Raw genomic sequence first — 113,865 nt, 5'->3', positions numbered from 1 at the left:
TTAACACTTTTTTGTTTACTACATGATTCCATATGTGTATTTTAGTTGATGTCTTCACTATTATTCTACAATGTAAAAAAAATAGTAAAAATAACGAAAAACCTTGTCATGAGTAGGTGTGTCCAAACTTTTGACTGGTACTGTATATATTTTTTCCACACAAAAAAAAATCCCCTTAAAACTGAAATATCATAATTGGATAAGTCTCCAGCCCCCTGAGTTAATATCCAGTAGAAGCACCTTTGGCAGCAATTACAGCTGCAGTAGACCTGTCCCCGACCCTAAAAAATCTTGGTCTACCAAAAGTAATCTATTCTTTCTACCAATCAATTGGTAGACATTTTTAAATGTGTATTTTTCCATATATAGACAAACATGTGTTTTAATAAAATCAACTATATGCATTGAGCTTGTCTAATGCTTTAAGTTTACAGTTTGATGAAATAAGACAAATGCCTCAAGAGGGTGCCAGATCTAGATAACCAGAAGAAGAAGAAAAACTTAACCTGATCCAACTATTGTCCTCCCGCCCCTGCTGGCTTTCGCAGATTCTGGAGAGAGAAGTGCATTGTACATCTGGATGCATGGTCAATCCGATGTCTGCATTGGCCATTCAGCATTTACGGCGATATGGCCTCAGGAGAAGTCAGGGCATTCATATTTCTTGCAAGGCAGTGCAGAGCTGTTGTCAAGGAAGTGAGTTTGTGTTTTACAGGATGTACTGCCCGCACCTACCATAAACCAATCATGTCAATGCGGAGCTATACAGAGCTCTCCGCGTTGTTAGAAAATTTGGAAGGCGCGTGGCAATGCAGTACAGAGCTCGATTTGGCCTCTGCATGCCTCTGTAGGCTCCACGATTGCGTCACACTCAGTCTATATGGAGCCTCATATATACATTTGTTCCTGCTCGACTAAAACAATCTCGGTCGACCAACAGCCTAACGACCAAACAATCGACCAGTTGACTAATTGGGGTTGGCCCTAGTCTATAGGGATAGGTCACTACCAACTTCGCACACCTAGATCATTCTTCTTTGCAAAACTGTTCAAGCTCGGTCACATTCCTTGGGGAGCGTTGATGGACAGCAATCTTCAAGTCATGCCACAAATTGGATTTAGGTCAGGGCTCTGACAGGGCCACTCACAGACGTTTACCTTTTTATTCCTTAGCCACTCCACTGTAGCTTTGGCTGTGTGCTTCGAGTCATTGTCATGATGAAAGGTGAAATCCCATCTCAGTTTCGTCTTTCTTATAGAGGGCAGCAGGTTTTCCTCAAGGACTTTTCTGTACATTGATCCATAAATGTTCCTTTCTATCCTGATAAGTCCCTGACGATGAGAAAAATCCCCACAACATGATGCTGCCACCACCAAGCTTCACAGTAAAGATTTGTGTTCTTTGGGTGATGTACCATGTTGGGTTTGTGCCAAATGTAACACTTTGCATTTAGGCCGAAAAGTTACATTTTTGTTTCGTCAGACCCCAAAACGTTTTGCCACATGGCTACAGTCTCCCAAATGTTTTTTTTCTCTCGTACTTCAAATGGGATTCAAGGTGGGCTTCCTTCTTGCCACCCTACCATACATGCCAGATTTGTGGAGATCTTGGGACATACAGGGCATTCGGAAAGTATTCAGACCCCTTTACTTTTTTTTCATATTTTGTTACGTTACAGCCTTATTCTAAAAGGGATTAAATTGTTTTCCCATCCTCATCAATCTACACACAATACCCCATAATGACAAAGCAAAAACAGGATTTTAGATAAATGTGCACATTTATTTAAAAATATATGTTTGTATTTTATTTAACTAGGCAAGTCAGTTAAGAACAAATTTTTACTTACAATGACGGCCTAGGAACAGTTAACTGCCTTGGTCAGGGGCAGAACGACAGATTTTTACCTTGTCAGCTCGGGGATTCAATCTAGAAACCTTTCGGTTACTGGCCCAACACTCTAACCACTAGGCTACCTGTCGTGTTCTTGGGGACCTTCAATGCTGCAGACATTTTTGGTACCTTTGCCCAGAGCTGTGCCTCGACACAATCCTGTCTCGGAGCTCTACGGACAATTCCTTCAACCTCATGGCTTGATTTTTGCTCTGACATGCACTGTCAACTGTGGGACCTTATATAGACAGGTGTGTGCCTTTCCAAATCATGTTCAATCAATTGAATTTACCACAGGTGGACTCCAATCAATTTGTAGAAATATCTCAATGATGATCAATAGAAACAGGATGCACCTGAGCTCAATTCTTGAAAAGGGTCTGAATACTTATGTAAATAAGGTAAGGTATTTGTTTTTATCTTTAATACATTTGCAAACATTTCTAAAAACCTGTTTTCACTTTGTCATTAAGGGGTATTGTGAGTAGATTGATGAGGGATGTATTTAACATGTATTTAATCAATTTTAGAATAAGGCTGTAACATAACAAAATTTCTAAAAAGTCAAGGTGTTTGAATACTTTCCAAGTGCACTGTAGTTGCACACTTTGACCAGTCTTGGCCGTAAAAGCGTGTAGTTCTTTCAAAGTTGCTAATGGACTTTTGGTAGCCTCTCTGATCAGTCTCCTATTTGCTCTGTCATCCAGCTTGGCGGGACGGCCATCGATGGAAAAGTACCCAATTGTCATTATTGAGTAAAAGTGAAGATACCTTAATAAGAAATTACTCAATTAAAAGTGAAAGTCACCAAGTAAAATTCTACTTGAGTAAAATTATAAAAGTATTTGGTTTTAAGTATACTTCAGTATCAAAAGTAAATAATTGCTCAAATATACACTGCTCAAAAAAATAAAGGGAACACTTAAACAACACAATGTAACTCCAAGTCAATCACACTTCTGTGAAATCAAACTGTCCACTTAGGAAGCAACACTGATTGACAATAAATTTCACATGCTGTTGTGCAAATGGAATAGACAAAAGGTGGAAATTATAGGCAATTAGCAAGACACCCCCCAAAAAGGAGTGATTCTGCGGGTGGTGACCACAGACCACTTCTCAGTTCCTATGCTTCCTGGCTGATGTTTTGGTCACTTTTGAATGCTGGCGGTGCTCTCACTCTAGTGGTAGCATGAGACGGAGTCTACAACCCACACAAGTGGCTCAGGTAGTGCAGTTCATCCAGGATGGCACATCAATGCGAGCTGTGGCAAAAAGGTTTGCTGTGTCTGTCAGCGTAGTGTCCAGAGCATGGAGGCGCTACCAGGAGACAGGCCAGTACATCAGGAGACGTGGAGGAGGCCGTAGGAGGGCAACAACCCAGCAGCAGGACCGCTACCTCCGCCTTTGTGCAAGGAGGTGCACTGCCAACGCCCTGCAAAATTACCTCCAGCAGGCCACAAATGTGCATGTGTCTGCTCAAACGGTCAGAAACAGACTCCATGAGGGTGGTATGAGGGCCCGACGTCCACAAGTGGGGGTTGTGCTTACAGCCCAACACCGTGCAGGACGTTTGGCATTTGCCAGAGAACACCAAGATTGGCAAATTCGCCACTGGCGCCCTGTGCTCTTCACAGATGAAAGCAGGTTCACACTGAGCACATGAGCACATGTGGCAGACGTGACAGAGTCTGGAGATGCCGTGGAGAACGTTCTGCTGCCTGCAACATCCTCCAGCATGACCGGTTTGGCGATGGGTCAGTCATGGTGTGGGGTGGCATTTCTTTGTGGGGCCGCACAGCCCTCCATGTGCTCGCCAGAGGTAGCCTGACTGCCAATAGGTACCGAGATGAGATCCTCAGACCCCTTGTGAGACCATATGCTGACACATGCACATTTGTGGCCTGCTGGATGTCATTTTGCAGGGCTCTGGCAGTGCACCTCCTTGCACAAAGGCGGAGGTAGCGGTCCTGCTGCTGGGTTGTTGCCCTCCTATGGCCTCCTCCACGTCTCCTGATGTACTGGCCTGTCTCCTGGTAGCGCCTCCATGCTCTGGACACTACGCTGACAGACACAGCAAACCTTTTTGCCACAGCTCGCATTGATGTGCCATCCTGGATGAACTGCACTACCTGAGCCACTTGTGTGGGTTGTAGACTCTGTCTCATGCTACCACTAGAGTGAGAGCACCGCCAGCATTCAAAATTGACCAAAACATCAGCCAGGAAGCATAGGAACTGAGAAGTGGTCTGTGGTCACCACCTGCAGAATCACTCCTTTTTTGGGGGTGTCTTGCTAATTGCCTATAATTTCCACCTTTTGTCTATTCCATTTGCACAACAGCATGTGAAATTTATTGTCAATCAGTGTTGCTTCCTAAGTGGACAGTTTGATTTCACAGAAGTGTGATTGACTTGAAGTTACATTGTGTTGTTTAAGTGTTCCCTTTATTTTTTTGAGCAGTGTACTTAAGTATCAAAAGTAAAAGGATTTCAAATGCCTTATATTAACAAAACCAGACAGCACCATCTTCTTGTTTTTTTAAATGTACAGATAGCCAGGGGCACACTCCAACACTTACAAATGAAGCATTTGTGTTTAGTGAGTCCGCCAGATCAGAGGCAGTAGGGATGACCAGGGATGTTCTTTTAATAAGTGCATGAATTGCACTATTTTTAACGAGTACTTTCGGGTGTCAGGGAAAATGTATGGAGTAAAAAGTACATTATTCTCTTTAGGAATGTAGTGAAGTAAAAGTAAAATTTGTCAAATAAAGAGTAAAGTAAAGTACAGATACCCCAAATAACGACTTAAATAGTACTTTAAAGTGGGGTAGGATGTTTAGATCAATGGAATAAGAAACTATTTCAAGCCATTTTAATTCCAGGCTATAAGTCAACAACAGGTGACCATTTTGAAAGGGGGTGTAGATTTTCTACACCATCTCTTTGATTACTCATGTCTCACCATGTTTTTATCACTTCTTTCCATCTTCCAACCCCTGATATTCCTCATATCAGAGCCTCTGGGGGCTTGGTTGACGCAGGCCCTAAGTATGAGAAAGCACTGTCTGAGGAGATGGCCAAACTACAGCGGTTGTATGGTTGCGGTGACCTCACTGAGTTCCCCGATTTTTAAGTTCCCTGATGAGTCAATTGTGTGTTCATAAGTATCAGTCCTTTGTTTCGTTTGGTAAGATTTGGTTGTAAGTTTAAATTACATTTAAAAAGTCAGGTCAGTCTAGGCACATGTTCTACTAACCTTTGATCCTCTGTGATGCACTTTAGATCCAGAATGTACATCTTAATTTAGGAGCATAGATTTCACATTGTACTGTGTCACTTTTATTTCTCTTTCAAAGCCCAAGTTAGATGATTGGTCCTCAAAATGATCTTCACTCTGTCACTCTCTTTTGTCTGTTAAATCTGACCAATAACCATTTTTAATAAATTATATGTTTTAGTATGGGTAGTCTCATTCACTTCTTTGTTTACAAAGTAGTCATTGCATCAGAAATATAAAATGCATGATGTCAATTATTAGGGATAACTTTTCAAATATGAATGTTTTTGTAGTTTGTAGGCCTAGTCCATTATATACAATTTTAAATGTGTATACATTTGATGTAATATAAATGTCTTTTTATTCCTAATCATAATTTAAGCATAAGGGGCAGGGTATCGGCCTCTAGGGGCGGGACAAGGCATGTTCAGAATTGCTTCTCCTCCCACATGTTGAATATTAATGAGAAAAAATAGTCAGCGAGGCTATACGTAGTGACGACACACGAAAACTGCGGGCCCGGATTGCAGCAGCCCCTTGTCACTGTGACGAAGATTGGCACTAAGGTAAACTGTCACTCAAATTCCTCTTTTTTTTCGTCGCCCATCAATCTAACAATCGACGCTACATGCTCGAATGCAATGGCTCGCAATGGAATGAGCCAATGTGTACTTTGCAGAATGTACAGCGAGCCTAAAGACTGATCACACATAAAGGCAAGCTGTTGTGGCGAGAGAAAAAAAGATGTCCGCTTATTTGGAAAAGGCGCATTGGAAAGGGTGAATGAGAAGGCCAAGCGTGTGTTGACTAATCTACAGACTACTGGACATTCGAATGTTATTAGGAGAGATACCTATCGATGACCGCAACGTCGATGGGATGTGTGCTGTTGACAGTTTTATTTGTTCAACATTTGAAAGCACCCATATTATCTGATACATGTAGCCCGAGCCGCTATACGATATTTATACAGCGAGGGTAGGATAAATCGGTAATCAAATTGACACGAAATTGTATGCACGTCTGTTTGTTATTAGAAAAACATTTTATTTATTCCCTTATTTATTTTTTGCACATGAATACGGCTTGCTAAGGAGAGATTCATGGGCCTAGTGTCACAGTTCAGGATGATGCTTGGTGAACATTACGAACTGTAGATGAACAACTGCTGCGTTGAATTATTAAATCAAAATATGTGCCCGGAAGTTAGGGCTACTGACTGTACAACATACCTTCCACGCTGCGCGCGCGTGAATTGATCACTGCACTGTCTGCATTCCATTCTGATACACGCATACAGTGACCAAGGATTTACTCTCCAAAAAACAGGAATCCTCATACCCCAGAATGCAAGACCCTGTGCTGACTCTACGTTCTTTATTGGCTATGTATGTATCATGCAATGGTTATATCTATGACAACAACAAAAACCTAATTTAAACCCCATGTCTGATGCATGTGTCTCTGTAGGTCTGGTAGGCACAGGTCTTGGACTGGAATGCCCGAGTATTGGCATCATTGGCAGCGACCATGATGGAAGCCCATTCGGCATCTCTAGATGAGTACCCGGAGGTGGATGAGGTAAGAGATTGATGAGGAGGAGGAGTGAAGTTTGAACATATGTTCAAAGTGGCTGGCCATATTCCAATGAATGAGCTGTGTGATATACAGTTGAAGTCGGAAGTGTACATACACTTAGGTTGGAGTCATTAAAACTCGTTTTTCAACCACTCCACAAATTTCTTGTTAACAAACTATACTTTTGGCAAATCGGTTAGGACAGCTACTTTGTGCATGACACAAGTAGTTTTTCCAACAATTGTTTACAGACAGATTATTTCACTTATAATTCACTGTATCACAATTCCAGTGGGTCAGAAGTTTACATACACTAAATTGACTGTCAAAGCTTGGAAAATTGCATAAAATGATGTCATGGCTTTAGAAGCTTCTGTTAGGTTAATTGACATAATTTGAGTCAATTGGAGGTGTACCTGTGGATATATTTCAAGGCCTACCTTCAAACCCAGTACCTCTTTGCTTGACATCATGGGAAGATCAAAAGAAATCAGCCAAGATATCAGAAAAAAAATTGTAGACCTCCACAAGTCTGGTTCATCCTTGGGAGCAATTTCCAAACGCCTGAAGGTACCACGTTCATCATTACAAACAATAGTACGCAAGTATAAACACCATGGGACCACGCAGCCGCCATACTGCTCAGGAGACGCGTTCTGTCTCCTAGAGATGAGCGTACTTTGGTGTGAAAAGTGCAAATCAATCCCAGAACAACAGCAAAGGACCTTGTGAAGATGCTGGAGGAAACAGGTACAAAAGTATCTATATCCACAGTAAAACGAGTCCTATATCGACAACCTGAAAGGTGGATATATTGAAGCAACATCTCAAGACATCAGTCAGGAAGTTAAAGCTTGGTTCCAAATGCGTCTTCCAAATGGACAATGACCCCAAGCATACTTCCGAAGTGGTGGCAAAATGGCTTAAGGACAACAAAGTCAAGGTATTGGAGTGGCCATCACAAAGCCCTGACCTCACTCCTATAGAACATTTGTGGGCAGAACTGAAAAAGTGTGTGCGAGCAAGGAGGCCTACAAACCTGACTCAGTTATACCAGCTCTGTCAGGAGGAATGGGCCAAAATTCACCCAACTTATTGTGGGAAGCTTGTGGAAGGCTACCTGAAACGTTTGATCTAAGTTAAACAATTTAAAGGCAATGCTACCAAATACTAATTGAGTGTATGCAAACTTCTGACCCACTGGGAATGTGATGAAAGAAATAAAAGCTGAAATAAATAACATTCTCTACTGTTATTCTGACATTTCACATTCTTCAAATAAAGTGGTGATCCTATTTGACCTAAAACAGGGAATTTTTATTAGGATTAAATGTCAGGAATTGTGAAAAACTGAGTTTAAATGTATTTGGCTAAGGTGTATATAAACTTCTGACTTCAACTTTGTGTATATACCCCAAACTTGTGACCACAATTTCACTAGTAAATTAATAACTGTCTGAAGAAGGGTGTTACTGTCCTGAATTCCCAAATACAATGAGCTTCTGTGGAAATGAATATTACACACTTTAAAGGTCTATTATTCCTCTAAAATACACCCAAGTGTATTTTAACACATTGCCTTTCAATCAGTCATTGTTGCGCCATCACGTGCAATCACAAGGGCAAGGACCATCCATATCCAGAGATCGTGAGTGGGGGGTAAAAAATGTAATGCTGTAACAGCCACACGTCTACAGTGTGCATGTAGGAGAGAGGCAATATTCATCATCATGCATGTAATTTTAATATAATATATGCTATTTAGCATACACTTTTATCTATACTGAACAAAAATATAAAGTGTTGGTTTCATGAGCTGAAATGAAAGATCCCAGACATTTTCCATATGCACAAAAAGCTTATTTCTCTCATTGTGTGCACTCATTTGTTTACATCCCTGTTAGTGAGCATTTCTCTTTTGCCAAGATAATCCATCCACCTGACAGTTGTGGCATATCAAGAAGCTGATTAAACAGCATGATCATTACACAGGTGCACCTTGTGCTGGGTACAATAAAAAGCCACTCTAAATGTGCAGTTTTGTTACACAACACAATGCCACGGCTGTCTCAAGTTTTGAGGGAGTGTGCAATTGGCATGCTGACTACAGGATTGTCCACCAGAGCTGTTGCTAGAGAATTGAATGTTAATTTCTCTACCATAAGCCGCTTCCAACGTAATTTTGGCAGTACGTCTCACAACCGCAGACCACGTGTAACCACCCCAGCTCAGGACCTCCACATCCAGCTTATTCACCTGTGGGATCATCTGAGACCAGACAGCTGATGAAAGGAGATGGTCACACCAGATATAGACTGGTTTTCTGATCCACTCCCCTACCTTTTTTTAAAAGGTATCTGTGACCAACAGATGCATATCTGTATTCCCAGCCATGTGAAAATCATAGATTAGGGCCTAAGGAATTTATTTCAATTGACTTATTTCCTTATATAAACTGTAACTCAGTAAAATCTTTGAAATTGTTGCATTTTATATTTTTGTTCAGTATAAAATCACTTGATTACATTTTTTACGTATGGGTGGTCCTATTAATGAACCCCACTATCCAGCTGTTGCAAGCACTATGCTCTAACAACTGCGCTACAGAGGACCACTTTAAAAAAACAATGTATGTCAGATCTAGTGAAAAATGTGTCACTGTTGGAGTGAGCCTGACCTGAGGCACTGCAGGAGGGGGTCGTGTTCACTAGAAACCAAATGGAAGAAACTGTTGGAACAGGGAAGGACTAGAATGGATCATGAGTAACTTATAACTGAGTGTAGAAGTTAGAAAGTGTATTCATGAGGGTTCAATGTGAATGATAAATGGCTAATGCGGTCTCTGTAAGCTGCTGAATTGAGACAGTGTTATGAGTGGAAAGAGACAGACCAGTCTCTTCCTCCTCTCCCTGGGGCTGGTGTGTGTACTCCTCACCCCACTACCACCCTGAGGGGAGTCATTCACCAACCACCGACTAACTTTACTGGATTTCACTCTCCTATCCCCTCCCTTCTCCTCCGCTCTCCTATTTTCTCTGCCTTGTTTCCCAATCTTCTTTTTACCGTCTTTGTCTCTTTCCTGGGTAAAGGTCTTGGTGCAGATGCGCGTGGGAGCGGATGTGGAGGGGGATCCAGAGCAGAGTCTGAGTGAAGGGGGAGCAGGCAGTCCCTCTGCCATGCAGCCCCAGACGCCCATGGACACAGACAAGCAGGCCATCTACAGGTAGGCGAGTCATGGTACTCCTCCACTCCGTCCTCCTCATTACAGCTCTTTCCCTCTGTTCCTCACTTTTTTTCCCCTCCTTCAATATCCTTCCCTTGTCCTGTTTATGACTGTGAACTTGTGTGGATGTGCGAGCGTCGGTGCATGACTGTGTGTTTGTGTACTTTCATTAACTGCGCCTACTGTAGCGTTAATCCTTTGCACTCGCCTGTGCATCGTAGGCACCCCCTGTTCCCTCTGCTGGCCCTACTCTTTGAGAAGTGTGAACAGTCGACTCAGAGCTCGGACTGCGTCAGCTCTGCCAGCTTCAATGTGGACATTGAGAACTTTGTCCGTAGCCAGAAGAAAGAGGGCAAGGGCTTCTTCTGTGACGACCCAGACGTGGACAACCTGGTGAGGAACTCTGCACTACCAGGGTCCTGTTCATTTGGGCATGCAACTGGAAACATTTGAAAATGTTCTGCAATGAAAAACAAAAATAGTTGTTTCTTATTGGATATGTCCAGTTGGTCCTTTCCTATTTTAGTCAGTTTTCTTCCTTTTGGTACCTAATGAACATGACCCAGCTCTTACACCTCATTGTCTGTCTTTGATGTTAAAAGATAATATAATGAAGTTCCACCGCTGTTGTGCCCTTCAACAAACCACTCTTGAATTGCATCTCTTTACATCGAGCAATTGAAATAGTGTATGTGTGATAGTAAATGTTTTATCAAAAAGACGTCTTTATTGGGAAGAACTGAAGAGACATGACTGATCAGCAAACTGGTGTTGAATGACCTAATTGGTAATGGTTAAGCTTAACCCTTGGCTAGGGTCAGGGTTCGAGTTCTGGGTTGGCAGCATGCCTACTAATGTCCTGCTAATGACCTGACCTTTGACCCCTGACCTCTGACCCCAGATGGTGAAGGCCATCCAGGTGCTGCGTATCCACCTCCTGGAGCTGGAGAAAGTGAGCGACTTGTGTAAGGACTTCTGTAGCCGCTACATCGCCTGCCTGCGCACCAAGATGAACAGTGAGACCCTGCTTAGTGGAGGAGAAACTGACAGCCCCTGTTCCCCTGTCCAGATACAGGTACACACACAGGTTATACACACACATTTTCCCTTCATATATTATTTGTAATTGTATTGGGATTAAATGATAAGCACATAATAGTACAATTCACACATTATAGGTATAAATTATACAAGATGAACACAAATTTAATGTGAATGCAGTTAGGCTAATTCTGTGTGTGTTTCACCCACAGACCTCCAGCCCACTGACAGGAACCCTCAGCCCTCAAGGCATTGTGATGTCAGCCTCAACCCTGCAGCAGGGCAACGTTACCCTGACAACAGTCAATTCTGCTGGCCAAGTGTTAGCAGGTATGTCTCCGTGGCATACCACCTCTACAGGTACCCTCTCCTCTCCGGCCTTACTGTGTCCCGGTTAAGACAGCTATTAGCAATACTGGGTCATATTAATGATGGCACACCGTAGCAAAACATTATTTTCTTAGTTATCAGGTTCAGGTAGTCCCTCCGTGTTTTAGTCAGTTTCCTTGAATCCGTGAATGTTGCCTCTTTTCAGAGTTAATTTCAAAGTAGATTATAACACGGTACTTCATTTTGTTTATCTGTCGGCCCCAGCCTCGAACTCAGGCCCTGTGTGTAGCTAACTGACCCTCTCTGCCCATTCATCGCCATTTACCCATTGTTGTTGTCTTAGCTGTTTACCCGTTGTTGTCTTAGCCCTCCCAATCAACACCTGCGATTGCTTTATACCTCCCTCTAATGTCAATATGCCTTGTATACTGTTGTTTAGGGTAGCTCTCATTGTTTTGTTTTACTACGGAGCTCGTAGTCCCGCTCTACATGCCTCGGTTAGCTCCCTTGCCCCACCCCCCACACATGCGGAGACCGCACCTAGTTTAACTGGCGCTTCCAGAGATGCAGCCTCTCTCATCGTCACTCAATGCCTAGGTTTACCTCCACTGTACTCGCACCCTACCATACCCTTGTCTGTGCATTATGCCCTGAATCTATCCTACCACGCCCAGAAGTCTGCTCTTTTTACTCTCTGTTCCGAATGCACTAGAAGACCAGTTCTTATAGCCTTGAGCCGTACCCTTATCATACTCCTCCTCTGTTCCTCTGGTGATGTATAGGTTAACCCAGACCCTGTGTGTCCCCAGGCGCTCTCATTTGTTGACTTCTGTAACTGGAAAAGCCTTGGGTTCATGCATGTTATCAGAAGCCTCCTCCCTAAGTTTGCTTTTTTACTGCTTTAGCACACTCCGCCAACCCTGGTTTAGGATGGCCACCAAAAATTCTGAAATTTCCATCCCCAATTACAACATTTTACGTCAAATTAGAACTGCTAAAGGGTGCAGAGTTGGCCTGCAGAGTTCTGTCCTATTATCAAGGTCTATGCCCAAACAATTCGAGCTACTACTTATTTCTCCAGAAATAAGTCTCTCACTGTTGCCGCTTGTTATAGACCCCCCTCAGCTCCCAGCTGTGCCCTGGAAACCATATGTGAATTGATTACCCCCATTTATCTTCAGAGTTCGTACTGTTAGGTGACCCAAACTGGGATATGCTTAACACCCCGGCCGTCCTACAATCTAAACTAGATGCCCTCAATCTCACACAAATTATCATGGAACCTACCAGGTACAACCCCAAATCCGTAAACATGGGCACCCTCATAGATCCTGACCAACTTGCCCTCTAAATACACCTCTGCTGTTTTCAACCATGACCTCAGCAATCACTGCCTCATTGCCTGCGTTCGTTATGGGTCCACGGTCAAATGACCACCCCTTATCACTGTCAAACGCTCCCTAAAACACTTCTACGAGCAGGCCTTTCTAATCAACCTGGCCCGGGTATCCTGGAATGATATTGACCTAATTCCGTCAGTAGAGGATGCCTGGTTGTTCTTCAAAAGTGCCTTCCTCACCATCATAAATAAGCATGCCCCTTTCAAAAAATGTAGAACTAAGAACAGATATAGCAATTGGTTCACTCCAGACTTGACTGCCCTTGACCAGCACAAAAACATCCTGTGGCGCACTGCACTCGCTTTGAATAGTCCCCGCGATATGCAACTTTTCAGGGAAGTCAGGAACCAATATACACAGTCAGTTAGAAAAGCAAAGTCTAGCTTTTTCAAACAGAAATTTGCATCCTGCAGCACTAACTCCAAAAAGTTTTGGAACATTGTAAAGTCCATGGAGAATAAGAGCACCTCCTCTCAGCTGCCCACTGCACTGAGGCTAGGAAACACTGTCACCACCGATTAAATCCATGATAATCGAGAATTTCAATAAGCATTTCTCTACGGCTGGCCACGCTTTCCACCTGGCTACCCCAACTCCGGCCAACAGCTCTGCACCCCCCGCAGCTACTGGCCCAAGCCCTCCCCCCCTACTTCTCCTTGACCCAAATCCAGACAGCTGATGTCCTGAAAGAGCTGCAGAATCTGGATCCCTCCAAATCAGCTGGGCTAGACAATCTGGACCCTCTCTTCCTAAAATTATCTGCCACCATTGTCGCAACCCCTATTACTAGTCTGTTCAACCTCTCTTTCATATCGTCTGAGATTCCTAAAGATTGGAAAGCGGCCGCGGTCATCCCCCTCTTCAAAGGGGGAGGCACTCTAGACCCAAACTGTTACAGACCTATATCCATCCTGCCCTGCCTTTCTAAAGTCTTCGAAAGCCAAGTGAACAAACAGATCATCGACCATCTCGTATCCCACCGTACCTTCTCCGCTATGTAATCCGGTTTCCGAGCTGGTCACGGGTGCACCTCAGCCACGCTCAAGGTCCTAAACGATATCATAACTACCATCGATAAAAAACAGTACTGTGCAGCCGTCTTCATCGACCTGACCAAGGCTTTCGACTCTGTCAATCACCGTATTCTTATCGGCAGACTCAACAGCCATGGTTTCACTAATGACTGCCTCGCCTGGTTCACTAACTACTTCTCAGATAGAGTTCAGTGTGTCAAATCGGAGGGCCTGTTGTCCGGACCTCTGGCGGTCTCTATGGGGGTGCTACAGGGTTCAATTCTCGGGCCGACTCTTTTCTCTGTATATATCAATGATGTCGCTCTTGCTGCGGGTGATTCTTTGATCCACCTCTACGCATACGACTCCATTCTGTATAAATCAAATCAAATTTTACATCTGGCCCTTCTTTGGACACTGTGTTAACAAACTTCCAAACGAGCTTCAATGCCATACAACACTTTTTCCGTGGCCTCCAACTACTCTTAAACGCTAGTAAAACTAAATTCATGCCCTTCAACCGATCGCTGCCCGCACCCGCACCCGCCCGCCCGCCTAGCATCACTACTCTGGACGGTTCTGACTTAGAATATGTGTACCAATATAAATACCTAGGTGTCTGGTTCGACTGTAAACTCTCCTTCCAGACTCACATTAAGCATCTCCAATCCAAAATTCAATCTAGAATCGTCTTCCTATTTCGCAACAAAGCCTCCTTCATTAATGCTGCCAAACATACCTTCGTAAAACTGACTATCCTACCGATCCTTGACTTCGGCGATGTCATTTACAAAATAGCCTCCAACACTCAACCCATCAAATTGGATGCAGTCTATCACAGTGCTATCCGTTTTGTCACTAAAGCCCCATATACTACCCACCATTGTGACCTGTATGCTCTCATTTGCTGGTCCACGCTACATATTTGTCGCCAAACCCACTGGCTCCAGGTCATCTATAAATCTTTGCTTGGTAAAGCTCCGCCTTATCTCAGCTCACTGGTCACCATAGCAACACCCACACGTGGCACGCGCTCCAGCAGGTATATTTCACTGGTCATCCCCAAAGCCAACACCTCCTTTGGCCGCATTTCCTTCCAGTTCTCTGCTGCCAATGACTGGAACGAATTGCAAAAATCACTGAAGTTTGAGACTTATATCTCCCTCACTAACTTCAAGCATCGGCTGTCAGAGCAGCTTACCGATCACTGCAGCTGTACACAGCCCATCTGTAAATAGCCCATCCAACCAACTCCCTACCTCATCCCCATATTTGTTTTTTGTTTTTTTTTTCGGCTCTTTTGCACACCAGTATTTATACTTGCACATCCTCATCTGCACATCTATCACTCCAGTGTTAATTGCTAAATTTTTATGACTTTGCCACTATGACCTATTTATTGCCTTACCTCCTTACTTCATTTGCACACACTGTATACAGATGTTCTATTGTGTTATTGGCTGTACGTTTGTTTATCCCATGTGTAACTCTGTGTTGTTGTTTTTGTCTCACTACTTTGTTTTATCTTGGCCCGGTGGCAGTTGTAAATGAGAACTTGTTCTCAACTGGCCTACCTGGTTAAACAAAGGTGAAATGAAAAAATGATAGTGAGGTGCTGAGGGTCCTTGGATCAAGCTGTTACCAAAGACATGTCATAACTTGTTTATTTGTGTGTGTGTTTGAGCAGGTGGTACAGTCTACCAGCCCATCACAGTAGTCACTCCTCAGGGACAAGTGGTTGGACAAGCTATCTCACCCCAGACAATACGCATCAACAACACACATGTGAGGAATACGCCACACACACACACAGACAGACAGACGTACGGTCACAGTCACACAAACTACAGGCTGTTCTGTGAATTGACTGTGTGTGGTGTGTGGTGTGTGTGTGTGTGTGTACAGCTCCAGTTGCAACTCAATCAGGACCTGAGCAGTTTTTTCACCCAGGAGGACAGCTCATCCAAGAGCAACAAGAGGGGCGTCCTGCCCAAATCAGCCACCAACATCATGCGCACCTGGCTCTTCCAGCACATAGGGGTGAGTGAAAACACCTGAATACCTTGCACCTCGTACCAACTGCTCCGAAGATTAGAAGAACTTCAACTATAACTAAATGTATTGTAACCCAGAGTAAATCTTTGCTAGGTTATTCCAAGGGTGTCTGTGCATGCTTGCGTGCATGTGAGTGTGCACGTGCATGCATTTGAGAGAGAATGATGGCCCCCGTCACGATGGCGCGTCCCATGATGGCTCGGAGCGGCTGCGTTGACAGAGACGGATGTGTTAGGCCCTCATATGACTGGCCCATGGTCGGCTGGCTAAATGCTAATCAGAGGTTAATCAGTGGACAGCCCACAGGCCCACTGGCGAAGCTAACCAGACTGGTAGCTCACAGAGATCCTTTGTTCCCTGTGTGTGTTTGTGCGCGTGTGGGTGTCAGTGTGTGTTTGTGTGTGCCTGCGTGCGCACGTGGGCATGTGTGCCTGTGCGGGTGTGTGTGCGTATGTAAGAGACGGTTAACTAACAGCCGGATGTTAGAAAATCCTAGCCCTTTGTGAGATGAAGCGTCTTCCCTACAGCTTGTTTCTCTCCGCTTGCTCCTGAGTTGCCAATTCTGGCCCTCAAGCCTCTGTACATCCTAAAGTTGAATCTAAATGCATCCGGGTTTGGGACGAAAGCCAAACCTCCCGATAACTCAGATTTTCTCCCCACATGGCAAACTACCATTTTATACCGGTGTGATTAATGCTCCCCGTTGTGCCCACAAACGTTGCATGATAGCAGGTCAAGTAACAGAGAAATTGGATAAAAAGGTATCCGACTAGTAGAACATAGAAGCGAATTTACTTAATCAACTTCCTTTGCTGTTCCAATACAAATTGACCTTTAGTCTTACATCATCCATCCACAGTCTCTCCCAGTACCTACTGGGCTTAATAGGGAGCTAAACACAAACAATAATTTGCTGTAAATTATTGTTTGTGTTCTTTACCCTTGTCTCTTTGCATCGCTCTCGACTCAGCATCCATATCCCACAGAGGACGAGAAGAAACAGCTCGCCATACAGACCAACCTGACCCTGCTGCAGGTCAACAACTGGTGAGTCATTCTTTCTCACACACTTAAACCCAAGCGTAGAATTGTGGCCTTGGATGATTGGCTTAGCCCCTGTTCGTCTCTCCCTCTCCAGGTTCATTAATGCTAGGAGGCGGATCCTCCAGCCCATGATGGACAGCAGTGCGTCGGACACGCCCAAGAGCAGGAAGAGGACTCCCCAGAGCCGGCCCACCCAGCGTTTCTGGCCCATGGCCAACAACATTGCCTCGGCCGGTGTAGGGCAAGAGGTGGCCATGGACGATGACGGTAAATGCCCAGAAAAACGAATATTATGAAAAGTCTGCAAGTCTGATATGCTCCTGTTGTGATTTGTTAAAGTGAGAAATCACAGTAGGAACATGTCAGAGTTGCAGACATGACTTAAAAAATAAATAATAAATCCCCAGTTAAAAAAATCCCCATTACAGGCTGAGAGGAATGTCATGCTGTGGCTTTCACACCTTGATATGACTTGATCTTGTCCTTAACATACCAGCCGTCTGCATTACCACAATAACCCCGGTCAACTCTGATTGACTATACACTGTCCAATTACGTACTGGTTAGTGGGTGTGGCTGAAGTTTGATCTTTTTCCCCTGTGCCCTTAGTTACCATGGTGACGATGGGCATGAGTGTAGACGAGCTGCAGACGCTGACCTCAGACGGTGCAACACTGGCCATGCAGCAGGTGATGATGGGAGGACACAGTGAGGAGGAGGAGGGCGAGAGTGAGGAGGAGGAGGAAGAAGAGGAGGGGGGTGACATGGCCGGATTGGAGTGACATACCACTACAGCGGGATGTGATTTCGCACCCTCATGCATGCCTGTGTTTGACAATATTACTCAACACTCATCAGTGTCCAAGACTAACCCACACTAGGCCTTTAAGGTCCTACTAGAAACAGAGAAAAAATATGCTATTTTTATATGTAAAATGTTTGGAATGAAGGCTGTTTATTTTAATTTGGCTTTTTTGCTTAGTGTTTTTATTTTTAGTTCTTTTTTAAAGAATATTTATGTATGAACATTGAATGTCCAATATGGCTGACCTGCTTTTCAAGGTCTGTTGGATTTCTCTAATAATAAAATGTTCAAGAAAGATTTCCATCTTTGTTTTTTGTTTGAGTGTAGACGCAGTATTTAGGGGAGGATATCGAACCGAGGAACAAGGTTGTGTTGGAGGATGTATTGATAGTTGTGCAAAGACGATTCAATCTGATCACCCTTTTTGGCTATGCACCACTTACAGGCGATGTTACCGCAGTCGTGGTGATCGCATTCAAAGTAAACGCTGCAGATGTCTGCTCAATCGGAAATCACCTTTGAATGTCAACCTTGCTACAACGCGGATCTTCCGCAGTCCGAATTGAATCCTGGCCCTAGTTCATCTCCCCAGTCTTCCATTTATCGTTCACCGTTTCCCTCCATCTTGTTTTTCTGACTTTAAAATAGAGCTATTGCTCAGCCTCGGATTGTGTCCATTCACTGTGGTGCTTAAGAACAAACAAATAGTGTCTGAGTAAAGTACTCTATGTCAGCTACTGTATCCTTTGGGGATCAAGGGCTCAGTGCCTCTTCTTTCTGGGGGAAGATATCATAGAATGGGAGTATGTCATTTGGATGTTAAATAGACTAACAGATTTGTATATATCAATCATTCATCGCTGACTAATAAACTAAAAAAGGTTTCCCACTGATTGACTTCACTGGCTGTCTCAAACTTTAAGACTTCTTCACTCTTAAAGGAACAGTTCATTCTGCAGCTGGTGAAAACTCTTAGTAAATCCAGGCCTAAATTAATTTGGATGTCTGAAAACATCTGACAAACTATGATTTTGGGGTGAACTGTCCATTTAAACCATGTATCTCTCTCCTTTGCATAGCAGCCGTAACACTTTTTCAGTACTGTCTGCCACCAGTAGGGTTCATGAGTGCACCAGTATACAGTATCAACAGTAGAATTCACCTCCATCTGCTGGTGGATCCAGGTCAGAGTGTGGGGGATGAGAGTGTACACGGCAGGATTGTTCCTCTCAGCACAGCCATAGCCCCAGCTAGTGGCCCCCGCCAACTTCCACAATGATGAGTCCTCACAGGCCAGAGGGCCTCCACTATCCCCCTGGGCACCAAACACACCAGGATTAGCGGCGGTGCATTTTACTCCAAATAGGTGAGCTTTTAAACACAAAACACACTGTGCTAACGAACGGTTAAAAGCAGCGGGTGACGGTCCTAGCGCCTTTGAACGGGAAATCAGTCATAATTTTCTGTACATTTTCGGATAATTCTACTTGCTGAATCACCACTGTTTCGTGATTGCAAACACACAGTGGCCACCCACTGCTTTTAACCGTTTGTCTTCGCTGTGTGCTTTTTGTCTGCACTTTGTCCTAGACAAATGGTGCATGGAACTCTGAGGTACACTTCTGAAAGATACCTGGCAAGAGTCTTTGCCCCCCTCTAGGTAGCCTGCACAGACCATCCAAGGGGAGATGGCATCCTGGTCCACTGCAGTCCCTGCTGGAGAGCACAGAGACCTGGGCAGAATGCATGGACACACTGGTCTCCCCTGGGAAGACACACACACACACACACACACACACACAGAGGAAAGGCAGGAAAGGTGTATCACAGTGTGTGGGCATGCATGAATGCGCGCATGTGGTGCGTGCTTGCGCATCTATTCAGGTGTTGAATTTGAGCCCATTCACCTCCGTCCACTGTGGCACCCCACCCAGAGATCCAGCATATCTTCCCCTCCTCAAATCTCTCCCCATAGTTCGGCAGGCAGATAGGCTCAACCAGAACTGGAGGAAAAGACTTATCCAATGAACCTGCCGTGCTCCTTCAGATTTGAGGTGAATAAGAGCAGTTACTCGACGGGCTCTATTCAATCCGTATCGCAGAAGTTCAGCACTAAAGTCCAGTTGAAATGTAAAGGCAATGTTCCTGCGTTGGCGGAGACTGCGCTCACGGTAAACCTTGCATACTGTATGTCAGCTCAATCAGAAATGACCTTTGTATTTCTATCGCTCAATCTGTAATGCTTCAGCGATACAGATTGAATATTGAATAAAGCCCTAAATCACTATCAGGCAGTAATACAGACAGACAGGCAGAATTGGGAAGTGACACATTTTAGTTGTTTTGCCTCGGTACTCCATGATATAATGACTATGAGGTTAAAGTGCAGACTGTCAGCTTTAATATGAGGGTTTTTTCATCCATATCGGCTGAACCGTTTAGAAAAAAATGATCTTTGTGCATCGGTAACTTTTCCTCTCATCAATATTCTAGATTTATTAAGGATTATCCGTAATATATTTTTTTAATGATTTCAATTTGTATTTTTTTCACCTTTATTTAACCAGGTAGGCTAGTTGAGAACAAGTTCTCATTTACAACTGCGACCTAGCAAAGATAAAGCGAAGCAGTGCGACACAAACAACAACACAGAGTTACACACGGAATAAGCAAACAAACAGTCAATAATACAATTGAAAAAGTCTGTGTGTGCAAAAATCATCGTAGCGTCCAAATTAAAACGACGTTTTTGTCACATTATGCATATTGAGCAACAACTGTCCCGTCGACGGGACACCGATCCATAAGAAGATTTATTAATGTAGAAGTGTTTATAAACATATTATGTTCTTATTTACAATCAAAGCAACTGCAAAATGACAAAACACATTATTTACCATTCATTTCTATTGGGCACAAAATTATCTGAAACACAAACAAAAACAAACAGTAAATGTATCCAACAAATGTGTAGTCACAAGCGTGATGTACTCATTGCGTGCTGTGAATATGGGACCAAATACTTCACTTTTTACTACTTTAATACACATATAAGGGAATTTGTCCCAATATTTTTTGTCCCATATGTACGGTGCTGTCATGTTTTAATGGTTCACCCGATATGGATGAAAATACCCTAAAATTAAACCTGACAGCCTGCACTTTAAGTTCATACTCATTGTATCCTTTCAAATCAAAAGTGTTGGAGTACAGAGCCAAAACACCAACAAAAATGTCACAGTCCCAATACTTTTGGGGCTCATTGTAGATAGTGGCACCATTAAAAGTAAGAGGCTCTGTAAGCTTCAATAGAGCGATGTCGTAGTTTAAGCCCTTGGGTTGGTTAGTTGGCATGGTAGATCATCTTCTCCAAAGAGCGAGACAGCACCCCATTGACCGGCTGATCTGTCAATCCCACATGCACTGCCCACAGCGTGGGGTTTGTTGCAAACCTTGAGAAGGGATGGACAGTCAACCAAGGAAAAATCATATCACTTTTAGAAGTTATGCTGTGTTCATGTACGGTCAGTACGGTATAAATGTTTGCGTGCGTACGTACGTGCATGCGCACATGTCCACCTGTGTTTGTGAGAGAGGCTCACCAGTAGACACAGTGTGCTGCTGTCACTATCCGGCGTGGTGTGATGATGGAGCCCCCACAGAGGTGTTGGTTCTGGTAGTGCAGGCTGGCATGCCAGGTACTGGCCTGGTTCGGAGATGTTCCCTCCCACAATACGAGACTGGAACATGGGCCTGGAGCCACAATCTGCAGGGGGCAGCCAGGGGAAAAACATTGATATGATAATGTTGCTGGTATACACTCACAACGCACACACACACACACACACACACACTTCCTAACTGCACTGTCACTCTTTCACTCACCTAGGCACTTGAGTACGGTCACACTCTCAGAGCTGCACTGGGTCTTACTGGGAAAACAGAGAAGGAAGGCTTATACTTACTGCCAACATACACACAGACAGTCTGTGGACCTGAGCACAGAACCAATTATATATAACATGCTGGAAATAACTTCAGAAAATGAAATGACACAGTAAACTGGTTCAAATGAGGTTCTTCTCTGTATAACACCAACGGGGAAGTTTGAGGTATGCTCTCATTTGTACCATGTACAAACCCAGTCGGGGCCCATATGTCATTGAGAAACATGGCATGGACTGAAGTGAAACATGAGATCACAACTTGACTTGTGAACTAGAGCAACGGACACTGCTGCGCCGCCTGTTGTCCTGCTGCCAAGACATAGACAATCAACACGTGCTTCTGAAAAGTTCTTCAGCTCGTGCCGCCGAGTAACATGCGTTTCTGAGGGAAACGCAGAATTAGCCTAATATCTTGGCGCCTTCCGTTGTTTCACCTGACAAATACCGTATCATGTGCCACTTTGGGGGGAGGATACCTCCAGACAGTTAGTTCAAAAGGCTTCAGTTCCTATAGCAGGAAAGGGGAGACATTCAACCATGTTGACAGCTTTACATCCGCATTGTATGTAGTCCTTGTGGTGGCATACTGTAGGTTGATGGCAGAATCAAGAATTTGCATACTTAACTCAATAGTGCTTGTAAAAAGGTCTTTGGTTGTAAGGGCAGACGCTAGAAGAAGAACTTGCTGCTGCAGCTGTACATTAGAACTTTAACAAAAGACTGGCAGACTGGTAACTGTTTTATTCTCTGTCAGAAAGTGATGGCCAAATGGTTCACCTGAGGAAGGTGGCGTTGTGGATCTTGACAGTCTGCTGGCGATCTGGTTGACTCAGGTTGACTGATACCAGGTTAGCCTGGAAGGCCGACTCGACAGAGGAGAGAGGCAGAGATCTAGCACTGACGTAGTTGAGCGAACAAGAAGGAACCACACAGACATGTACAGTTTATTGTGGCAAATAGTGTGAATTTTCATTGGCTGCATATGAGATGTTTGGGATGTTCAGAGGGTATTAACCTGACATTCTGTAACTAAATCCATTGACAGTACTACCCATTCATTTACAATCCATTTATAAAAGTGGACACAGGATCCTAATATACTTGGACCACAATGGAAATAAATCTGTTGACATTATTGTATTTTATCCACAATCATTTTGAATGTTTGTCTTTGATTTCATGTGGCTGAGCCAACTTTATTTGTATTTTATAAAAGTCATTAATTATTCATCCAAACATACTCCTAATATTAAACTAGGAAGATCTTAAAGGGATACTTCGGGATTTTGGCACTACATCTTTATACTTCCCCAGACTCAGATGAACTTGTGGGTACCATTGTTATGTCTCTGTGTTCAGTTTAAAGGAAGTTAGAGGTAGTTTTGTGAGCCAATGCTAACTAGCGTTAGCACAATGACTGGAATAAGATGGTATAACTGAAAATCTTGACCTACTTAGAGCGCTGGTTGTTTGTGCGGGTGATTTTTCACTTCATTTAATGCCAGGCTGATTTGAATGGGATTAGCAATGCAGTTAATGGAACCTTTGGATACAGACGCCCATTAGAAAGCCCTCCCTCTGAATGCTGAGTAAATGTGAGAGTATTACAATGAGGGAGAGAGTTTAATCACAAACTGCATGAGTCATGTCGATGTAATAGGCTCTTTCTCCTCAGGCCCTGTGGGAGAATGGTCTCTATGGTGGAATGATCTGTATTCTCTGTATCTCTTGACATTGCTCCACTTACCCTCACCCTAGTCATCCACCATGCCAGCCCCAGTGAACCTCTGACCCTTCACTTATCTTTTTACGCCTGTCACAGAGAACTAATTCAATTAATTTCAATTCCCAACTGTGTACCTGGAGTATTCCAGCTGTTTGCAGGCAGAATAACCCAGCGTGTGATCCCAGTTGGACGGAGCACACGGTCCTCCATACACCCCTACTGTTGATCTGCAGCACAGAGCTCCTCCCACTCAGACGCACTGAGGGACAGACAGACAGACAGACAGACAGACAGACAGACAGACAGACAGACAGAAAGGCAGACAGACATGTCAGTGACTTTCTATATGATGTTTCCAACTGAGATACTGTGTGTCATTAGTGTGTGTACAGGTTACTCAGTGAATCGTCTCGCCGTCTCTGACCTAGTTTGAGGACAAGGTTACACAGTGAATGATGTGGATGAATGGTGTGAGGGAATTCCAAGCCCTTTATCAGGGTTAGAGTGGGAGAGCGTTTTTAGTCGTGTATGCATGTGGGAGAGAAGTGTACATCTCACCACATATTGCAGTTCGTCCTAACCCATCTGCGCAGCCGCTGACGCCATCACACTGCGCAGATCCGGCAATATGCACAGTGGATGTGCTACAGTGGAACTTCCCCATGCAACTGACTCCCACTTTGGAAACAAGGATGACACACGCATGTACACACATATACACACACACATTGTTACACACAGCGGTGGAATTGGGAAGAAGTCGTAGTAAAATCCTATGATTCTATGTGAAAAGCACATGTCACAATGATATGTAATGCCATGTTCCACCCCTGGTTACACACACAACTTGCCGTGTCATTCAGACCTCAAGAGTAACTTACTGCACCCTGTCTCCTGTTACACATATGACACACGTCTCCTCTTACAATCACAGTAACACAGCACAGAACAATACTATTACAGTATCACTATTGTCACGTGCTGACCTTAGTTCTTTTGTTATTTCTTTGTTTTAGTGTGGTCAGGGCGTGAGTTGGGGTGGTTATCTATGTTTGTTTTTCTATGTTTTTTTTCTTTTCGTTTGGCCTGGTATGATTCTCAATCAGAGGCAGGTGTCGTTAGTTGTCTCTGATTGAGAATCATACTTAGGTAGCCTTTTTCCACCTGGGTTTCATGGGTGGTTATTTTCCGTGTCAGTGTTTGTCCCAGTCAGTGTTTGTCGCCAGTCAGGCCGGGGTACATGGCACCAGCCCTACGCATGGTGTCCCCGGTTCGCCAGCACAGCCCAGTGCGGCCTATTCCACCTCGCCGCACTGGCTTGGCTACGGGGAGCATTCAGCCAGGTGGGGTTGGGCAGGCTCGGTGCTCGAGACCTGTAGTGCGCCTTCACGGTCCGGTCTATCCGGTGCCACCTCCACGCACCAGCCCTCCGGTGGCAGCCCCCCGCACCAGGCTGTCTCTCCGTCTCCGTACTACAGGTTCTCCCTCCTGTCCAGCGCCGCCTGAGCTGTCCGTCTGTCCAGAGCTGCCAGAGCCGTCCGTCTGTCCTGAGCTGCCAGAGCCGCCCGTCTGTCCTGAGCTGCCAGCCCCGCCCCGCCCTTCAGTCCGGAGCTGCATCTCAGTCCGGAGCTGCCCCTCAGTCCTGAGCTGCCCCTCAGTCCGGAGCTGCCCCTCAGTCCGGAGCTGCCCCTCAGTCCGGAGCTGCCCCTCAGTCCAGAGGCGCTCCTCAGTCCAGTGGGGCCCTTTAGTAGGGTTGCCAGTCCTAGGTCGGCGGCGAGGGTCGCCGCTCTAAAGACGCTACTGAAGCGGACTAAGACTATGGTGGAGTGGGGTCCACGTCCCGCGCCAGAGCCGCCACCGAGGACATATGCCCACCCAGACCCTCCCCTATAGGTTCAGGTTTTGCGGCCGGAGTCTGCACCTTGGGAGGTGGGGGGGGGGGGGGTACTGTTACGTTCTGACCTTAGTTCTTTTGTTATTTCTTTGTTTTAGTGTGGTCAGGGTGTGAGTTGGGTGGGTTATCTATGTTTGTTTTCTATGTTTGTTTTTTGGTTTGGCCTGGTATGATTCTCAATCAGAGGCAGGTGTCGATAGTTGTCTCTGATTGAGAATCATACTTAGGTAGCCTTATTCCACCTGGGTTTCGTGTGTGGTGTTTTTCCGTGTCAGTGTTTGTCCCACACGGAACTGTTTCGGTTTGTATTTCACGTATCGTTTTTTTTTCGTTTCTGTGTTCGTTTGTTTCATTAAAATATATTATGGACACATACCACGCTGCGCATTGGTCCGACATTTCTTACTCCTCGTCAGAGGAGGACGAGGAAAACCGTTACAACTATGAGCCACTCAGACACCGTATATCCTAATCCTTGTACTTGATACTATATTCTAACACACAACATTGCCTGTTCTAATAGATAGACAACACTTTATAATACTGCCATATAGTGTCAAGTGCACATGTGTCCTTGATTTCAATTCAACGACACATGGGTTGATATAACTGCTATAGACAGGTTATCTTTTTCCAATAATATGGATGATAATGACTATGTAATAACAAGGCCACAAACAGTGTTCCCTTACCTCCAAGCCCAATGCCTAGGGCTAGACTCAGGGCCAGTAGACCACATGCAACAATCACCAGCAGCAGCCAGTGTGCCAGGAGCTGGTTGCATAGGGTCTTAGTCTCTATCTGAAGCACCAGAAATGAACCATGAGAGAAAATCTAAACAATGGAGGACAGTGCAACACTGGCACTAGCAAGGCCATAAACCATTAAGAGCCACGGTTAGCCCCATCACAACATATAAGGCACTCATAGATAGGGCAAGGGGGTTTTCCTGACTCTGTGTCCAGTCCACGAAAAACTTGATGCATAGATGAAGGAGTCATTGTGTCCTCTGGGGCTTCCATACCGTGCATGAAGGGCCGGACCTTGATGAAGCGCATGGAAGGGAGGTAGCTGGGTGGGGTGAGCAGGCCCTCTTTGGGATGGGGGCAGGGGGCTCCTGGGGCGGAGCGGTGGGTACATGGTCCGCTGGTCTGGCTGCTGAGGGAGCTGACATTGAAGGTGGTGGGGATCTCGACGATTGGCAGGTCCTCGTTACTCACAGACTCAACCTCAATACGGGCCCGGTCCATTCCCTCTGCCCCAGACACATGTATGGAGTGTGTACGAGAGACAAATAGAGAGACAGAGAGAAATGGAGGGAGGGCGCGCGAGAGAGAAGATGGATGGCGTGAGAGAGAGGGGAGAGAGAACAAGGGAAAATGAGAAAGAGATAGAAAGAAAAAGCGATGAAGATGAGTCTTCCTTGTCAGTTGTTCGTTCATCTGAACAGCTTTGATGTTAAAACACGCAGACCTCGGGAGTTCAGTCTGGCTACACACCTTCCTCTCTTCGGCTGATCCATCAGCAGCAGTCTTGTCACTATTAGGCATGGGCAAATCTCCTCACCCAGCTAATCATCGTGGCCCCATGGTAGTAAGATGACCACCGCTGCGATGGGAGAGTAAGGACTGCACTGACAAACATCCAGGATATAATGCTACTGCCTAGCTGAGTGACTGACCAATTGACCGACCAACACCAATGGAGAACCTGATAGCATAAGGTTACAGTGGAGTTTTCAGGGAAGACACTCAGGTCACTATGCTGCTACAGGTGTTGGGGGAATTAAGGAGGGCGATGGGGGGTCTGGGGTTATAAGGTGAAAGGTCATAAGCCTACTTACTGGCTGTTCCATATGATGTGGTCACTCACGTGTACAGGCTAACAGAGATGGAGATCAAGATCTTTGATGCGTACTTATCGGAGTCTAAGTGTATGACTAAAATAAAATACTGTACGCTAGTAATTGTGTAGCGAGCAGAGCCTCTAGTGATCTAACGCCACCAATAGCAGTACTGTGTCATCAAGGAGTGGAGGGACGATGAGATCCATTACATCACAGGTCATTAGCTAGTGAGGTTACTGGAGAACCCTTTAGTGTTGGACCCCTTTTCTCTGCTTCCTGTGTCTTGTTTCCTTGGGTGGTGCTTCGGTGTCTGTACTTGTGCAGGTGTATGGCCATGTGCAGTGGCAATTTTAGCATATAAATCTTGGTGGGGCAACAACAAAAAAACATGCCAGCAAAGCCACGACACATTAAACAATACATTAATTGCACTATAACGGTGACAAACAGTGCCCACAAACTGTTAGGGCCTAAATAAAGCTGTCCCAACAGCAGAGCTTTCTTTCCAGCACCATGGACGGAAGCCTTACCACTGCTACACCTGGCTATTAGCGGAGCCTTGTCTGGCAGCGAAACAGTTCTTTCAGCCTCATTTACTGTCTTTTTAAAAAACATAGCTAATATGGCTGACTTGCTTAAATGAATGTGTTTTTTACTGACAATTGAGATGTACAAACTATGGCATAAGGGAACGATGAGCACATAAGAGGCAATCCGTAATTTTGATTAAGACGAGCGAGCTAAGAAGGGTGTAGTCAAAATTATTATTTGTTCAGCACTTTTGAAATTTACAGCGACAGAATTCAGAACATGGGCCATTCTTACAGTATTCTCCCTGTACACCAAGTCAGAACCATAGGATGACTAAAAGGGGGCATTTAAGCAGACAATGAAAGCTCTTACAATATTAGATGATGACATTTCCATAAAACAGGCTATAGGCTACATGTGCACCCCCAAGTCAGAACAGTGGGCTAAGATATGAGGGGGAAAGGAACTATATTATTAGGGTGAGGCACATGGGCTACTAACAGCTTACTACACAACATACACTTACTATTACTTTCTTAGCTGCAGTAAGCATACAGTGCATTCAGAAAGGATTCAGACCCCTTGACTTTTTCCATTTTTTTTTCCATTACAGCCTTATTCTAAAATGGATTTAAATACATAAATATTCTCATTAATCTACATACAATTCCCCATGATGACAAAGTGAAAACAGGTTTTTAGACATTTTAGGGAGGTGACTAAGAAACCGATGGTCACTCTGACAGAACTCCAAAGTTCCTCTGTGGAGATGGGAGAACCTTCCAGAAGGACAACAATCTCTGCAGCGACTCCCCAGTAAAAGGCACATGACAGCCCACTTGGAGTTTACCAAAAGGCACTTAAAGTACTCTCAGACCATGAGAAACAAAACTCTTTTCGACTGATTGCCAAGCGTCACGTCTGGAGGAAACCTGGCACCATCCCTACGGTGAAGCATGGTGGTGGCAGCATCATGCTGTGGGGATATTGTTCAGAGGCAGGTACTGGGAGACTAGTCAGGATCAAGGGAAAGAGAGATCCTTGATGAAAACCTGCTCCAGAGCGCTCAGGACCTCAGACTGGAGTGAAGGTTCACCTTCCAACAGGACAACGACCCTAAGCACACATCCAAGACAACGCAGCAGTGGCTTCGGGACAAGTCTCTGAATGTCCTTGAGTGGCCCAGCCAGAGCCCGAACTTGAACCCGATCGAACATCTCTGGAGAGACCTGAAAATAGCTGTGCAGCGACGCTCCCCATCCGACCTGACAGAGCTCGAGAGGATCTGCAGAGAAGAATGGGAGAAACTCCCTAAATACAGGTGTACCCAAGAAGACTCGAGGCTGTACTCTATGCCAAAGGTGCTTCAACAAAGTACTGAGTAAAGGGTCTGAATACATATGTTTTCATTTTTTAAAATAAATTTGCAAACATTTCTAAAAACCTGCTTTTGCTTTGTCATTATGGGGTATTGTGTGTAGATTGATGAGGGGAAAAAACGATATAATCCATTTTAGAATAAGGCAGTAACGTAACAAAATGTGGAAAAAGTCAAGGGTTCTCAATACTTTCTGAATGCACTGTATCTCCCTGGCATATTACATAATTTATGCAGCAGCATACAATACATTTTTGGACTCATCGTTACGCTGTGCTCACTTGAACAGGAAGGTGGCACAGCGGTCCTTCTTGTGGGCAAATTTTGTCATCAAACTTTGTCATCTGGCATTCTCTGGATTTATGGTGCTTTCAAGACAACTGGTCGAATCATGACGTCAGTGAACTTCAGGTCGCAGCTCTAGAAAGAGGCCCGAGTTCCCGACTTGGAACTTCGAGTTGGATGACCGCTGAAAACGTATTTTCCCAGTTGGAGCTCGTTTTCTTCTGAGTTCCCAGTTGTCTTGAACTCACTGAAGTCTGAGATTACCCAGTTCCGAGTTTCTAGTTGTTTTGAACGAGGCAAGAAGTCTTGCTAGGTTGACAGCATGGCCAATGTATTCAACCTTTTCTGGCCCATAGTGTTACAAATGAATGTTTATCCTTTTTAGCTTGGAAAACAAACCCTTTCAGACAGATGTTTTAAATCCTTAAAACTTGGACCACATATCCTCTCAACCGAATAGCAGGGGAAGCAAAATAGTGGGTATAGTAGGTTGAATAGTAGGTTGGTGATTGCTTTGCAACACTTGCAGTTAGCCACTGATTCCTTACAAACCACTCATTGTTGAATTTGGGATTTCCAAATTGTTGTGTAATGTTTATGGCCAATGGCCAATGACCACAGATACATTTTATCTACAGTATAATTTCTCTTCATATGACAAGGATTGAAAAGGATTTGCCAGTAGATTGTTGACGTGATTCATGATGATGAATGATTGTCTAGCTTGCTAGCTAAGGTTTTGAATGTATGATGTTGACATGAACAGTCCAATCAAAGCTACGGTAGATATAACGTGATTTGACATTATTTTATCAGTGGCCAATGACCTTGAGCCTTCTTGGATGGGCACTTCTAATGTAAATCTATGGCAGCAATCAAGGGGGCTTGAGCTTTCTAGCTCTCCCTGTAGATTTTGTGGTGACGTAGGGTCCCCATGAGTGATAGAACACTGAGCCAATCACGGCGCAACTAGAGAACCTTAACAACCCCTACGCTCTGTATTTTCCGCTGCCCACTCCTCTATTTAATTGTATTTATTTAACCCTTTTACCAGGTAAGTTGACTGAGAACACATTCTCATTTAAAGCAACGACCTTGGGAATAGTTACAGGGGTGAGGGGGATGAATGAGCCAATTCAGCACAGAAAGCACGGAGCTAGGCTGAAACAACTGCATTTTGGAGCTGCCTTACTCAAGAAAGCAAAAAAGAGACCATGTTTGTATGCAGCTTTATCAACTCAATAAAAAAAATATATATCTGACACGTTTTAATGCCAAAATAACATGCTCTGCCCCATCTGCCCTGAATGGCAGGTCGCCACTGGCCATGTGTATGTGAATGGTCTTTCTCTTTCAACAACTCGCCATACACGTGTAGGAATAAGGAGAGGACATTCATAAATGAGGACAATGATGTAATGGCAATATCTTACCAGCAGATGTCAGAACCTTATTCTTTGTTCAACCCTACAGCTAAAGGTTCTCTATTGGCTATATCTAAATGTGTCTTTCCAATGTGATCATTTGAATCCTATCTCCTAGCTTCCTTCTCAACTGTATTGACGGAGAAGGTCCATGATCCTTCCTCCAATGGATTTCGAAGAAGGAGACGAGGAGAGAGGCTGCGAGGAATCGAGGAAAGATTAATTGAGAAAGAGAACTGGACGTAGAATTGTCCACATAGCCTGTGACACAGCCAGGCTACAGTTAAACTATGGGAACCATGCTCATACAGAGTAACCCAATCCCCCATGAAGACAGCTAACTAAAATCTAGGAAAAAGCTAAATCAGTGTTGGGTAGTTTGGTAGCTATGATTCAATTTCACAGCTTTGGGTACAGTGATATCACGAAGCCAAAGTTAGGCTCCCCTTTTAATCCCCTCCTCGTCCTCCTCCTCTCAGCTCTCTACTCTCAGTCACGACTGTGCAGATAAAGACTGTGTGACTCAGCAGCCCGAACCGAGCAGCACGCAGTCAGAATGAACACCTCAAATAACCACAACCATCCGGCTTAAATGCATCCATTATAATGATGTCTGTTATAATGGTGATTGGTTACCGCGATAGTTGGGGTCGCTATGGAGTCAGTTTGGGGGGTGAGTGTGTAGCAGATGGGGATTTGTGACGCTTGCTCCTTAGCCTGAAATTTAAAAGAGGTACGGCTAAGCAAACAGCGTGACGTCTGTTCACATCTTCTCGCCTTGCCTCCTCAAAACGAATTGGAAAAGGTTTGAGAGACCTTGGACCTTGTCCTCCAATATGGTCGAGAAAGCGGCTAGGAGTACTATCCGAGGAATTGCGAGTGACAAATTGAGAAAGAACCCTTGTCTTGACTTGGTCAACTTGTTGACCTTCCTCTCTGTAGATTGGGTTAGTGCTCTAAATAATTTGCTGCTCGATGTTCCCACGGTTAAAATTGTCCATTATTTCAAGTCTAATTGAGAAGAAATACTGTCAAGTATTTTTTCTCTCTCTTTAAGTATCGTCCCTTTCCAGCCAGACAGTCTATAGGTGGTCTAGACTAGCCTACATAAAATCCTATCTCACTGTGAAAAGAGTGCATCAGTCGAGTCTGGCTTGGCTTAATTCAGTGGACTCTATTGCGTGTGTGTGTGTGTGTGTGCGTGTGTGTATTAGCTGAAGGCTGCTACAGGTCCCATTATCTCCCAGTGATGGGGTTATACTGTTCCGTTCCCAGTCAGTGTCACATTCTCAATATCCTACTGTACATTCATATCCATAAATCTTCCATTGAATCCCTCTAGTCCATGTTCACATCATTTTGTATGCGTGACCATTCAGAAAGCCTATTCATTAGCACCATTCCCCATCTCCCCTATTATTTCTGACAGAGGATGTTCACAATGCGACAAAGATAACCTGGGGTCCAAGCTCTGCAGGCTGCAGTGCAGGGGGTGTCAGGGCCTCTATGATAAACTGACAAGGGACAAGGCCAAGCACACATCATAGAGGACCCCACACACAATCCCAATGTTTTGAGCTGCTGCCCTCAAAGAGGGTCCCACTGTTCAGCAAGAACAGGAACGAGGCAAGTTTCATTCCATCAGCCATCAGGCTGCTGAACAGTGGGACATAGGACAATGCAGGCCCAATACACGGTCAGACAGTATGCCGCAGAGACTTTGAACATGTGACAATGTAGCCTAAATGTGTGACTTGCTACTAACTTTCCAGTTTTCCGTGCTGCATGTAATATATTGTGTTGTGTTTGTGTATTTGTATGCTGCCGTCACGAAATGCCTTTCCATGTAAATGGCCAATAAAGTATAGATTTGTGTTATACAGGATTCTTGGGACGACCCTACCCCATTGAAGTTGAAATGTACAATGGTTATGGTAAGGGTTAAGGTTAGGGTTAGGTAAGGGTTATGGTTAAGGTTAGGGGTTAAGATTAGGATTAGGGTTTAGGGTAGGGCATAGCTGCGGTAAGTAGTTTGGGGGTGGGCATGCTGCAAAAAAAAATTGGCCCGCGCTACAGACGTCAGCTAACACAGGGCTAGTAAAGGCCCAGTGCACTACTTTTGTGATTTTTTTCCCACTAAATGTATTTGTATTTGAGTGTTTACCAGCATTTGTAACTTGAGTCTCATAATTATCTGTACAAAACCGTTAATCTGATAATAGCCCACCCCCTTGATATACGTTTTCCAGTTTCTTGAAATACTTTGCAAACGCAACATATTTCTATGTGAAAATGTAAATGGTCTATTCATTCCTTTTACTAAATGCTCTTATCCAGAGGAACTTACAGCAGTGGGTGCATACATTTTCTTTCTGGTCCCCCTTGGGAATTGAACCCACAACCCTAGCATTGTAAGCACCATGCTCTACCAAATGAGCATCATCATCTCATCACATCATCATTTATTTTATTTTATTTATTTCACCTTTATTTAACCAGGTAGGCTTGTTGAGAACAAGTTCTCATTTGCAACTGCGACCTGGCCAAGATAAAGCATAGCAGTGTGAACAGACAACAACACAGTTACACATGGAGTAAACAATAAACAAGTCAATAACATGGTAGAAAAAAGAGAATCTATATACAATGTGTGCAAAAGGCATGAGGTAGGCAATAAATCGAATAATTACAATTTAGGAGATTAACACTGGAGTGGTAAATCATCAGATGATCATGTGCAAGAAGAGATACTGGTGTGCAAAAGAAAAGTAGAAAAGAAAAGTAAATAAATAAAAGCAGTATGGGGGTGAGGTAGGTAAATTGGGTGGGTAGTTTACAGATGGACTATGTACAGCTGCAGCGATCGGTTAGCTGCTCGGATAGCAGATTTTTAAAGTTGTTGAGGGAGATAAAAGTCTCCAACTTCAGAGATTTTTGCAATTCGTTCCAGTCGCAGGCAGCAGAGAACTGGAAGGAAAGGCGTCCAAATGAGGTATTGGCTTTAGGGATGATCAGTGAGATACACCTGCTGGAGCGCGTGCTACGGGTGGGTGTAGCCATCGTGACCAGTGAACTGAGATAAGGCGGCACTTTACCTAGCATAGCCTTGTAGATGACCTGGAGCCAGTGGGTCTGACGACGAACATGTAGCGAGGGCCAGCCGACTAGGGCATACAGGTCGCAGTGGTGGGTCGTATAAGGTGCTTTAGTAACAAAACGGATGGCACTGTGATAAACTGCATCCAGTTTGCTGAGTAGAGTATTGGAAGCTATTTTGTAGATGACATCGCCGAAGTCGAGGATCGGTAGGATAGTCAGTTTTACTAGGGTAAGTTTGGCGGCGTGAGTGAAGGAGGCTTTGTTCCGGAATAGAAAGCCGACTCTAGATTTGATTTTGGATTGGAGATAAACCACTTGATGTCTCAATGTACTCAGTTTTTCTTGATGGTGATGGAAAGTCTACAGGTACAAACCTAGATGACCAGCCTATGTACAATACAGTAATGTGCATTTACATTAAGTTGTTTGTAAGTATGGTAAAGTAATACTGTACAAAAGTGGTTGTTTTCCATGTTATTTGATCAAGAAACACATTTAATTTGATGTGGGCATGTTTTAGGTCTTTGCACATAACTTTACAGGACCAGTAAAGGACCAGTGCACTACTTTGTAATTTGTTTTAATCAGATCCGTCATAGACGCTGCAGCACCCCTTCTTCCCGCGGCTATGGTGTAGGGACGTCCCAATGACCCCAGATAGCAATGCCCATAACGTGTAACATAATGAAGGACCCCAACCAGATTCCCACACTGCCTCTTGTTCCAAAGAAATGTCAAGTACCCTCGCTCTGCTTGCTCACATTACAGTCCTTTTAGACAGGGTTCTTTGCTTCTATTAATAATTCTATACTAACAAAATCCCTGGCTCCAAATGTTGGGCTCCACCTACAACATTTGTATTCATTTCATTCGAATTAGCACCATGCTTCTTGTGTGCGCACAACACCTGCCCTTGAAATCCACCGATAACATCGTAAAGGACTACTTGCATAGACGCAACACACTTGTTCTATTTCACAATATTGCTGTCACGTCCGATCCATTGTTGAGGCTTGTGATGTCAGTGGATTTAGGTGCCCGTCACGAATGCCTGAAGAATAATGATGTGTCTCGTCAATGAGCGTTTCTCTGTGGGTTCTATGTCCTTCAGTTTTGTGGCTGGATTCTGATTTTACCCTCACTGAAAACACCTTGGATTGTGGACTCGGGATCGCTGCTTTACGTGCAGCCCTGAACACAAAACCTGCGTTTGTTTTGCGCGGATTGTGTAGCGTGTTTTATTCTAACTTTATGCACGAAATGGAATGCAGAGTATTGTCAATTCAGAGTCATGTTGTCAGGGGATATGTTGGCAATAAATCGGCATCATTTCCGTTACAGGTAGGTATCTATTATATTCTGATACAATGTTTTGATGAGCTAATGTAACGCAATTGTGCGCGCGTGCTGGTAGCAAAAGGTCACATGGCAAATACCCTTTTGGCGCTCCCAATGGTGATGACAATCCCTGAACACTCCAAATAAATAGAGATGATAGTGTGTTTTACATGTAACAACCATTAGACATATTGTTATCAGCAGTGATAAATTGCGAGAATATTCATTCCATGATCATGCCTGTCGGATTATGCATAACACTGTAGTATGGACGTGTGTTACATTCGTGAAGAACATTCGGATTTTACTCTTGCAGCAATGCAATCTCGTCAATAGGGTCCGTGTGTCATCCGTTCATCCTCTTCCTCCTCATAATCAATACCATCGTGACATCACCATTTTCTCATCCTCCTCATCACATTAGACACTGCTGTGATTTGTGTACCATGGTGGTCATTATTTCCCTGAACAGCGTTGTTTGTCATCCAAATGTACAGGTCCGTCATAGATAATGACCGTAAAGGCGTTTCAATTAGCTGGGAATCCTCCGTTTCTGCTGTCCTCAATTAGCTGGGAATCCGATGTTTCTGCTATCCTATTAGTCAAGAAAGACAGCAGAGAGATTCTGCATGAATGACTGACGTATTTAGCGTATATTCCTCTGACTGACGTCACTAAAGAGGAGACAGGAGCTTTTAATAGAATTATCTTGATTAAACCCTGAGGCCAAAAATAATTAACCAAAATGATTTACCTCCTGTTTCAATTGGTTATATCCAGTTGCGATTTTAGCATGTACATCTTGGTGGGGCAAATGCATGCCAGCAAAGCCATTACACAACACAACACTAAACAATACATTAAGTGTACTATGATGGACTGTTAGGGCCTACATAAAGCTGTCTCAAGAGCAGAGCTTTCTTTTCATCACCATGGAGTGAATTCTTACCACCGCTACACCTGGCTACATATGTGGAACCTTGTCTGGCAGTTTAACAGTTCATTCAGCCTCATTTACTGCCCTTTTTAAAAAAACATAGCTGATATGGCTGACTTGCTTAAACAAATGTGATTTCTACTGACAATTGAGATGTACAAACTATGGCATAAGGGGACAAAAAGCAGATAAGAGGCAATCAGTAATTTTGATTAAGACATTATTGAGCGAGTCTAGACAGACGTAGTCAATATAATTATTTGCTCAGCACTTTTGAAATGTGCAGCGACAGAATTCAGAACATGGGCCGTTCTTACAGTATTCTCCCTGTACACCAAGTCAGAACCATAGGATGAATAAAAGGGGGAATATAAGCAGACAATGAAAGCTCTTACAATATTCAATGATGACATTTCTTTAAAACAGGCTATAGGCTACATGTGCACCACCAAATCAGAACAGTAGGCTAAGTTATGGGGGGGAAAGGGACCAAATGATTAGGGATAGGCACATGGGCTACTAACAGCTTACTACACAACATACACTTAGTATTACTTTCTTAGCTACAGTATACACATATCCCTGGCATATTACATAATTTATTCAGCAGCATACAATACATTTATGGACTCACCTTCTTGTGCTGTAATCACTTGAACAGGAAGGTGGCACGCGGTCCTTCTTGTGGGCAAATTTTGTCATCAAACTTTGTCAACTCTGGATTTATGGTGCTTTCAAGACAACTGGTCGAATCATGACGTCAGTGAACTTCAGGTCGCAGCTCTAGAAAGAGGCCCGAGTTCCCGACTTGGAACTTTGTGATCAATGTCTGCCATTCTCTGGATTTATGGTGCTTTCAAGACAACTGGGAACCCAAAAAATCAAGGTTGAATCATGATGTCAGTGATCTTCAGGTTGCAGCTCTAGAAAAATTCCGAGTTGGATGACTGTTCAAAACATATTTTCTCAGTCAGAGCTCGTTTTTTTCTGAGTTCCCAGTTGTCTTGAACTCACTGAAGTCTGAGATTTCCCAGTTCCGAGTTTTCAGTTGTTTTGAATGTGGCAGAAGTCAGGCTGGATTGACAGCATGGCCAATGTAAATAACCTTTTCTGGCCCATGGTGTTGCATGTGAATGTTTATCCTTTTTAGCTTGGAAAAGAGACCCTTAAACCCAGACTTGGACCACATATCCTCTCCACTGAATAGTAGGTTGGTGATTGCTTTGCAACACTTGCAGTTAGCCACTGATTCCTTCCAAACCACTCATTGTTGATTATGCAATTTCCAACTTGTTGTATAATGTTTATGTCCAATGACCACCGATACGTTTTATCTATAATTTCTCTTCATAATGACAAGGATTAAAAATAATTTGCCAGTAGATTGTCCACTTGATTCATGATCATGACTGCGTGTCTAGCTTGCTAGCTAAGATTTTGAAAGTATGGTGTTGAAATGATCAGTCCTATCAAAGCTACGCTAGATACAGTCAAAAGTTTGGACACACCTACTCATTCAAGGTATTTTGACTATGTTCTACATTGTAGAATAATAGTGATGACATCAAAACTATGAAATATCACATATGGAATCATGTAGCAATCAAACAAGTGTTAAACACATCTATTTTAGATTCTTCAAAGTAACCACCCTTTGCCTTGATGACAGCTTTGCACACTCTTGGCATTCTCTCAACCAGCTTCACTTGGAGTGCTTTTCCAACAGTCTTGAAGGAGTTCCCACATATGCTGAGCACTTGTTGGCTGCTTTTCCTTTACTCTGCGGTCCAACTCATCCCAAACCATCTCTATTGGGTTGAGGTCGGGTGATTGTGGTCAGGTCTTCTGATGCAGAACTCCATCACTTTCCTTGATCAAATAGCCCTTACACAGCCTGGAGGTGTGCTGGGTCATTGTCCTGTTGAAAAACAAATGATAGATGGGATGGCGTATCGCTGCAGAATGCTGTGGTAGCCATGATGGTTAAGTGTGCCTTGAATTCTAAACAAATCACTTACAGTGCCACCAGCAAAGCACCCCCGCACCATCACACCTCCTCTTCCAATCTTCACAACGGGAACCACACATGCGGAGATAATCCTGCGGCTTTATTTACTCTGTGTCTCACAAAAACCAAACATCTCAAATTTGGACTCATCAGACCAAAGACAGATTTCCACTGGTATAATGTCCATTGCTCATGTTTCTTGGCCCAAGCAAGTCTCATCTTCTTATTGGTGTCCTATAGTAGTGATTTCTTTGCAGCAATTTGATCATGATGGCCTGATTCACGCTTGCTCCTCTGAACATTTGATGTTGAGATGTGTCTGTTACTTGAACTCTGTGAAGAATGTATTTCGGCTGCAATCTGAGGTGCAGTTAACTCTAATGAATTTATCCTCTGCAGCAGAGGTAACTCTGGGTCTTCCTTTCCTGTTGCGGTTCTCATGAGAGCCAGTTTCATCATAGCTCTTGATGGTTTTTGCGACTGCACTTGAAGAAAACATCAACTTTCTTGAAATGTTCCAGATTGACTGACCTTCATGTCTTAAAGTAATGATGGACTGTCGTTTCTCTTTGCTTATTTGAGCTGTTCTTGCCATAATGGACTTGGTCTTTTACCAAACAGGGCTATCTTCTGTATACCTGCCCTACCATGTCACAACACAACTGATTTGCTCAAACGCATTAAGAAGGAAAGAAATTCCACAAACGAACTTTTAACAAGGCACACCTGTTAATTGAAATGCATTCCAGGTGACTACCTCGTGAAGGTGGTTGTGAGAATTCCAAGAGTGTGCAAAGCTGTCATCAAGGCAAAGGGTGGCTACTTTGAAGAATATCCAATATCAAATATATTTTGATTTGGTTCCTACATGATTCCATATGTGTTATTTCATAGTTTTGATATCTTCACTATTATTCTACAATGTAGAAAATAGTAAAAAAAATTGTAAAAAATGGAATGAGTAGGTGTGTCCTTTTGACTGGTACTGTATAACGTGATTTAACGTCATTTTATCTGTGTCCAATGACCTTGAGCCTTCTTGAATGGACACTTCTAATGTAAATCTATGGCAGCACCCAAGGGGCTTGAATTTTCAAGCTCTCCCCGTAGATTTTGCAGTGACGTAGGGTCCCAATGAGTGACAGAACACTGAGCCAATCACGGCGCAACTAGAGAACATTACCAACCCCTACGCTCTGTATTTTCCTCTGGCTGCCCCACCAACACAGAAAGCACTGAACTAGGCATTTTGGAGCTGCCTTACTCAAGAAAGCAAAAAAGAGACCATGTAACATTTTGCATGTTATTTTGGCATTAATACATGCCACATATCAGTTTGCAAACAATGTAAAAAAGTATTATTGAGTTAATAAAGCCGCATACAAACATGGTCTCTTTTTTGCTTTCTGACACCAAGTCAGAACCGTACGATAAATAAAGAGGGCATATAAGCAGATAATGAAAGCTCTTAAAATATTAGATGATGACATTTCTCTAAAACGGGTTATAGGCAACATGTGGGGCTCAAAACAGGGATTCTGCCCCACCTGCCCTGAATGACGGGTCGCCACTGGTTATATCAATCTGTTGCATGTGAAGTCATGTAAGTAAAATCTATTAGTGTGGGTACTCTAAGTCAAAACCGTTGCCTTCTATTTATAGAAAGGTCAAGTTATGTTTAAAATCCCCATGGGGTAGCCTGCTCAATACAGTGTAGGAGTCAGTGTAAACATGAGGCTTTCCACCAGGTACATTATGTCATTTTAGTTGAAGACTACTAGGAACCCTATTGTACAGGTAGCTGAAACTGCTAGTCCAAATATAAGTAAAATGGCTGGTCATTTAAAACATGTAGGGCTGTACTAGCTTTATGGACTATTTCCACCATATGATGTGGACTTAGACAAATTAAATGGGCCCCAATAGCCCAGGGGACCCTCACTGTTAGTCACTGACTCAACAGCTTTATAGGTACAATACATTTCGGAATTGCATGCATTAAACACTACGAAAAATGTATTTTTAGTTGTGGAATAATACAAATGTATGGGGGGAAAAGTTCCCTTTTGGGGGCTGGTTCAATGGCATTTTTAAACGGACCACCAAATCTCTAAATCTGTCTCTTTGTATAGCCTTGATCAGTAGTGTTCAACTCTTACCCTACGAGCTCCGGAGCCTGCTGGTTTTCTATTCTACCTGATAATTAATTGCACCCACCTGGTGTCCCAGGTCTAAATCAGTCCCTGATTAGAGGGGAACAATGGAAAAAAAGCATTGGAATTGGCTTTGAGGGCCAGCGTTGAGTTTGAGGGGCCCAAGTAATTAACCTACCCACCAGTGGAGGCTGCTGAGGTGAGGACGGCTCATAATAATGGCTGGAACGGATCAAATGGAATGGCATCTGATACCATTCCACCAATTCCGCTCCAGCCATTACCACGAGTCGGTACCCACATTGTTCGTCTTCAGCACGATGCTTTGATTAATGCTCTCTGTCTCTTCCACAGGTGCTGGGGTTTGAGGTGGATTCAATCAACTCGGTACAATTCTCCAATCATACAGGTACATATAATGTACAGCAGGGTTGGGGTTAATTCTATTTACATTTTAGTCAATTCAGGAAATACACTAAAATTTTACCTACCAAGGGAATTCTTGTCAGTTATAGTCACAGCTGTGTACATTCCCCCTCAAGCGAACACCAAGACGGCCCTCAAGGAACTTCACAGGACTCTATGTAAACTGGAAACTATATATCTGGAGGCTGCATTCATTGTAGCTGGGGATTTAAAAAAAGCTAATTTGAGAACAAGGCGACCTAAATTTTATTAGCATATTGATTGCACGACACGCTAATACTCTCGACCACTGCTGCTCTAACTTCCACGATGCATACAAAGCCCTCCCCGCCCTCCCTTCGGCAAATCCGACCACGACGCCATCTTGATCATTCTGTCTTATAGGCAGAAACTCAAACAGGATGTACCAGTGACGAGAACCATTCAATGCTGGTCTCACCAATCGGAATCCACGCTTCAAGATTGTTTTGATCACCCGGACTGGAATATGTTCCGGTCAGCCTCAGAGAACAACATTGATCTATACGCTGACTCGTCAGTGCATTTATAAAGAAGTGCATTGGAGATGTTGTACCCACCGTGACTATTAAAACCTACCCTAACCAGAAACTGTGGCTGGATGGTGGCATTCACACAAAACTGAAAGCGCAATCCACCACATTTAACCATGGAAAGAGGTCTGGAAATATGGCTGAAAATGAACAGTGTAATTATTTCATCAAACAAGCAAAATGCCGGTACAGGGACAAGGTGGATTCACATTTCAACGGCTCAGATACGAGACGTATGTGGCAGGGTCTACAGGAAATCTGCAAAAACAAAAACAGCCACGTCACGGACACTGACGTCACGCTTCCCGACAAATTAAACACCTTCTTTGCCCGCTTTGAGGATAATACAGTGCCACCGTCTCGGCTTCCTAACAAAGACTGCGTCTCCTTCTCCGTTGCCAACGTAAGTAAAACATTTAAACTTGTTAACCCTCGTAAGGCTGCTGGCCCAGAGGGCATCCCTAGCCGCGTCCTCAGAGCATGCGCAGACCAGCTGGCTGGTGTGTTTACGGACAGATTCAATCGCTCCCTATCCCGGTCTGTTGTCCCCACATGCTTCAAGATTGTTCCTGTACCCAAGAAAGCAAAGATAACTGAACTAAATGACTACCGCCCCGTAGCACTCACTTCTGTCATGATGAAGTGCTTTGAGAGGCTAGTCAAGGATCATATCACCGCCACCTTACCGGCCACACTAGACCCACTTCAGTTTGCATAGTGCCCCAACAGGTCAACAGATGACGTTATCACCATCACAGTGCACACTGCACTACCCCTCTGGACAAAAATAATACCTATGTAAGAATGCTGTTCATTGACTACAGCTCAGCATTCAACACCATAGTACCCTCCAAGCTCATCATCAAGCTGGAGGCCCTGGGTCTCAACCCCACCCTGTGCAACTGGGTCCTGGACTTTCTAACGGGCCGCCCCCAGGTGGTGAAGGTAGGAAACAACATCTCCACTTCGGTGACCCTCAACACTGGGTGTGTGCTCAGACCTCTCCTGTACTCCCTGTTCACCCACGACTGCGGAGCCATGCACCTCCAACTCAATCATCAAGTTTGCAGACAACACAACAGTAGTGGGCTTGATCACCAACAACGACGAGACAGACTACAGGGAGGAGGTGAGGGCACTCGGAGTGTGGTGTCAGGAAAACAACCTCTCACTCAACGTCAACAAAACAAAGGAGAGATCGTGGACTTCAGGAAACAGCAGAGGGAGCACACCCCTATCCACATCAAAGGGACAGCAGTGGAGAAGGTGAAAAGTTTTATGTTCCTGGGCGTACACATCATAGACAAACTGAAATGGTCCACCCACACAGACAGTGTGGTGAAGAAGGCGCAACAGCTCCTCTTCAACCTCAGGAGGCTGAAGAAATGTGGCTTGTCACCCAAAACCCTGACAAACCTTTACAGATGCACAATTGAGAGCATCCTGTCGAGCTGTATCACCGCCTGGTATGGCAACTGCACCGCCCTCAACTGCAAGGCTCTCCAGAGGGTGGTTCGGTCTGTACAATGCATCACTAGGGACAAACTACTTGCCCTCCATGACACCTACAGCACCCAATGTCACAGGAAGGCCAAAAAGATCATCAAGGACAACAACCACCCGAGCCACTACCTGTTCACACCGCTATCATCCAGAAGGTGAGGTCAGTACAGGTGCATCAAAGCTGGGACCGAGAGATTAAAAAACAGCTTCTATCTCAAGGCCATCAAACTGCTAAACAGCAATCACTAACTCAGAGAGGCTGCTGCCTACATTGAGACCCAAACACTGGACACTTTAATAAATGGATCACTAGTCACTTTAAACAATGGCACTTTAAATAATGCCACTTTAATAATGTTTACATATCTACATTACTCATATCACGTGTATATACTGTATTTTATACCATCTACTGCACCTTGCCTATGCCGCTTGGCCATCGTTCATCCATTTAATTATATGTACATATTCTCATTCATCCCTTTAGATTTGTGTGTATTGGGTAGTTGTTGGGGAATTGTTAATTATTACTTGTTAGATATTACTGCACTGTCGGAACTAGAAGCACAAGAATTTCGCTACACTCGCATTAACATCTGCTAACCATGTGTACTGTATATGACCAATAAAATTAGATTTGATTTTGAATTCCAATTCTCTTCAATGAAGAAAATGTGGAATTAGAATTTGGTGTACTTTCTGAATTGCCTGGAATTTAAATGGAATTTAGAAGTATAGAAGTACCATGTGTTGCTGTCTTCTATATTTTTTATCCTTCTTGATTGTATTTTGCTCTACATGGGATCTGACTGGGGGATAGACTACATGCTGACAGTGCGGGTGGTGTGAGAGAAACTGAAACGATGGCATGACCAGAGGCCGCTGTTGAGCCACACTACAATATAGGCTACTGCACTTATTAACTCTCTCTCTCTCTCTCTCTCTCTCTCTCTCTCTCTCTCTCTCTTTCTCTCTCTCTCTCTCTCTCTCTCTCTCTCTCTCTCTCTCTCTCTCTCTCTCTCTCTCTCTCTCTCTCTCTCTCTCTCTCTCTCTCTCTCTCTCTCTCTCTCTCTCTCTCTCTCTCTCTCTCTTCTCTCTTCTCTCTTCTCTCTTCTCTCTTCTCTTCTCTCTTCTCTCTTCTCTCTCTCTCTCTCTCTCTCTCTCACCTGCCCTGCTTAATAGGCCTCGTTACTAAATAAAAGTCAAGTCTGTGGCCATCTTCAGTGCCACTGGCGTGTCTTGGGTCATCCATTGAGAAGTGTTCCCAGCAGGGTTCAAACCTGGGTCTTCTGTGCCCCACCAAAACTGTGTTCGCCCACTAAGCCTACACAATTCATCAGGTCTCAGACCAGGTTACTCATGACGCAAGCTTACATGAACCACCTCCTTTACACTTCACTCCCCTTTGACTTCCTCATATGCCTCACATAAACCCATCCAGGTTACAGCACCAATGTGACCAACTGTAGTTTGAACCTGGGTCTCTTGTATGTCACAAGATTGTGTTAGCCGGCTTAGTCTCAGGAAAGGTTACTAATCAACATGCGAGCAAGGTTCTCTGAACCACCCTTGTTACAGGAGCGTTTTGAAGTCAGTCAGTCTCACAGTAATCTCGCTCAGATATCCAGGGATTCTAAGAAGACTGACAGGCTGTGTGTCCCAAACCATGGACCCCTATTCCCTATATTGTGTGCTACTTTTGACCAGGGCTTATAGGGCTCTGGTCAAAAGTAGTGCACTATGTAGGGAATAGGGCGTCATTTTGGACGCAACCTCCAGGCACCGCCAATCGCAGCCCAATCACTTCGCTGCCTGTTCACGCCTCGCTGCCGCACGAGTCACCTGCCGGCGGCCCAATGAGCGCATCACATCCACCGCAGAGGAAACTCCAGCTCTGTTGTGATGCCAATAGTGACAGCAGAATGCACTGGATGCCGCCAGGGCTATTGTGTAACAATTGTGCCAGACGTTTTGGGGTTGTGGACACTGTTATAGCCTAGGATGGGAGGGGGCTGTTGGTCTTCGAGCTGAAGGTGAATGACATGGGAGACACCAGTGTGTTTGTGTGTGCGCTCGCCCGTGTGTGTCTGTGAAAGGAACATGTGAATGAGTGCTAATTGAGATCACACCACTGTCGGGCTCCTCTCGGTTTCCGTCTCTCACGTCATGTGCCGCTCCGTCTGGAAAACCACGGATGCCTGCCTCACCCTGATGAGCAGCGTGCGCAAGAGGCAGAGGAAGTGCGTGGTTGTGAGGGAGATTAAAAGAGAACCGAGGGAAAGGTGAACTGTGTGTATCTGACGTAGGTTTGGGGAATGACCCAATCTATTGCACCGCGTCAGTCAACATATAAATCAGCCAGCCTCGTGGGCCCGCTGGTGTGTTCTTGCTAAGTCTTCATTCACGGACAGATGTCCTGGAGAGCAGCATCGTGTCAAAGAGCCAGCTTGGCTGTGCTGACGTCATCCGCTTGAACGATCCAGGTCGCCCTTGCGAAAGAGGTTTTTAACCTCAAAGATCTTTCCTGGTTAAATAACGCTAAACATTTATCTAGAAGGGTGTGTACTGTTCAACGAGTGGGAGGCACTGTCCTGCTATCGTCACCCCTATTAGAGCTCTCCTCTCTGGGCTTGGGGCCCAAGCTAATCCCTGGCCCCTCAGCCCTCACCATGCTATATGCTAGTCCCATAGCCCTCTCTGTCCACTTGTCACACAGCTCCCTGTGTCCTCTCAGCCTCCCCACGCTCCCACAGCTTCTGGGTAATTGGGTAAACGTCCCCCATTTGCTTTGATACAGGGTTCACACCTAACTGACTGCATACAGTCCAACAGTACAAATCAACCGTGTTTAAATACGCTTTGAGTCCTGAAGTTTACATGACACCGCTGAGTCAGGGGAAGACTTAGACAACCAGGTTATGGGTTTTCCTTACTAATCAGTGGCCTTAATTCATCAATCAGGTACAAGAGAAGAGCGAAAAACTGCAGACACTCGGCCCGCCGTGGAATGAGTTTGACACGTGCTCTGAGTGATTTAAGCTTAAGTTTGTTATTAAGTTCAGGTTTTAAGTTATTTTGAATGCACCGAGGGGGAAAAAAGGAGTTGGTGCCTCTAGGGCAATTCAAACGGCTAATTAAGATTTTTTTTACTGAAGAATGTGTTTTCTATGATTTCATTCGCTTTTTGTGTATTGGTTTATGTTCATGTGTATATTGATGTGTATTGATGTGTATTTGATACAAGGCTCATCTGTAAAAGAGACCTTGGTCTCAGCATGACTCGCTGTCAAAATAAAGATACAAATAAATTCCAAAATACAGATTTATTGGGACATCATGATGCCCAAATAGTGCATAATGATTAAAAGACCCCATACACATCGCTTATGAATTATCCATTCCTGAATGCCTTAAAATGTGTTGCCACCTAAATCAGACTCACTCCGAGGGTTATTTTTTGTTGTTAGCTGCCATTCTTATGTCGCTGCACTGGGTTAATGGAAACTAGTTTTTGAAAAGACATGGCTCAGACTTATCCTTTATAAGCAGTTCTGTTTTGGCTAAGGATGAGAGAATGCCACCTCTTTACTACTGCTTAAGGGTGCCCATTGTTACAGGTTTTTACTGTCGTTTCTGTCAGGATTTGGCCAGTATTATTCCGGTTTTGGTCACTAGATGCCCCCATTGGGCTTTTTTGACCCTTTTGTTTTCCCTTATTTCCAGTTATTATTTTCACCTGTGCCTCGTTTCCCTTGTATGTATTTAAACCCTTAGTTTTCCTCAGTTCTTTGCTCTGTGTTTGAATGTTAGCACCCAGCCATGCTGTGAACTTTTGTTACTCCAGTCGGATTCTCTTGAGGTACTCTGTTTTTGTTCTCGTTTATTTATTTTCTTTGATTTTTCTTTTGAGGTTTTTTCCCTGCTGTGCTTACCACTTTTGTGGATTTACCTAATGACTTGGAGGATATACCTTTTTTCTCTTGATATTACTTTTGACGTTGTGGATTTATATTCTTTGCCTGAAGAACTTTCCTTTTTACTTTATTAAAACACCGTCTCAAGTACTGCTGTGTCTGCCTCATCTTCTGGGTTCTGCCGACTATTAGTGGCTCAGTTTGATAAGTGACTGTTTCTCTCACCGGAGACCCGAGTTCGTAACCAGGTCCTGACAGTTTCTTTCGAGACAGGAACATGCAATATCGATTGGATCGTTACTGTATCTACTAACTCAGTCTTTTTTTCTCATAAGCACACAATCAACACAGTTCTTTGTGTTTCTGTGTGGAACATCACACGTCATTTAGATTCTGGAACATCATAGCAATGTAGGCCAAAACCCTGCCCCAGTCATAAGGGTCTCTCCGCTCATCACACATCAAACATTACTGCAATGAGGAGGATTCAGACTTTATTTATGCGAATGACTTAGGCTAGCCACTGCGGTTTTATCTCTGTGTACCAAATGGCACGCTATTCCCTAGAGTGGCAAAAGGGCTTTGGTCAAAAGTAGTGCACTATATTGGGAATGGGTACCATTTAGGATGTAACATTTTGTCTTTTCCTTTGCCCAATAGTATTCTTGCAAGGTTTTAAAGGACAGTGTTTTTGCTGTGTGTGTGCAAGTGTCTTTCTGTGTTAGCTTTAGGGGGGGCAAAGAGAAGCAGGGCCTGACGGGTAGATTCAGCTCAAAACTCAGTGGCGGTTATCTTCCCAGTGGGGAAGGATACGCAGCGTCTATCTCTGTCTCTTCTTCACTCTGCACGTGCTGAAGAAAACGTGTGTGTGTGTGTCTTGGATTGTGACGAGCTGAAAATGCTCTTCCCAGCAGAGAGTTATGACGAATAGAGCCAGCCCTTTCTCTCCTTCCTTGGCTCCCTCCCCCCTCTATCTCACACACACACACACACACACACACACACACACACACACACACACACACACACACACACACACACACACACACACACACACACACACAGACACAGACGAGCAGCGGCAACTCTTTATTGCTCTCAGCCCCTCAGGCTTTCTTCTGGCCTGTTACTAGGCAACCAGCACCACACCATGTGATCTGCTGGGTGACTCACCTGAAGAGTGACATCACAATTCCTGCGGCACCATCTCACTGTGGCTGGGGGCTTCTCTAGGCCTCCTGTGTGTAGAAAAAACATCAGCTATTAACTGTAGTTTTCATCATTTAAACCATAGAAATGAATTAACCTGTCTAGGATCAGCGTGGCGCTAGCGGCACACCCCCCCCCCCCCCACTGAAAAACCAGTGCTGCGAAATTCAAAAATTTTTTTTTTTTTAAATATTTAACTTTCACACATTAAAGTCCAATACAGCTAATGAAAGACACAGATCTTGTGAATCCAGTCAACATTTCCGATTTTTAAAATGTTTTACAGGGAAGACACAATATGTAAAGATGTACATCTATTACCTAAAAACACATTAGCATAATCCACCATCTTTTATTTGTCCACCAACACCAGTAGCCATCACCAATTCGACTAAACTAAGATATTTATAGCCCCTAACCAACAAAAAAACTCATCAGATGACAGTCTGATAACATATTTATGGTATGGGATAGGTTTTGTTAGAAAAAAGTGCATATTTCAGGTATATGGCATAGTTTACAATTGCACCCACCATCACAAATGGACTAGAATAATTACAATGAGCAACGTGTTTACCTAACTACTAATCATCAAACATTTCGTAAAAATACACAGCATACACGAATCGAAAGACACAGATCCTGTGAATACAGACAATATTTCAGATTTTCTAAGTGTCTTACAGCGAAAACACAATAAATCGTTATATTAGCTTAGCACATAGCAATTAGCAGCCCAGCATTGATTCTAGCCAAAGTGAGCGATAAAAGTCAACATCGCCAAAAGATATTAATTTTTTCACTAACCTTCTCAGAATTCTTCCGATGACACTCCTGTAACATCATATTACACAATCCATATAGAGTTTGATCGAAAATGTTTATATTTAGCCACCAAAATCATGGTTAGACAATGTGAAATGTAGCTCAGCTGGTCAGAAAATGTCCTTGCGCCACTTAGACAGTGATCTACTCTTATACATAAATACTCATAAACGTGACTAAAAAATATAGGGTGGACAGGGATTGATAGACAATTTAATTCTTAATACAATTGCGTTATTACATTTTTTAATTTATCCTTACTTTTCAATACAGTTTGCGCCAAGCGAAGCTACGTCAAAAAACATGGCGTCCTAAGCCACTAAAATGTTTCGACAGAAACACGATTTATCATAATAAAAATGTCCTACCTTGAGCTGTTCTTCCATCAGTATCTTGGGCAAAGGATCCTTTCTTGGGAGAAATCGTCTTTTGGTGGAAAGCTGTCCTCTTGCCATGTGGAAATGTCAACTGCGTTCGGGATGAACTGAAAAGCGTGCCCAACTTTTCACATCGTTGCAAAAATAAATGTCCCAAAATCGCACTAAACGGATATAAATTGCTATAAAACGCTTTAAATTAACTACTTTATGATGTTTTTAACTCCTATAACGAGTGAAAAGATGACCGGAGAAATATAACAGGCTAAACTAACGCTTGGAACAGGTGCGCGCCGGTGTCCTCTAGGCTCATGACGCAGCTCCCAAAGAATGACTAGCTTCAGGGTTTTTTCATTTGTAGGGCCTGTGAACGCGCAATCGACCCCGTTGGAATCGTCATCACGTAAAGGCATCCAGGGGAAGACGTAAGAAGTGTCCGTATAGTCATAGCAACGACAGTGCCCTTTTAACTGACTTCAGAAAAGTGGCCAACATTTCTCAAATCTGACTCCATGTCAGGGAAATTGCTGTAGAATGGGCTCTGTTCCACTTAGAGACAAAATTTCAACTCCTATAGAAACTATAGACTGTTTTCTATCCAATAATAATAATAATATGCATATTGTACGATCAAGGATTTTGTGGGAAGCCGTTTAAAAAATTTGCCAAATTAGCATAAATAGTTTAAACAGCGCCCCCATCCCCAACAGGTTTTAAGATACTAACCTATGTTGTGAACTGTCAGTTGCTCTGATTGTGTTCCGATTCTCCACACTTTCCCCAAAGTTGCACTGGTTCAATCCCCGTCATAGATTTAAAAGCATTGGTGGAGGGAGCTTTCACCATTGTTAAATCCATTACAGGGGAAGTGTTGTCACTCTGTTGTGTAAATTGCCATGTTGTCTCCCTGACCCCTCACCTCTAACCCCTGACCTCTGTCCTAGGCTACTCCCACTGGAAAGGCCAGGTGCTGACCGCTGACGAGCTGCACGTCCTCTACGAGGGGATCAAGCTCAACAACGTCCACCACTACGACTATGTTCTTACAGGTGAGACGCACACACAGAAAGAAGTGAAGGCTAGCGGTAGCAGTGCTAGCAGACTGGGGATGGTTGTTAGTTTATATCAAGTATTTATTTATGATTGGTTAGACTGCCTTGTACACATTCACTGCTAAAAGCTGAATTCCAATATACAGACAAAAAAGAAACAAAAATGAAAAGGAGGTAACAGTTAGCTAGCTGAATAAACATTTTATAGAGAGCAGCTAGCTAAGTCAATAGCTTCAGAGAGTGCCTGCTTCTGGTCAAGGCGTACGTTCTCTTCAGACAGATGTTGTTCTCGTCAGTCCTCAGCTCCATCTGTAGCGTTCCATGGAGAACACAGGAAGCAGTAGCTGGATATGAGCCTCATGAGGTCACCTAGACAGAGATGGTGTCGGCCTGCAGGGTTTACAGAACCTAATGTCAGTCAGGCTGTCAGATGTTCGCCCACAGCCACTGTTCTGTGGTAGCCGTCGTGCTCTGCTACCCCTGGCCCAGAGAGAAAGAGACGGAACAGAAACGCTGGTACTCCCTGATGGATTACGTCTCCTCTCCTATCACCTTGAGAGGAGAAGAGAAGAGGGAGAGAGAAAGAAAGAGGGAGCAGACAAGCAGAGGAGAGAGTGAAGGTCATGGTTTTATTCTTTCCCGAGTCCTTGTGAATCTGTCGAGGTGTGAAATGTAGCTAAACTGGAATGTGTTGGAACAGCTACATTCTAGTTACCAGACTATTGGTTGGTCGGCTCTTTTATTAAGACAGACTGCTAGACATTTGGAAGTAATTGTTACGGACACACTAGTATAGTTGAGACTTAAGTGGTGAGTACAGCTGAAAACATCAGTTAGGCTACGTACTGTTTATCACCAACAATTAAAAGGTTCACCTTAAATAGACTCTTAGGAGTGACCATGACTATTAGCGTGTGAGACAGACAGCATTTGTCAGTTGAAACTTTGTCTGTAAGAAACATAGCTTACAAATGGGACTTACAGATGTATCTGCGGTCACATACATGGCATGAAGTACACTGTGTATATCATCCAATAAGTGGATAAACTGAGTAAGTGAAGTTTGAGTTAGAATCTAGCCGTGCCAATTTTCTCCCTATTCCCAACTCTTCCCGTGGCCCTAAATCTTCGTAATTTACAGATCGGTAAAATGTAACAAATATGGTGGAAGCTCAACTAATACACTGCTCATGGAGTGCATAGGGATGTGTGAAGGTCACTCCTTAGTCTGAAGTGTCCCCACTTGCGCTGCGAAATAGCTAGCTTCAGGAGGGCGGTCATGTATGTTTGCAAGGCAGAGGTCCTGTGTTCGAGCCCTCGGTATGAGCCAAGTTAGGAGGAAGCAGTAGCCGCTAAGCAAGCAGGGTGACATTATTATTATTATTATTATATATTTTTTTGGGGGGGTGGATCAGCTTAATATTGCGGAAAGAATGTTGCTTCCAATGTAATTGTCTGCATCATTTCCAATCCCCCATATTTTTTGGGGTAAATATATATATCCATTCACGTATGCATACATATACACATATATACATACACATACCTACATAGACATACTTTTTTTAAAGAGTATACCCTTATTATTATTCCCCGCAAACCCTACCACCGATCCCCCAATTGGAGTAAACTGATAAACATTTCTGTTTTTACCTTCAATTTATACATCTTATACACATTTTACAGACACAGTCTACTTTATAATAGTTCTCTCTTGTTTGTTCTTAGTCCTTCCTCTATTTCTGTTGTCCATCCAGTTTGATTTCCACTTGTAACTGTGCTATTTCACAATAGCTCCGCACCTATACACATTTCACAGATCCCGTATGCCCTACATTGTTTATCTTGTTATTAGTCCCACCCTTCAGCTCCACTCAACCTTTCCCATCTATCTTCCAACATCATCCATTTCGGATTTTTATTTGCCATATATTTTTCAACTGTGCTGTTATGCTTCACAAAAGATTTGAATCTTCCTATTCTCATAGCTTCCACGGATTGTAAATTAAAAATAAACATTTTTGCTAAAATAATTATTATATTATTGATTGATTGATTGACTATGGCTTTTCAAATCCCCCAGTATTGCTATCTGTAGCGTTAGTTCTACGCAAATGTTGCAATTCTTCAACCATTCCTGGACCTGTGACCAAAAACGAGCTACATGCGGACATTACCAAAATAAATGGTCTAATGACTCTGCCTCCTCACAGCAGAATCTGCAGAGCTGGGAAGATTGTATCCCCCATATATATAACATTCTATTAGTTGCAAGAATTTTGTACAATAATTTAAATTGAAAAATTCGAAGTTTTGAATCCGGCGTTGTTTTGCGTATCAATTCATAAACCATGTGCCATGGAATGGGTACATCGGAAATCTCTTCCCAACTATTTTGCAATTTATATGGCACAGCTGTCAGTTTTTTGGTCCTTAAATTAAATTGGTATATGTTTTTATTTATCACACTTTTCTTTAACCATTTATGTTCTTTAATATAAGGCCGACATACAAGTTCCTTACTTTTATCCCCTTCTACCTGCCTCTTCCCTTTTTGTGGTAATGCTGCAATTAATTGGTTGTAATTTTGGGTAGAGCAGACATTTCCATATGTCTGTGTTAGTTGCATGTGTGACATTACTCCACCAGTCCTATTTATGATATCATTCACAAAAATTATACCTTTTTTAAACATTTCTTCGATAAATACATTTTTTTTTATCAATTACTATATTTGAATTTAACCACAAGATTTGTTGTACTATTTGTTCCGTCCTTTCAGGTGGATTAAACTGAAATTGCAACCAACTTTCTAAGGCTTGTTTAAAAAATAAAGATATTTTGGAGATTATTTCCTTTTCAAGCAACCGAAAGTGAGCAGGTGTAATCTGAATAAAGGGAAAAAGGCCCTTCTTGAACATAGGATGAGACATTTGTACCAATCTACTAGAGAACCAGTTTGGATTTAAGTATAACTTTTGTATGACTGATGCCTTTAGTGAGAGGTCTAATGCTTTAATATTTAATCATTTCTGCCCTCCGAATTCACATTCGTTATATAAATAGGCCCTTTTAATTTTATCTGGCTTGCCGTTCCAAATAAAATTGAATATTTTTTGTTCATATAATTTAAAAAGCAGGTCACTAGGTGTAGGCAAAACCATAAGCAAATAGGTAAACTGTGATATGATTAAAGAGTTAATCAGCGTGATTTTCCCACAAATAGACAGGTATTTTCCTTTCCATGGTAGCAAGATCTTATCTATTTTTGCTAACTTTCTATAAAAATTTATTGGAGTGAGAACATTTCTTTCTTTTGGGATTTGTATACCGAGTATGTCCACATCTCCGTCAGACCATTTAATTGGTAAACTACATGGCAATGTAAAATGTGTATTTTTTAGTGATCCAATACGTAAAATGGTACATTTATCATAATTTGGTTTTAATCCAGAGAGGATAGCAAATGTATCTAGATCCTCTAAGAGGCCGTGGAGAGATTCTAGTTGTGGTTTTAAAAGAAAACATGAATCATCAGCGTACAATGACACCTTAGTTTTTAGGCCCTGGATTTCTAATCCCTTAATATTAATGTTTGATCTAATTTTAACAGCTAACATTTCGTTGGCAATAATAAATAGATATGCCGATAGTGGACAACCTTGTTTTACTCCTCTAGATAGTTTAAAACTTTCTGAGATGTAGCCATTATTTACTATTTTACACCTAGGGTTACTATACATAATTTTTACCCATTTTATAAGAGATTCCCCAAAATTGAAATATTCTAGGCATTTATATATAAACTCCAGTCGTACTTTATCAAAAGCCTTTTCAAAATCAGCTATGAAAACCAGGCCTGGTGTACCCGATATTTCATAGTGTTCTATTGTTTCCAGTTGTAACGGTCCTGACCTGTTTTATGTTGTTTTTGTATGTGTTTAGGTCAGGGCATGTGTTTTGGGTGGGCAGTCTATGTTATCTGTTTCTATGTTGGTTTTGGTTGCCTGGTATGGCTCTTAATTAGAGGCAGGTGTTTTGCGTTCTCCTCTAATTAAGAGTCATATTTAGGTAGGGTGTTCTCACTGTTTGTTTGTGGGTGATTGTCTCCTGTGTCTGTGTCGATGTTACACCATACGGGATTGTTTCGGTTTGTTCGTGCGTTTTTGTAGTAAGTACTTGTTCGTTCGTTCTGCGTGTGTTATGTCAGTTCGTCGTGCTAAGTCTGTCTATTTTCGTTTTGTTATTTTGTTAGTTTATTCAAGTATAGTTTGTTTCGTTTCGTCTTGTAAATAAAATTCATCATGTATTCACAACCCGCTGCGCCTTGGCTCGATCACTACTCCTCCTCTTCTTATGAAGAGAGAGAGGAACGCCGTGACAGAATCACCCACCATTCCAGAGCCAAGCAGCGGAGTAAATGGAGTAAGGGACAGGAAAAGAAGGAGCAATGGACATGGGACGATATATTGGACGGAAAGGGTTGCTACACATGGGAGGAGATCCTGGCTGGTAGGGATCGCCTTCCATGGGAACAGCTGGAGGCACTGAGGAGAGCAGAGGCTACCGGAGAGAGGAACCGGAGCTATGAGGGAACGCGTCTGGCACAGAAGCCCAAAAAGCCCGTAAGTAATTCCCAAAAATTTCTTGGGGGGGGGCTAAGAGGTAGTGGGCCAAGGGCAGGTAGGAGACCTGCGCCCACTTCCCAGGCTTACCGTGGAGAGCGGGAGTACGGGCAGGCGCCGTGTTACGCAGTAGAGCGCACGGTGTCTCCTGTACGAGTGCATAGCCCAGTGCGGGTTATTCCACCTCCCCGCACTGGTAGGGCTAGATTGGGTATTGAGCCAGGTGTCATGAGGCCGGCTCAACGCGTCTGGTCTCCAGTGCGTCTCCTCGGGCCGGCATACATGGCACCGGCCTTACGCATGGTTTCCCCGGTTCGCCTACATAGGCTGGTGCGGGTTATTCCACCTCCCCGCACTGGTCGGGCGACCGGGAGCATTCAACCAGGTAAGGTTGGGCAGGCTCAATGCTCAAGAGTGCCAGTACGCCTCCACGGTCCGGTATTTCCGGCGCCACCTCCCCGCCCCAGCCTAGTACCTACAGTGCCTAAACTACGCACTAGGCTACCAGTGCGTCTCCTGAGCCCAGTTCCTCCTCCACGCACTCTCTCTGTAGTGCGTGTATCCAGTTCGGTGCCTCCAGTTCCGGCACCACGCACAAAGCCTCCTGTGCGTCTCCAGAGCCCTGAACACACTGTATCTTCTCCCCCTACTAATCCTGATGTGCTTGTCCTCAGCCCGGTGTCACCAGTGCCGGTACCTCGCATCAGGTATAGAGTGGGCTTTGAGAATACAGTGTGCCCTATCCCTGCTCCCCGCACTAGTAGGAAGGTGCTTATCCTTAGCCCGGTGCCTCCAGTTCCGGCACCACGCACCAGGTCTACAGTGCGCCGTATCCGGCCAGAGCCATCCGTCTCCCCAGCGCCATCTGAGCCATCCGTCTCCCCAGCGCCATCTGAGCCATCCGTCTCCCCAGCGCCATCTGAGCCATCCGTCTCCCCAGCGCCATCTGAGCCATCCGTCTGCCATGAGCCTGCAAAGCCGCCCGTCTGCCATGAGCCTGCAAAGCCGCCCGTCTGCCATGAGCCTACAGAGCCGTCCGCCAGACAGGAGCCGCTAGAGCCGCCCGCCAGACAGGAGCCGCTAGAGCCGCCCGCCAGACAGGAGCCGCTAGAGCCGCCCGCCAGACAGGATCTGCCAGAGCCGCCCGCCAGACAGGATCTGCCAGAGCCGCCAGCCAGACAGGATCTGCCAGAGCCGCCAACCAGACAGGATCTGCCAGAGCCGCCAACCAGACAGGATCTGCCAGAGCCGCCAACCAGACAGGATCTGCCAGAGCCGCCAGCCTGCCATGAGCGTCGAGAGCCGTCAGCCTGCCATGAGCGTCGAGAGCCGTCAGCCTGCCATGAGCGTCGAGAGCCGTCAGCCTGCCATGAGCGTCGAGAGCCGTCAGCCTGCCATGAGCGTCGAGAGCCGTCAGCCTGCCATGAGCGTCGAGAGCCGTCAGCCTGCCATGAGCGTCGAGAGCCGTCAGCCTGCCATGAGCGTCGAGAGCCGTCAGCCTGCCATGAGCGTCGAGAGCCGTCAGCCTGCCATGAGCGTCGAGAGCCGTCAGCCTGCCATGAGCGTCGAGAGCCGTCAGCCTGCCATGAGCATCGAGAGCCGTCAGCCTGCATAGACCTGCCAGAGTCCCACAGCCGGGATCTGCCAGAGTATATCAGCCGGGACCTGCCCCTTGTCCCGGTGCTGCCCCTTGTCCCGGTGCTGCCCCTTGTCCCGGTGCTGCCCCTTGTCCCGGTGCTGCCCCTTGTCCCGGTGCTGCCCCTTGTCCCGGTGCTGCCCCTTGTCCCGGTGCTGCCCCTTGTCCCGGTGCTGCCCCTTGTCCCGGTGCTGCCCCTTGTCCCGGTGCTGCCCCTTATCCCGGTGCTGGTCTTTATCCCGGTGCTGCCCCTTGTCCCGGTGCTGCCCCTTGTCCCGGTGCTGCCCCTTGTTCCGGTGCTGCCCCTTGTCCCGGTGCTGCCCCTTGTCCCGGTGCTGCCCCTTGTCCCGGTGCTGCCCCTTGTCCCGGTGCTGCCCCTTGTCCCGGTGCTGCCCCTTGTCCCGGTGCTGCCCCTTGTCCCGGTGCTGCCCCTTCTCCTGGTGCTGGCCGTTTATTTAGGGGATGTGAGTTTTAGGGTGGTCATTGGGAGGGGAAGACAGAAACGGGGAGTGACTATGGTGGTGTGGGGACAGCGTCCAGAGCCGGAGCCACCACCGTGGTCAACTGCCCACCCAGACCCTCCCCTGGACTTTGTGCTGGTGCGCCCGGAGTTCGCACCTTGAGGGGGGGGTTCTGTAACGGTCCTGACCTGTTTTATGTTGTTTTTGTATGTGTTTAGGTCAGGGCATGTGTTTTGGGTGGGCAGTCTATGTTATCTGTTTCTATGTTGGTTTTGGTTGCCTGGTATGGCTCTTAATTAGAGGCAGGTGTTTTGCGTTCTCCTCTAATTAAGAGTCATATTTAGGTAGGGTGTTCTCACTGTTTGTTTGTGGGTGATTGTCTCCTGTGTCTGTGTCGATGTTACACCATACGGGATTGTTTCGGTTTGTTCGTGCGTTTTTGTAGTAAGTACTTGTTCGTTCGTTCTGCGTGTGTTATGTCAGTTCGTCGTGCTAAGTCTGTCTATTTTCGTTTTGTTATTTTGTTAGTTTATTCAAGTATAGTTTGTTTCGTTTCGTCTTGTAAATAAAATTCATCATGTACTCACAACCCGCTGCGCCTTGGCTCGATCACTACTCCTCCTCTTCTTATGAAGAGAGAGAGGAACGCCGTGACACCAGTACTTGCCTTATATTATCTCCAATGTATCGTCCATGTAAAAAACCTGTCTGATTAGGATGAATAATATCTGACAAAACTTTTTTTATTCTATGCGCCAAGCATTTTGCTAGGATTTTTGCATCACAACACTGAAGTGTAAGAGGTCTCCAATTTTTTAAATGGACTGGATCTTTATATATACCACTTGGGTCCTGTTTCAGTAATAATGATATCACACCTTCTTGTTGCGTGTCTGATAATCTATCATTTATATAAGATTGGTTAAAACAAGCTAATAATGGTCCTTTGAGTATATCAAAAAAATGTTTGTATACTTCCACTGGTATGCCATCCAGTCCTGGAGTTTTCCCATCCTTAAAGGCCCCAATTGCATCAAGTAGTTCCTCCTCTGTAATTAGGCCTTCACATGAGTCTTTCTGTACAGATGTTAATTTTACATTATTATTAGGGAAAAAATCCATACAATTAGTTTCAGTTAGTGGAGATGGAGGAGCCTGAAACGAAAACATATTCTTAAAGTACTTTACTTCCTCTTTCAAAATATCATTTGGTGAATCATGCGTGACTCCATCATTTGTAACAAGTTTTAATACGTTTTTTTTGGTAGCATTTCTATATTGAAGATTGAAAAGAATTTGGTGCATTTTTCCCCATATTCCATCCAGTTCGCTTTATTTTTATAATATATTACACTGGATCTTTCTTGAATAAGTTCCTCCATTTCTTTTTGTTTTTCCTCTAACTTATTCTGTGCCTCTATGGTACCGTTTTTATTGTTATCTAACTGTACTGTTAGTCCTTCAATTTCCTTTGTTAATATGGACTCTTTTGATCTAAATTGCTTTTGTTTTATAGATGAGTACTGAATTGCATGGCCTCTAAAGGCACACTTAAAAGTGTCCCATACAATATGGGGATCTGCTGTACCTATGTTATGTCTAAAAAAGTCAGTTATAAATTCTTCTGTCCTAGTTCTAAACAATTTATCATCTAGTAGGCTTTGATTAAATTTCCAATATCCTCGCCCACGTGGAAATTCTGTAAGAGTAATATATATGCCAATTATGTGATGGTCCGACCGCATTCTGTCCCCTATCAAACACTTTTTAACTTTTGGTGCCAGAAAGAATGATATAAGAAAGTAGTCAAGGCGACTAGCTTGATTAAGCCTCCGCCATGTATATCTCACTAGGTCAGGGTATTTAAGTCTCCATATATCCACTAATTCCAATATATCCATGACATTCCTGATTTCCTTAAGTGCCTGAGTGTGACATTATTTACACTCATACCTATCCAGACCGTTCAGATTGGCAAAAATCTAGGGTTAGGGACTAGGAAGGGAATTGGCATTGAGACGGTTAGCCCCTGTGTGTTTAAATTAGCCATGAGGACATGGGCTTTCCCTTACTGAGAGCCTGGTGGCTGAGCACAAAAGTGAGGCACCCACACAAAGAAGCCTTACATCAGCATTCCCATTGAATCTTCTCCCTCTCTGTCTTCCTCTCTTCTGGCCCTTATCTCCTACCTACTGTACATACAGCCAGCCCTGCAGCGTCAGCAGGTCTTGCTCACATGCACACAAACACTGCAGAAAAGACTCCACCTACCTCTATGCAAATACAATGAGAATCTCAGGCGTGACACGGTCCTTGAAGAAGCATTAATTGTGTCATTAAGAATGACACACTCACTGAACTCACTGAACTCTGAGAAAGCACTGACACACTCACTGTCACACCATGATCCCTGATCCTCTCATTAGAGCCCTGGGTACGGGTTGGTTTTGTCTGCAGTGAACTGTATAAAACTTTATTGAGACATTGAGGAGTTGGTTTTGACCCAGAATCATCTTCTCCCCTCAGGGTACACTCGAGACACTTCCTTTCTGGAGATGGTTGTGGACATCGTACAAGAGCTGAAGAGGGCCAATCCGAACCTTGTGTATGGTGTGTATCCCTCGCTATGTCACCCCTATGTGTGTGTGTGTGTGTGTGTGTGTGTGTGTGTGTGTGTGTGTGTGTGTGTGTGTGTGTGTGTGTGTGTGTGTGTGTGTGTGTGTGTGTGTGTGTGTGTGTGTGTGTGTGTGTCTGACACATCTGTTCAAATCAACAGGGTGGGGTTCGACCACTGCTGATCACAAGTTCAAGATGCCTGTATGGGTTATTGTTAGGGCCAAGAGTTTTTCCTGTTTCCTGACCACCTGACCTGACCAGGGAGAACTGATCTGGAAAAACTCCTGGCCCTAGCTATTGTATCATCCTCTTCAGGTTGGGGTTGGTAGAAGCGTAAGGACACAAATAAAAGAAAAGCCTCACACTCTCATTGGTCCGAAGCAATATATTTAATAGATTTTACATTTAATTTTAATTACATTTAATTTTAATTTCACCTTTATTTAACCAGGTAAGCCAGTTGAGAACAAGTTCTCATTTACAACTGCGACCTGGCCAAGATAGAGCAAAGCAGTGCGACAAAAACAACACAGAGTTACACATGGGATAAACAAATGTACAGTCAATAACACAATAGAAAAATCTATGTACAGTGTGTGGAAATGTAGTAAGATTAGGGAGGTAAGGCAATAAATAGGCCATAGTGGGGGAAAAAATACAATTTAGCAATTATAAACTGGAGTGATAGATGTACAGAAGATGAATGTGCCAGTAGAGATACTGGGGTGCAAAGGAGCAAAAAAAATAATAACAATATGGGGATGAGGCAGCTGGGTGGGCTATTTACAGATGGGCTATGTACAGCTGCAATGATCGGTAAGCTGCTCTGACAGCTGATGTCAGAGCAGCTGACAGCTGTTATTCGACAGCTAAGCTGCCTTCATCCGGGTTTCAGGGTAATGACAAGCTTGATGTAGAATATAGCTTGCCGTATGCTTCCCAGTCGAAACAGTTCATGCATATATTATGACAACATTTTGTTTGTTTTGGTCTTCGGCAGGTTCTTTTTGGGCTGTTTGTGCACACATTTTTTCCTGAGGCAAGCTGAAGTTCGGTAGGCGAAGTCTAGCCCCCTTTGTCGGTGATTGGTCAACAGTACTACTCCTAGTAGGAGTGAGAACATGAAGTGTTGTCAGTCAACAAGTGACGACTAGTTTTCATGCACATTTTTTCACATGAGAAATACTGCATCAAACTTTTTAGTCAGATGTAGAATTGTGTGATTAAGACTTCCCCTGTAAAAACTGCAAAAATAAATTACTTTCCTTGATTTATAGTGCATTTGGAAAGTATTCAGACCCCTTTACTTTTTCCAGATTTTGTTACTTATAGCCTTATTCTCAAATGGATTAAATAGTTTTTTCCCTCATCAATCTACAGATAATAATCCATAATGGCAAAGCAAAAACTGTTTTTTTAGAAATGTTTGCAAATGTATGGAAAATAAAAACTGAAATATGACATTTACATAAGTACAGTTGAAGTCGGAAGTTTACATACACTTAGGTTGAAGTCATTAAAACTCGTTTTTCAACCACTCCACAAATTTCTTGTTAACAAACTATAGTTTTGGCAAGTCGGTTAGGACATCTACTTTATGCATGACACAAGTCATTTTTTCAACAATTGTTTACAGACAGATTATTTCACTTATAATTCACTGTATCACAATTCCAGTGGGTCAGAAGTTTACATACACTAAGTTGACTGTGGCTTTAAACAGCTTGGAAAATTCCAGAAAATGATGTCATGGCTTTAGAAGCTTCTAATAGGCTAATTGACATCATTTGAGTTAATTAGAGGTGTACCTGTGGATGTATTTCAAGGCCTACCTTCAAACTCAGTGCCTCTTTGCTTGACATCATGGGAAACTCAAAAGAAATCAGCCAAGACCTCAGAAACAAAATTGTAGACCTCCACAAGTCTGGTTCATCCTAGGGAGCAATTTCCAAACGCCTGAAGGTACCGGTATAAAACAGGTATAAAAGTATCTATATCCACAGTAAAACGAGTCCTATATTGACATAACCTGAAAGGCCGCTCAGCAAGGAAGAAGCTACTGCTCCAAAACCGCCATAAAAAAGCCAGACTACGTTTTGCAGCTGCACATGGAGACAAAGATCATACTTTTTGGAGAAATGTCATCTGATCTGATGAAACAAAAATAGAACTGTTTGGCCATATTGACCATCGTTATGTTTGGAGGAAAAAGGGGGATGCTTGCAAGCCGAAGAATACCATCCCAACCCTGAAGCACAGGGGGGGCAGCATCATGTTGTGGCGGTGCTTTGCTGCAGGAGGGACTGGTGCACTTCACAAAATAGATGGCATCATGAGAAGGAAAATTATGTGGAAGTTGAAGCTTGGTCGCAAATGGGTCGTCCAAATGGACAATGACCCCAAGCATACTTCCAAAGTTGTGGCAAAATGGCTTAAGGACAGCAGTCCTTAACAAGTCAAGGTATTGAAGTGGCCATCACAAGGCCCTGACCTCAAATCCCATAGAAACTTTGTGGGCAGAACGGAAAAAGGGTGTGCGAGCAAGGAGGCCTACAAACCTGACTCAGTTACACCAGCTCTGTCAGGAGGAATGGGCCAAAATTCACCCAACTTATTGTGGGAAGCTTGTGGAAGGCTACATGAAACGTTTGACCCAAGTTTAACAATTTAAAGGCAATGCTACCAAATACTAATTGATGCTAACTTCTGACCCACTGGGAATGTGATGAAAGAAATAAAAGCTGAAATAAATAATTGCCTCTACAATTGTTCTGACATTTCACATTCTTAAAATAAAGTGGTGATCCTAACTGACCTAAGACAGGGAATTTTTACTTGGAATAAATGTCAGGAATTGTGAAAACTGAGTTTAAATGTATTTGGCTAAGGTGTATGTAAACTTCCGACTTCAACTGTATTCAGACCCTTTACTCAGTACTTTGTTGAAACACCTTTTGCAGCCATTACAGCCTACAGTTTTCTTGGGTATGATGCTATAAGCCTGGTACACCTGTGGGAGTGTCTCCCATTCTTCTCTGCAGATCCTTATCAAGGATCTCTCTCTGTATTTTGTTCCATTCATCTTTCCTTTGATCCTGACTAGTCTCCCAGTCCCTGCCACTGAAAAACATCCCCACAGCATGATGCTGCCACCACCATGCTTCACCGTAGGGATGGTACCAGGTTTCCTGCAAACGTAACACTTGGCATTCAGGCCAAAGAGATTAATATTGGTTTCATCTCATGGTTTGAGAGTCCTTTAGGTGCCTTTTGGCAAACTCCAAGCAGGCTGTCATGTGCCTTTTACTGAGGAGTGGTTTCCGTCTGCCCACTCTACCAAAAAGGCCTGATTGGTGGAGTGCTGTAGAGATAGTTGTCCTTCTGGAAGGTTCTCCCATCTCCACAGAGGAACCATTTGGTTCTTGGTCACCTACCTGACCAAGGCCCTTCTCCCCCGATTGCTCAGTCTGGCCGGGCGGCCAGCTCTAGGAAGTCTTCCAAACTTCTTCCATTTAAGAATGCTGCATACATTTTTTGGTACACTTCCCCAGATCTGTGCCTTGACAAAATCCTGTCTCGGAGCTCTACGGACAATTCCTTCTACCTCGAGGCTTGGTTTTTGCTCTGACATACACTGTCAACTGTGGGACCTTATATCGACAGGTGTGTGCCATCCCAAATCATGTCCAATCAATTGAATTTACCACAGGTGAACTCCAGTCAAGTTGTAGAAACATCTCAAAGATGAAACAGGATGCACCTGAACTCAAGTTCAAGTCTCATAGCGAAGGTGTCTGAATACTTATGTAAATAAGTATTTTAAAATTTTAAAATAAATTACCAAAGAAAATTGCTTCATCATTATGGGGTATTGTGTGTAGATTGATGAGGAAAAATGTTTATTTAATCAATTTTAGAATAAGTCTATAAGTCTATAACGAAAAAGGGAAGGGGTCTGAATACTTTCCGAATGCCCTCTATTTTAGATTAATTCGGTCTATTTTTTTAATTCTGAACCTAAGTATGCGGACGCCTTAAGCCCTTAATGCGTTTAGAAAAAGTGCTGACAGGACAGTTGTATCTGTATCAGCGAGTCCCAAGTAAATAATTCTCAATTAAGCTGCAAACTAAGATTAAAGTTGACATAATTTAATAACGCCCATGCATTTCCATGTAAATTAGCTGAACAACATGTAGGAGCAGGATGAATAAAACTGCTGTAAGCAGATGTTTACAGTCTGTTCTGAGGGCAGTGTCGTATTCATTAGTGTACAACATAGCAAAACATTTTGCAACGGAAAATGAAAACAAGAATTTCTTTGTTCGTGTAGTCCATCCCCATTTCGTCCCGTTATCTTCTGTTTGGTGTCTAGTGAATACGACCCAGGTGTTTGATGTAATTAACTGATGATGAACCTAATCAGAAGACATCTTGGGTCAGCTTGACTTCGATATAAAACATCTGTAATGTCTGTGTAAAACTGAGATCTGTGTTAGAGATTGAGTGTGTTCTCGTTTGCCTTTTCAGTGTGTGACCCGGTGCTGGGGGACCATGGCTCCATGGTGAGTACTTTGTGTTTTTGTCTTATGCTGCCTGTATTTTGTATGTTTTATTGAACAGAGCAGAAAAGATCATGAAAAGATAATAGTATCTATAATAGTATCAATAAGAGTTCATTGGACGAGTTCATCATAGACAGTGGGTCTGATTTGAACCCACACTGCCAGTGGTAGGTATGTATCCTACACAATCCAGGCCACCAGAGAGTACTGTGCGTTTAATGAGGGATCAGATGGTACTAGTAAGTGACGTCACTACTCCTGCTCAATCTCATTCAATGAGGCAACGCTGACCTTCAGCTTTACCTGACCAATGAGTTAAGCCTAAGACCGCAGCCACACTGAGACACATAAACGGAAATCTTATGTGCATTCATCAATTGTCTGTTCAAGACAACTCTTTTTGGATGAGCTGCATATGTAAAAAGGAATCTTGAGCATTTTTTTAATGGATATTTTTCAGACACAAAGTCGCAATGTGGCCGTGGCCTTAGAGACCCACTTTCACTTTCTGCTATCCCTTGTCCTTTCTCTGTCTGTCTCCTCCTGTTCCTGTCTCTCTATCTCGCTCCCCCTCTCATACTGGAATCTCTTCTTTACCTTCATGGGCTGAGCATCAGGGATCAGTCGACATTATGTCATTGTTGCGTCAAGGTGTGGGTGTGTGTGTGACGTGTGTGTGTTGCGGAGGGTGGATTGGGAAGGTTAGACCACATCTCATTTCACAGTGACAGATGAAATTAACATGAGCCGAGCTGCCCTCGCTGTTTGTATGGAGAGAATTATGCGGAATAATTTGCTCGATTGTGACTCATTGTGCGTGCATGCGTACGTGTTACAGTGTGTGTGTGTGTGTGCGTACACTAGTGTTTGTGTGTGTGTTTGATAGGTAGAGAGAGCACAAGGGCATACATGCATAGTGTTTGTTGATGTATATAGTGACATTGAGAAAAAGGGTGTTTATACTTGTTTGTTTGGACAAGATGTGCTCATCATTCTGATTGGCTCAATGCATCCTTCCTTCCCTTGTTATGCATCTCAGTAGTCTAAAGTTGCTTCCTTTCCTCGACCCCTTTCCTTGTCCCCTTTCCTTCGTCTGCTCTGATCTGAGCTAGGCAGCAATTTCAGCTCGGTGTAGATAAATAAGGGCTGATGAGGAGAGGCAGCCACTTCAGGTGATTGAGATGCACCCTGTGTGTGTGCTTGCGTGTGTGTGCGTGAGTGTGTGTCCCTGTTCACTGGTACTGATGTGTTTCTTCCTGTCTCCAGTACGTTCCTGAGAACCTGCACCCGGTCTACAAGAACAAGGTAGTGCCAGTGGCCGACATCATCACACCCAATCAGTTTGAAGCAGAGTGAGTAATAGTGAACCTATACGGCTGCTGTGTGTGTGTGTGTGTGTGTGTGTGTGTGTGTGTGTGTGTGTGTGTGTGTGTGTGTGTGTGTGTGTGTGTGTGTGTGTGTGTGAGAGAGAGAGACGGAGAGTTACATCACCACAGGGACTGTATCGTATCTGTTACTATCACTATCACGAAGCCTCATCCACATCCTAATCAGCTACATTGATGTCATTTTACTCAATATCCTATCAAATGATATACAGATACACTAAAGGCCTATGTATGGTGTGTAGCATGTCAGTAAGATGGCTGCTACACTGAGTTGATGGTTCTTGATACCCAGTCACTCCTTTCTGTGTTTGTCTGCTTGTCTTTTTGTCTGTATTCCTCCATCACTGTTCCTGTGTTGGTTTGTGTGTGCTGTGTTGGTTTGTGTGTGCTCCACTGCTTCTCACCTCCCTCCTTTCAACCATACTTCTGAACCACCTCCTCGCTCGTCACTGCAATCCCAGTTCTAGTGGTGCACAGGGTCCCTCTGGTGGATACCCATGGAATTACAGATGAATAATAATATACTGTCCATATACTGTCCATGTCTGAAGTGTTTCCACAGCCTAATGATAGCCTCAGTCGTTTAACATGGAGATGATAGCGTACATGTTGCTCACTGTCTCTCACTATGGCACTAAAACACTATAGAAGAACACGAAACAGACTCTTCCTTAGATTGTTTGTTGGTTGCTGTTTACAATGAATGTGGTGTTATTGTCAAGCAGAGGAGGCTGGTGGGGGGAGCTATAGGAGGACGGGCTCCTTCTAATGACTGGAATGTTATGAATAGAACAGATATGTTTGATACCGTTCCATTTATTACATTCCAGCCATTACAATGTGCCCGTCCTCCTATAGTTCCTCTCACCAGCCTCCTCTGGTGTCAAGGTTAAATTACCGTGGGCGTGTTTGTGTGTGTGTGTGTGACCTTATTAATGTGCCCATGTTTGTCCTCCAGGCTCCTGACAGGGAAGAACATTAGCACAGAGAAAGATGCAGTGGAGGTGAGTCTTAGACACCACAGAACATGCAGATATATTTATGTTGCAAAGTTGTCATCAAGTCATGTCGAACCTTGTACATAATCCATGGGCCATGTTTGAACACCAATAAAATGGATTCTTCCTTCCTTGAGGTATTCACTGATATGTAAGTAAGCAGATGGCATCCACCCCATTGTTTTCACCAAGCCTTCCATGACAGCTGTGATTTCCTCAAGGCAAAAAGAAATGAAGGGTGTATTTAAAAAAAATATATATATCTTTTTTTGCTTTATTACACAGAACACACCTGACAGGTGTGGCATATCAAGAAGCTAATTAAACAGCATGATCATTACACAGGTACACCTTGTGCTGGGGACAATGAAAGGCCACTCTAATATGTGATTTTTTGTCACACAACACAATGACGCATATGTCTCAAGTTTTGAGCGAGTGTACAATTAGCATGGTGACTGCAGGAATGTCGACCAGAGATGTTGCCAGATAATTGAATGTTAATTTCTCTACCATAAGCCGCCTCCAACGTTGTTTTAGAGAATTTGGCAGTTTGTCCAACCGGCCTCACAACCGCAGACCACGTGTAATCACACCAGTCCAGAACCTCCACATCCAGCTTCTTCACCTGCGGTATCGTCTGAGACCAGCCACCCGGACAGCTGATGAAACTGGGTTTGCACAACTGAAGAGAAACTGTCAGAAACCGTCTCAGGGAAGCTCATCTGTGTGCTCGTCATCCTCACCAGGGTGTTGACCTGACTGCAGTTAGGCGTCGTAACTGACCCCAGTGGGCAAATGCTCACCTTCGATGGCCACTGGCACACTGGAGAAGAGTGCTTTTCATGGATGAATCCCGGTTTCATCTGTACCGGGCAGAAAGCAAACAGTGTATATGGCGTCGTGTGGGACGAGCAGTTTGCTGATGTCAACATTGTGAACAGAGTGCCCCATGGTGGCGGTGGGGTTATGGTATGAGCAGGCATAAGCTATGGACATCGAACACCATTGCATTTTATTGATGGTAATTTCAATGCACAGAGATACTGTGACGTGCCATTGTCGTGCCATTCATCTGCCGCCATCACCTCATGTTTCAGCGTGATAATACACAGCCCCAGGTCGCAAGGATCTGTACACAACTCCTGGAAGCTGAAAATTTCCCAGTTCTTCCATGGCCTGCATACTCACCAGACATGTCACCTGTTGAGCATGTTTGGGATGATCTGGATCTATGTGTACGACAGCGTGTTCCAGTTCCCGCCAATATCTTGCATCTTCACACAGCCATTGAAGAGGAGTGGGACAACTTTCCACAGGCCACACAATAAACAGCCTGATCAACTCTATGTGAAGGAGATGTGTCGCGCTGCATGAGGCAAATGGTGGTCACCAGATACTGACTGGTTTTCCGATCCATGGCCCTACCTTTTTTTTAAGGTATCTGTGACCAACAGATGCATATCTGTATTCCCAAGAATGGTGGAGACGGGGATTGAAGCCCTGTATCTGCTGGGGAGGCATGAATATGTGCTGGGTGTTACCAGCTCAACCATGGCTCAGCACAGAAGGGTGCATTTTCTAAGTATTTGAATAGGGACGTGGCACCATTAGATGTAGCAGAGAGTTGACCTTTGACCCTTTTCCCCTGGCTGCTGCCTCCTTCCCCAGGTGATGGACCTGCTCCATAAGATGGGTCCTGACACGGTGGTCATCACCAGCTCTGACCTGCCCTCGCGTCTGGGTGACCGCTTCCTTGTGTCCCTGGGCAGCCAGAGGACGTGTAAGTGTATGTGTGTGGGCAAACTAACAATGACAATGAGTCATTGATGTAACTGTCATGGTTTTATGTCCCATCTGTGTATCATTGGTCATTGGTGTAACATTTCCCCTTCTTGCATCTCCAGTGATGCCTGATGGTACCAAGTCCACCCAGAGGGTCCGTATGGAGATCCCCAAGGTGGATGCTGTGTTTGTGGGGACAGGGGACCTGTTTGCTGCGATGCTGCTGGCCTGGACTCACCACTACCCCAACGACCTCAAGGTCTGCAGTGTATACTAAAGCCAGTTATAAAAAAAAAAACCTAGAGGACTCATTTGACACAAAAGACTGATTGTAAGGTATAAGGTGAAGTTGCCCCTAGACCATTGGTCACCAACCATTTCTGAGTCAAAATGCAAGTCGATTCACTTGCTCAGATTTTTTTTTAAGCATGACTTTAAAAAACATAAGCCTGTGCAACATTAACCAATTAAAAACAGTTCTGTAGCGATGAGGTTTGTGCAGTAGGCTATAGGCCCAATATAGTATCACTGCATATTGGCTACGCTTGAATTGCCCTGCCAAAGTTGTTCTTCTCAGACCATTTTGAAATTGTTTCAAAATGTTTGGTATCAGGTACGAAGGTAAGACCCAAGTGCAGACTGTGTGAAGTAGCAATGTTTAATGTAACCACAGGGGCAGGGAAACGACAGCTCAAGGCAGGCAGGGGTCGATAATCCAGAGTAGGAGCAAAGGTTCAGGACGGCAGACAGGCTCAGGCAGAGTTCAGTAATCCAGAAGTGGAGTAAAGGTACTGGACGGCAGGCAGGCTCAGGGACGGGCAGAGTGATCAGGCGGGCCGTTACAGGGTCAGGACAGGCAAGGGTCAAAAACCAGGAAGACGAGAAAAAGAGAGGCTGGGAAAAGACAGGCGCTGACAGGACGAACGCTGGTAAGCTTGACATAACAAGACGAACTGGCAACAGACAGACAGAGAACACAGGTATAAATACACAGGGGATAATGGTGAAACAGCGACACCTGGAGGCAGGTGGAGACAATGACAAGGACAGGTGAAACAGATCAGGGCGTGACAGTTTGGTATATGATCACACTGGTAATAGATCATTTGTTATAGTCCTTGTGAGGCACAGCTGAGTGAGCATAATAATTTGCTTTTTTTTTTTTTACTATGATGGCCTGCGTCTGATGGTCAATCTGAGGGGAGGGAGGGAGCAGCGTTGCGACTGCCTCTTACCCCACTCACCATTACTCTCTCTCTCCCTCAGCTCGGAAAAGGGGATAGTCTTCCAGCTGATGGCAAAACTTAAGTCACACTGCATTATTTCTGCCTTATGCACCAATTCATGTTGTTACTCCAATGACCAGAGAAGTGAAATATTCTTTGATATTAAAAAAGACACAGGCCACTAATAATAACAATGCAAGCTTATCGAAACACTTTGCTATACCCATTCATTGCAGCTGCAGTGCTGGTTGTAGGGAAGTCGGGAGAACGCACGTTGTATGACTTATAAAACTGTTGAACAAAGTGTTGACAGTGCTGAATAACAACTTAAACAGGAACTTCCTCATAAAAACATCAACACTTTGCTGTATTTGTTGAGTCTCTCTCTAGTCAGGGTTTTAAAAGTTTTGAAATCTCACATTACCAACTTTGCTGTGCGTTCGAGGCTTCTTTTTGACAGTCTATGGTGCAAGGAAACTGTAGACACGGTGATCTGAGCTATGTGATTGGCTAGCGGTAGACCTATAGGTGCACTTGATGTGTCTCTGGGCCTGCCGGATAGGCAGAGTTCTACCTTCAGACACATGAAATTGTTCAAAATGGTTACACTTTGCCTTCCTGGCACTAGGGCTGCTGAATCAAGTGCACCTACCCCAACAGCATGAAACAAATAAAAAAAAGAGGAACGCAAGGCTTTATCATTTGTTTTTTACAGAAATGTTTTGGTGATTGAGTAGGAATGGCTTGGAGATGATCCAATCGCGATCGACCGGTTGGTGACCACTGCCCTACATGCTGATCTTGAGTCAGTTTTGCATTTCCCCCACTAATGTTGAAGATTGGGGAAGGGGAAGATGATCCGAGATCTAGGGGAAACTTCCCCCCGGAGTGTGATAGTAATGGCCCTCCATGGCGCTGCCCATGCTGTCACAGAAGCAATCAGTAGAATAGATTGGAGGTGCACCGTCTAGGTTTTATAGCGCTCTCTCGTATAGCTGAAGCTCACCACTGATACTGTCAGCATCATACTTAATAGTGATATCAATCAGTCAGCTACATTCCCACCATTCGAACTTCCCCTAAAAATTCTCAAGGTAACTTGATAGCTGTGGTATGCTGGCTCTCTTACCAATATTTCAAATATTGTCTGGACCACCGACGGGGTGCTCAGTCCTAGGATTTTAAAACTGCAATTGTAAAAGAAGGACCAGGATGGCAGCTTAATTTCCTTTGAAAGTTTCAACATTGCTTTGACAAACAAGTCTCTCTCTCTCTCTCTCTCTCTCTCCCTCTCTCTCTCTCTCTCTCTCTCTCTTTTAGACTGCATGTGAGAAGACTTTCTCAGTCATGCATCACGTTATCAAGAGGACCATCTCCTATGCTCACGGTGAGACAAAATCAAGCATAATTTTACTCGCTGTAAGAAGTGTTTGTGTGTATATGTGCTTGTGTTTAAGATGCTTGAGCGTTCATTTGCTCCTTCTGTCTTTGTTTTTCTCTTTCTCTGGGTTATTCTCTCTCCTCTTTCCCCCCCCCTCCATCTTTCTCACTCTTTCTCTCTTTCAGAGTTAGCAGGGCCTGGCCGAAAACCCAGCCCGCCTCAACTGGAGCTGAGAATGGTTCAGAGCAAAGCGGACATCGAGGACCCCGCCATCGTGATGGAGGCTACTGTCCTAACCCTATAGAGCCCCCACACCCCACCCCCCCCACCCACCCCTCCACCCGCGCCACAACCGCACAATGTATAGGTGTTGTACATTTTTATCTGTAATGTGACATTGCCTTAGAAATCTCCCACAGAGCACAACATTTCCATATGAGGAGACTTAGCAGGGTATGGATGGATAGACTGGGGGGTGAGCAGAGGAGGGGAAGACCTGAGTGGGCCGAGGTGGGGGCTACTGCACCTCACGCACCTCCCTTTGACAACCTGGTCTCTCTCGGTCTCTCTTCATCTCTCCCACTCCCTCTATGAGCTCGCCTAACCTCTTGGTTTGTCCTGCACACACAGCTTCACAGCCCAGCCCAGGCCTAAACTATTCCAAGGCCAGGCATCACAGGGTTTAGGCCTATTGGAGTTGCAGCACTAACTAACTACGGTGGCAATGTGGTGGCCCAGGCTAGCTAAGGCCGAGGTTATATCTGGTAGAGGTCGATCGATTATGATTTTTCAACGCCGATACCAATTATTGGAGGACCAAAAAAAGCCGATACCGATTAATCGGACGATTTTTAGATATATATTTGTAATAAGGACAATTACAACAATACTGAATGAACACTTTTATTTTAACTTAATATAATACATAAATAAAAATCAATTTAAAATAAATAAAGTCTCAAATAAGTAATGAAACATGTTCAATTTGGTTTAAATAATGCAAAAATACAGTGTTGGAGAAGAAAGTAAAAGTGCAATATGTGCCATGTAAAAAAGCTTACGTTTAAGTACCTTGCTCAGAACATGAGAACATATGAAAGCTGGTGGTTCCTTTTAACATGAGTCTTCAATATTCCCAGTTAAGAAGTTTTAGGTTGTAGTTATTATAGGGCTATTTGTATTTCATATACCTTTGACTATTGGATGTTCTTATAGGCACTATAGTATTGCCAGCCTAATCTCGGGAATTGATAGGCTTGAAGTCATAAAGAGCACTGTGCTTCAAGCATTGCAAAGAGCTGCTGGAAAACGCAGGAAAGTGCTGTTTGAATAAATGCTTACGAGCCTGCTGCTGCCTACCACCGCTCAGTCAGACTGCTCTATCAAATATCAAATCATAGACTTAATTATAATATAATAAACACACAGGAATATGAGCCTTAGGTCATTAATATGGTCAAATCCGGAAACTATCATTTCGAAAACAAAACGTTTATTCTTTCAGTGAAATACGGAACCGTTCTGTATTTTATCGAACGGGTGGCATCCTTAAATCTAAATATTGCTGTTACATTGCACAAACTTCAATGTTATGTCATATTTATGTAAAATTCTGCCAAATTAATTACGGTCTTTGTTAGGAAGAAATGGTCTTCACATAGCTCGCAACAGGCCAGGCAGCCCAAACTGCTTCATATACCCTGACTCTGCTTGCACAGAACGCAAGAGAAGTGACACTTTGACAATTTCCCTTGTTAATATTGCCTGCTAACATGAATTTCTTTCAACTAAATATGCAGGTTTTAAAAATATATACTTGTGTATTGATTTTAAGAAAGGCATTGATGTTTATGGTTAGGTACATTGGTGCAGCGATAGTGCTTTTTTCGCGAATGTGCTTGTTAAATCATCACCCGTTTGGTGAAGTAGGCTGTGATTCGATGATAAATTCACAGGCACCGCATTGATTATTTGCAACGCAGGACAAGCTAGTTAAACTAGTAATATCATCAACCATGTGTAGTTAACTAGTGATTATGTTAAGATTGATTGTTTTTTTATAACATAAGTTTAATGCTAGCTAGCAACTTACCTTGGCTCCTTGCTGCACTCGCGTAACAGGTGGTCAGCCTGCCACGGAGTTTCCTCGTGGAGTGCAATGTAATTGGCCATAAACGATGTCCAAAATGACGATTACCGATTGTTATGAAAACTTGAAATCGGCCTTAATTAATCGGCCATGCCGATTAATCGGTCGACCTCAAATATCTGGCCTGCAAAAATCAACCAACCAACAATCTGTCAATCAATCAAGCCTTGTGAAATACATGCACAGCTGAGGGAAGAATACTGAACAGGGATAGGATAGAACCTGGGGCACTTATCTCAGTGGAGGAGTGGTGATTTAGAAACGTTTTACCTCATATGTCACAACAGGACAATGGTTTTGGGTATGTTGATTCTTAAATCAATTGTCCATGTTCGGTGCTTAGATCATGATCAGTGTATGATCATTGTAAGCACGTCACTAACTTTGTGGTTGTATGTTTTTGTGTGTTTGTTATTTACAATGTGTGAAATGCTGGAGATCTATCATTTCAACATTTGTTGATATATGATCCTTGTGTGTTCAAATTTCAATGTTATTGGAATTACCATGCGTATGTCTTTTATTTTGGTCTTAATTGGTTGCAAGGACTAGCAAGGATAATCTACACTGTTCATTTTATACGTGCAAAACATTCATATATTTTTTTATGTATTTGTATATTTACATATCTTGGGCAGATATAATATTGATATGGTTTCTCTGTCTGTGCCAAACTTGTGAAATCAAATTATGTTAGAGAGTGCCGAACTGGCTGTTTCCTGATACAGACATGAAATTGCAATAAAGTTAATATGAATCCTGTTATTTAGCCAACTTGCTGTAAGTTTTCTGTCTGCCCCTGCTTTATGGGGAATTCTCCATATCTTACCCTCTGTTATGAAAAATTAACAATGTGGAGAAAGCCGATTTGATCTTTCTGGAGATGCTATGTTACAGGGACTCAAAGTTGAGGAACCAACCATTTCTCATCAGACAGGAGGGGTGTCCGTGTGCAGGACCAATCAGGGGTTAGTTCTGCTCTGACTGACATGTACTTACTCCTCAGCTTTTCATGAAACCAGTGAACTGTTTAATCTATGTTCCAACTGTGCGTTACTGTACATTTGTGTGTTTGCGTGTGTGTGTGAGAGTATGTACATGTATGTAAGTGTATATTTCCTGTAATGGGGTTTTAGGGAGGGCGTGGGGTGGGGTGGGGGGAAACTAGTTTAAAACAAAATTAAAAAGAGAAGCAATGACTTATCATCCAGAAACTAACCTTTCCGGTGCTCTCGTAGGAATAGCCCAGCTGCTGACTAAGTCAGTGGTGGTGAGGTTTGTTGGCTGTGCCAGCTTTTGAACCCAAATACTGTATGTGGTCATTGAACTCCAAAACGGAAGCACCTAAAACTGCCATTGAGTGGTCTGAGTGTGTACTTTGAGTAGGAGCTTTGGGGAGTTGTATGGTCGAGGCTGTCTGTGTCTTCTGGCAAGATATATATGTTGGTCTGAAGTGGGTTGCCTTGCAAAATGGAGTCTGGTCACATAACCAAATCTTCAGCTCCCCCAGTATTCTGTGGGAAACCATGGAAACAGTTTGAACATATTGACTGTTGTTGCAGCAATGTTTTAGCACATTCCCTGGGGGAAACGTAGTGGGATAGTTCACAGTGGATTACAAACTATATGTTATTTATTTATATATATATATATATATATATATATATATATATATATATATAGTATATGTATAAATATGTCGTGGTCAGTAGAATATGGATGTACTGAGGATCATAAATCTGTGCTAAAGATATGGCCAATTTCTGAAACATATTTGAGGGCACTGCCTTGAATCAGATGGGACATTCCAGAATCTCTTCTTCCCTAATATTCAGCCAATAGCACGTGGCTCGATTGCAGTAGTGATGAGAGAAAAAAATTCGGTTAAGGATGATTGTTGACATGGTGTGCAACATTTTGTGTCTTTGTCTTAGAAAAAGTGAGAAAAAATGCCCACCCCTACATGTTTCTTTGTTTGGACCACTGTGTTTGTTGTAGTGTTGACTCTCTCCTAAAATAGTCCCTTGGCAAAGTATCATAACATGTACTCTTGCCATATGTATACAAGAAACAGTAGGCAACACTAGAACATTAACCATGATGTCAGTACAGAAAGGGAGATCTTTGACTAATGCAGCATTCGTAACCAAGTGGGAGGTGGGAATTTACAAGTTGTGAAGTCGTAAATACTAGTTGGTTGCAATTACCTGCTTTGAACTCGTCGAGAAACGCTGATTGACTAAAGGCCAACAGGCTGCGAAAATCATAAACTAAACGTACAGCTGTCACACTTGTAAACAAATTATAGTGTTCAAAAACTATATTAATAGATTTTTTATAAATAATGTTTGTTGCATTTAACTGCCGGAAATGCAGTTTCGATGTTATGTTCTTAGTAGATGATGTCAGTATGTAGGAGAAAGGGGAGCTCAGGATGGTGAACGAGTTTCCCACAAGTTATTACCAGTTGGAGGGCCGTTCAAGTGGATTTTTCCCAGTTGTATATGGTAAATTCCCACTTCTCACTTGGTTACGAACAAAGCATTAAGCATAACTGAGTGCACCCTACTACCCCCTACTACCCCCTGCCTTTGTAACTGTATCTGTCCCTTAGTGGTTTTAACAGTGACCAGTCTATGCTTGGCTCTTCTTTTTGTTCTTATGTTGAAGATTTTCTTTTTACATTTTCTTTTCTCAATGGGCAAACAATGAAATGTATTAACTGTTTGGTAAAGTTTTTAGTGCTTCGTTTTTTGAGCCTGAATATTTTATAACATGTTACAATGAAGATTGTAGTGTACAAATCCACATTTATAATATATAATATGTATGTTATGATGCAATAAAAATAAAGTAATGATTATATTATATCCACCTGCTTTTTTTCTTTAAGTAAATGAGTATTAACACAGTGCCAAAGGAAGGGGCCGGTCATGGAAGCCCATAGTTGGCTGAAACTGAAAGTACGTAAAAAATGTGGCATATAAAAATTACATGCAAAAATATAGATATTTGAAATAGACAGGTGTTTGCTTTTTGTACATTCAATATCTACCTGCAATGTCGGGTAACTATCTTTCCTGGTAACATATCCCATACAATGCTTGTCATGTACGTAAGTCAATGCATGCCTATCACGGGACACTTTACTACAAGCAACTAATATGAATATTAGTTTCCTCCAATACAGCAGACAAACAAAGGTTGACAATTTCATTGAATTCATGAACATGACACTGGTAGGGTGCTTGCCGAAAACCGTATTCTGTATATCTGTATGGCATGGTCAATGAATGATCATACTCACATATGCTGTCTACTGAACACAGGTATACCAGTTTGCACAGAGTTAGAATACCTAAGAGGAAACCTATAGCCAGTGCTTGACTTGGGCTTAAATAGGTGCCGGTACTCATTTTGGGTGCCGGTACTGGTGCAGGAGCTCCACAATACTTTTGAGCTAATATTATATAAGATGAACAGGAGCTCAAGCAGGTGAGGTCCTTAGCTCCGGTGAGGTCCTGCCCAAGTCAAGCATTGCTTATACACCTACTTTCTGGAGGGTCATCAATACTCTGCTGAAAGCTGCATCCCCTCTCACTGCATGGGGCTGTCAATTAATGATTATAAATGTTTTATGAGTGTATACCTCAGCTATTATAAGACACAAAACGCATAGACAGCTTCTGGAGAACATTTAAAATCTGAAAATGTTGCCATGGAAACCAATAAATTTACATAACTCTGTGGTCACCCTTGACTGAACTGGAAAAAAAGTATGTATGATCTGAAGGAATTCACAAGTTCAAGGTACAGTAGGATTAACCCCTAACATATTCAGGATGAAAAGAGGCACTGGGACATCTACCTGCACTACAATTCAGTCACAGGTGTTGGGAGAGAAAGGGGACATAATGGGAATGCTGACTTGTTATCAGAGAGGAAGAGGCAAAGCGAGAGTGTTTACTCTCTGCCAAGGAGGTCGATGGAGAGAGTCGAATTTGGTCAACAAAAAAACATTGAATTTGCTACGTGAGGCTTATTTGATCCAACATAAGTTTGGTAATGGTTAGATTGTTACCAAAACGCTGATATAATTGGATGCACGTAGCATTTCGGCAGAAAAAACAACAACGTTATATCCGAGTTGTGATCGTTGTGCACACGCGTATCTGGCCTCTCATTGGCTAGAATGGTCCCATCTGATCCTGCCACCTCCCGGCTGCCTTCCATCTTTGAGGACATGTATTTCCATTATTAGAGCGGTCACTCGATTATCTTGAAAATATAATAGATCATCTTTATTGTTATGCATTGTTTCCAGGGGGACAAATGTTGTGGTTGGATAGACAGGAAGTTGCATGATTCACAGAAGGATGTAGCTTGCTAGAAGTTAGTTAGCTCAAAGATAAACCTTTATGTTGAAAATTAAATACGTCTATGGCTCTGGGGTGCAAAGACACCAATGTTGTTTCAGTGTTGAGTTGAAAACCAACGCGTTGGACCTGTTTGGTAACGTTAATCGTCGTCAGGATCCAGAAATCAGGTAACTTTAGCTAGCTCAAATGCTATCCAAGTTAGCAGGGGTGTAAATCATCTTTACGTCGATTCTGTTGCAAAACGTTTACTCAGACGGAAAACGTAAACCAGAGTTTCTATTGGACAAATTATGGTAGGTCCCTCCTCGTTTCATTCAGTTTGTTTCCGTTTAGTTGTTAAACCATAAACGGTTTTCGTAATGAATACACCCCTGGTTAACTAGATAGCTAAAACCACTGCAGTAGCCAGCTAACATGCCACCTAACTTAACATATCACGGCGTAGCAGTCTGGACTCAGACATAATGTATTGGCACAGACAGCCTTCGTGGGTTGGGAGTTGTGACCACAGTATGTGAGCGGAGCGTGCCCAACTTGACTGGAGCGCAGAACGAGTTTCCCCAAAGCTGGAACTTCGGCCTTCTCCAGTAGCGTTCACTTCATGAGCTCACGCCTCAATCACACTTGACAGTGTTTTGCATTTTGGTAGCAGAAGTACATTAATTTCAAATGGAACGCTGCGTTTGCCTTGCAGCATTGCGTTGCAGAGGCAGCTGTAGTACGTTCAGTGTGGTGCGTACATTGGATTTATTGAACATATGCATCAAACTGTATGGGTAGACGGCTTGACCGAAATGGTAGTAGAAGCTGAATATTCTTTTGTTGCACACATCCAGATGATAGTGCATACAATTTTGCGCAATAACACTGGCGGTGTGCCTGCCCATCATGCATTTGTAGGCTACTCGTAAAATATATATATTATTTGTATTTGTTTTTTTGTATGATTTTTGTTATTTTGTATTTTTATTTAATAACATTTTTTGTAGGCTACTTGTGTCCTTCTTTCGAGTACCACAGCATGAGTCATAATACCCATAAAACCTAGCGGTCAAACAGGAAATGGTTCCATTTATTTTTCCACCATTCATTTTCCACATAGGGGATTTTAGAAACACTTAAAGACTGTTTTGTGTAGGCTTACCTTGGCGTGATGTTTTGCACAAGACAATTCTCATCTCCTAACTCCGCTGCTGCCTCCGCCGCGTTGTTCTCAACACCAATATGCTGGTTAACTTCGCTATTATGCACATAGCAACATGGTCTAGGAAAAGTCGCCAATTCAACGGCACACTGATGTTTCAGAACGGCGGACAGTGACCGTTATCCAATGCGGGAGACTGTGCATTTGTTATAAAATAATATCATGTTTATTAGTGTTGCACCATTGTTCTTACATAATATAAAATAGCCTAGGGGTTAGAGTGTTGGGCCAGTAACCGAAAGGTTGCTGGATCGAATCCCCGAGCTGACAAGGTACAAATCTGTCGTTCTGCCTCTGAGCAAGGCAGTTAACCCCCTGAAGAGTTAAGAAAATATTTACCAAATAAACTAAATTAAAAATAACAATACAATAACAAGGCTATATACAGGGGTCTCGATACTGAGTCAATGTGCGGGGGCACAGGTTAGTCAAGTTAATTTGTACATGTAGGTAGTGGTGAAGTGACTATGCATAGATAATAAACACCGAGTAGCAGCAGTGTACAAAACAAATGGAGGGGGGGTGTCAATGTAAATAGTCCGGTAGCCATTTGATTAATTGTTCAGCAGTCTTATGGCTTGTGGGTAGAAGCTGTTAAGGAGCCTTTTGGTCCTAGACTTGGCGCTCCGATACCGCCTGCGATGTGGTAGCAGAGAAAACTGTCTATGACTTGGGTGACTAGAGTCTCGGAAAATGTTTTGGTATTTCCTCAGACACCGCCTATTATATAGGTCCTGGATGGCAGGAAGCTTGGCCCCGATAATGTACTGGGCTGTACACACTGCCCTCTGTAGCGCCTTATGGTCAGATGCCGAGTAGTTGCCATACCAGGCGGCGATGCAACCGGTCAAGATGCTCTCGATGGTGCAGCTGTAGAACTTTTTGAGAATCTGGGGACCCATGCCAAATCTTTTCAGTCTCCTGAGGGGGAAATGGTGTTACCGTGCCCTCTTCATGACTGTCTTGGTATGTTTGGACCATGATAGTTCATTGGTGATGTGGACACCAAGGAACTTGAAACTCTCGACCGGCTCCACTACAGCCCCATCGATGTTAATGGGGGCCTGTTCGGCCCGCCTTTTCCTCTAGTCCACGATCAACTCCTTTGTCTTGCTCACATTGAGGGAGAGGTTGTTGTCCCTGGAACTACACTGCGCCGAGAGGGTGTTCTCCGCTGCTGGCCTGCACTCCAGGCACCATCTCATGAGCCTGAAGCCACAGACTCTGTAGACTGAGCCTAATAAGGCATTTATAGTTTAATTTTAATTTAATTTTAAGTAATTCACTAAATACACAAAATATAGACTGATTTAATACAACAACATGTTGTTTAAATGCCGAGCGCTTAATGTTCCTGCCAACCTAGTGTGTCGCACTCGCAAATGCTTCACAATTGATTTATTTGTAGGCTATAGCCTTGAAATAATTGAAATAATAGGCTCAACTCCATTCACATATTATGGTTATGACCAAGTTCGAGTTAACGTTAGAGAGAAACTAGATAGCTAGCAGAAGTTAGCCTAGCTAGCTGTGACTTTCAGTTGAAGCTGTCATTCACATGAAAATTGGACTGTGTTAGCTAACTAACTATTTTGCTAACTAAAGTCAGTTTAAATATGCATGTGGAATTAACCAACAAGTATTTATGTTTATAATACGCTCCCACGTGTGAATGAATTAGACCAGCTAATGTCAGTCAACCACTAGCCCTTGACCATGACTCAGTTCCATTACATTACACATAAGAGTCACATAAGAGTAAAGGCATCTTCTGTAGGGGGAGTTTTAAGAGCCTCGAAGCTCAATCTGAACATTAACACGGAGCGCTTGTGGTATGGTTTCGGAAACCATAATGATTTTATCTTTCATATCAGCAAGAAATCATTTTCAAAAAACAAGGTTAAATTGATACAAACTTTGATCTATTTAGGGCGTAAATCGTTATTTTCTTTTTGGCCAGTTGTTTTTAGGTATTGGGACAGCAAAACCGCTTCTGGAACGGAAATGCGAGCTGGTAAGCGCATGCCGGAAGAGGACCACCAGTTTTGAGTCCAAGATAAAACAGTGGTGTGGGGCCTGATCACCCCAATGAAAGCACTGTAACAAAGCTTTTTAAAACGTTTAGCAACGGAAGGTTAAAATGTGCATCTTATCAGACCAATTCAGGCACTCCCTGTTTCCATCTGTTTTCTTCCATTTGGTGACTAATGAATGTGACCCAGGCCCTTCGTCATGGCTGGACCCAACACAGCAGCTGAGCTTCTCCACCCAACCCCCCCATACAGATGGATGGAAATGAGAGGTGACTTATCCAGGGTGCTGCTGCAAGAGCACTAATCAGCGCTAATCTGTTCTGGACCAGATTAGAACTTCGTTATCCTACATCTCTCCTTTTCCTCTCTGTACAAAGGAGGGGCTCCTTCTGTGTTCCGTCTGTTTTAACACTTTTAAACCAGTGTGTCTTGTTTGTTGTTCTCGTCTCGCGGCGATCTGGTACGAAGCTGTCGCCGACTTGCTCTTTCGTTTCTCACCTGAGTTGCTTTCCTGTTGCGCCGATGGACGCTCCCTCCTCATCCTCCTCTTTTCCTTGGGACTTAGTGTTCATGCTGTCATCATCATAATTCATCTTGTCTCCTATGGGGATTAACATTAGCATGAGTCTCAGGCATCGTGGACACTGACTCCCCTTTGTCCTCCTCTTAAAACGCTTTGGAGATTTTCATCTCTTTTTTTCCGTGATCCTTTTTAAAATTTCTCCTGGGGGGGAAGGTAATCAAGGAGGGGGGCGAAGATGCTGAACCAGGGGGCCGTGATGCTATTTACAGGGCTCTGTGGGGCACTGGTGGTGCTGGCGATCGCCTACTATACCTACTGGTAAGTCCTGTTGAGGGAGCAGTCGAGGACCGCGTCAGAACTTTATAAGAACTTTATAGACATGACTGGTCCCGGTTCCACAGTGACTCCAACTTCTCGAGGCTGTGTGCAACCACAAACTATAATCTAAAACCTCTTTTACTACCTGACACTGGTTTTTGGGAGAGTGTAGACTGGGCTTGGTTGTTGTTGTCTCTGAAGCACTTTAAATTAAGTTGACTTCTGTGGGTTTGTCTTGTTATTTGTTCTGGAGTGCCGCGGGTCCTTCTGCTGCTGGACATCTAGGCCAAGTTTAGCCTGTTTTGGCCTTTGGAAGGCCTATGGAGGCCAGGCTGTTTCTCCCTGTTAATCAGTTTAGCCCTGAGTGGCTATTGCTAATCTCTGCCACGTCCCACGTCCAATCAATCAGGCCTTGTGTGTGTGTGTTTTTGTATGTGTGTGTGTGTGTGTGTGTGTGTGTGTGTGTGTACCCTTGCATACTTGGTAGCCTGCTAAATGGCTTTAACCTGGTACATAATCAATGGCAATTTACATCCCTTGTAGGCTAGGCCAGGGGTTGTAAATCTTTTCTTTTTCAAGACTCACTGAAATGCTTAAACAAATATATGGGGAACCTTACATCAGAAATCACATTGCTATTTGTATAAGTGTCAATGTGTTAATGCCTACATACATACTAAATGTGAGACTTTTTAGCCTTACTGCTGTTATTTTCAATTTGTAGTTTATCCACTGAAAACTGTCAGTGGCCCCCTAGTTGAGAAACAATGGACTTCTTAGGAAATGTTTGGGTAAATCATCAAATTATCATCAAATAACACAGACACACCAGTTGGTTTCAAACTAATAGACAAGCAGCCTATACACGCACCATGCCCATAGAAAGCAAGATATGAGTTGAGAGACATCTGAACATCCCCATAAAATCTCTAGGTCTGGGTATAGACTTATTTTTTTTTACACGTGTTCTATTTCTTCCACTCAATTTCATTCAGTAATTAGAATAGTGTGTGTGGAAAGGAGATGAAAGCAGGAAACGGTCTCTCCCACCCCCGTTATACCTGGGGGGAAATTATGGCTGAACTTTTTTAACCTCCTTGTGTGTGTGTCTCACACTCGTTTCGTTGGCCCAGTATTGACGGCCAGCCATTCGTCTGAGGGGATCAGGTGATTGCAGACCCTCCCCTCCCCTCCCTCTCCCCCCAAACACACCCGCTCCACCAGGCAGCGCTTTGTCAGGCAGGCTGGGGGAGCGTCTCCCTCTCTCTTCTTTTGTTTCGCTCTCCCTTTTTTCCCTGTGTGGGGAGAAGTTTCCCGCTCTGCTAATGGACGGCCTTGTGAGATGTCATTAGTCTCTTAGGCAAGACTCCAAAGTTAACTCATGTTTACTGAGGAGCGCTGGGGTTTATTGCGCTCTCTTTCCCACTATTTGTAATTCTCACTCTGTTCCTGACTGTGGGCGAAGCTTCACACTTTGACAAAACTACTTTCTCTCTCTTCCAGAACAAGGTTAGTGGTATTTCTGCTCCTTAACCAGGGGTTATCGGCGTGAATGGGATGTTATTTATGAATATTGACCTCGTTGAGACGATGGAGACTTTTTTTTTTTTTTTTTTACTAGTAATACCGTGTTAAAACTCAGAATCACCTGCTTGACTGAACTGATGCTCCTACTGTAGAGAGATAGATAGGCTATACCGGTAGTTTCAATGGAGATCAACTGCATTTTAAGCATGCATGCTATTATCTGCTTGCAGATGCCAGGCGCACTGTGGCAACTGCTTGTATTATTAGACCGTTTGCAGAGTTGACTTTGCCGGCTGCAGCTTTTGACGTTTGACTGCCGTGGTTGTTAGGTGAAGGAAGCAGTCCAAGGCATTGCAACCGGATGTCAATGTGGGACAAACCTGAAGTTTGATAGCCTTTGCCAAAGATCAGTGTTCGTAGAGAATGTCACCCTTGTCGATGTCTGCTTGATTCTTGAGCTTCGGGTAAGGTCGTTTTCTGGTCCTCTTCAGTGCTAACTGCAGGAAACGGCCTTCGTTTAATGGGCCATTTAAAACATGGGTCCTACAGACCTACACCACACCCTGTTATGCCTTGGCTTTATGGCATCCATCACAACTCCTCAGGGCAGTGAAGTTCTTGAAGAACAGAATCTAGAACAGAATCTTGAAGTATTGAGAAAGTGTATTGGGAAATCATAGTCAGCCCACAGAGAAATATGCACAAGTGTCACACTGTGCTTGCTCAACAGTATAGTATAGTATATCCTCTGCTTCTCAAACACAAGTGACCCGCACTTGACTACGCTGTTGAAAAGATAGCAGTTCGATAGCACAGGTGGAGACGTTTCAAGCTGGGGAATGAGGTTACAAATCCAATTTGTTTACACTCGCACCTCTAAACTCATTCCACAGTGACCCCAGTTGTTGAGCAGAGTGCAGCTGCAGATCCGGGTCACGGCACCACTACTGTCCTCTTGACCGTGTCTTAGCCAACTATAGAAAACCTCGCAGTTCAATAGCTTGAAATGTCTCCACCCACGCTAAGTAGTGAGGTTATGAATCCAACTCCGTTACACACACAGACAGACAGACAGACGACACAGACAGACAGACGACACAGACAGACAGACGACACAGACAGACAGACAGACAGACACAGACAGACAGACAGACGATGAGTGTTTGTTCAGCGGGACCAAGTTTATGTTCCCACAGCCCTCAGTTCCCACAGCCCTATGTTCCCTCAGTTCCCACAGCCCTACGTTCCCTCAGTTCCCACAGCCCTACGTTTCCTCAGTTCCCACAGCCCTACGTTCCCTCAGTTCCCACAGCCCTACGTTACCTCAGTTCCCACAGCCCTACGTTCCCTCAGTTCCCACAGCCCTACGTTCCCTCAGCCCTACGTTACCTCAGTTCCCACAGCCCTACGTTCCCTCAGTTCCCACAGCCCTACGTTCCCTCAGTTCCCACAGCCCTACGTTCCCTCAGTTCCCACAGCCCTACGTTCCCTCAGTTCCCACAGCCCTACGTTCCCTCAGTTCCCACAGCCCTATGTTCCCTCAGTTCCCACAGCCCTCAGTTCCCTCAGCCCTGTGTTCCCTCAGTTCCCACAGCCCTCTTGTTCCCTCAGTTCCCACAGCCCTCTTGTTCCCACAGCCCTCTTGTTCCCTCAGTTCCCACAGCCCTCTTGTTCCCTCAGTTCCCACAGCCCTCTTGTTCCCTCAGTTCCCACAGTCCTATGTTCCCTCAGTTCCCACAGCCCTATGTTCCCTCAATTCCCACAGCACCCAGTTCCCACAGCACAATATGTTCAAATTACTTGAGTAGATGCTGAGATACATACATCTCAGAAAATGCCTTTTGGGCTGCTGGAACATTGACAAACGGTCAAGATCATAGTGATTTTAAACAATTCAGTAGGTTCCATATATACTCTCACATTTGTGTAGATGCTGAAATACTCAGCATGTTCTACATTTATAACAATAAACATTGGTGCCAATTTCAATTGAAATTGGTTCAGTGGGTACCACAGGGCTGGAGGGAACATAGGGTGGACCCCTGATCAGATGCTTGAGGTCACTCAAGTCCACGCTCTGTGGGTGGGACCTCCTGTGTAGTTGGTACTGCAGGCCTGTAGTACGCACACACACACAGCCATCGATTTGACTCTTTGTTTCTAGGATGTGATTTGACAAAAACAGTGTGACTTTGACTTAATGCTCATTCTGTTATTAGGCCATGTGTAGTTATCAGTGTTTTAGGATGGGTGTAAGTATAGCTTTGGAAAGTAGCCTATTTTATTCTTGAGACTGGACATAAGAATTGGGGCACAGTAGGTGAAATGTCTGTAGTGGATACAGTATTACTAATTCTGTAGTATTACTAATGATCGTAACATGTGGGAGGGAGTGGAGTGGTGCAGGCCTGCTGTTTGAGGGTGTGTGTGGGGTCTAGAGTTAGCAAAGAGGACATACCAGAATCGCAGAGATGCTGAATGGGGCCAGTGTTGCCAATTTAGAGACGTTGTTGCCATATTTAGCATGTTCTGAAACCGCTGCAGAGACTGTTATTGTTAAAAGAGCCTAGCAACAAATGCAGCTACTTATCAGGCTGCCTTGGAGAGTTTTGATAGCATTTGGCGACTTTTCCCACTCAATTCTGGGAGTATCTATCTGCAACAGAAGTCACAGCAAGAGCGCACAAACAGTTAACACTTTGTGACAACTGCTGATGTAAAAAGGGCTATATAAAATATATTTGATTGATAGATTGACAGGCACAGAAGCAAGGGGAGATCGGCGGATCGCAGCTGTGCTGCAGGAAGGCAAGTTTGTGCTGTGACGTTGGGGGAAAGAAGTTGGCAACACTGAATTGGGCTAGTTTAGGAGTTGGACACCTGGTGTGTGTGTGTGTGTGTGTGTGTGTGTGTGTGTGTGTGTGTGTGTGTGTGAAAAAGAGAGCGAGAAAGGGAGTGAGTAAGCGAGTTGCTGGCCTTGTTCCAACGAGGTGAAAGGGCGTGCGTGCGTGTGTGGGTATGCGGACATGTACATATCAGTGAGAGGGAGGTTATGTGCACTGCCATTTGGGTGAAAGGGAGTTTATTTTTGTGGGCAAGCTGTGTTTGTAGCCTGATTAGTTTCCTATTTTATATTGGGAAATATAAATGGAAACGTATCACAGAAACTAACTGGTTGTCTGCTGAACTCCTCAGAATTAACCTGCTCTTTTTTGTCACAGTTCTCTGAATAATTCAGTTGTATGTTGTTTGAAGTTTTTTCTTTGCTTGTTGCGGCCATTTGGTGAAAGTTAGATTCTGTTTTGGGAAAGAGTTAAGAATGTTCAGATCTTCCCGTCTTTAAACTGGGGCGGCAGGTAGCCTAGTGGTTAGAGTGTTGGGCTTTCGGTTACTGGACCGCATCCCCGAGCTGACAAGTTAAAAATCTGTCGTTCTGCCCCTGAACAAGGCAGTTAACCCACTGTTCCCTGGTAGGCCGTCATTGTAAATAAGAATTTGTTCTTAACTGACTTGACTAGGTAAATAAATAAAAAACTGATTGCGAATAGTTTGTAATGGGGTTCTTCTCTGTCCCACAGGTCTGTGGTATTGGCTGACGGGCCGTGCAAACGGGGCTTGTGAAGGGATTCCACCGTGGTAAGTTGCACTGAAATTTCAGAAAATTATCACTCTTCAAATATTAACCCAGCCTCATCGAAGTGGTCCGGAGTTTTCCCTGACCGTGTGACCTAACTAGGAAAACTTTGGGTCCTCGTCATAGCCAATAAGGCTCAGACTTATTCCTGGTCAGATCAGTTAGTCAGGGGAAACTCCTTGCCCTACTCATATTCATAAACATCCTCTTTTAAAGGGTAGGAAGCATTCGTTTTTACTCACCGAAGTAACAACAGTGTTGTCAAATACTTATTCACTTAGTTACTGTAGTCACGATCAAAGTGTTTTTTTTTATATATATTTTTTTTTACATATCTATTAACTTATTTTGGATATCTTCAGAACTACCCACAATGCACTATTTCTCAACATCATATGGAGAATCGGTGCTACCTTTTGGCATTTTCCACAGAATTAAATGGAAATGCATTGTTTCTTCATGGTGTTCTCCCCCAGGTCGGCCGTAGTGTGTTGGTAGCCCTGCTAGCCCTCAGACAGCCCTGGCCATGGGGCTGATAGCGTACATCAAGAGCCTGTTCATCCTCCAGCTGCTCGTTGGCTTTGTGTTTGTGGTCAGCGGCCTCATCATCAACTTCATCCAGCTCTGCACCTGCGTCCTATGGCCTATCGACAGGCAGCTCTACAGAAAGATCAACACCCGCCTCTCCTACTCCCTCTGGAGCCGTGAGTCACACTCATAGTCCTGAGTCGTGTGTGTATTTGTTTGTGTGTCTGGGGGGTGCAAAGAGCAGCACATTCTGTCTGTTGTCCTAAAAGAAACCAGTCTTAAACGCAGTGCAAACTCCACCCACATGGTGTACTGGTTTTGGTGTTTCCCTCTATCCCTCTAGTTGCTGTGTTGTGTGCATTCCTCTCTCATGCGGTCTGTGTGTGGGGCGGCCGGTGAACAATGGCCGCAATGGATTTTGGTCATTGTAGTTATTTACCACGTTTTCTGCACGGAACTAGGTTGAATATTTGTCTATTGAAAACTTAAACTCCCTACAGCATCCCACTGTTCTTGATTTGATGTATTTCGTGCTTGATAGGATTTCTCTTTAGAGAAACGCGCTTTGATCTCACAAAAAAACAAACTGGAATTTGAGTAATTGAACCAACTTCGGTCAGGTTATTGTTTTAATAATCCGAAAACAAAAATGATTTGGTTAGTCTTGATGGTGTACTTAATAATCATGAGCAGACAGATAGTACTTAATGATGCGCAGATAGTACTCTGTGGCTGGACCACGGCATGCTTGGAGAGTGTGTGTGTGTGTGGTAGTTGCACTGTTGTTGTTGACTGAGTTTACACTCTGATTTTTACAGGAATTGAGACTGGTGTAATGTAGTTCATTGCAACGGTTCGTTGCGACTGGTTACATGCTGACCAGACCGCTCCCATCGCGTGCGCGAGCGTTGCAAAATAAATGTCCTTGTTATTGTCATTACACCCACACTGCCCACGCACGTCTGCGTAGCCAGGCGCTAAAATAGAACTCTATTTGTGACACTTGACGTGCTGCAAGTCCCGCCTCTCCCATCTCCTCACTGGTTTTTAGGAGCATATACCCACGTGGGTGATTGAAAGACTTACTGAGGTTCACAATCCAGTCCAGTTGGTGGTGGTAATGCACCTTAAAGTTGGTCACCAAATTAATATAGTTGGTTTTGATATTTCAACCTGCGTTTCCTGATTGCGTCTGGTGTGGGGGGGGGGGGGGCAAAATTGACACCAGTTTGCGACTGGGCGGTTCATTGTGACGGAGTTTACACTGGTTCGTTGTTAACTCTCTGCTGGCCCCCTCTGTCCTGTAGAGCTGGTGATGCTGCTGGAGTGGTGGTCGGGTACAGAATGCACCATATTCACGGACCAGGCCACGGTGGACAAATTTGGCAAGGAGCACGTCATCATCATCCTCAACCACAACTATGAGATCGACTTCCTCTGCGGCTGGACCATGTGTGAACGCTACGGCGTGCTTGGAGTGAGTACATGTGTGTGTGTGTGTGTGATAGAGGAAATGAGTTTAGCTGCCTATATCTACTGTTTATGAAAATATCATGTTTGGTAGGTTGGTTGAACGAAGTCGTTTCGCCTTGTCTTCTCAGGCTTCAAAGGTCTTGGCCAAGTACGAACTGCTGAAGGTGCCTCTGATTGGCTGGACCTGGTACTTCCTGGAGATTGTCTTCTGTAAGAGGAAGTGGGAGGAGGACAGAGACACCGTGTTCAAAGGCCTGACCCAGCTAAAGGATTACCCTGAGTTTATGTGGGTGAGTAGGCCGACAAACCGACAACACAATGACGCTTGCCCCTCTCCCTTTGACCATCAGCCTGTCTCTGTATGGAGTTGTACCCTGGGGCGTGTTCATTAAGCATCAAACAGATGAAAAATGCCCATTTCTGTTTACCGTTGAACAATGTTTTCCACTGAGTGCCCAAATAAACACGTCCCAGATTCGTTGGCGGGTACGTGCACACAATTTAAGCCAGTAATCTGACAAACTCTCATGGGGGAGAATGCAAGGGAAGAGAGCGTCTGAGGGGAGGAATCAAAGAAATACAACTGAGATTCTGTGTGTATGTTGTTTGTGTACGTGTTACTGTGGACAGTGTTGCCAGAATGGCACATCAGGGTGTGTCTGAGGTAGTTCACCTCTGTTGGCGTTCCTACCTTCTGTTGTTTCCAGTGGGATACGTAGGGATTACAAGGTCATGAGCTTAGTGTGTTAAGTGTTTACCGCTCCAAAGACATCAACAGGGTCAACTCCAAAGACCGCAACAGTGTGCGTGTGTGTCGACTTGTCTCTCTCTCTCTCTCCAGTTCCTATTGTACTGTGAAGGCACCCGTTTCACACCGAAGAAGCATGAGATCAGTATGGAGGTAGCAGAGAGTAAAGGTCTACCAAAACTCAAATACCATCTACTGCCCAGAACCAAAGGCTTCACCACAACACTGAGCTGTCTCAAAGGCACAGGTGGGACACAAGCACACACAAGCACGTGCGCACACACACACACACATTTGCTGCATCACACTCATGGTCGCACTCTTTCCTTTCTCAGTATCTGCTGTGTACGACGTGACACTAAATTTCAGAGACAAGAAGGTCCCAACACTGCTGGGAATCGTCAGTGGAAAGAAGTACATGGCGGATATGAATATCACGTAGGTGGCGCCTATCCCTCTTACACAAACAAAGCCTGTGCACTGGTCCTAAATGTGACCTATGGGTCCTTTGACCTGCTAACTTACTGTATCACCAGTACAGTGACTTGCTGCCCTTTAGTAGCGTTGTACTGAATTGACAGTTCCCCTCCTTCCTGTATAGGCGGTACCCAGTGGAGGAAATCCCAGAGGACGAGAAGGAGTGTGCAACCTGGCTTCACAAGCTCTACCAGCAGAAGGTGCCGGAAACTCAGCTTTCCCTCCCATTTCTTTACCCTTTCTAGCCATAAGTCAATGACTCTCTCTACTAATTAAATATTGACTACATTCTCTCTTTCTTCACTTCTCTTTCTGTAGGATGCACTGCAGGAGCACTACGAGAAGGAGGGCAGTTTCCCCGGTCCCGCTATCAAGCCCCCCCGTCGGCTGTGGACGCTGCTCAACTTCCTCTTCTGGGCCACCCTGCTTCTCACCCCCCTCCTCAACTTCGCCTGTGGGGTGTTTGTCAGCGGCTCTCCCCTCCTCATCGTCGTCTTCTTGATCTTCTGCATCATCGGTGCGGATGCCACCCATTTAGCCTGCGCTAAGCCTACTGCTTTTTCCAAGTTCTTATGTTGTTAGGACCTGCCTATACTATATAATCTCATTTTGACTCGTTATTGGCTGATTTCCCCGAACACAGAATAAGCCTAGTCCTAGACTAAAAAGCTATTTCAATAGAGATACCCTATTAAGCATGCATTAAATTATTCTGCTCTAAATGTATAGTTTTAGTTTTATAAAGCATTGCTCTACCTCTACTACCCTTTTCCACAGTTGATAGCACAAGATTTGGTCGCACCAATTTCTTCGCAACTGAGCGCCGGTTAATGACTTGACCTGTGGTTTTGCATTCCATACAGAACAAGGCTGATAATGACTAGCCATATTTTAAATTATGTAAGCGCCCCTGCGGAAATCAAGTGAGCATAAAAAAAATCCAATCAAAGTCTATCTCCCTGCTTAAGATAGTTATCTGTTGTTTTTGCTTGGGCTGCTCAATCCACCGCATCCTCTGATGTCTGCCTTCTGCATTTGGGGTGGAAGGTGGCAGAGCTACAGCTGTGTTTGTCAGACCGGGAGACATCCTGAAAATCAGTCTTCTCACGAAAACTTTTGTAGTGTCGGAACGGTTTGAGGTACAAACTAATATGAGCCCTCTATGGAAAGATAACTCTCACAAACACATACAGGATTCCCACAAGCCTCGTCTGAAGATAGACCAATACGAGTTTTTTTTAAATGAATGGGAAAATATATGGAAGTACTATAGTGCCAAACAAAGGGGTTAAATACAGGTAAAAATAATCATTTATAATTTGTCTCTTCGATATAGGACAGACACTTCAAAACATATCTCCTTTTGATGTATTTTTGGACTGTCTGTTGTGCCATTTATGAATATGTTATTCAATACGTTAATTAGGGCTAATAGCAGTAAGACCAAATTCAATTTTTCATCAAAAAATAAGTATATATATTTTTTTATACTTACGGGGGTCCTAAAATTCTAACTCAAATTGCTAATCCAGCCCTGGGCCCTTTGACCTAAGGGGTTTTTAACTTCACTATCATATTCACATTGATTGTTTGTTGAGGGGGGAAAAAAATCGATCCTTTGCGCAATCTCTAAAAAGGTGCTATTGTTAGTGATTTTGAACAGTGTAACTCTACAGTTGTAGGGCCCTATAAAATCAGTTTTATCTTTTTGTAAAATCTGTTTTCCAGATTCTATCTTTGCAGTCAACATTTTAATTGAGGAAGTTTTTGGGGAAATACTTTAGAAATGTTCATTCAAACAGCGTATGATGACAATGTGAGTGTTTTGGTCGCAGTGTTGAGCCCTGTATAGTATGTATATGTGATTACCTACTCCTGTATCTGCACTTTGTTAATCTGTATTACACCTCAGTTTTTTTGTCTTTCTTTCTACTATTATTGACAAATCTCTCTCTGTCTCCTTTCTCCACAGCCTCCATAGCAGTGCGTCGCCTGATCAGTGTATCTGAGGTGAACAAAACCGGCTCTACTTACGGCAAAATGGAGGGCAAAAAGGAAAACTAGAACTCTTTATGGCAGTCACGTTACGGTCCCTCTACTGTCAGCGCTCGGTGTCTGAGCGGTTGTTGTGGTCCCAGCACAGACAGACCCTGTGCAGCCACCCTCCTTCAAAAATAAGTTAAAACTCAGCCGGAGGGTGGGGGGGTATAACTGAATATACTTTTTAGACGTAAGTTCAAATATGAATTATGATGATTGTGACACAGAACAAATTTTTTTATGGAATTGTTGCATTTGACTCCCTGTGAATGCATCCTTCCAGTGAGAGGGGGGTGACAGACAGCAGGACTGAATGGTAGATACCAGAGGGTGTATCTCTCTAGCACCAAACTCTCCCTGCACCCCAGCTCGAGGCCCCCTGTTGGTCTCCTCCGCATAGCCTTGTGGTTCACCTCAGCCACATGCTCCAGAACTTTCCTGTTTCAGCGGTACCACTTCCTCCAACATGCACCCCACTTCCTGCCACAGCAGCCCACGCTAAAGGAGTGCTCTCCACCTATCAAAGATTCACATTTTCTGCTTCAGTATCTCTGACTGGGCCAGCCCAACACCAGTCCTACATTCCTCTGTAGTTTCAGCAAGGGGCTTTACTGTCTGGAGAAGACAGATTCCCAGCATGCTTTAGCTCCCCACCCTTACCCCCATGAAGGTTGGGTGTGGAGGTGAAGGAATCTTAACAGCTCTGAGCACATCCTGTTATTTGTTTGTCCGTCTCCTCATGAAACTTGTGCTGAATCCTGACACAAATGAGATTGAGGGTGCTGCTGCTCCTCCCGTCTTTCCCAGAAAAGCACAGACGTGATGGCCAACCTCGCACCAATAAAATGCAGTATTTAATGTTCATTTAAAGCCAGGTTTGGCCCTGAGCTGATTTCTGAATTGCTTGTAGATCCCATAAATACTGATTGTTATAAACAATAAAAAACAATTATCATTTGGTTTCCATTGAATACACAAAAGTGATTGAATGAATAGGATTACATTTATTTCCCTACATTACTCTGGAGTGAGTTGCTCAGATGGTTTTGAAGAGCATTTTTTGGGCAGTGGTGGATCAACATCTAATTAACACAAATTAATTGTAAAATAGTTAGCACTACCATCCCACCACACCCCGGTCCCCCATCCATTAAATCCCATTAGTTTATGCAATATAAAATCCGTAACCACAGTTTGAATGCCTTTAAGCCCATCATAAGGTGACAAAGCTAGTATATCAGTCGTCCAGTGACCAAGAGCTGAGGACAACACCATCACTAACACTGGCTGTCCCTACCATCCAACTCGGCTGCCAGCAGAATAGATTCATGCTTTTACAAAGAGCAGGTGAAGTGCCCCACAGGCCATTCGCAGAGTGGATTTTCCCATATCCATGATTGGATTTTACAGCATTTAAGAAAAATAAGCATAACACTTTATAAAGACAGGTGTGTTATTTTAGCAAAAAGATTGATCACCTACAGTGTATAAAACTGATGAGGCATAGTGGCTATATATAGATGGCTAAAGCTTTGGGTTAACCATCTGCATTAATACCCCACTGGTCTAATAATTAGATCAGACTAGATTATCTTTTTGCTAGTTAGCCAGGTATGTATTGATGAGCCCAGTGTGGGGCAGTTGGACAGTGGAGGAAGCAAAGCTGTTAGCAGCACACAGGTGCTGCTGATACTACTGATTAATCTGCTGTTGCTGCTTCTTCTACTGCAGTTGCTGATGCTGCTTCTTCTGTTGCTGTTCCTGCTGTTGCTTGGATCATCAGAGTCAACAGAACCAGCATATCCAACCGATGGCGCTGCTGGTCCATGATCAGCCACAGCAGACAGGACAGAAGCCCAGGGTGGAGTTGGGCTCTGGCTTGGGCAGGGGCATGGGAAGCCACATGGGTACGCTGGGTGGTGGGCAATGGTATTTTCCTCTGGGTTCATTGATCATGCCAGAGTGGTGGAAAGGGGCTCCATCTGTTACGTGGATAACCCGGGGACCAGGTAGGATTGGGGCACCAGGTGACAGAGGTTTGGCGCCAGGTAGGACTTGCTAGGCATGGGAGGCAGATGGGTTCCATGCCGACGCTGCATCCGAAGGCCTCTCACCACTTCTTCCAATTCTGACCACCTGGGGCAATGTCTAAACAGTATGTTCTGATTGGCTCAAACTACTAGAGCATGGTGTTAACACAAACTGTTGCCTACCTCTAGTTTTCACATGTTTGACAAGGGTCTCTAACTAAATCATATGATTAAAAGGCAAATTAACCACGGACAAGTGTGTTTGTGAATTGTGAGTTTTCCACTCCATTAATGTTGGACGTATCTCTATTGGAGGAGACCATTTCCCTTTCCAACAAATCCTTAGCAGCACAGGCTTCATTCTAGAAATTAGAGGGATGCACCTTACACCCATATTAACAAATATTACAGTTTACTGTAGTATACTGTACAAAACTATACTACACAATAGTATCCCTCGATCATGTGTAGAACTTACTATAGAATGTTGTAGTATACTGTAGAATACTACAGGAAATACTATAGTATTTACTTTGGGGGGGGGGGGTAATACTGTAATGTCCACAAAAATACCAGTCCACAAAAACATGACTTATTTAAAACTATAAACAAATACTACAGAATTGTATTTGCATATACCCTGCCCATTCACCTCCCCATAACACAAGTTGTGCCACCCATAATGAGAGAGAAACCTGCATCTCAAGTATAGACTATGTTGTGTTCCCTACGGGTTATAGAAAAGAGCAGAGCTTCTAAACTATCCGTTCAGACCTACCTAGCTAGCTACCGCTTATGGAAAATTTGCTCTTTTAGTATTTATCCACTAGGTTTCCTGAAGTAGAAAGCCTATATGTCTATCACAAAGATAATAAAATAAAAACACAGTTACATCTACAAAAAAACTACAGTAAATACTACAGTATACTAGTCTGCAACAACACTACAGTAAATACTACAGTATACTACCATCTGCAAAAACTCTACATTCATTACTATAGTATATACACTGCTCAAAAAAATAAAGGGAACACTTAAACAACACAATGTAACTCCAAGTCAATCACACTTCTGTGAAATCAAACTGTCCACTTAGGAAGCAACACTGATTGACAATAAATTTCACATGCTGTTGTGCAAATGGAATAGACAAAAGATGGAAATTATAGGCAATTAGTTAGACACCCCCCAAAAAGGAATGGTTCTGCAGGTGGTGACCACACACCACTTCTCAGTTCCTATGCTTTCTGGCTGATGATTTGGTCACTTTTGAATGCTGGCGGTGCTTTCACTCTAGTGGTAGCATGAGACGGAGTCTACAACCCACACAAGTGGCTCAGGTAGTGCAGTTCATCCAGGATGGCACATCAATGCGAGCTGTGGCAAAAAGGTTTGCTGTGTCTGTCAGCAAAGTAAGTACATTTCTCCTCAATAAAGTAGCTATCAGCAAAGTCAGAGATAGTAAGGGGCAGAAAGTCAAGTGCGAGTGTTAGTTCACGAAAGTGAACTGTAGTATTCTTTCACGTGGGCAGCACTTAATTACCACACGCCTCTTCAATTGTTTCTCGAGGTTCTCAATCTGTCTGATAAACAATGAACATTAAATAAAATTAAACACATTTCTGGTTAATTTGATCCCAGATATGATCAAACAGAGGTCCCAATGGGCACACACTGGTTGAATCAACGTTGTTTCAACATCATTTTGTCAATGTATTGTGATGTGGAATCAATGTGGAAAATGCATGCATGTAGGACCATAGCAACAGTCCATAGCATTTTATAAAAATAACCAGAAATGTCATCCTGCTAGCTCCTCTGAAAGGAACACCCATGTTCTGGAAAAGTCCCAAGCGGTGTAACCATAGCAACAGTACATATTTGGCCATACCACTTGTTACAGGAATAACCAGTCAAGTCCACTCCCCAGACAGGTGCATGTCTAATGGTGTCTAATGACCCAGAGCACATATAGAGTGCACTAGTCTTGCAGACTATCCTGAAATGTACAATGGCCACATGTTCTGGAAAATTCTCAATAATTTTTTGCACGTTTGTAAGCTAGCTAGTTAAACAGAAAAAAATAGGCTACTTTAATTCACCACTTGACAAGATGGCAAGCTAACTCAAGTTTTTTTATTTTTTATTATGGGATATGCCAAATAGTGCTACAGACCGAGCATGACATTGGCAATTAGCTAATTGTTTCTTTTATTTCAGTATTTCACTGTGGAGTCAATTGGAGTGGACTAGCCTACATCCCCTGAGCAAGACCTTTAACTCCACAACATGTTCTGCATCCAGGGGTGATGCAGTTTGAACCTGTGCTCATCACAACTGTATGTGCGAGATCTGCTGTTTGGGGGGATTTAAAACGGACCAGAAGACACATTTTTGTTGTTCATTGTAATTAATGGACAAAGTATATTGTGTTGTATTGTAAAGAAGTCAGACAGAGTTGATTGTGGGCCATCATTCAAACTATGTTTGCATATAATGATAATAAATTCAAAAAACGATGCTGGTATTCTTTTGTCCATTATTTCATTGTTATATTCTTAGCTCAAAATATGACTATTTAATACTAGTAGCCATAATTCATAATTGGCACCATGCAGGGTTCTATATGGAATTATTTTGGTTCAGTGAAGAATAACCTCTTGGATTCTGATCAAAGAACCCTATAAAACGGTTCTATATAACACTTTTAGGGGTTCCATATTTGAAGCAAGCGATATAAACCTTTGGTTCTGTAAGGAACTTTATTTTCTAAGAGTGTAGGGCTACTCACACTCAAAATGAAAAACATTAAGTGGCCAGGGTTCAATGACTATGTACATAGGGCAGCAGTCTCTAAGGTGCAGAGTAGAGTACGGGGTGGTAGCCAGCTAGTAACAGTGACTAAGTTCAGGGCAGGGTACAGGGCGGGCTAGTGGTGACTATTTAACAGCCCGATGGCCTGGAGAAATAAGCTGTTTTTCAGTCTCTCGGCCTCAGCTTTGATGCACATGTATTGTCTCTGCCTTCTAGATGGTAGCAGGGTGAACAGGCCGTGTCTCAGGTGGCTGAGGCCCTTGATGATTTTCTTGGCCATCCTGTGACACAGGGTACTGTAGATGTCCTTGATGGAGGTCATCTCTAGGAGACAGAATGTGTTTCCTTCCTGAGCGGTATGACAGCTGCGTGGTCCCATGGTGTTTATACTTCTGTACTATTGTTTGTGCAGATGAACGTGGTACCTTCAGGTGTTTAGAAATTGCTCCCAAGGATGAACCAGACTTGTGGAGGTCTACAATTTATTTTCTGAGGTCTTGGCTGATTTCTTTTGATTTTCCCATGGTGTCAAGCAAAGAGGCACTGAGTTTGAAGGTAGGTCTTGAAATTCACAGCCTGGGATCGAACCCAGGTCTGGAGTGACGCCTTAAGCACTGCGTTGCAGTGGCTTAGACCGCTGCGGGAAGCCTACCAGGGCTGGCATAGTTAAATGTGGTCTGTTGTGATGGCGGTTGAACAAACTGCCAAATTCTCTAAAACGACGTTGAAGGCGGCTTATGGTAGAGAAATTAACATTACATTCTCTGGCAACAGCTCTCGTGGACATTCCTACAGTCAGCATGCCAATTGCACACTCCCTCAAAACTTGAGACATCTGTGGCATTCTGTTGTGTGACATATCTGCACATTTTAGAGTGGCCTTTTATTGTCCCTAGAACACGGTGCACCATGCTGTTTAATTAGCTTCTTGATAAGCCACATCTGTCAGGTGAATGGTTTATCTTGGCAAAGGAGGGATGTAAACTCATTTGTGAACAACATTTGAGAGAAAAATATTTTTGTGCACATGGAACATTTCTAGGATCTTTTATTTCAGCTCATGTAACATGAGACCAACACTTTACATGTTGCATTTAAATTGTTGTTCGGTGTACTTGTTGAATTACTCAATGAAATTGGAAACCAACAACAACTTAAAAACATAAATACTTCTGATACAACAGTTTGTGTGATGATGCGTTACTTTCATTCACAGTTGTAAACAGTTACAGTAAACAGTTAAAGTTAAGGATGGTTTAACTTGAACACAGGTTAACACAGACACAGTAGAAACGATCTGCAGTAGTATACAGCAACATACTGCAGACCTGGATACAGCAACATAGACCTAGGCCTCTTCCTCTTCTAGTCTTTCACCTGACGAGCAAATGTACATTTCAGAGGTATTGTTCTTTAGTGAATTGAGCATGTTTGAGAGACAAACCTAGCTAACAATATTATTGAAACACCACAGTTAAATTAAATGTAGAAGGACAGACCCAAGTCTTAGCTTTTAGGGCTTCAATTTGTGCATCAGCACATTGCAACAAATATTCTTCTGTAAACTTAATGGAGTTCACACCCAAGGCCATGGGTGGCCAGGTTGAAGTTGGTGGCCAGGTAGATTTTTTTTAAGACGTTGGAGTTGATCAGCTCTTTGATAAGAATAAAACCTCGTGTTGCGTTTAAAATGTAACTCATTAAAGCATAAACATGCACGGGTATAATAGTGGGGCTATTATTTGATTAAAATACAAATACATTTCCTATCGCTTTCATTGACATCTTTGTGATTGTGTCGACTTTTGTAGATGTATAATGTATAATCATCAATACATGACATTAGCTGTACTTGAGGCAACTCAAAGTGGCAGGAAACCTGTATATACTCAACAGGATTTTGTGTGAAATTTGTTTACCTGTTTACCCACACAGTATCCCAGTGAAACTTCAGTACTGCACAGTGCCAAGTGTGTGTGTGCGCAAGCACTTGTTGTAAATGTGTGATGGTTGGCACCTTAGGAAGTTGAGTGGAACTACCACATGATGTGAATGACATTTCAGTTGTTTTTCTTCTTCTTAAAAAGACTTACTTAAATTCAACGAGTTTGCATAAGCCTCTTGGGAGGACGCTGTGTCCACCACATGAATGTTCTTCAAATCAACCATGCTGGCTGCCAGCCTCCCAACACTTGCGGTCAGTTCCTGAGCCTCTCCTAGAAAGAGAAAGACAAACAGAAGAAAAAAGAGAGACAAAGATATTTTAATAATTTAGTTGGTCTTATTTGGTGATTGAATCTATGATAACAATGTACAGTATGAAATTAAAATAATCATAAATACACAAAAAATGATTCCTTTTTAGCTGGTTCTAATTCCCAAGCCCAGTATTTGTATACAATTGCTGCAGTGAACTGAGATGGTGTAAGCGGAACTGTACTGTACCCGTGATAGTGCGGCGCACAATTGGTCCAGCGTCGTTAGGGTTTGGCCGGGGTAGGCCCGTCATTGTAAATAACAATTTGTTCTTAACTGACTTGCCAAGCAAAATAAAATAAAAATGCAGAGATGGATTATTGTGAGCAAAAATGAATCACTTGTACAGGATGTGAGATGACTGACGTTTTGATGTCAAGCTGTCTTCCTCAGAGTGACCTGACCATTGCACTTAGATCCTATTTATAGCCTAGTGGCCCATTGAGAGACAACAATGTAAACAAATATAATGATAATATGTTTCAAAGGTAAATGGCAAATTATAGCACAAAATAATAAGATAGGCTAAACAGGGTGTCTCGTTTATCATTAAGCCATGTCAAAATATATATGCAGTATGTGATATTTGGGTGTGAATCAGGAGAAACAGAAACCCCAAAAATATATGCAACAATGCTATAGAAACGAGGACAGTGAAAAATCATTGTTTAGCGTCTTTGGATCCACAGTGTCTAAGCAGTACTGCCAGAATGACTCTCTTTGTTTTAGTTTAAGTACGATGTGACCGCTTGATGAAATGTGGATATTTTCTATGTCTACATAGAGCAGGCATGGGGCATTTTGTATGGGGCATTTTGTCCTGGTTTCTATTAGTGCCACAGATCCTTACGGGGGTGGCAGCATCATGCTGTGGGATGTTTTTCAGCAGCAGGGACTAGGAGACTAGTCAGGATCGAGGGAAAGATGAACGGAGCAAAGTACAGAGAGATCCTTGATGAAAACCTGCTCCAGAGAGCTCAGAACCTCAGACTGGGCAAAGGTTCAACTTCCAACAGGACAAAGACCCTAAGCACACAGCCAAGACAATGCAGGAATGGCTTTGGGACAGGTCTCTGAATGTCCTTGAGTGGCCCAGCCAGAGCCCAGACTTGAACCCAATCGAACATCTCTGGAGACCTGAAAATAGCTGTGCAGCAATGCTCGCCATCCAACCTCACAAAGCTTGAGGATATGCAAAAAAGAATGGGAGAAACTCCCCCAAATACAGGTGTGCCAAAATTGCAGCATCATACCCAAGAAGAATTGAGGCAGTAATCGCTGCCAAAGGTCCTTCAACAAAGTACTGAGTAAAAGGTCTAAATACTTATGTAAATGTGATATTTCCGTTTTTTATTTTGAATAGATTTGCAAAAATATATATAAACGTGTTTTTGCTTTGTCATTACGGGTGTGTAGACTGGTGAGGAAAAAAAGCAATTTAATCCATTTTAGAATTAGGCTGTGACGTACAAAATGTGGAAAAGTCGAAGGGTCTAAATACTTTCCGAATGCACTGTAAATGTCAATCGGTGTAATTTGGAAATAGTCTTGCCATTTCAGTGTTTTAGAGGGTTAGCCAGTATAATATGAAAATAGTCTTGCCATTTTTTTTGTGTGTGTTTTTTGATGCAATGTGCTTACCTTTTTGATGTGCTAACGTTAGCTAGCTGTGAAGGTCACTACGGTGGAAAATAGTTGTTCTTTCTCAATGGCACGTTTGCTATTTGAATTTGATTGGCTGATGGGAAATAATTGGTGGAGTTGCTTAAACATCAGCCTGTGAGGAAGCAGCTCCTCCCAGGCTTCCTAGAAGGCACCTAAATCACTTGTGCTGGGTTGTAGCTCCCCAGCTAGCAATGAGGAATCGGCCCAGAGGTGGCTCTTTTCCGGGGGGGCGGAACTGATTGAATCGCCCCGGAATCTGGTGTCAGACTCGGCCCGGAATCAAAATGAATGACCGCCCAGAATTGGCCCAATTACATCGGGCCATTTCTGTCTATTGGAATTCAGCTGACTTTGCCGTCATCTTACCAGAAGCAGACTGATGCAAATTGAAATACATTTATACAAAATTACACGATTTAGTCATTTTAAACATTACTATTATACAATTTATACATACAAATCCACAAAAAAACATTTTGTGTTGGAGGAAACACCATACACCTGGTGACCGTGCATGCGCCTGGCCCGCCACGGGAGTCACTACAGAGCGACTGGAGAAGGATATCCCGGCCGGCCAAACCCTGCCCCAACTCGGACAACGCTAGGCCAATTGTGCGTCGTCTCATGGGTCTCCCGGTCGCGATCAAGCACGGGTCTCAAACTAGCATCTGTCGCAAAGCAGTTTGCACTGCGATGCCCAAACCGATTGCGCGCGTGCGCCATCGTGCATATATTTATTTTGCCCCAGCCACACCAAACGCGATCACGACACGCAGGTTAAAATATCAAAACAAACTCTGAACCAATTACATTAATTTGGGGACAGGTCGAAAAGCATTAAACATGTATGGTAATTTAGCTAGTTAGCTTGCACTTGCTAGCTAACGTTAATTTGTCCTATTTAGCTAGCTTGCTGTTGCTAGCTAATTTGTCCTGGGATATAAACATTGAGTTGTTATTTTACCTGAAATGCACAAGGATCTCTACTCCCACAATTAATCCACACATAAAATGGCCAACCGAATCGTTTCTAGTCAGCTCTCCTCCTTCCAGGCTTTTTCATCGTTTAAATTATATGGTGATGCATCTAAACTTTCATTGTATTACCACAACTACCGGTAAAACAGTTCGTCTTTCTATCACCCATGTGGGTATAACCAATGAGGAGATGGCACGTGGGTACCTGCTTCTATAAACCAATGAGGAGATGGGAGAGGCAGGACTTGGAGCGCGATCTGCGTCAGAGATAGGAACGACATCTATTTTAGCCCTTGGTGTCGCAGACGCTTGTTGGCGTGTGCAAGCAGTGTGGGTGGAATAATTGAATAACATGGATTTCTAAATTTATTTTGCAACGCTCGCGCACGTGACGTGTCTGGTCTGGTCAGCATGTGAGACCGCTGCGCCACTCGGGAGGCTCCATCCATAAAGTTTTTAATGCTTATCAATTGCCTTGCACAAAGTATCAAAATACTAAAATACTACACAGGACTCTTAAAGAATTTCATTTAATGTTAATTGTATTTTTTGATCACAGAAACAATGAGAAAATATGGAAAAATAAATAATGAAATGTTAATTATATAAAGCAGCCCTTGTAATCGTCTGTCAGAGAGTAGCCCCAATCTGCCTGAGAACTTCACCACCCTGAATACTTCGCCCTCATTCACTTCCATTTCTCCTCCTGTCTTCAGCTCACTCTTCTTACACCTTCTACCATTCTTCTTAAACAAACCTTTTTTCCAACATTTTTAACCGACTCAAGCTCACCATCTTCCTCCCTCTCTCTCTCTTAGACCCCCTCTGCCTCTCTTTTTCCCTCCCTTCCTCCTCCATATTCCAAGTATACGTATCCTTATGATAATACTGCACTTCTCCTGACATATATCTTGTTCTTGCTTTCCCAAGGGATGCCATTTAAACGGCTGTCACAATCTCCATACAATCAGCACGAACCCCTCGGGATGTAATGCATTCCATTTATAATGCAGCTGCTTCGTCTTGATGTTATTCTTTATCAAAAGCTACCGCGACACTTTTCAATTTAAAACAAGCCTTCTGCCTTCCTTCTCCGATGTGCTCCTTCAATGTCCCCCCGCTTTCTCTTCTTGCTGGATGTGGCCCACCGTCATTTCTCTCTTGCTAAAAGGCAATTAAAGAGGAATTACACTCTAAATTCGAAATGTACAAATCTACATCAATTTTTTGTTGTTTTTCTGTGAATAATTGTAATATTGAGAGTAAAAACACTTTTTAAAATCCTATACTCGGAAAAATAAAACAAAGAAAACTGAATTTGGGAAATAAATGAAATAATATTTTATGGGGTCTGTCATGATAAATACTGTTTATTATCTATTATTTTACCAGGTATATTGACAGAAAACAAATATCTTGTACCCCAAGGACACGGGGAAGAGTTGCAGGGTAGAGGAGAATGCCTACTTGAAAGCTATAAAAGTAATGAGTAGCTCACGACATGCACAGTGAATATCATCCGGTCAGTGGACTCAGATAGGTGGACCTGACATTGCATGTTTGTTTTGTTTTTTACCAACCTTCACATTGTTTCAAACATTACTGCATAATAACTCCTGCTGTCCACAAAGTGTTGATGTTTCTTTGTGTGGAATATTTTTGTCCTCTTTAAATTAGGGCCTTCCCCAACAAGATGCTGTTGATAAGACCAATAGTTTTATTGTGTCCTTATTTTGATGTAGCACAATTGTTTAATATCATATTATTTTTTTACAGTACACACTACATGGCAATGGGTGTCCAGTTTGACTTGTCCCAGCTGAAATAACTATCACCCAGAAATGAAATGTCTTCAGATAATACTGAAAAATATACCTTTTGTTGCGCTTGTTTGAAACACAAATTTTTGTTATCTGTCCATGGAAATCCATTTTTTTCACCTCCTTTAAACCAACATGCCAGCATTGAAAAGTGGTGATGTGCCATGTTGCTCGAGAACTCCAACCCCAAAGGGAAGGTCTACAAAACATCTGTTTGATGTGCAAATTCCCCACAAAATAGTCAACTGTTGTAAGCTCTCAGTCATCAGTTCAATTGTATAATAACTGTGTACTGACAGATACGTCTCCAAACTGCTGATGAGTGTCAAAACATTATTTAGGAAAAAGTGACTGGGATATTTAGGACTTCCACTAACTCATTCTTTTGTCATTGCTTCTTGCTTCAATTATGTTACCCGCTGAAGGAATTCTTCCCATTGGACGGAGGAGGCAACCTTTCTTTTGTCTGAAGCTAACTCCAGCTCACCAGTTGCTTCCCTCCCAACCAAAATAAAAATTTAAGGTAATGTCATGCACTAACCTGACACTAGCAAGATGCTAATGTTTTAGATGAAGGGAACCACAGGTTGGGGATATAATTACTGGTTTCATATGGTAGCAATCGCTAACAATGCAGTCAAGGTAGTTTAGAACCACAAAGTGATGATGACAAAGTGGTGATGATGCACTGCTAGATTTTGGTTTGGCCCATATGTCACCCTCAGACCTTGTATGATGTAGAAATGTATATAAAACTTCACGGACACTGGTACACAAAACACCAAAAGACAACGCCAAGGTAAGCACATTCATTGGATTTTAGATAGTGAGAGAAAGGGATAAATAACCCTGTATGTCCGAGAGTAATGGCTTGTTTGAATGTTGTAGATCTGTATAGTGTATATCTGTATAGTGGAAATGTGTTGGTCTTATCTCACATATGTATAATGGTAGTTTTAGTGGTTGTCAATTTGTGTCTACCAGTGTTGATTTTAGCATGTACATTTTGGTGGGGCAAACTCAACATTTGTTTTTTGATGCATGCAAGCAAAGCCACCACACAACACATACAGTTGAAGTCGGGAGTTTACATACACTTAGGTCAAAACACTGTCATGACCCATATATTTACACCTGTTGTGACATATATTGCATTATTTTATGCCTGGTCAAAACCCACATTCATTCAAAATCATTTTTTCTCTGCCAAGAAGTTTCCTTTCGTTTGAAAGTCTGTTTCTTAAATCCTTTGTTGTTGTTTTAATTCATTCTTAAAAGTAATGTTTTTTCATCATATTTTAAATAACTGGTAGAAAATACACTTTATGACACTGTCAAGAAGCGTTATGACCATCATAATCATGTAAGCCAGATAGGCCTGTCACGTATGATAATGTTTTAGATGAAGGGAACCACAGTCATCAGCCAAAAAAAGGGCGTCTTGTCCTGCTCCTAAAATCTGCTCCTGCATTCATCCCAGTCATCAGCAACAGAGCATTGGGGTGGGTGCATGTCTGACATCAATGTGTGCGCAAATACAATTATAATTGAATATGGTAAATGAAAAAAATATATAACAAACATACTGTTGACACGTAGGCTATGGTGTAATGGAATGTTTTGCCTCGTGTGGTAGGTTTTGTGGGTTTTGACACTTGTATAGGTGTCATAACCAGCCATAAAATAAACACAATATACAGTTGAAGTCGGAAGTTTACATACACTTAGGTTGGAGTCATTAAAACTCGTTTTTCAACCACTCCACAAATTTCTTGTTAACAAACTACAGTTTTGGCAAGTTGGTTAGGACATTACTTTGTGCATGACACAAGTCATTTGTCCAACAATTGTTTACAGACAGATTATTTCACTTATAATTCACTGTATCACAATTCCAGTGGGTCAGAAGTTTACATACACTAAGTTGACTGTGCCTTCAAACAGCTTGGAAAATTCCAGAAAATTTTGTCATGGCTTTAGAAGCTTCTGATAGGCTAATTGACATAATTTGAGTCAATTGGTGGTGTACCTGTGGATGTATTTCAAGGCCTACCTTCAAACTCAGTTCCTCTTTGCTTGACATCATGGGAAACTCAAAAGAAATCAGCCAAGACCTCAGAAAAAAAATTGTAGACCTCCACAAGTCTGGTTCCTCCTTGGGAGCAATTTCCAAACGCCTGAAGGTACCACGTTCATCTGTACAAACAATACTATGCAACTATAAACACCATGGGACCACGCAGCCGTCATACCGCTCAGGAAGGAGACGCGTTCTGTCTCCTGGAGATGAACGTACGATGGTGCGAAAAGTGCAAATCAATCCCAGATCAACAGCAAAGGACCTTGTGAAGATGCTGGAGGAAACAGGTACAAAAGTATCTATATCCACAGTAAAACGAGTCCTATATCGACATAACATGAAAGGCCGCTCAGCAAGGAAGAAGCCACTGCTTCAAAACCGCCATAAAAAAGCCAGACTACTGTTTGCAACTGCAGATGGGGACACAGATTGTACTTTTTGGAGAAATGTCCTCTGGTCTGATGAAACAAAAATAGAACTGTTTGGCCATAATGACCATCATTATGTTTGGAGGAAAACGGGGGAGGCTTGCAAGCTGAAGAACACCATCCCAACCGTGAAGCACGGGGGTGGCAGCATCATGTTGTGGGAGTGCTTTGTTGCAGTTCACCAAATAGATGGCATCATGAAGGAGGAATATTATGTGGCTATATTGAAACAACATCTCAAGACATCCGTCAGGAAGTTAAAGCTTGGTCGCAAATGGGTCTTCCAAATGGACAATGAAACCCAAGCATACTTCCAACGTTGTGGCAAAATGGCTTAAGGACAACAAAGTCAAGGTATTGGAGTGGCCATCACAAAGCCCTGACCTCAATCCTATAGAAAATTTGTGGGCAGAACTGAAAAAGCGTGTGTGAGCAAGGAGGCCTGCAAACCTGACTCAGTTACACCAGCTCTGTCAGGAGGAATGGGACAAAACTTATTGTGGGAAGCTTGTGGAAGGCTACCCGAAATGTTTGACCCAAGTTAAACAATTTAAAGGCACTGCTACCAAATACTAATTGAGTGTATGTAAACTTCTGATCCACTGGGAATGTGATGAAAGAAATAAAACTGAAATAAATCATTCTCTCTTCTATTATTCTGACATTTCACATTCTTAAAATAAAGTGGTGATCCTAACTGACCTAAGACAGGGAATATTTACTAGGATTAAATGCCAGGAATTGTGAAAACTGAGTTTAAATGTATTTGGTTAAGGTGTATGTAAACTTCCGACTTCAACTGTACATTAATTGCACTATAACGGTGACAAACAGTGCCAATAAACTGTTCAGGCCTAAATAAAACTGTGCCCACAGCAGAGCTTTCTTTTCAACACCATGGAGTGAATCCTTAACACCGCTACACCTGGCTATCAGCGGAACCTTGTCTGGCAGAGAAACAATTCATTCAGCCTCGTTTACTGCATTTAAAAAAAGCATAGCTGTTATGGCTGACTTGCTTAAACAAATGTGGTTACTGACTCCTTGTGGATTTGTGTAAGTCAATAAGAATTGCATTCTCTTTCAATAATAACGAATGCCAAAATGACTTTTGACTTTTGAACCATACACAAACATTATTACATTTATGTTCAGTAAATTCTTAATGTTTATTCTTATATCATTAACACTTAGCTCTAAGTATAACCAAGTGCAAGCAAACGAGCTACGATGAGGAAGGCCTATTCGTTCAGCACTTTCAAAATGGATACCGACAGAAATACAGATAGATGTTAGTTCAGATAGATTCAGCAAGATGTTGAGGCCTTAACTTTACTCTTCTTTAAGTCACCAGAGAGAGAGAGAGAGAGTGAGAGAGAGAGAGAAAGAGAGAGAGAGAGAGAGACTCAGTTAGTCTACCATTGAAGTATTTTATTAGGCTTATGTGGGCTTAAAAGGAAGGAAAATACAATCATGAGGATACACTTTTATATACAAGATACCGACGCACAGACAGCGCATTGCGCAAACAAAACAACCACCCTTGCAATATCAACTGGAATTACATGGGTCTGTTACTGAACTTTATGATGAAAACAAATATTTGAATGGGAAGAGACTGTCACTGACAAACATGGTTGCAGACCAACAACATTATATAGTATCTCCTCCTCGTTGAGAAAAGCACATGAGCTAATTATAATAAACAAAGTAAGCAAAACAATGAAATCATTCCAACGTTGCCTAAAATGATGAATAAGATACTAATGAGCTATACCTATATAAGCAATATGTCTACAACAATTGAGATGTACAAACTATGACATAAGGGAACGATGAGCAGATAAGAGGCAATCCGTAATTTCGAATAAGATATTAATGAGCGAGCTAAGATGGACGTAGTCAATTATAACGCTTTGTTAAGAACTTTTGATATGTACAGCGACATAATTCAGAACATGGGCCGTTCTTACACCAAGTCAGAACCGTAGGATAAATAAAGGGGGCATATAAGCAGACAAAGAAAGCTCTTATAATATTCAATGATGACAGTTCTCTAAAACAGGCTATAGGTTACAGTACATGTGCACCACCAAATCAGAACAGTAGGCTATGTTCTGAGGGGGAAATATAAATTATTAGGGTGAGGCACATGGGCTACTACACAACATACACTTAGTATTACTTCCTTAGCTACAGTATACATATCTTCCTGGCATATTACATCATTTATGCAGTATTATACAAGACATTTTTGGACTCACCGTTGTTGTGCTGTGCTCACTTGAACAGGAAGGTGGCGCGGCGGTCCTTCCCCCTTTTGCCCTCAGACCATCCTCAATTCATCGGAGCATGGACTCTACAAGGTGTTGAAGCGTTCCACAGGAATGCTGGCCCATGTTGAATCCAATGCTTCCCACAGTTGTGTCAAGTTGGCTGCATGTTCTTTGGGTGGTGGACAATTATTGATACACACGGGAAACTGTTGAGAGTGAACAACCCAGTAGCGTTGCAGTTCTTGACACAAACCGGTGTGCCTGGCATCTACTACGATACCCAGTTCAAAGGCAAAAATCCTTCTTTAACCTGTCTCCTTCCCTTCATCTACACTGATTGAAGTGGATTTCAAAAGTGACATCAATAAGTGAGCATAGCTTTCACCTGGATTCACCTGGTCAGTTTATGTCAAGAATAGAACAGGTGTTCTTAATGATTTGTACACTCAGTGTACACATATTTTCAAAGGCTTGTATCTATCTATAATACCTGGAGTAGGAGCACACATTTCATAGTTTGGTTCCAGATCTGTTTGTGCTGGATAGCCAACTCGTATGGTCTTTATCATGCAGCACAAACAGATCTGGGACCAGGCTATCTGCAGACAGTTTTAACTGAGGCTGAGTCTGAGGCTCAGTGGTGGAGGGAGGTGGTGTAGATGACCTGGAAGCTCTTGCACTCATCTGTCCCGTCCTCCATAATGACCTCCAGAAAGCCCACAGCCCTAAGCGCTTTTAATGTGATGCTTAGCCCTTCAGCTATCTTATACTTGCCAAAGGATGGCATTGTTGGATAAACCCAGAAATTCTGAAGAATAGATCCAAGTTCCCTTGATTGAACCAGTACAGCCAGTACTTTCTACCATTGATAACATCTCATCACTGTTCTTCAGGATTAGTCACCCTGAATCAGTGCAGCCAGAGACTGTACATTACATTTTTTATGAGTACTAGATGTATTTCAGCCTCTAATGCTTAATTCATTTATGTATATCATACTAAATTGTGAAGAACAAAATTGTGAAGAAAAAATGTGTGATTCTTAACCTGTACCCATTGGGCTCTAGTTAAAAGTAGTGCACTATATATGGAATAGGGTGCCATTTGGGATGGAGTTTGTTTCACTAAATGTCATGTTAACTCAAAGAGTATTAGATCAATGGCCAACAGCACATCTTCTCACTATCTCTGTGTTGCCCACATGCTTGCACAGCACAACATTGGAGTTCAAACAACACTCACACATTTCACAATAAAACACTACAGAGGCTAATAATGATAACTACAGATAAGGGGTGTATGCTACTGAAGATTATTGCTCATTATTTCTGTGTGTGTGTGTGTGTGTGTGTTGTCACTTATCAGAGATGGAGACATTGCTATCTTCAATTGAGCGCAGTTTCCCCAGAATAGTGTTTTCCTCAATGTTCCCTCGATGCGTTATTGCACTATTTGTTCCCGACAACAATGCCCCTCAGATGATTGGGATCAGAGTGTATAGATGTTGGGCCACTGTGTGCCCCATCGGTCTCCACCTCCATTACTCACATTCCTGTCGTTATATCCCCCCCAAAAAGGTACAGCCGTCTTTTCACACTCCCTTTGTGTCATTGTTTCACTTTGTATCTGCATTGTTATAAATGGAAAATAACACCACCTATTCCTCTCATTATTGCACACAGTGTGATCAGAGGGGTAGGTTCCAGGATGATCTTATCATTAAAATGTCTGGCAGTTTCATGGGATTCTATGGTTGTGTTCCAAGTTGCACCCTATTCCCTATAGCTTTAGCACATCATAAGACAAAATATTGTGTAACATGTATTTTAATACCAGCTGTTTGTGGATGGTCTAATAGATCATGCAGTGCTAGATTGGAACAGCTGAGATCAACACAGGTTATTCCTAAATTGCATGTGTGTGTGTGTGTGTGTGTGTGTGTGTGTGTGTGTGTGTGTGTGTGTGTGTGTGTGTGTGTGTGTGTGTGTGTGTGTGTGTGTGTGTGTGTGTGCGCGTGTGTGTGCGCGTGTGTGCGTGTGTGTTGGAGTTTTAACAGAATCACAATTTGTGCTTTGTTGCAAGTAATGTGGCTCGATGAGGCCTAAGTATGGAAGTAAGTGCAGTTACTAGTTTGCTACTGAATCTAATGTGCCACAGCACAGGAATTCTGTACTCACCATTTACTGAACCTAAGGACATTCATCGACACCCCTTCTGGGTGTTCTTCGTTTGGACGGACAGAGAAGAGCGATAACCATAACAATTAACTTGTACTGACTAATTATCTTGATGCAATGTTCAAGTTCATTACAATTTGCCCCATTTTCTTTAATCAGCTTTTTTATAGCAGATAGATTGTAGCTTCCATCATTGTAATTGTCTGCATCATTTCCAATCCCCCACATATATATATATATATATATATATATATATATATATATATATACACTGCTCAAAAAAATAAAGGGAACACTTAAACAACACAATGTAACTCCAAGTCAATCACACTTCTGTGAAATCAAACTGTCCACTTAGGAAGCAACACTGATTGACAATAAATTTCACATGCTGTTGTGCAAATGGAATAGACAAAAGGTGGAAATTATAGGCAATTAGCAAGACACCCCCAATAAAAGAGTGATTCTGCAGGTGGTGACCACACACCACTTCTCAGTTCCTATGCTTCCTGGCTGATGTTTTGGTCACTTTTGAATGCTGGCGGTGCTCTCACTCTAGTGGTAGCATGAGACGGAGTCTACAACCCACACAAGTGGCTCAGGTAGTGCAGCTCATCCAGGATGGCACATCAATGCGAGCTGTGGCAAGAAGGTGTCTGTCAGCGTAGTGTCCAGAGCATGGAGGCGCTACCAGGAGACTACCATGCACATTTGTGGCCTGCTGGAGGTCATTTTGCAGGGCTCTGGCAGTGCTCCTCCTTGCACAAAGGCGGAGGTAGCGGTCCTGCTGTTGGGTTGTTGCCCTCCTACGGCCTCCTCCACGTCTCCTGATGTACTGGCCTGTCTCCTGGTAGCGCCTCCATGCTCTGGACACTACGCTGACAGACACAGCAAACCTTCTTGCCACAGCTCGCATTGATGTGCCATCCTGGATGAGCTGCACTACCTGAGCCACTTGTGTGGGTTGTAGACTTCGTCTCATGCTACCACTAGAGTGAGAGCACCGCCAGCATTCAAAAGTGACCAAAACATCAGCCAGGAAGCATAGGAACTGAGAAGTGGTGTGTGTTCACCACCTGCAGAATCAATCTTTAATTGGGGGTGTCTTGCTAATTGCCTATAATTTCCACCTTTTGTCTATTCCATTTGCACAACAGCATGTGAAATGTATTGTCAATCAGTGTTGCTTCCTAAGTGGACAGTTTGATTTCACAGAAGTGTGATTGACTTGGAGTTACATTGTGTTGTTTAAGTGTTCCCTTTATTTTTTTGAGCAGTGTATATTATTAATATTTAAAATATATTATCTTATATATTTTCCTTTATTGTTTTCCCTAAACCTACCACCCCTCCCCTAATTGGAGTAAACTAATGGACAACAACACTTCTACTTCCAGCTTACTATATATATTTTACGGACACAATGTATTTTACAATAGTTTGCCTCTCCCGTCTATCTCTGAAGACCATCCAGTTTGATTTCTATTTGCCATATATTTTTAACTGTGCTGTTTCACAAAAGTTCTGAGCCTGTATACATTTTACGGACACATTATATTTTACATGAGTTATCTTGTTGTTTTTAGTCCCACCCTTCACCTCCACTCAACCCCTCCAATCTTTCTTTTAACACTATCCATTTTTCAGTTATATTTGCCATATATTTTTCAACTGTGCTGTGATGGTTTCACAAATGTTCTGAATCTTTCTATTCTCATAGTTTCTACAGATTGTAACATTTTTGCTAGAAGTATTATTATATTATTGATTGACAATGACTTTTAAAATCACCTAGCAGTGCTATTTGCAGAGTTAGCTCCATTTCTTGTTACCATACAGGTACTTCAATGATTTCGTAATTGTGTGGAGTACTATTATCAGGAAGGTATAGGATGAAGAGCCCCGCCCACTGTGCAAACACTGGTTGAATCAACGTTGTTTCCACGCCATTTCAATTAAATAAACGTTGGAATAATATAGACATTGAACTGATTTCTGTGCCCAGTGGGCTGAGGGTTTCACAGTTATGAGCTAATCATGCAGAGGCACACACAGTGTAACTACTCCAATAACACTGTGCATATAGTGGAATCATACAATACCCTAATGATGAAATGGAAACAGATAATTTCGGTATAATTTAATAAATGCCGACAGATCATTTGTTTGTTCAACATCGTGGGATCTTTTTGTGTCTGTAAAATTAATTATGAGAGAAATGGTGGGGGAAACACCTTTATGCACAAATATAGATATAAGAACCATCATATCGAAGTTACCTTGGATTCACACGATGAAGTGGTGTGTGGTACTCCCACTGACTCAGGAAACCATGCAGGTTATTAGGCTAGAGATTAAATAAATTACAGGGTGCCTGAAGAACTTCTTTTTTTTTTTTTTTGGGGGGTGCCTGAAGAACTTTGCAGGGTGGTGAAAGTGCCCGGTGAACAGGTTGATACTGCTTTCCAATAAATATAGAAGTTCTTATTCTGGTACATGATGATTGATGTTTGACTGCCGTTTGACAAATAAAAATATCCTCCCTGTCTCATCCATAATAATCTCATCATGTAGACTAGCCTACCCACACAGTTTACCCGCACTGTATCTGAGAGCTGTTGGCTAAACTTCACTGCCAACACCAGAGTAGGGACACTTGCTAATAATAACAACAGTTTTGTGACAAAACTGACAGTAGAGTTGAAAATGTGATGGAAACACATTGAACTTTAAAATAAGTGAGTTTGGTGGAAACACACCACTGGTGGTTAAAATGTGCATATTTTCTTCATGCGGAATTTATAACAGTCGCATGGAAATCTGATGGATACCTAGCTACTGGTGTGAAAATGTGGCTGCCATTTTCTTTCTCTCTGGCTGCTCATTATCCCAGTGTGAGATAAAGACATACATTTTGCTAATGGTAAACATGAATTTAGCTAATGGCTAATTTCTCCATTATTTTGCAAAAGTTAGTCGATTTTCCACAGTAGGCTACAGCCATTTATTCTGCATTGTTCTTAGTCAGCGATTTAATTTCTTAGACGTCTTGTCATACTGTGTGCTACTCCTGTTTAAGGTTAATACTTTGTGAAAGAAGAGAGAGGACAGTTATTTATCAGAATTACCGCGTAGAGTTTCAAGTCAATATACCAATTGCTTTCACAGCCCAAGAGTTCAACTAATAGCACGTGTCCGAAATTCAATAAAAAGACTTGAGGAGAAAATAGGAAATCATTTAACAGGCCGCCAAGCCAGTTTTAGTTTTAAGATCCCAAAGAATGACATTGATCCATGGTTCTACATGTTCAATCAACAAGTTTATGCAGCAGCTCTTTTCCCCATGTTCAAATAAAATCACAGATTGGTCTTGTGTACTGTATACAAACCTACAACGACAACCAGATACTCTCTCACAGCTATGCTTTCACATTTCAGGAAGTGTGTGAGACACTGTATAAACATCACTAGCAAGTTTGATTGAATTCCAGCTATATCCCGAATTAACTCAAGAATATATCGTTATCATACCAGTCTTCCA

The 113,865-nt window shown here is 43.2% G+C and overlaps 3 protein-coding genes, 1 long non-coding RNA gene and 1 pseudogene across 8 annotated transcripts; 3 read left to right on the top strand and 2 right to left on the bottom strand.

The window, feature by feature from the left end:
• The first annotated feature begins 5,653 nt into the window (after positions 1 to 5,653).
• LOC129859530 (homeobox protein PKNOX1-like) lies at positions 5,654 to 17,962 on the top strand. Of its 3 annotated transcripts, none has more exons than XM_055929393.1 (11): positions 5,654 to 5,742; positions 6,647 to 6,757; positions 9,844 to 9,977; positions 10,199 to 10,370; positions 10,879 to 11,052; positions 11,231 to 11,378; positions 15,449 to 15,546; positions 15,667 to 15,801; positions 16,787 to 16,863; positions 16,955 to 17,127; positions 17,470 to 17,962. In XM_055929393.1, exons 2-11 carry the CDS (start codon positions 6,707 to 6,709, stop codon positions 17,640 to 17,642), a joined length of 1,335 nt encoding a protein of 444 aa, XP_055785368.1. In that variant the 5' UTR covers positions 5,654 to 5,742; positions 6,647 to 6,706; the 3' UTR covers positions 17,643 to 17,962. The 3 variants fall into 3 exon arrangements, with proteins under 3 accessions (XP_055785368.1, XP_055785369.1, XP_055785367.1); XM_055929394.1 differs by lacking the exon at positions 5,654 to 5,742 and adding an exon at positions 5,754 to 6,564 and having other exon boundaries at positions 11,231 to 11,348; XM_055929392.1 differs by lacking the exon at positions 5,654 to 5,742 and adding an exon at positions 5,754 to 6,564.
• Positions 17,963 to 18,418: 456 nt separating this feature from the next.
• LOC129860071 (transmembrane protease serine 3-like) lies at positions 18,419 to 26,482 on the bottom strand (annotated as a pseudogene).
• Positions 26,483 to 34,664: 8,182 nt separating this feature from the next.
• Positions 34,665 to 75,786, top strand: LOC129859529 (pyridoxal kinase-like). The gene is made up of 11 exons (XM_055929391.1): positions 34,665 to 35,136; positions 40,586 to 40,640; positions 49,981 to 50,085; positions 59,337 to 59,420; positions 63,955 to 63,989; positions 65,256 to 65,341; positions 66,336 to 66,381; positions 68,047 to 68,158; positions 68,283 to 68,419; positions 70,707 to 70,773; positions 70,953 to 75,786. The coding sequence occupies exons 1-11, from the start codon at positions 34,873 to 34,875 to the stop codon at positions 71,069 to 71,071; spliced, it is 1,110 nt and encodes a 369-aa protein (XP_055785366.1). The 5' UTR covers positions 34,665 to 34,872; the 3' UTR covers positions 71,072 to 75,786.
• Positions 75,787 to 77,234: 1,448 nt separating this feature from the next.
• Positions 77,235 to 92,771, top strand: LOC129859528 (1-acyl-sn-glycerol-3-phosphate acyltransferase gamma-like). 3 transcript variants are annotated; one of them, XM_055929389.1, is made up of 10 exons: positions 77,235 to 77,462; positions 86,479 to 86,536; positions 87,011 to 87,238; positions 88,370 to 88,539; positions 88,664 to 88,825; positions 89,377 to 89,530; positions 89,619 to 89,721; positions 89,885 to 89,960; positions 90,079 to 90,277; positions 91,733 to 92,771. In XM_055929389.1, the coding sequence occupies exons 3-10, from the start codon at positions 87,061 to 87,063 to the stop codon at positions 91,822 to 91,824; spliced, it is 1,134 nt and encodes a 377-aa protein (XP_055785364.1). In that variant the 5' UTR covers positions 77,235 to 77,462; positions 86,479 to 86,536; positions 87,011 to 87,060; the 3' UTR covers positions 91,825 to 92,771. The 3 variants fall into 3 exon arrangements, with proteins under 3 accessions (XP_055785364.1, XP_055785363.1, XP_055785365.1); XM_055929388.1 differs by lacking the exon at positions 77,235 to 77,462 and adding an exon at positions 82,602 to 82,882; XM_055929390.1 differs by lacking the exon at positions 77,235 to 77,462 and adding an exon at positions 86,000 to 86,370.
• A 4,904-nt stretch (positions 92,772 to 97,675) lies between these two features.
• LOC129859527 (uncharacterized) lies at positions 97,676 to 100,845 on the bottom strand. Its single transcript, XR_008760187.1, has 3 exons — positions 100,542 to 100,845; positions 98,738 to 98,860; positions 97,676 to 98,021 (listed from the first exon to the last, which is right to left on the bottom strand). It is a non-coding gene; the product is annotated as an uncharacterized LOC129859527 (long non-coding RNA).
• Positions 100,846 to 113,865: the final 13,020 nt, after the last annotated feature.

This window comes from Salvelinus fontinalis, chromosome 7, assembly GCF_029448725.1.
Source record: "Salvelinus fontinalis isolate EN_2023a chromosome 7, ASM2944872v1, whole genome shotgun sequence".
NCBI classification, from domain to species: Eukaryota; Metazoa; Chordata; class Actinopteri; order Salmoniformes; family Salmonidae; genus Salvelinus; species Salvelinus fontinalis.
The sequence above is the reverse complement of the archived record's forward strand: the minus strand, read 5'-3'. Positions and strand labels throughout refer to the sequence as shown.

What these genes read in the sequence shown, in the direction of transcription:
- LOC129859530 (XM_055929393.1), top strand. Translation starts at nt 6,707, where the DNA reads ATGATGGAAGCCCATTCGGCATCTCTAGATGAGTACCCGGAGGTGGAT. An exon ending in ACCCAGACGTGGACAACCTG is followed by an intron (nt 10,371 to 10,878) that starts GTGAGGAACTCT and finishes CTCTGACCCCAG; the next exon opens with ATGGTGAAGGCCATCCAGGT. An exon ending in GGCTCTTCCAGCACATAGGG is followed by an intron (nt 15,802 to 16,786) that starts GTGAGTGAAAAC and finishes CTCTCGACTCAG; the next exon opens with CATCCATATCCCACAGAGGA.
- LOC129859529 (XM_055929391.1), top strand. Translation starts at nt 34,873, where the DNA reads ATGAGCGTTTCTCTGTGGGTTCTATGTCCTTCAGTTTTGTGGCTGGAT. An exon ending in CTACGACTATGTTCTTACAG is followed by an intron (nt 50,086 to 59,336) that starts GTGAGACGCACA and finishes TTCTCCCCTCAG; the next exon opens with GGTACACTCGAGACACTTCC. An exon ending in TGGGGGACCATGGCTCCATG is followed by an intron (nt 63,990 to 65,255) that starts GTGAGTACTTTG and finishes TCCTGTCTCCAG; the next exon opens with TACGTTCCTGAGAACCTGCA.
- LOC129859528 (XM_055929389.1), top strand. Translation starts at nt 87,061, where the DNA reads ATGGGGCTGATAGCGTACATCAAGAGCCTGTTCATCCTCCAGCTGCTC. An exon ending in CTCCTACTCCCTCTGGAGCC is followed by an intron (nt 87,239 to 88,369) that starts GTGAGTCACACT and finishes TCTGTCCTGTAG; the next exon opens with AGCTGGTGATGCTGCTGGAG. An exon ending in AACGCTACGGCGTGCTTGGA is followed by an intron (nt 88,540 to 88,663) that starts GTGAGTACATGT and finishes TTGTCTTCTCAG; the next exon opens with GCTTCAAAGGTCTTGGCCAA.